The sequence below is a fragment of the Chiroxiphia lanceolata genome, chromosome 1 (assembly GCF_009829145.1).
Source record: "Chiroxiphia lanceolata isolate bChiLan1 chromosome 1, bChiLan1.pri, whole genome shotgun sequence".
Taxonomy (NCBI): domain Eukaryota; kingdom Metazoa; phylum Chordata; class Aves; order Passeriformes; family Pipridae; genus Chiroxiphia; species Chiroxiphia lanceolata.
The window spans coordinates 39,993,922-40,128,902 of NC_045637.1; the positions used below are offsets into that span (position 1 = coordinate 39,993,922).

The 134,981-nt window shown below is 40.1% G+C and overlaps 4 protein-coding genes and 1 non-coding gene across 9 annotated transcripts; 4 read left to right on the top strand and 1 right to left on the bottom strand.

The window, feature by feature from the left end:
• The first annotated feature begins 6,580 nt into the window (after positions 1 to 6,580).
• On the top strand, positions 6,581 to 11,441 carry MOS (MOS proto-oncogene, serine/threonine kinase). Its single transcript, XM_032679444.1, is given in 6 exon segments — positions 6,581 to 8,055; positions 8,057 to 8,182; positions 8,185 to 8,250; positions 8,252 to 8,647; positions 8,649 to 8,751; positions 8,754 to 11,441. Coding segments are annotated over 6 exon segments (1,047 nt in total). The 5' UTR covers positions 6,581 to 7,914; the 3' UTR covers positions 8,969 to 11,441.
• Positions 11,442 to 23,368: 11,927 nt separating this feature from the next.
• RPS20 (ribosomal protein S20) lies at positions 23,369 to 26,384 on the top strand. Its single transcript, XM_032711401.1, has 4 exons — positions 23,369 to 23,477; positions 24,824 to 24,923; positions 25,649 to 25,722; positions 26,161 to 26,384. Exons 1-4 carry the CDS (start codon positions 23,475 to 23,477, stop codon positions 26,341 to 26,343), a joined length of 360 nt encoding a protein of 119 aa, XP_032567292.1. The 5' UTR covers positions 23,369 to 23,474; the 3' UTR covers positions 26,344 to 26,384.
• On the top strand, positions 25,508 to 25,572 carry LOC116781211. Its single transcript, XR_004354812.1, has one exon. It is a non-coding gene; the product is annotated as a small nucleolar RNA U54 (small nucleolar RNA).
• A 2,243-nt stretch (positions 26,385 to 28,627) lies between the features above and the next one.
• Positions 28,628 to 53,896, top strand: LOC116780368 (kinesin-like protein KIF20A). The gene is given in 22 exon segments (XM_032675290.1): positions 28,628 to 28,666; positions 29,036 to 29,184; positions 30,346 to 30,420; positions 33,518 to 33,637; positions 34,501 to 34,639; positions 34,725 to 34,856; positions 34,859 to 34,908; positions 38,282 to 38,378; positions 38,856 to 39,050; positions 39,148 to 39,259; positions 40,711 to 40,782; positions 42,728 to 42,874; positions 43,490 to 43,655; positions 45,530 to 45,700; positions 46,385 to 46,524; positions 47,997 to 48,162; positions 49,801 to 49,918; positions 50,001 to 50,068; positions 51,694 to 51,813; positions 53,012 to 53,117; positions 53,120 to 53,223; positions 53,225 to 53,896. Coding segments are annotated over 21 exon segments (2,493 nt in total). The 5' UTR covers positions 28,628 to 28,666; positions 29,036 to 29,052; the 3' UTR covers positions 53,288 to 53,896.
• A 1,292-nt stretch (positions 53,897 to 55,188) lies between these two features.
• On the bottom strand, positions 55,189 to 105,269 carry LYN (LYN proto-oncogene, Src family tyrosine kinase). 5 transcript variants are annotated; one of them, XM_032710635.1, is made up of 13 exons: positions 105,205 to 105,269; positions 84,924 to 84,997; positions 83,602 to 83,650; positions 83,404 to 83,509; positions 82,841 to 82,939; positions 82,632 to 82,735; positions 81,095 to 81,244; positions 79,657 to 79,809; positions 72,788 to 72,970; positions 71,849 to 71,925; positions 63,746 to 63,899; positions 61,856 to 61,987; positions 55,189 to 56,817 (listed from the first exon to the last, which is right to left on the bottom strand). In XM_032710635.1, exons 2-13 carry the CDS (start codon positions 84,990 to 84,992, stop codon positions 56,615 to 56,617), a joined length of 1,479 nt encoding a protein of 492 aa, XP_032566526.1. In that variant the 5' UTR covers positions 84,993 to 84,997; positions 105,205 to 105,269; the 3' UTR covers positions 55,189 to 56,614. The 5 variants fall into 5 exon arrangements, with proteins under 5 accessions (XP_032566526.1, XP_032566500.1, XP_032566534.1 ...); XM_032710609.1 differs by having other exon boundaries at positions 84,861 to 84,997; XM_032710643.1 differs by lacking the exon at positions 105,205 to 105,269 and adding an exon at positions 104,992 to 105,072.
• Positions 105,270 to 134,981: the final 29,712 nt, after the last annotated feature.

Here is a 134,981-nt window from a genome sequence, read left to right on the forward strand (position 1 = left end):
AGACTTTAAGGGTGTGGCATGTGCTAAGCATGCCAGAGGGTTTCTCTCTGCAGTATTTCCAGGAGAAACTCCCTTGCTTTGATCCCATAGTTTCTCCCATCTGCCCATGACAGTGCCGAAGAAGTCAGACTGTAATGTGTGGGGGAAGAGGTGCCTCACAGCCAGACAAGCAGCCTGCACACAACTGCAGAAAGTTGCCTCTCTGCTCATTCCGTGCAGTTGTTCCCTAGCGTAGCCTGTCTGACAGGAAAGTAAAAGACTAGCATTTCACATTTCATTGCTTTTTGGAACATATTTTGTTAACATCTTCAGCATTGTGTGTTTCCCTGCTTTTGAGTTCCCCTCTTTTTGTCTTGACTTTTTAGATTTGTTGCTGTAACCCAGTATGAGAGAAATGATTGTAGAGAGAGTTGTTGGCTTTTACCTTCTCCATATGCAGACATCTTTCCTTTCTTGTAATCCCTACCTACCCCTTTCCTCTGAGCTGACTTATTACTTCTGTACCACAGGTTTCTAACTTGTTTGAGAGGGTTGGCCTTGTTATATTGAGGGTCAAGAGCTCTACAGATGCTCTACGTTAATAAATGGTCTGCAAAACCATTTATAGCCACCCACAAACACACACACCCTTGCCCACAACCCCTCGAGAGAAAACCTTCCCATCATAGCTGGTCTGACCCACCATTACTATTTAACCTGTCCTCCTTCCAAATGGACAGCCTCTGGAAACCCTCTAGAAACTCTGTCAGCCCCTGTAGTAAGTGGAATGTGATTGCACAGATGATATCTGTATTATATCCAGAGATCTCTTGCTGCAGTCTTTCCAGAGTTTCTTTGTTAAATTCAGAGCCACAGGCGTCTTCCCTTCTCTCTTTTGTGTAACCTCCGCTTTCCAAAACTCGCATAAGAAAGTACAGAACAATGGTCCTTCAGTATCCTCTATACCTGTCTCACTGTCCTTCAGGAGTGGAAGAGTAAGACTATGCTAGTTTTCCCCTTCACCCTCCCTCACTTTTCATGCATTCTTTTCCTTCCCACAGATAAGCATGCCCTAGGATAAAGACTGTTTTTTGACAGAGAAATCCAAAACTGTGATGCAGAGCTACTGCTGAATTAGCAAGAACTAAGCAGCTACATGCTGTTGGCTTCCCCACTTTGCAAATCAAAACATTGTATTAAATCGGATAGAAAGTAAGTTTTACAAAGTGGCAGCTGCTGTAGTTGGCACAGCAAGGGTTGGTGACCACAAACAGGCAGCAAGTAGCACAGCAAGATAAGCTCTATTGCAAAATTTAGTCTGAACTTCATAGTTTGAGAAATGTATTGAAAGATTAACTGCTGCGTGAGGTTTCAAGTTCCTGCTTATGTGCTATATCCCAGGTAATTCAGTATAAACTTTCTCTACTCCTAATAAAGGTGCAACATCTTGCCCGGTATTTTTATCTTTATATAATTCTGTTTATTTGTTGTAATGACCTGTGTGTCCTTAGGAAATTAACATTTTCAGAGGAGTAAGTATTTGTAAAAAATACAATGAGCGGTTCTTCAGTGTCATCATTGCACAACCTCGTCTTGTTCAGATATACTTGTATCATAAAACCATCAGCTATAAAGCTAGTTTGCCTCAGAGCTGAAGAGACATCAGCTACTGGCTGAGCAGTCTGAAAACAGGACTATGGTAATGCAGTCTATGGCTGAGCTGGAAATCATTTGAATTGATCCCTTGACAGTTTACCCGTGGGACTGATTCTTACTGTTGCACCAAAGCACAATGTAAAAAGAAGAATGACTTAGTGTGATTTTCATATAAATCAGTCAGATCTCTGCTTGATGTGTGTTAAGTAACGCAGAGAACCTGAATAGTCATAGCCTCTCAAAATCAGTAGGCTGCTTCAACTTTTGTGTATGTATGTGTGTGTGTGTATATATATATCTACATTTGTGTGTACATGTAGATATATATGTATGTATGCATGGGAAAGTATCAATGTAAGATGAAAAACTTGATATATTACTTTGTTTTGGCTTACTTCAAAATGTTTAAAGTGTTTGTGTTTTACAAGTCCAAAGTGAATCCTGCTGTTTGTTAAAGTATCCCCTAGTTAACACAGTGTGTGGTTTCCCATGCAAGCTGGAAGAGTTTCTTCCAAATACTTGATTAATCTATGAGAGACAGCAATTTATCTAAGGGGTGCACAGACTCCCGCGAGGAAGGTGTTTGTCAGCTGTCCTTGTGTAGTACTAGATACGATTTCAGCAGAAAAGTTCTGTAGGCTGTGCCTCTGAAATTAAACTCAACTGGCTTACTGGCTTTTGTATTAAACTGTGTCACACATGGTCATGGGTAAATCCTTAAGTTCCCTCACAAGTACTTACATTGAAAATAAAAATAAATACAGGCTCTGTATGATTAAGGGGCGTGCCATAAGTGAGCAATGTCTGAGATGTAACATAGGAATATCAAATATCAAACATTCATGACAAATAAATACAGACTAAATTCTCAAACTTTCTGAAGTCTGTCCTCACCTGAAAATGGTCTCCTCTTATTTCATCACTGTCTGGCTCCTTATGCCAATAAAGTATTACAGGGTTGTCCCATAGTTTATGTGCTCTCTTCTCTTCAGCTTAGGCGTATTTTTCTTCAGCAGTATTTTTACAAGAAGCTTCTGCTTACTCACTGATGAAAATTTATGAATTGCAACAATGTACTTGAACTGTACAACCCATTTTAATAAGTCAGGTTTAAAACCCTTTAACTTACAGCAGCCTCTGAGAATTTGCTATGGCCCACCAGGGTAGCCAGGCCATCATTTCAGAGCCACCAAATTTGGCTGATCCTCTTCCCCTTTCCCCTCTACAGCTCTGCAAAGAGGTGGTATTGGCAGGAAGCCACCACATTTGCTGTGGCAGTGTATTTAATATAGTCACAGGGCTGGGCATGATCTGTGTTAATGGGATTGTGCAAGCTACTGGGAGAGACTGAACACTTTATGCATCAGTCCTAGGCATCAGCATTAGATCTATGTACCTGGGAAGGCAGCAGCCTCCCAGCACTAGACTAGCACTAACATTACCTCCTTGGGCCCTTTGCTGTATGTGATTAATTTTTCTCATTAAGCACTGAAGCCGTTTTGTAGTCCTTAAGCTACAAGTCCCATATTCCACTACTATATTTGGCATCTCCCTGTGACCCAGCAAAGTCAGCTTTGCTCCAGGGGCAAGACTGCAAAACCCATCTTGGACCATTTGGCTGAAAAAACTGAAATTGCCTGCCCCATGACAACAGTCAACTTGCCAGCATAGGTGTCTGTCTTTGCATGGCCAGAAAATATTGCTGTGAGTGAGAGCCTGTATGTCACATTTCATTGTCTTTATCCCTAAGTTTAGATTCTCTTAGGTTCTTGCAAGGTACTCTTTTGAAACTGTGATATTAATCTACAGCAGCAGATCCCAGATTGTTATCCCTGATCCACCTTGGTCACTGAGGCCCCAGTAAATTATCTGTGAAACCTCACCTGCCTTGCCAGTGTCTCCAGTTAAAACCTCAGTATGTTCAGGTAAGGAGAGCCTTTGCTTCATGTTCTTGAATGCATGGAGTAACCTTTCTGTGAAGGAAAAAAGCATCAAGCAGCTGTTTGGCAATGTGTGTTTGAAACTTGATCTTATTATTTATAAACTAGGGTTTAACCTTTTAAAATATTTATTATTATTATGTCTCAGCAGTAAAATAACATCACAGCTCTTGCAGATGTATTTTTTTCTTTGCATTTGGTTTACCTCTCACTGCTTAAGGAAAAACCTGCTTATATTTGCTGTTCCAAGGTGTCATTTGTCTAACCAAAACAGCCAAACTCTGAAACATGAACTCAATTCTTTTCTGGTTTGTGCTTTTAGTGTTAAAAAAAAAAAAAAAAAAGAAAAAAGTGGTTAATCAGTGGCCTATCTTCAGAGAAAGCCTTGTAGGGACTGGTTTCAGATAATGGTATCACTTACACCTGTGCAACTGATAATATCAGAACTCCTTTCAGGCAACTCTGAATATCACTTGAGTTCTATGAGTTGTGACTGGAAGCAACGCTTGGACCATGAAACACTGTGTGTGTAAGGAGAATGTAGGTTCATCATCAAATCCCAAACTGAGGTCACAGGGAGTGACCGTAAATGGAGGAAAAAGAAAACTCTTATTTGAAACAGGGAAGAAAACCTCTCAGAAGTCATGAAGGCACAGGCAAAGGAACTGTCTTGCTTTGAGTAGGACTGTAATTTAAGTCCTGAGGAGCTACATTTGGCTCCTTTAGCAAGATTACAAAGTACCTTATTAGAAACACAGTGTATTGTAAAGCAGTTCTTAGGAGCCTCTGGACGGCCAAGCCTTGATGGGTTTGTTATATGGTACACCAACCAAATGTACAAAGAAATAAAGTAATGATTATGGAGAAGGATATATACTCCTAAACTCTCTGAAAACAGTTCCAATTCCCAGTTCTGTCCTTAGCCTGTTTTAGACAAAACTTTGGCTGTTAACCACAAGAGTAATGCACCTTGATCAAAATGAAACTCTGATTTTTGGTATGTGTCCTGCGTTACATCCATACCAGCCCTTTAAAAAGGGCCCTTGGTATTGGGCCTGACTTCTCCTGTCCAATGACCGGACAAACAGCAGTAGTAACTAACGACAGCAAACAAAGAGTTTCTAAATTCCTGATAAACAAGTGAAATATAAATGGAGGAACTGAGACTGATTCTGTATACCTTCTCAGCCAGAAGCACAGATTAGGCTGGGCAGCTATTGCAGCACTGGATGCACAGGTATGTTTTACTTGCAGAAATACACAAGCTTGGAACAAAATCATCGCTGCTGCAGGTTATTGTAGCTGTGACATATTGCAGCCCATGGGACACAGACTGTGTGTCACTTGTAAAAGTTCCTGTTGCATTTTCTGCTGATGACTTCTGGTTCCTACAGCTTCCTTTTTCCTTGTGGAAATAGCAGTGCAGTGGAAACAGTGTGGTTGGAGGTTGCTGTGGGTTCCCTGGGGAAGAGCGGCTGGTAGGGAAGGGGCAGCTTGTCCCCAGCAGCTGGCTCCCTAGGCCTTGCTGTGTTTCCCTACTCCAGCCTGTGGTAATGCTGGAGCTAAACGAGGCTGTGAAGCATGGCAAGGATGTCATACAGCAGTTGTGTCTCCTGTGATGTCACTGGGCCAAGTCATTAATGGATTAGAGGAAAATAATCTTTATTCTTAATAAAAGCCTCCTTGCATTTTAATCTGAGTTAATTGTGTTCACATGAAAGACACTGATGTTCCCCTTGCTTTGGTCCACAGCAATAAGTGCTGAGACAAGACAGTAAGTTACTTAAGACAGTTCCTGTTCAAAAATTCAGTTTATTCCCCGAGAACAATACAATGTGTCTGGCCATGACAGGGGCAAAACAGAAAGGTTCTAGCAGAAAAGGGTACAGGAAGATTATCAACAAAGGGACAACTGAAGTGGATATAAAGTTTAGAAATAGTAATAGGAAGGTCTGGTATACCCTTCTGAATGAGATTTCATCAAAGAAATTTGGAAACACCCTAATTCTAACCCCTCTGTTTATGAACATAGATTTGACTGCTGTGTTCTATACATCTGAATCACCAGATATGCTGCTATAGTTGTCAGTTTAACAGGTCTCTTCATCCACGCATCCTTCTACCTTGCCTCTCCACAACCAACTTACCCTTTGAACTTCACTGCCACTTAACCTGGTGAAAACAGGCTTAAGTTTCTTGGAGAATTCAGAGCAGGAAATGTCTGTCTGGTGCTTTTATATGCTATTTGGCAGAGAAGCCCATTGAAGAATTGGAGCCCTAATAGTACTGCAGAAAAACGGCATAAAAATCTTTCCTCTCTTCCATATAGTGTCATCAGCTTTCTGCAGCTTTATGTTCCATCACAGCTCACCTGCATAGAAAACATTCTCTGCAAAGATTGGAAGTGAAGACTTTTATTTACAAGTATAACATCACAGTGCTGCTCAGAAAAGGAAAGTAAATACACTAAAGATCCTCTGGTCCTCCCCCACGCCTCAAACAACCCTGTGTAACTGATGTTGAGCAGTGCTTCAAACCAGAGAGCTGCTCCAAGGAGCAGGCAGCAACAGAGGTATATTACCTGGCCTGGCTTTACAAAGAAAGGCTCAAGGGTTTGATAGCACTGAGGGGTCCAGGGGCCTCTTGAACTGTTAGAGTCTCTTCTGGGAGGGGCCAGGAAAGAAGAGCCTTGTGCTATCAACCAGTCTCATCTGCAGGAACTGTCATACCCAGGGCCACTGAGAGGCCTTTTGCCATGCTTAAGTCTTTGCACTCTCCTTTGGTAACAACTCCTGTAGCACTTGTTTATCAGTTCTTTCACTGCCTGTCTGTCTCACGCACTGCCAGGTGATAACCCAGATTCCCCATTCACACTCATCTCTGATCCAAGCTTGCTTCCCTGTGAATTGCTGTGACAAATTTCTACTGATAGTCTCAGTACTGGGGCAGATCTCCATCACTGATTTACTACAGAATGAATTCACCCTCTAGAGTTCAAGTAGGATCAGAAGAGTGCCTTTTGGACATCAGGTTTGCCTCTTGAGGTGAACAACTGAATCCATCTCAAGGTGGAGAACACTCCAGTTCTACTTGCACATGTTCTGAGTACCCCTGAAACCTCTCTCGGTGACCTGTGCTGCATCTATCCAGAGAAGCAAAAGAAAGAGAACAGAAAAACACCAGAAGACTCTGCAGGAACTGCCTGCAGAGCCAGTACTGCCCAGAGGTAAACTCTGGAGAAACAGGCACTGCCAGTCTTTGAGGTCCCATGGCAGGATCCACATCAACAAAGCTGACATCCAGAGGAAGGTTCTGAAGGGTGAGGAGGTGGGAAATGAGGCCCAATCTTTCCAAGATGCTTGTCAACATGTACAGAAAGTTACTTACTGGAATATTCAAAAGCCGTTACCTGTATAGGTTCCATAAGCGTGCTCTGATCCCTGGCAGTACAGCAGGTACTGAACCACTATGGCAGTTAGAATGACCACTGTGAATATGTGAAAGCAGGGTCAAAATTCCAAAAGCCCCTGTGAAGAAACACCAAGGCAAAATGACATTTTTTTTTTATTTCTGCCAGAACAGCTCTGTAAATTCAGCAGTAAGTTTTCAAAGGAGGATCCAGAAATAAAATGCACACCTCTAGTAACTGCATGAGGTGCGATGGGAAGATTACCAAATACTTGTATATAATTCTAGTTACTATATCCAAAGGATGATACAGAGCAATCATTTTTATTTATGCTGCTATTAAGGTTGCTGTCCTGCATGGGCAGAACTGAGCAGCCAAACCAGTCCCTTTGTCCCAGTCATGTTGAAGGGGTAGGTTTCTACAAACGCACATTTATATTTAGTTATGCCTGCTGTAGCCTCATCAAACGTTAGGCACACTCACCATTTCAGTTACTTCCACTGACAAAGACTTTGAGCTGTTTAATGCACCTGATGCTGAAGCATTCCTGCCTGGAGTCATGGTGAAATGCATTCACTATCACTGCTTTATTAACCCTCCTGGGGCATTTTGTCTAGAGGCATTCAATGGGCGAGACATCTTTCTTTTTGAGATTAGAAATGATGTGAAATACTTATGAGTTATTAACTTTTAAGCTTAAATCCGTTTGCTTGGACTTTCTAGAGATTGCTTCAGGGTTGGAGAAGAATGTTTCCAGGTGAGACTGATTTGGTTCAGCTAGTTGAGACAGATGCAGCTCATTTGGGGGTGGGAGGGGAATGGTGAAGGGAGGATAAAAGGCTGTTGGAAGGCACTGTGGAGTCCTTTCTGTTGGGAAATTTTTCTAGTCTTCTGTCTTATTAACTGCCTCTGGTTTTCTCCATCTTATTAATGCCATCACCTATTCCTCTTAATTGTTTTCTTTCTTTTGAGTATTCCCCATCTGCAGATTTGCGCCCCTGCAGCAGCCCTTTAGTTATCCCTGGCAAAGACAGCAAAAGCTTTTTGGGGGGAACTCCTTCAGTCAGGACTTCGCCGCTTGCCTCCACGCCTGGCCTGGTGCTCCATTGACTGGGAGCAACTCTGCCTCCTGCAGGCCCATAGGCTCTGGGGGCTTTGGTCTGTGTACAAAGCTACCTACCATGGTACAACCCGTGGCTGGTAAAGCAGGGTGAAGAAAAGCGCAAAAACCGGCTGGCATCGCGACAGAGCTTCTGGGCTGAGCTGAAACGTAGCCTGGCTACAGCATGATAATGTGGTACGTGTGGTGGCTGCCAGCACGTGTGCCCCAGCCAGCGAGAACAGCCTGGGCACCATCATTATGGAGTATGTGGGCAGCATCACCCTGCACCATGTGATTTATGGCACTGGTGATGCGTGGGGACTGCGTGAGGATGATGAAGGAGGATGTGGAAGGAAGGCCCTGAGCATGGAAGAGACTGTGTGCTATTCTTGTGACATCATGACTGGCTTAGCATTTCTCCACTCACAGGACATTGTGCACTTGGACCTGAAGCCTGCAAACATCTTTATCACTGAGCAGGGAGTGTGCAAGATTGGAGACTTTGGGTGCTCCCAGAAACTGGAGGAGGGCTTGTCCCACAGCCCCCATGTTTGCCAGCAAGGGGGGCACGTACACACACCGTGCCCCTGAGCTCCTCAAGGGGGAGAGGGTCACTGCCAAAGCAGACATCTACTCATTTGCCATCACGCTCTGGCAAATTGTCATGCGGAGCAGCCCTACCTGGGAGAGCGGCAGTACGTGCTCTACGCTGTGGTAGCCTACAACTTACGCCCTTCACTGGCTGCTGCTATTTTCCACGAGTCACCACTGGGCCAGAAACTCCAAAGTATTATTAGCTGCTGCTGGAAGGCCAGTGTAGAGGAGCGCCTGAGTGCAGCCCAGCTGCTTCCCAGCCTCAGGGCCCTCAAACAGAGTCTCTAGGAGAACTCAGGACACTTTAAATTTATTTTGTCAACTTTTCTTTTCCTTAACCCTTTCTCTGAACATAATTAATTTAGCCCCTGTGTGTTCTAAAGGTTTTGTTGCTGGTTTTTTATACTAAAAAAAAAAAAACCAAACTGTTTTGATATAAGAAGACTATGAATAAAGAGATTTAATAAAACTGTGGACTTTTACCTTGGGAGGGAAGAGACACAAGGATCAAGACGCTGGCAGATACAACTTCTTCAGGCTGATCTGTTGTGTGCTGTCTTGCTCAGGGAGAAACTGGGGAATGTGATGTGCAAAAAAAATAGTTGGTTTTAAGTAAGCGAAGTACAAAAAAAGGGGCTAAGGAGTTGCTTTTGGAAGGTCTTTATAGGTAATACCTTTCAGTATTTTCAAAATGGTCAGATATGAGTAGTTCTTCACTAGCTTGGGTTGTGCATTTGAGCTTTTCCTCTCCTTTACCAAAGAATGAGTATGTATCGCAAATCAGTGAATGCAGAAAATAGAGTGTCAGTGGGTTTTTTTCCCTGTTCTTGGATGGTACTTAATTCCAGTAAGTATGCTGCTTTGATATGGAAAATGTGAACTGCTGATATACATCTTGAAACAAGGAACTTTTTGCCAGTCTAAGGCTATCAAGAGTAAGAAGATACATTAACAACCTGTACTTTTATAAAACCTCCCTGCTACGAGGGAGGTGTTAGTTGCAACTTGCTAGCTGGAACACTGCAAACTTTAATATCTGAAAGCATTATAGAGCATCTTGTGCAGAGCAGAAAGTTACCAAGTTTTTGAGGTACAGGGTGAGTTAGAAAAATAAAAAAATCAGGGAAAAAATTATTGGTAAAGGGAGGATTATTTGTGCTTCATAATGCATGGGTCAGTATTAGACAAGATACTGGAAGTACTGTAAAGGAAGCTTGCTTAAAGCAGTAATAATGATACTCTGCTGGTACTCAGAGTGTTGCTGTTGAACTATCCTCTGCACTGCTTATGTCTTATCTACTTCTTTCCTAATCTGGCTGTAATGTGTCTGGGAAAGGAAGTGCTGTAGGCAATGCAGATGACAAAGAGCTCTGATCCATGATTTATCAGAACTGATAATTGTACATCTGAGCCCTTATCAGAGGCCCAACTGCTGTAGCTGATATTGCCATGCTGCTCAAAGACTCTGCTTCTTTTTAAGACAGGAGAAAGAGTGATGTTTCAGTCAAATTGTTTTTCTTCTTTACCCTTCCTCCCCCTTGCTTCCATTCTGGAAAAAAAAAATCCCCAAGGATTGAGCCAGTTTCCTGATTTCTGACACACATCTGTTCTTAGCCCCGTGAAATCCTGGAAATGAGCAACTATGTGAATTGAGATGATTCTGTAGGTCTTTATGGTAATTTGGGTTGGTAATTGAATTAATGGTTTATAAAGCATATCTAGTTTAACTATTTCTTGGTCTTCCATCCCCCTTAAGCGGAACTGTAAAATGCTGGCTGGAATAAAAAACCTAAGGTGAATCCTGGAAAATATTTCCATGTTTTTCTCTGTCAAAATATTATGCTATAGAAACCAGAACTTTTTTGTGTGTGTAGCTAACTTATTTTAATAAAGAAGCTATCTTAAAGAAGTTATTAAGATAAGTTCAGTACCTTTTGAAATGAGTAGCTGAGGGCATCTAAGATAAAATGTTAGATAAAGCCAATTGACATGCCTCATCTTAACATCAAGCCTTAAACAGAAGTGGTTCTCCAGTTTTCAAAAGTATATAATAAAAAATGGAATTGAAAGGTTGTTAGTAGTTCCTAGATGCTTATGTGTTGTATTTATTTTGCCAATCTAGGTAGCTGGTTGGTTATACTGCTAGAAAACTGTTATTTTTTCCTTAATGATCCTTCAGCATCAACAGTGCTACGTGTCTCTGTGAAAAAATCAGCACCCTTCAAATTCTCTGTTGTACTTGACAGGAATGATACTGGAGGGCCAAGAACCCACTCTTGAAGTATAATCAGCTCTGCAGATGTCTCTGTCAATTTTTCAGGGTTCCTCTTTTGATAGCAAGTAAGAGAGAACTCTGCACAGCATCAAGATGTAGGGCACATAATACTCTGCTGTAATAATGATGGTCTCTAGTTTTTAGTAAACTTCTAAGTTTGATTTGTTTTGAGGGTTTTTGATTGCTATTGAGCTCTGAGTTAATACTAATCAAGAAACATCTCAGCCCTAATAGCTCAGAATCCCTGGTTCTATGTGATGAGCTTGCTTCTCTTATATGCATTACCTTGAATTTCTTTCTGCCAGTTTGTAGTTGGCCCTTGTAATTAACGTCCAAAATAACTCCACCATCAACAAATTTGTTTATCTTATGGGTCACTCTCTTGCACTTCATTTATGGATGTGCTGGGCAGTACAGGATCCCCTGAAACACCAGTGGACACTTTCTCTAGCTGAGAGAACTGACACTTTACTTTTTACCCCCGTGCCTATCTTTTGACTTATCCAGTGCAGGATTTTCTCTCCTAAATGTGGCTGCTTAATACCTTTCAGAAGTTTGCAATGAAGGATTTTTCAAATACCTTTGGAAACCCTAAGGGAACATATCAATCAGTGCTTTATCTGCATGCTGTCAGTGCTCCTAAAGAATTCTAATACAATCCTACACAATTGTGAAGTGCAACTCCTTCCAGCCAAAGCAATACTCCCTAAACAAATCAGGTCTATGTGTCTGTTATTTCCTTTAATATAGGATCTGCTAATGTATCTGATACAGATGTCAATCATGTAATCAGAAAACTTATTTTTTAGACACTTCCTTGGGATATGATCCTTAAGAGGAGGGGCAAAGGACAGCTGGTTGGTTTTCAAAGATTGCTTTTTACAAGCTCAAGATTCAGTCCCCATAAACAGGAAATCAGGCAAAGGTGGCAGGATGCCCCCAGGGATAAAAAAGGAGCTCCTGATTAAACTCAAATGTAAATAATAAATATGCAAGAGTTGAGAGACCAGTGGGGAGTCTGAAGCAAGGAAGACTTACTGTTGGTAAAGAAGGATGAGGTTAGGGAACATTTAAATAAGACTTACAGAAGTTCAGAGGACCTGATGGGATGCACTCACAAATGCTGACAGAGCTTGCCAATGTCATTGTGGGGCAACTCTTGACTACCTTTGAAAGGTCATGTGGTCAGGAGAGATTCCTGAGGTCTGGAAGAAAACAAATTTGACTCATGTCTGCAAGATGGCCAAAAAGGAGGATGTAGAAAACTACAAGCCAGTCAGCCTCACCTAAATCCCTGGGAAACTGGTGGAACGCACCATTCTGGAAATCATTGCCAAATAAATGAAGGACAAAAAGGTGTTTGGGGGATCACAGGGGATTTGTCAAGAGGAAATCATGTTTGATCAACCTAGGAGCCTTCTGCAATGAGATTACTGGGCTGCTGGAGAGCAGTGGTTGTTGCTTATCTTGACTTTAGTGATGTTTTTGATGCTGTTTCCCATTACATTCTCATAAAGAAACTGGATGAAAGCACTGACTAGATAGCGGAAACCTGAAAATTAGCTGAGCTGCTGGGCTCAGAGGGTTGGATCAATGCATGAGTCCAGTTGGAGACCAGTCAACTAGTGGTGTATCCCAGAGATCAATACTGGACACAGTGCAGGTAACACCTCCATTAAAGCCTTGGATGATGGGATGGTGCACCCTCTGCAAGTTTGCAGTTGATACAGAATTGGATGGAGCAGTCAATAACCTTGGATGGTTGTGCTGATGTTCAGAGAGATCTTTACCAGCTGGAGAAATCAGCTGATGGGAACCGATGCAGGGGGCTGGGGGCCAACCGCTTGGAAAAGAAGCTTGCAGAGACCTGAGCTGCTGGCAGACACCAGGTTGAACATTAAAGCAAGCAATGCGCCCTTGTGGCAAAGGCGGCCAAACAGCATCTGTGGTGCACTCCAAAGGGTGTTGCCAGCTCTTCTGGAGCGCTGCTACAAGAGGTTATTCCCCGCTGTTCATTCAGCCCTGGTGAGACGCATGTGGAGCTCTCTGATCAGCTCAGGACTCTGCCAGAAAAAGAAAGTCATGGCTGTACTGGACCAGGAGTGCAGCAAAGGGCCATTAAGTTGATTACAGGAATTTTATCTGCTGTCTTAATCTTCATTGCTCTTACTTAAGGTTTAGTGTCTTTGGTTCCCAAATAGAAATATCAACAGACATTTCAAAATAGGTTTGAAAAAAGAAGCATAAGCTACAATTCTGATGCTACTCTCTTTATTTGGAGGTGGGGTGGAGTATTGCAGGTAAACATATTTGATAATTAGTGGGGAACCTTAATTCTGTTCTCTTTTACAGAGCTTCTGGCTTCCCATCAACCAGAAGCTTCTGTAACCCTGGTCCTGGCTTGTTCTATTGTTTGTTCCTCTTTCCTTGAAGGCTTTTTTTTTTTTCAGTATTAAGCTTATCTCAACCCAGAAGGAAAGCGGTAACAACATCACTATCTTCAAATAATAAAAATACGATATGACTTGGAGGTGGGCAGGTCCTCAATACAGAATTAGGACAGGAAGCACAAAACATAAGTGTGAAGATGTATGGGGTTGCTTCCGTATTCTGTGGTAGATAGACCGCAGCAAAGAAAACAAAGACTGTTTTACACAATATAACACAAATTTGTAAATTCAATGGGAGTCACGTGGATGCTTATTATTTGACTTGTATATCAACTTTGCAGCATTAGCAGTTGTGTTCATGAATCCATCCACTAGAACAAAGATGAAAACAGGACAGAAATGAATGGTTATTTTTAAAATTAACTGTATGTGGAAAATTTTACGTATTGTTTATTTTAGCCATTTATCTGCTGCAAATACCTTCATAAAGCACTCAAAGAGCCTCTTTCTATGCTTCAGTTAACCCAGCTGCCAAATATTTGTCTGCCTGTCAAATGAAAAGCCTTAAAACCAGTTAAAGGAGGAAAATGGAACAAAAAAGTCTACTGGCACCTATCCAGTCTGCCATCAGCTAAGGATGCCATAGGACAGTTTGGCAGTAGAGGAACCACCATCCGCTCCTGGACTTCTCCAAGCGTGAGGCTGAGTTTTGCTCTCAACCCAGCCTGAGGTTCAATAGCTCAAGTGTTCAGCAGAGCAGGGAGGTGATTGCATTTGCCTTTGCAGGGCACCTGGGATAATAGGGTAATTCATAACTTAATAAATATTCTACTGCACATGTGCCAGGCTACAAAGAGCAAAGTAGGCTGCAAATTGGAAACGTAATGTCTAGCTCTTTCAGTTACTCCCCCCACAAGGGTGGAGGGAAAATCAGTTTATTTTCAAGCCATGTATTTTTCTCAACCACTTACTATGAAAATGGGGAAAGGATTTTGATTCAGATATGGCACAATGAAGCTGGTCCCAGAGACAAGTAAAGAAGTTGCACCTGAACAGAGACTGTAAAAAAGATAAATGTAAATAAGGGAACTGATAGGTGGGGGGAAGCTGTTTTTTTTTTTTTTAATAGCAGTTAATACCATATATGATATAATACAGGAAGTTTTAGGGAGATATCATATACTTTTTCCACATCCTTGTTTTTCTCTTATCTAACAGTTCTAATAAAATGTTTTACAGATACACAAAAGCCACATGCAAAACTTTGAAGGAATGTATTGTTGCACTGACATGCCAGTAGATGAATGTCACACCAGATTTCTCTCTGTTAAGAAAGTGATAGAACTCCAGACTTCCCTTAAAGTTATCAATCCTTGTATAGCTTTGAGACTGAAATGATTGCTAGTAGATGTTTTCTGATTTCCAAGGGGAAGAAAGGATATTCTTAAAGTTTAATTAATCTTTTTTGCCAAAAGCTGACTTTCAGAGGAAATAAATGTAGTTTTTTTAAAAAATGTTTTCATGCTTACATAGTTTGTTTAAAAAGTTGTATACTGAATTGCAAACAGCATTTGAAAAAAGTGTCCTGATCATAAAAATTAGCACTGCCTGACCAGTCATAGAAAAAGGGCCATTTGCACAGGGCAACAAGGGAGGTGGCTGGAGGATGGAAAGGAGTCAAGCCAGAAACAGGGAGAGGGGAGACACCCCAAATCCCAAACCTATTTGCTACAAGCCTGTGAATCAGTGAAGCTCTCACTGAAAAATAACTTTATTCTGGCACATGACTTTCTGTGTTGTATGCCAGAGATACCTGCCCACCGGGCTGTCAGAACCCTGTATGACTTAAACTAAGGTCTTGAACTAGTGCTTAAAATTAGCCAAGGCCACTGATTCAGTTCAGAGTGGTCACCCATTACCGCCAGGTCATAGTAGTCCCATTTAGTTAAAAGAAACATAACCTTCCACTCTTAGCCCCAGCCCTCCCAAAACCCAAGTGCTCTTGAAAACTGTCTAAATTAAATGTTCTGCAAACCATTACCTGTCCTAAACTGCCTGAGAGTGCTACACTTTAATAGCACCAATGACTTAGCAAAGTAGATTTCTTCGCTGGAAAAAAAAAAATTTCCTTTATATAGAGAAGATTTTAAGAGTAAAGGCTACACTTCCTTTATCAAAGGTGTATTGTTCGTTGGTTTTGTTTTGTTTGTTTGTGTTTAGGAAAGATGAGAATCAATCCCTAGGTATTAGCATAAGCATTTGTGCCTGCCAGAACAAAGTTATTGGCTCTACCTTACATCAGGAACAAGAGTATATCAGATCAGTTGTTTCCTCTGAATACATAAGGGACTCTCAAAAAAGGAATATACCTGCTCTGATGTGGTAAGGGGTTATTGATAGGATGAAGTACCTGCTGGGTGCTCTCAGAAACATCTTCCCAGCAGTCATTCACATAACGAAAGAATATTTTTTTAACATGTGTGTTTTGTATTTAAAAGAAAAACATGAGACCATAATACTGAAAAAAATTACAAGTATTGATATTTCTGGAATTTTTTCAAAGGCATGGCTACCATACTCAACCCACGTTCTGTGTATACCACAATACGTATTTTTTTATTTGCCTAAAACTGAATGCTTGAACATAACCCTCTTACATGCCTAATACTATTTTTACCTTGGTTTTAAGCCTGTGGACAATACTGCTTCCCTTGGTCTGCATCTGGAAAACCTGTTGCTAGGGTTTTCACTGTGCACAGAGGTAGGAGTGTTGGAAGTGCAATTGTGTGCATTTACATATAATTGCTGTTACATCATTTAAGTGATTGTGGCAAGGGAAAAGTCTTCTGTTTTATATAATTTCCAAAACCTATTCCACATTTACAATGATGTTTATAGTCTGGTGTGAAAGGACATGTACAAGCCCAGTTTTCATTACCAGTAGGAACTTCTGACATATATTTAGGTGAAAAGACAAGTTTAATAGACTTGCTGTACTCTCCTAGTAAGGTTGTTCTCTTAATAAAACTTCTGGTCTTCCATGAGATGACATTACAGACTCTACTGTTGTTGCTCCTGCCCCCCTACCACAACCTCAGAACTCCTATGCAGTAAGCCACAGCTGGCCACTTTGCCATGTTAGCCTTTTTAGAGAAGTTAGCAAACCCTTTGAAACCAAACTTCTTCATATTTGATGCCTCTTGGATCATTTTCATGTTACAGTGTGGATCTGACCAGCTGTTCTGAGCAATCACAGTGTAACGATTTCCCAGTGGCTAACTCCTGTTTCTAAAGCACATCTTTAACATCACAGTATCTCCTTTAGTTCCAGGTCCTAAGTTCTATGTTGTTATTCCTGTTTCTGTCAGGCTTTGAGTAATTTAACTTGCCTGGGTCATAGAGGGTCAGATCACAACAGAAGCATTACTGAATTGGCTTTAATCTTTCTTACTGATGCCAGGGTTGGGAAGGGCACCTTTTCACAAGTCCCACAGAAGTCCAACACCTGGATGTAATCTAGATAAAACTGTGAGTTGCAACTAATATCTTGCTCTAATTGTACTGTAACATGAAGATGGCGATCAACTCTTGCTTTAAGTCTCATCATCATCTGTGGCAAGCATTTGCTAAATTTTGTGCTTGCAAACTTTCATCATCTGAAACCAGTTGGATCAGGAAATGGACACTAATCTTAAAGAGATGAGGAAAAACTTCTCAGGAACAAAAAACCTACACATGATGCAGTGATGCATTCCATATCAAGAGAAATTTTTCCTCTAGTCATAAGGCAGTGTGAGGTCAGGACCATTCCTCAAATTATCCTGCTCCATGATAGAGAAGCAGCACAAGCACCATGAAACAATTCCTACTACTCTGTCTCGCCAAAGAATTAGATTATATTAAACTGGTCTTTGGATGCAAAAGCATGATCAGTGACTTCATGACTGGGCTCTAAAACAGTAGACAGAGGGCACAGGCAAGCATATATGTGGGCTACATATACTGGTAAACAGAATTGCTGTAAAGTTAAACATTTTCTTCCTCAAGGACAAACATCCAAACATGCTAATATCCAGCTGCTGGCAGCTTCCCACAAAGTCTTTGCAGTAGGCAGACATAAGGAAAAAGACAACTCCAAAGTTTTACTAGCACAGTGCTGTGAGAGTTTGTATGCACCAGCATACACCACTAGTTCATAAACACTATGAATACAAAGCATCCATAAAGAAGCCAGTGAGGTAAGAACAGCAAACAAACCTGTGTCCTGGAAGCCATTTCCAATTCTGTTGTTAACACAGCTTGCTATGTTCAACAAGTCTCATGATATTATCTGAGTAGCAGCAAGTCTTCAACATATCTACAACTATTGCAGTCTTCCTGAACTGTTTTTCAAAGTAAAAGAGATTACAACAAACAGTGCCAAGCAGTGCTGCCTCAAGTGGACAAATCTGGAGAGAATTGTGTAGTTTAGAGTTCATTTTTTTATACTTGATTAACCTTTCACACATGAAGTCTTCTGAATTGATTTCCAAAATGAAAACTGGATGCAAAAACACAGTTATATTTGCATGTCCACTAGTTTTGCTTTCACTGGGCTAATGTTGGGGTTTTTCTGTACTGGAATTGCATGCCCCCTTTTGGTAACCTGGCCAGGATAACAACAGATGATATGGTAGGAATGCAAGTGTAAATAGTGTGTGTGAACAGAGTACCCAAAATTGGCATGTTTTGAGAGGATGTTTGCCCAAAACCTGATAACACTAAGAGGAATTAGCAGTAACAAAGCTTGCTTAAGACAATGAGCACCCAGATTAAACAGTAACCAGAGAATTAGACAACAGAGCCTTTTGAGAGAAGAAAAAAAAAAAAAAGAAAAGTTAGCTTGAAAAGCACCACAAGAATCTGTGGTTAGTGGCAGAAACCTTGGGGTGGGAGAGCAGTACCAGAGCAGCAGGTGTGAACACTTCTAAGATCCTCCCCATTGGACATGGTATCTGCCATGCCACTCCCAGTACAGGCTGGGGGCTGACAGGATGAGGCAGAGCAGTGGGGACCCACCTTTCAGGAGTGCATATGGAAACTCATAGAGTACACTTTTGCTGGCATGTGGAATAGCTGCACAGGCTCCCAGAGTGGGAGTGTGCATTTGGAACCCACGCTTCTTGCGTGAAGTGCATATAGAAATGTGGTGCATATGTAAGTGGAGTCAGTTGTAGAAGGATATGTAAGAAATTTGTAGTTGTTTACTAATAGTTTGTAAGCCTCTAGTAATGTGATTTCTGTTGCATTGCTGATACTGATCCACCATGCATAGTTCACCGATTACCAGCAAATTACATGTTGCTAATCAATAAACGACCTTAGTTGCTGTCAAGAGTATGTGAGTTGCACAGTTATCTCTGCACAAAGATTTTTCATTATTACAAATTTGACAGAAGCATCACATCTGCAGAGCAAGGAGTGGAGAGGAAACAAACATTCTTCCAGACAAGGAAGAGAAGACATAATCATCATTTGAAAAAAAAAATAAAAATCTTAAGACTGAACCAGAGCAAGACAAATTCAAATAATTTCCTCCTGAAAGCAGCACAGATGGACAATCCTGTTTCAATCCCAAGGGTCTGAAGACATACTGTAGTGATGTATCACAGATTTGGTGACACTAGAATGCTGTGCATATCAGCAGCTATGTATGTTTGCCACTCTGATTTGTGTCAGAAGAACAAGGCAAAACAGGCTGACAAAGGAGAAGTTTTGCTCTAACCATATCAATGCTATTAGAGCTACATGTATTATCTGTCAGGCACAAAGTGCATATTTAGAAGGAAGGAGCTTGTGGTTATAACTATGAAGTTCAAGTTGCCCACTTGAAAAAAAAAGACTCCTAATGATCAATATTTTCAGCAACATTTGTCAACACTAAAGAACTCCATCAAAGCACAATTGCTCTTTTTCCAAGTCATGGACCTAGTTCATGTTTTCCATGCTTACATGGGAAACTTTTAAGGTAAAGAGAGCCTAGTATTTCAAGGGCGGGCTGCATTTTTATATGCTGAGCGTTATGCCAGAATTGGCATGAAAATTTAGAAAATGTAAAATGGACAGGCTAAGTGCAATATGAGAACTCCAGCTGCAGACTGGTGCTCATGCCTGTGCACTCCATCCACCTGCTACCTGCAAAGACTACTGCCAATTAGCAACCCATCTACACAACTCAATCTTTTAAAAGGGAGTATTTTTAGTTCAGTGGGTTTATGAAGTTCCAATAGCTGTGGAATGTATAGATCAAGCTAAACTGCTCAGCAAAGAACTTGGAGGAGAGTTCTGTGACATGATACAACTGAGTAACTTAGCACAAGATAATCAGCAGATACCTACAATTAAGACCAAGTGGATGCTGTAGCCTTTCTTAAAAGGTTTGAAAATAGCTTTTATTGGATTTCTCCTGACTGGGTTTAGACACTGCACCATCTACTGATGATTTCCTGAGAAGCCTCAGGTATGATACTGCTTCACAGGTACTTTATGACCAGAAGCTCAAACAAAACCCTTAAAAGTGTGTTCAGATCCCCAAGACCTTGGAAAAGCAAGTGATTTACAAGTAAATAGGAATATTTGGCAATATGTTAATCACTACTGGAAGCTAAGACTAGAGGTATTAAGCTGGCATAACAAAGATAGCTTCCAGGGAGCTGCCCACATCAAATAACCACTATGAAAATGACAAAGCAGATTTAAGGAAGCTAACGTGAGCCCCACCAAAACCATTCACAGGCGACTGAATGGTAGCCTGTATTTGAAATAAGTACAATAAATCTACTCAGAAGAATAAATGGTGTTCACAACCCAATGGCAAAGCCTGAGGAATACAGCTGTCCTTTGACTCAGCCAAAGATGCATCAGTTCAATATTCACCAGAAGACAACACAAGCCTTCATGGCACTAAGTTATTACAATACTTTAGAAGATGCTAAGTGACAATAGGCACATGTTCCCTCAGGTAACTCTTCTGTCACATAGACAGGTTCATCCCAGGATCTGGTCTTCTGAAGGACAAACTAGTCAAAAGAAGGGAGAAAAAAAGCCCCAGTAATCTGTAGAACCCAAAATAAAAGTCAGAAAGTATAGTGAATGCACATGGAATGATAATCTGCATGATAAAATTAAATTAGGTATTAAATTGTTTCTCCTACAGACTACTGAATCATGTTAAAAGGCATGTCTTGCTTCTTAATCTTTTATCCTCTTAATTACTGGACACGAGGGAAACGCTCCTGGAAGCTTCATCTTAAAGCACAGGCCAACAGGATAAGTCACAGAATCACAATCTCATTACTAAAGTTATCATTGGCTGCGGAGAAAAACCTACATTAAAACCAGAATGTAACCAAAGGAAAACCAGGCATAATACAAAATATGAATCAGAAGCTAAGAATGCAAAATACTCAGAAGATAAGCAAAAAGTTGTATTTAGAATGGCTATTTACTCATGTGAATAGCATGAAGGAGCACATATTTCAGAGAAAACAGATGTTCAGATAAATTTCTGTTCTACATTTGTGGAGAAAACCAACATATATCAGAAAAGTCTAACAATAGCCATGGAAAGCCTTAAACATAGGAACAGAAGTAAGGCGGTTTTAAATCAGCAGCTCTATACAGCTTGCATCCAAGAATTTTAAGAGCTGGCAAAGGAGACTTGTGTGCTGTTAATGTGGATTTTCCATAAGCTCTGAGAAATCTGGGGAAGCTCAGGAAAAAAGAAAAATCTCAAAGCAAGCTGAGGTTGTGCCAATACTAGAAAAATAAGGTAAGAAAGGAACAAATTCAGGACTTACGGTCAACCTCGCCTTAATTCCAGAAAAAAACCTCCAAACAATAAACCAACTTCTTGATCCGGGAACAAGAAATAAATGAGCAAATTTACTTAAATTACACAGCTTAAATGTATGGAAAATGTATCTTTTGGAATGACTTTTTTGTCCTCATGCAATTACAGCATACATTTGGTAAATAACAGAAAAGTGTTGATGTAACACCATTTGCACGTTGACTTGTTTCAGTAGAACACAGGGAAACTGGCACAGTTGGGGACATATAGCTTGTAGTAAGCAAATTAAAACTAAAGTTACAGGTCTGTGTCACCAATGAGGACACAGTCAGACATATTTCTAATTGAATCCCACAGGAATTAGTTCTTGGCAGCAACCTACTCAGTATTTTATCTGGAAATAAAGTTTACTAAGAACATTCATAAAAGCTCTAAGTAAATAGTGTAGCAAGACTGCTGGTTGGGAACCATCTGGATTGCTGGAAAATTGTTTCAGCATGATCAGTGTGAGGTCATGTATTTAAGAGTGATGGATATAAAACACTTATAGATGGAAAACTTCCTCGGTAAGTAGTTGGAATAGCTGGTAACAGAGTAAACATGGGTTCCTTATGCATGAGTTCAAAATAGTATATACATTATTGTTAAATGGCTCAGAAAACAAACCACCAGAACCAAATGCTGTTTTCATTGCAGGGAGGAAGAGACCAAAGAAACGTGACTATCATCAAACATTTTTCAAGTACTGATCTCCACTGGCAAAAGATATCGCTCCATTTCAGAAAGCAGCAACAGGATGACAACTTCTGTATCTATGTTTATTGGAACTGCTTTATCAGAATATAGCCTCTAGTCCTTTCAAAGAAGCTATTAGTTAACTAGAGATTTCAAAGATCAAGTACAAACAATCCAAGTGCAAACGAGCCTAAAAATTGAGCATCGCAATGGAATAGCTGGCATATAAAAGTTAACTCCATCACCTGAGGTTAATGACAATATGAAGACCTAAAATGCATTTGCTAGGGAAAAATATATATTAAGAATAGTGTGATCACTGAAAGTAAGGTCATATTAAAACACCAAGCAAGTTTTTTTTAATAACTCTAGTAATCACTGAGCTTCCAGAGGTGGCAGTAGTTTTGCTTACATTATCCATGTCTATGATTCCTGGACTAATCCCAAACTAGAATTAAAGTATTAATTTAAAAGATAATTACAGAGACCTTACTATAGGCCATAATTTTATAATATCTGTTTCTCCGGTTCACCAGTGATGTAACTAGAAAGAGACATATTATCAGGAAAACACCTGGCTTGGGAATGACAGTTACCACTGTCCAGGCCAAATCAGTGACTCTGCTCAGTAAAAAAACAGCCCTCCAACGCCCAATCTCAAAAAATATGGAACTTTCATAAATAAATTCATTTAAGGTCCTTAAACGTAAGCATGAATGAAACCATCACTTTACTTAAAGCTTCTGCTCTCACAGCTCCACTTTACCGAGTCACTGAATCATAGAATCAGCTGGGTTGGAAAACGCCTCCAAGATCACTGACTCCAACCTATGACCGAAAACCATCATGTCAACTAGACTATGGCACTGAGTGCCACGTCCAGTCTCTTCTTAAATACCTCCAGGACGGTGATTCTACCATCTCCCAGGGCAGTCCATTCCAATGTCTAGTCATCCTTTCTATGAAGAAATTCCTGATGTCTAACCTAAACCTCCCCTGGCGCTGCTTAAGACTGTGTCCTCTCGTGCTGTCGCTTTCAGTAACGAACGAAAATAACAAGACCCAAAGGCTCAGACAGGAGCGTGCTCGCTATCCCCGGAAGCGATACGGCCTCGCTTGTGCGTCAACTCCCGGTGCTCCCCCCAGCAGAGCGCCAAGATCCACTGTAAAAGGCAGGAGCGCAAGATGCTCGCGGGGCCCGAGTGGGGAGGGCGCTGTGCCCCCGCTGGGCGCGGCCGAGCCCAGTGTGGGGGGCACTGCAGCCCGCCGGGCCTCTCCCTCTCGGCGCCGCCATCAGCCGATACCACGGGGCGACCATCGGCGCAGGAAGCCGAGCCATTCCAGTCTCCCCGCCCCGGCGCTTCCGTGCCCGGCGGGCGGGTGAAAGGTCCCGCGGCGCCCGGATGGAGGCGGCGCCGCTCCGCTATATAAGCGCCCGCTGTCCGCCGCGCCCCGCCTCTCCACCGCGCCGCCCGCCGCCGCCTCCTGTCTCACCGCTGTTCGCGGGCCCCGCGCCGCCCCGCGCCCGGGAATAAGTCCGGTCAGGAAGGCTCCGCTGCCGCCATGGTGAGGCGGAGGAGCGTCGGGGACAGGGGGGAGGAGAAGGAGAGGAAGAGGGCCGCCGCTCCGGCAGCGCCGCGTTGGCCGACGCGCCCGCCCGGGCCGTGCCGGCCCTCGGCCCGGGGAAAGAGCTGCGCGTCGCGGCGCTGCGACCTTGAAGGGCCCCGGCTGCTGGGGCGGCTCCCGGAGCCCACCCCACGCCGGCATGCAGGGAGGGCGGCCTGAGAGCCCGAGAGTGCCTTTCGCTTCGGGACCTGCCACGTGAACTCCCGTCGGGAGCGGCACCCCGCGGAGGCGGCGGGAGCGGAGCTGACACGGCCTCGTGTCTGTGCCCTCAGAGGCAGCTCATGTGGAGGGGGTGTGCGTCAGTAATGCGGCAGGTCGTGCCTCTTCGTCGGTGTGTGACATCCATATTTCAGATTCGGTCAGGTTGGAAGGGACCACAGGGGGACATCAGGTCCAACCTTCCTGCTTAAGCAAGGTCGTCCTAGAGCACGTTGTACAGGTTTGCATCCTGACGGTTGTTGAGTATCTCCAGCGAGGGAGTCTCCACAACCTCTCTGGGCACTCTGTTCCAGTGCACGGTCACCCGCACAGTAAAGAAGTTTCTTCCTCATGTTCAGGTGGAACTTCCTGTGCATCAGTTTCTGCCCGTTGTCTCTTGTCTTATTGGTTGGCACCACCGGGAAGAGCCTGACTCCATCCTCTGGGCAACCCCCCTTTAGCTATTCATATTTATAGTTTTACATATATATATTTATCTGTATATCATCCCATGTTTTTTCAAGATCTTTCTTCCTCCGTATTTTTATTTCTGTTTTCATCAGCTCACTTAGCCTGCATTAATGCCCAGTTATTTGCAAGCGCTTAATTGCATAAGCTTCTCAAATCAGTTTCCTGAGTGGCTGAATTAGTCTTTCTGGCCAGGTGCCCCTTTTTGTTCTTGCAGTGTGAGTTGCAGTTTTGTTGATCAAGTCTTTTCTACTTAATTCGTGGTGAGGTTAAATGGTAAGATACATGGAGCCTCAGATGTATTTTTGAGGACAAGGAGTGTTTGTGCTAGCTGTATGTAGGCAACCCAGGGAGGGATTTCTTGCAGCTTCCCACTGTGAGCTGCAGTTAGTCACTAAAAAATAGCTTTTCCTCAGAGTTACAACTTTGCTCTTTCGTTCTCTTCCCACCACCATTCGTCTTCCGTGCCACTGTACCCTTCAGATATCTCTTCTACTGAGTAGAACAATGTAGTCCCAGAGTGAAATTGTTCTTTACACTCTTGAAATCTGTTTTTAAGAGGCTGTAGATAGTGTTGGCATTTACTGTAGTGTCTGTTATTTGTAACTTCAATGTTTTAGGCGTTTAAAGATACTGGCAAAGCACCTGTGGAACAAGAGGTAGCAATTCATCGTATTAGAATTACTTTGACAAGTCGCAATGTAAAATCACTGGAGAAGGGTGAGTAGTACTTTTTTTGTTTACTTGGGTAGCTTGTCAAGTAATGAATATGTCACGTAACGCATTGCAAAATAAATGTATTGAAAACAGTTGTAATTAAAGATGTTGGCGTTTGCCTGCTTGGCTCACTGAGTCAACCCAAAGCGCTTCATACACTGACAAGTAAATTCTGATTTAATTCTTAATGAAAGCTAGTGTTTGGGGGGGGGTTATCCTGCTGAAAACTTATGTCATAATGACTAATGTAAGAGAGTGCAGCTTCTTCGCTTTAATTCTCATGGGGGATTTTCAAATAGTTGTTATTCTTTGAATTTATAAGAACCGAAAGGCACCAGTTTCTCGATATTTTGTCACTCATGTTATGAAGAGTTTAGCATAACATTCTTTTAAGAAATTATTTATTCTTGTTTAGGAACTGGCTTTGCCAGTGTTCAATTGTATAATGTAAATGTCGTAGAATCACTGTTAGCAGGATCTTCAGGCTGATAACAGCTTAAATACAGTTAAACTTGTAGTAATGGCTTTTGCCTACTGCTGTAACCTGATTTTGCTCACCCAGGCATAACACTTCCACTTGTATGTATTGGCTATGAGGATAATGCTTAAAATGAATGGCAGTGATCACTTAATACGCTATTCTGAGCCAGCATCTTGTTTGAAATACTCACTTAAGGAAACAAGCAAGTAAAATAGTCACAAACCTGAGCTATTTTGTCTTTTTCCAGTCTGTGCTGACTTGATCAGAGGTGCTAAGGAAAAGAACCTTAAGGTGAAGGGACCTGTTCGCATGCCCACCAAGGTACTTAACATTTTTCTTGTCTTAAAAGTTGGGTTTTTTCCTGCAACTATGCAGAAACATCTTTTTCCAAAAAAAAAAAAAAAAAAAGGGTGATATGAAGAGATGAAAAGCAGTACTACTAAACTGAGTGTTGACCCATTGTGAACAGATGGCGATTTCACAAGTTGCTTTGATGCTTAAGGGTAACTGTTTAGTGCAAAAGATGTTTAATGTGGAAGGGGCTTTTCTGTTCAATTTATTTTCATCATGAATTTTTTTTAAATGAAATTATATATGTGGGGAAGGAGTGCTAACATCAGTTAACTCTAACTTGAGGTAACTTTCTAAAGTCATAGATACCATACAGTATTTTTAGATGATATAGGTGATCGTATTTTACGTGATTCTAGATTACTCCTCTCTCTGCATCAGCTAAATACCTCATGTTTGACTTTTCAGACCCTGCGGATCACTACCAGGAAGACACCTTGTGGTGAAGGTTCCAAGACCTGGGATCGTTTCCAAATGCGTATCCATAAGCGGCTCATTGATTTACACAGCCCTTCTGAGATCGTGAAGCAGATCACTTCCATCAGCATTGAACCAGGTGTAGAAGTTGAAGTTACTATCGCCGATGCCTAAATGATCATCGTTGTTGAATAAAATTGATTTACAAATTTTCATCAGTGTTTGTTTTCATATGTGTGTAAAAAAATAGCTCTGTGATTTTCATGAAGGACAACAGAGATCATAATCAAAATGCTATGTGATATTTAAAGAAGAATATGGTATCTGTAAATGTCAGGAAAATGAAACGTGGGCATCATGGTTTCATGGAGGTTGGTGACTGTATGGTCATGCAGCACTTATTAAAAATACATTTTTCATGAAGGGTTTAACTTTGGCTGAAATCTTAGTCTATACCCAAACAAGCAGTAGCATTAAAATTGATGTTTAGGTAAATTACTAAGTTTTCAATTCTTGGTTCTTGCTGTGCAAGACAGAACTAACACTAAGCTTACTTGGCTTTGTTTTTTCCAAGCATGTCACAGTTGAAGGATCCTGAGGACACTACTCATAAAACTTCATAATTTGTGGTGAATACATTGAATTTAGCAAGTTCATTCTTTAGACTTGCGTGTAGAGTCACAAAACTAAGCTGTGAAACTCTCTAGTTGCCTTTTCAGGTTTAGATTTCCATAGGTATGATTATTAATGTTAAAAGTAAGGTTTATATGTAAAGCAGCAAAACAGCCATAGGGCTTAGGGCTCTCAAGTAGAGGAGGTATGATTAATTCTTAAACCAACAAGGCAAAGAAATCCCAAAGTTGAATAAAAGAGAACAGTTTCATTTAATCCATTTAAGATAAGGTTGCTGTTTCTGCTTCCAAGCATAGGAAAGAATTTGAATTCAAATGAATTTAGTGAAAATGTGTAGTTTCAGCTCCTATTTACATTTTCTAAGACCTAAAACAGTGGCCAAAGCTTGAGCTTCCTTACTCAAGGGATTCAGGTCCTTCGATTTCATTAAATATAAAGCCTCAGAAAGATTCTAACTAGTTAGCAGGCTTGAGAGCTTTGGTAGTAGGAAGAGGTGAGAAACTGAGTTAACGTGTACAGATTGCATCAAGCCTGCTTCCTTGGGAAACATCCTGAAGAACTGCATGAGCAGGGGGGGAAAAAAAAAAACAAAACACCTGTGTTTTCCTAGAAGTCCATTTCTGGTAATATGAGTTTCCTGACAAATACTTGTAGCTGTAGTTTTAAAATTACTTGTGTTTATATGGAGTCCTCTGTGGGGATAAATGAGCAAACAAGTAACAGATGAGTTACTGCTGAAGCCCCCTGACCTTTGTGTGCAATTAGCTGCTAACTTTCACCTAAGTAGTCTTCCCTCTGCTTAACGTTAGCCCTCTGAAGGCACTACGATGGATCTAGGGAGAGCTGGCAGGCTTTAACATCAGTTCTGTCTTTGGTCTTCCTGTTGGTCAAAACCTTTTGCTATGAAATAGCTTTCTGTTGGTTACAGCCCGCTGTACCTCTGACTTGGGTGGTGCCTCTTAAACATACCTAAACGACCTAAAGCCCCATCTATATTCTTTGAGCAGCTATGGCACTTCAAAGACCACAGTTTTCTGCGGTCTTTTGAGTGCGTATCTTTCTTTTTACCTGTCTCCAACTTAAACACAAATGCAACTTCACCTTTGCATCTGGGGCTTGTGCCGTGCAGAGGTACTGCTGCCTGCCTACTGTGTGAAGGGACAGGCTTTCCACGGGTTACCGGGAAAGCAGACCGCTTGCCTGTGGAAGGTGATGGACCTGAGGCTGCCGCGGGGTTCCTTCAGCAGGGAGCAGGTCCCGTCCCGGAGCGCGGCTCATCTCTCGCTCCCTGCGGCTCGCAGTTCCTGACCTGTCCCACTTACGGCTTCTGCGTGACCCGAACGCTTCGGGATTTATTTGTTTTCTGCTTGATTTACGACAACACCGCGGGAGTGTCGAAATGTTTTACGTAACACGCACAATAAGTTTATGTAACTCGTTTGGATGGAAACGTTTCGGTACCCGCGTCTCCCCCCTCAACCCCGGGCACGGTTTTGTCGGGCGGTACAATCCTCGTTCCTCGTTGGAACGGCCGCTGTCCGTTCAAACCTCTTCTTTACCGCCCTGCCTTATTTAGGACGCTGTACTAACGCTGCATCCCGAGCACACGCAGCTCCGTCCCGCTCCGCTCCGTCCCCGCCCTCCCTCCCGGGCCGGCGGCAGCTCCCACAACTCCCACAGCTCCGGCGGCGCCGCTGCCCTTGCGCTGTGAAGCAGCGCCCCCTGCCGGGCAGAGGGGGCGGCGCCCGTGCCCGCGCCCGGCCTGTCCCGCCCGCCCCGCCCTCGGCCAATCAGCGCCCGCCTCCCCCAGCCCAAAACGCTCCCCCTGCGCGCGCTGGGCTCGCGGGTTCCCGCGCGCGCCAAGGTAGCGGCGCTGCCCGGGCGCTCCCTGAGGAGGGGCCCGGGAGCCTCGGGGAGTGGGGATGGATCGGCCCCGGGGGACTGGGAGTGTTGAGCCTTGGGGGGTGGGGCTGGCAACACTTCCAGGTGGATGAGAGCAGTGCCCAGTGAGGCTGTTAGCTTGCTTTCCCTTGTGTGCTTCTTTCCTAGCATAACCTGCCAGTTGTTTTTTTAAGATTCCTTCATACTCCCAATCTTCTCCAGGTGGCCTTATCTTCCTCAGAAGTGCTTGTTTATATACAAGCTGCTCTCATCTTTGTTTTGTTCCGCCTGTATTTTTGTTTGTTCTCTGAGAAAATGATGGGCTTTTTTTCTCTTTGTTTTTCCCTACAAGTTCCTTTGCACGGAACGATGGATGATGAGGGGAAAAACTATGTTTCTGCAGAAGTATCTGATGTGTTGGAATCAATTTCTTTTCTGAATGTTGAGGGTAAACCTTCACCCTTGGAGTCAACAGTATTGCCTAATATGGAGGAACAGCAGGTGTGGATTGGTTTGTCTGGGGTTTTGTTTTGGGTTTTTATGTGGTTTTTTTGTTATTCTTTGTTGTTGTTTTTTAAAAAAGCTTTAATTCTGACAAATACTTCTTTCATAAGAACTGCTCTGCTCCTCTACCCCTAAGATGTGTTTGACTCTTCTGCTTATTTCTCATTGCTTACACACAGGTCATAGCCAGTATCAAATACACGTGGTCAGTGCTATGTCATGTGCTAAGCTTTTGGAAAAAAAAAAAAAAGTAAGGGACTTCAGTAATTACACTTTGAATGTAATGAGACTGTGCTGTTCTTTTTAGTAAGATGAAAAAGCATACGAACCTATGTTTAAAACTTGTTAGGTGCTTGGAAATAAAATCTATAATGCTGTGCTCTGCACTTGAGAAGAACATAGTATAGCAATCTCTCCTTTTTGGAGTGGTAAGTTTCCTGGGTGACTCTTCCTCAGGTGATCTAATTTTGTATGATTAGTGGAGTGCTGATCATGGGACAGTTGGAGTAAATCCATCTGCTGAATGAAAAGTTGCCGAAGTAAAGACTTTGAAGCTCTGTGAGAAAGGAAAGAATCCCTCTGAAAAGCTCCCTGCTATTATTGCTTTACCTGTGTGGGGAGACCATTGTGTAACAGTTGGGGGATGGAAAAGCCCTTCTTAGCAGCTGAGAACTGTTTCATGGGTGTTACTGTGAGGAAGATGAGTGGCTGGTGCCTGGATGATGGTAAGGAAGTGGTCTCTTGAGGCTAAGAATGTGTCAATCTATTAATTGAACGTGCTCCATACAAAATGGAAGTGCAGTACTGTTTAGCAGGTGTTAGAAAACACAGCTTGAATTCAATACAGAGGGAGACCAGAAGGTGGAAGCAGTGCAGTTTATGCCTGGGATAGTGTGCTCTTTTAAAATCAAAGTACTAGCTTTGTCATGAAAGAATGCTAAGAGGGGTGGCACACAAAATGTGTTACTTAAGGACAGTAAAAGATAAAGAAGCAAATGGAAGGTTAGAGTCTGAACTTCACAAGGAAGGAAAAAGTGAGGCATTAAGATGAAATAGGAAATACTGCATCAGATATGTATGCTGATATGAGTGATTTGGGGCTGTTCTGCTTAAAAAGTGGCAATTGTAACTGTGTTTTGTGCCTTTTTTTATTGAATAGTATATCAACCTCTGAAAGTCTTCTTGAGAGTGAGGCCCTTTTCTATAGCAGAGCTTGAAAGCCATGAATCTCAGGTTAGTTTTGTAGAATTAAGAAATAAGTTTTCCTTGTCTCCCAAAGAACATGCAGTATTGTAAGGTGGAACTTTTTTACATATGCCAGGTGCTGCTTTCAAATAGAATTACTGGACACCTAGATAAATGGGATTTATTTTTTTTTTTAATTTTTTAAACCACGATTTTTAATGATTTGTAGGGTACAGACATGCACACCTGTAGCTCTGCAAAATTCACTGGTATGTTGTTTAAAAATTGTTGTGACTCTTAACTCTGTACAGTGCTCAAGAAACAAAGGGATTTCTTAGAAGAGATTATGCAATTCTAGGAGTAATTTGGATATCTGACCCTCGAGCTTCTTTGAAATGCTTGAGTAGTTTCCTACTCATCCTGGTTACCTGCTGCTCATCCTGTCAAATGTTCTATAACCTGTACCATTTATACTGTCAGATTCAGATGTTTCAGTGTTTTACACACAAGTGCACACACAAGCATGCAGAAATACTCCCCTCCATCGTGATCACTGATGCAAAGAATTCCTTTAGCTGTCTTTGGAGGACAAGGTCCCTGCAGTGTATCTCTCAGCCCTTGTCTTTGCAGGGTCTCTGACAGACCTCTAGTTCCTGACTTGTTCAAAGGATTTAATATTAGTTCTGATCTATGTTTTTCAAATGGTTTTAAAAAATGCATTCTTGCATTTGATCTACAAGAGCTGGAACCCTTTGTATTGTTTTCATCTGGATTATCCTCACACACCAGCCCCCTCCCTGCCCTCAACTTCCATTCACCTTTCCTTAGGCAGCTCTTAATGAGTAGTGTGTACTGCCACCGTGCTTCCAATATGGTAAATCCACAGTCTGAACTGGCTCAAAGTGTAAATTCATTTGCAAAATCAGACTGTTTTATGAGTTGGTTGTCTCAATGCTCTTTGGGGTTTGACATTTCTGATCTCCTGACCATTAGAGAAACTATTTATTCTTAGAAACAGGGAGGAAAAGTGATCATTGAAGTTTGTACTAGATTTTTCTAAAACTCTTGTCCTTCATCTAGTTCATGCTAAAATAGTTGAACTTCCAATATATTAGCTGTATAACCTGTTTTGCAGGGGATTAAGACTTTTTCTCAGTGTCCAAAAATGGAGTGATTGAAAGATCTTCAACATCTTCAGTGTTTTCTATTTTCTTTACTATCACCTCAATCCAAGAGGAGAATGCTTGGTGACAAATGAAAAAAAATCCACCCCACAAAACAATCAAGTAATCCCCCCTTCCTACCTCTTTAATCAATCAGATTAATTTTATTTTACCTCTTTTTTTTCCTCCCTGCCATGCGTAATTTTCAGGAAAGCATCTTTGTTCCAAATATTTGGCAGAAAAGACAAAAGTAGAACCCAAAACCAATTTTTTATAGCTGCAGGCTGATGCTTTAAAAAGAGACAATCAACAGATTAACTCATCTGTTGTTGCTTACAGCGACAATGATTTCTGCAAGTAAAGCTTAAGACCTCTGGAAGAAATGCTGTACTCTTGATACAGTCAGTGATTCTCCAGAGTCACTTGCAGGAGAGCGGGAAGTTTTGTTTTTTGGATATAAACAATGTGCATAGTGCCAGAAGTGGCCTAGCTCCTGCCACTTTAGCTGTGGGATTAGCTGGAGGTGACAAGCAGAGTGACATCTACCATGCAGATCTGACTACTTCAAGGCCTCTATTCACAAATTTCTATGAGGCCAGCAGCAGCTGATGGCACATGCTGCAGATATTGGATTATTCGGTAGCTCCCTAGGGTTTGGTACATCTGACCTGCATTCCTGTTCCCGGTGGTGTGGAAGGAATGTTAAAGACTATGTTTAGAGCCTGGCACAGTGAGCAAGTGGTTGGTCAAAGTTCAGAAAGCAGCTTCTTAGATCTTCTCAGAATCAGAATACTCTCAATTGGAAGGGAGTGACAAGGCTCGTCAAAATCCAGCTCCTGGCCCTGCACAGAACAACCCCAAGAGTCACACCACGTGCCTGAGAGCATTGTCCAAATGCTTCTTGAACTCAGACAGGCTTGGTGCTGTGACCACTTCCCTGGGAGCCTGTTCCAGGCACAACCACCCTCTGAGCGAAGAACCTTTTGTAATATCAACCTAAACCTCCCCTGATACAGCTTCCTGCCATTCCCTCAGATCCTGTCAGTGGTCACCCGAGAGAAAAGATCAGTGGCCTGCCCCTACTTCCCTGATGAGCAAGTTGTAGACAGCTATGAGATCAATAGCATCTAATAAACATACTTGTTGATTGAGGCTCCTAGGAAGAGCAGTACTTCCTATGTACATGCTACATATGGATTATTAGTCTTAACAGCTCTGGCCAGTGTCTGAATAGAAATGTCAGATTTAGCTACAATCAATCCTTGCAGCTGATGCATCGAGACATTGTTAAGATATACTGGTAGTTCAGTTTGCATTTTTGGTAGCCAGTCTGGTGTAAAATAAATTTTCCTTTGACACTGCATCCTACATTATCTAGTTAGTGAGTTCTGGGTAATTGTATTTCATCTTTATTTAACTGAGAAATGGCAATCAAATTACTTGAAACTAATTCAATTTCCTTCATTACTGGTAAGACCATCTGTCAATCAAAGGATAATGATTCAGACTTATTTTACTTATTAATACTGCTCATAGTCTGTTTCACGTTGAAAATGATTGCTGTGGAAAACCAGGTGATTTCGGTATAGCTTTGTCTGTGTAAGTCACTGTCAAAAAATACTGGCCTTTAGAAAGTGTTTCCAAGAAAAAAAATGTTGCTGGAAGAAACACTAGAAAAAGTTTTTACCTCTCAGAAAACCCCAGAGGATTGCTTTAACTGTTTCTACACTCTGGCTCTCATGTGAAGTGTATATCTCTGTAGTTATGTGCCTCAAGATGATATATGTAAATTGGGCAACTCTTTATAGGTCTAGTAAATAGGTGAAGCCAACAGGCTTTTTGACTGCTTGTTTGGGGTTTTTCTGGGTGGTGGGGGGGCGTGTTGAGTTTGTTGTTTGTTTTTTGTTTTGTTCAGATAGCTTTGTTCCTGAATAATTTTGTGTGGTATTTTGGTTTACCTTGTCTTGTTTGTTTTTTTTTAGGGTTGTGTAACTATTGAAGATGCCCAGACAGTAATTCTTAATGCACCCAAAGAGTCTTCTGCAATGAAAAACAGTGAAAGAGGGATTGGTCATGCTGTGCACAGGTTCACATTTTCTCAGGTAGGCAAACTTGTTTCAAATTTTTAGTTTTGTATTTTTCACTGTAATGAAAGCTGAATTTTGTACCATATCATGCAATTTAATTTTCTTCTTTTAATTACATGTGGTGGTACTTGCCTTTAAAGAAAAGACTGCTCGTTAATTACTAATAAGCTGTCAAGAAAGCTGTGTTACAGTGGAGGTGCCTATTAGATGAGACAAGGAAGCTTCTTTGGCAGTTCTGTGGTTTTCTTGATTAGATGCTACAGAAGCTTCTTGTAGGCACAACTTACTCTGCTGTTCCTGCAGATGCTCTCATCTGGGAAGTGGTACAGGAAATCTTAAGTTTGTAAGCATGTATTTATGAACTTTTGAAAGAATAGCCTAACTGTTTAAGCCTTCTATACTGAAGGTAAATTTCTTAACTCTGTTGCCTACTGCAAGAAATCCTATTCTTACCGTATCAAAAGATAAACAGCTCCAGGGATTGAATCATTTAGACTGTTGTAATGCTGATTTTTCTCATCAGTTGTAGGTAACTGGTGCTGAGTGAGAAGGGAGCTTCACATCACCAGCAGAGCTCTTGAAAATATCCACAGCATGTGCTCAGTAGCATTCTGAGCAGTTTATTTTAGGAGTAGAAAAATATTCAAAAATGAGTGCAAGCCTGAGTGCCTCTCAGAATTAAGCAGGCATCCTGTGAGAACCCAAGAGAAAAAGTTGAATCAGAAGAGGTTCAGGCAAGACAGAAAACTAAGCTGGTATCTCCTACCCAGCTTGCTCTGAAAAACTAGTCACTGTTAATGAGCGCTTAATATTTTGATTTATTAAACTGCTTTGTGCCATTTGTCACTCCTTTTTTCCTTTCTCCCCTTCTCCCCAAGGTTTTTGGACCAGAAACTACTCAGAGTGAATTTTTTGAAAGCTCAATGAAAGAAATAGTAAGAGCGTATGTTAATGGAGTGAATGGACTGGTGTTTACTTACGGGGTTACAAATGCAGGCAAGACATTCACTATCCAAGGTATAAAATATTGCATGTAGAAAAGTACACCTATAAAAACCAAGCTTATATGAATGTCTACACCTAATCTTTTAATATTTTTAAGGGACTTCAAAAGATCTTGGTATTTTACCTCGCTCACTTGATGTGATTTTTAACCACATAAAGGAAAGACATTATCTGAAGATGAACTTCAAACCGTATTTGAGCAATGATGTTAAGAAACTAGAAGATGCACAGTTAAACAAGAAGAAGCCTTAAAAACTGCTCTTCTTGCATCACTGAAAGAGGTCAGTGACTTCCTTGTGCTGAATGAAGCTCCCTAAAGCTGTTCTGTAAGACAGGAAGTTTTAAAAATCTCTATTCCACTATTGATTCTTTAGATTTATATAAATCTACAATATGGATACTTGTTGAACCTTTGTATAAGAGAATGGCTGGTTTTGGAGCTCAAGGTAAACTGGAAGAACTTCTGCAGCACACAGTTCAAACCAAAACCCATTGCAAAGCCAAATCTGAATTTCTATAGAAAAAGTTTCCTCTGTAGAAGAGCAGTTCTGACACTGTGGTGACACTTACCCTTGAAAAGTCTGAGAGTTATAGGACCTATGTAAAACCTGCTTTTTGTTAAGTGATTTTTTTCTTGTAGGTCAGGTTCCCAGGCTGGACCTTGGTGCAGTCATTCAAGTGACATTACTAGCTCAGGAGAATGATGGCAAGAAGAATCCCTTTTGGTGGAAGATGGTTTTAAGGCAGATTAAAAAGTTTATAAACCTGTGTTTTATGTACCTTCATAAGAAAACTTTCTGATTCAGCAAGTGAAATGAGATGCCACAAAATGAATGTCCTGAAAGGATTCCAGTCTGCTTTAGGGGATAGTATGTTGTCTTTTAAGTCTGGTCTTTGAAGATTGTAGGTAGAATAGAGAAGTCTTTATTGTAGCAGCCTCCTGTTCTTATTATATAGTAATTTCTGTTTCCAGTGTAAGAAACCGGTCTCACCAGAAAATGGACATCTTCCTGTGACTATTCTACACTTCTAAGCCCAGTTGCAACTTGTCACAAGATGTCTGGCTTGTTTCCTTTTGTTCAGAACATTTTTAACCTGAACTGTGATTTTGTGAATTTAATCCCAGAAAGCTCAGTTGATTAACATTCAAGGCAACTCTGAACGAATTCTGGGAATTACAGAAGTAATAACTGACTGGATTTTCTTTTTTCTGTGGTCTTTAATATTAACATTGTTAAAGTACTCCAGTTAACCCTGAAAGAATATCCTTCTATGAATCAAATTCATATGTAAAGTTCCACTCTAAATTCTGTTGCTTAATTTAAACTCTGCAAACCCAAACTTTGTTTAGTCTGAGTCTGGTTAACTCTTGAGGAAATATCTTGGACGAAAAACCTAAAAGATGCTAAAGATTGCATATTTGTTTTGAAAGTGTCTATGTGTGCATGTACAGGGATGAGGATCTTAAAGAAAAATTGAGATGATCAGGAGGATAGTAGGTAAATATTTTTCAAAACTTTATGGAAACTACAGCTTTGGAAAAAGGAAGAAGCAGGAGCTCAACATCTGGAACAGGAAGTCAGATATCTTATTTTGAAGATTACTCTGTACAAATATTCCCTTCTGTTAAATCAGTCTGACTTATTAATGGCTTAGTTACTGAATGTTGCAGTAGGTGATCTAGATGCTGATGCCCTGCTGTGAAAAACAAGCAACCCTCCACTATCAGGAAGGAAAGGTAAAAATGCATCAGGAAGCTATTACGTGGCAAGACCTTGTTTGTGTGGTACAATGCTTCATAGTTGATAACTCAGCAGTCCCCAGTTCTGAAGCTGTGCTTCTTGATAGTTTGTGAATGAGTAGCATCACTGTTTGGATGCTCACTCAAGCTTGTAATCTGAGAAGAGATATGGTTTAGTGGGTTTGGTTTTAGTTTACATGGATTTCTGTAGGCTCATTTCCCAGGCTCAGTTTACACGTCATGCAGAAAGAGCTTGCTGTTCCTTTCATCCTCTGTTTTAACTGCCTGGAGTTACTGCAGTGCTTACTGTTCTACTGTTTGTGTTCCATATACAGTACTGTTGCAAAAGCTCTTGGTTAGCATGGTTCACACCCTCTCCTTCCTTCCCTTTCTTGATTCCATTCATGGGATTAAAGACTGTTTTTTACTGGGTTAAAAGTCATTTGCGTTCCTATTCCCACCTGTCCTTGTATTTTCTATTAATGTCATCTTCTGTTGTTAGCCATGTCAGTTCCTGTTTCCAGGTGTTTTCAGGCAGTCATTTTCATGCTCTTTTCTATATTTGGTGTTATGATTTGAAGAACAGTATAACAGTGTAGCTAATTCACTCACTTTTGTTGCAATATCTTTAAAAAAATCTTACCATGCACACAAGCACTGTGGTTACTGGGTTTCCTACTGTTACATTTTTGACATGCATAGATGGGATACCATCTGTATCAGTCCCATACCCTGCTTTAGAGTTCTGCTTTGTACTTCACAAACAATGAATAGAATCCATGCTGTGCTTGTAATTCTAACTACTCAAGAAACACAATCATATACAGTACAGTCTTTGCAAAATGATCACTTATATGATTTTGTTGTAATTTATTTTATGCTATTTATCTTTAAAATGGAAGGTCTGACAGTATGGCTTCATGCTTCTCTGTTTGTGAGAAATCTGGTTTGGATATGCCAAGTGGGTAACACTGGTGTCAGTAGTCAATCCATAACCAACTTAGTGCTGCATTTGAATAGCTAAGACATGAAGGTTTGCTTCTCTGAATCTGTTCCCTTCTACTGTAGGATGACCCTCTATCAATAGTGCGCTTCGGGAAATTAGAGTGAAAGTCCTGAATTATGTGGGGCTATAAAATACAGGGAGGTAGTATGTAAAGATGTTGGAATCTCTAAATAATGGGAGTTGCTACTTTGTTACACTAGTTTTTCCAGAGGTAATTTAAAGCCTGTGCTTTGGTGAATCTGCACAGATTCTAAGTTACTTTGCTAGTATGAAGAAGTTCAGCAAATGTGTGTGCTTAAAGAAACTATGCTTTTACTTATTTTTAATGGCTTTTTAATTCAGTCTGAATTAAACCAACCTAGACTGTTGGGTTTTCAGATCTTTAAGTCCTTTATGAAGCTATTATTCCACTCTTTAAGTTTGACTCGTACTTTCACAGACCTGGCACAAGCGAGTGATTTGCAACAAGCAGACAAATCAGTAATCTCTGTTTTGGTTTGTCCATTGTCTACCACCCTGTTAATTACTCCTAGGGGAAACCTACTTCTCCAGTTCTTTTGGTTGACTGAAGCACTGTTCAGATTTGTCCAGCAGGTCATAAAGGCAGTCTGACAGAATCTTGTTTCTCTCAGGACTGTGAAGTTAAATCTCTGATGTTACCAGCAATTAGCCACCAAAACAGGTTGCTGGAAGTAGCAGTGAGCAATAATTCTTGTGAAGGAAAGAGTGTTTATTGATGATAGTTCATTGTTGTTAAAAATATTCACCTGAAGCCATAGTAAGGGTGGTATAGCACTTAAAACTACTTCAATATTTAAATCTTAAATACTAGAATTACTATAATTTTTAATTTCTACTGTCCTCATAGTCTGTCCATGTGGATATAATGGTCTCTTATTTTCTCAAGGAGACAGAGAACATCTTAAATACTATGACAAACATCTGTGATGTGAAGTTGGAGCCTTCCAGCTGTACTTCAAACAGTCATCCTTCTAATTCACTAGGTAAAGCAGAAAATTTTTGAGGGGGTGTGTAAAAATAATAGAAACTAAGAAATATAAGTGGGTAACTATTGGTGGATTAAAAAAAATCTCTATATTATACTACAAAGTAAATATATATACTTTTTGACCAAATTTTAATGTCTCAGCTCTGAAGAAGAAGCAACTGTAAAAATATTTCAGTAGTTTTGGTCCTTTTGGGGAAGAGGCAGACTTAGTTCTGCAAAGATAATGTATGAACTGCTGGAAGCTTGTGGTAAACTGGGGGCAATAGCTTATAACTTGGGCATATTCTGGGTACAGATGACTGCTGAGAAGTTTGAATATTCTTGGGTAAAATACAAGTTACACAGTACTGTTTATCTAATTGCATAACACAGGTGTATCCAAGCCTTCTTCTCTCAGAATGTTCTATATAGTGAATGAAGATTTATTAATGAGTTGGAATTGGTCTTTGAACTTTTTTCTGTTTTGGGTTAGCAGAGAAGAACTTTGTTCCACTTGACATTCATAGGACTAATATGCACCAAAGAACACAAGCATCCGTGTGGATTTCCTTTTGTGAAATTTATAATGAATATGTGTATGACCTATTAAATGTATTATCGACGAAGACTCAAAGGCGCAGAGTTTTAAGAATTTGTGAGGATCAAGAAGGAAATTCTTATATTAAAGGTAATAATGCTGTTTTATGTCCTAGGCAGTTTCACAGAATTTCTTTAACGATCAGAAGTGTATGTAAAAGGTCTCTTTTTTTTTTTTTCCCCCACAGATTTAAAGTGGATTAATGTTCAAAGCACTGAAGAAGCCTGCAAAATACTAAAAATAGGAAACAAGAACCGAAGCTTTGCTTGTACTAGAATGAATGAGCAATCAAGCAGAAGGTTTGTTCCTCTAATTATAAGCATATTCTAAAAGAGGAGGGGAAAGAGGGGACTTTAGAATATGTTTGAAATGAACCACTCTCCAATAGTAGTTTAATACTTTCCTTGACTATTATAGTTTTGTTATGAAATTCTTTCTGAAAGAAAACTAGGAGAGACTCTATGACTTTATTAATAGCTGGACTTGGGTTGCTATTCGTATCTTTGTACAACCAAAAATATCAAATCACACTAATTTTTGAGTGCCAACAGGGGTACTCATCTTGGCAAATGCTAATGGGTGCTGAGTGAGAATGACTGTGTGAGGATGTTGAAGGAAAAGCTGATTAACTCTTCATTACTAGCAGTATAATTCTTGTAAACCTTGAACCTGTCACTAGGGGATGTAGGAAGGAGCAAGTCATGCATTATCTTGCAGTGCTGCTAGATTATCTAGCTGCTTTTAGGTTGCTGTGTTCAAGATGAGCTTACTTGCTACCTTAAGAATTGAACTCCTAGCTTTTACCCAGCTCTGGAGAGGGACCAGGGAGAACCTGGCTTTTGATAGAGTGGGAGAAAATAGAGAAGGTGGAATAATTTCTATTGAAAATATTGCCTTTCTTGATTTTAATGACCTCTTACTAATTTGTCCTTTAAATGTGGAAGGGCCATCTTGTATTTTTAGCTTATATAATCATAGTGCTTTTTTTTGGCTAAAAAGCAAGAGTTATATTATTCTGTATTAGCCAAAGACAGTTGCTGTTAAATTTCATGCTTTTCTGAAAGAGTTTTGTGTTTAGAATGCCTGCTGCTTTAGGCATATACTGGAGAAGTTTGTCTTCTGTGTTTCCTGACTTATCAGATAAACTGGGAACAGGGCACTTCTGCTTCTGTGACTTTTCTGTTTGGCTTCAGACAGCATGTCCACTGCTTTTCTAGCTTGATGACAAAACAAGAGTAACTGCATTTTGAGTGTTACAAATTCAACTTTTCTAGAAAACAGAATTATTTCAAAACTGAAGAAATAACTGTGCATATTGAAGTAGGCAAAATTATAGAACTGTTTAACTTTAACTTAGTCCCTTCCCTCCACCATTTATTTCTAAGTTGATTCCTCAGATATACTGAGTTTAGATACTGCCTAAAATTTCTATACAAAGTGGCTACCTGAGTACTCTTCTTTTGAAGAGCAGACTTAAGTGAAATGGCTTGTTTTTTCTCCAAGACAGTTTGTAGGCTTCATGTGATATTTTTCCTTTTCCTGTATGTAAAGAAAGTTACAAATTACAGCTTTTATTGCTGCTTTTTGCTACTGAATGAATGCATTGCAGAGGTAACTAATGTAAAGTAATGAATTAATTCTTGCTCTTTCTTGAGCACTGAGCTTTCTGCAGCACACAAATTCTACTTTGCTTCAGTGACTGCTTAATTTTCATAACTGTGATTATTAAAAGGACTTTGTTCCATTCCAGTCACAGTATATTTTCCATCAGGCTGCTAAAGCTAACTGACGAGCAACAGCCACGTGTTCTTGGAGTTTCAGAGTAAGTAATGCTTCACATAATTACAAGAATGTAAATATTTTGGAAAATAATATAAGGTGTAAGCATGATAAACTGGTGAACTTTCTGTTAATAAATAAGTTCTCTGAGAGCTGAGACAGAAATCAGGACTGGCCACGTAAAACTGACTGAAGCCCAAAAGGGACAGGTGTCTCTTATTCTGTTAAGGTTTGGCTGGAGGTAACCTGTTAAAACTGTCAGTAGTACATAAATTGAGGGAAATATGGATATTGTCTTACATAATGGGGAGGTGGTGACAGAGTAGTACTATATAACACAGCACTACATGTTCTGGTAAGCAGAATTCAGGTGGCTGGCTGATAGAAGCTGATCTCTTAAGCTGGGGTGCAGCAGTTAGTGCTGAAGACCCAAGGTGCAAACTATGCCAGTATATAACCTTTCTACTTTGGGACCAGATTAGAGTTTATCAGTTGAACGTTTGTGGCAACATATTTGATGTGTTCCTAGAATTCAAATTAAAGTCTATCACCCAAAAAGAATGCAGGTGACATGCTCTGAGACTGCTCCATGGGCCACTCTACAGTAGGAGGGGAATCATCAAGTGATTTGCTTAAACCGTTCTCCTAATCTAAAATGCTAATGTAGGTGCACACTGAGAGTGTTAAATCCTTATGCTTAAGTCTGTTCTTTTGTGATTTAGAGGAAGCAGACTAATCTTTTGTCTTGAAGCCATTAAGAGAGCTTTTTTTGGGTGGTGTCTTTTTTTTCCTTCTGATTAATTGTCCATTTAACTTTATATGGAAACATGAAGACAGCCTGTACCAGAATGTTCAGTCCTATATCCTACTGATTTCTCTCTTTTTCTGCTAAGCAGAGATGGTAATAAATATACCTCACTGTGAGTTAACACCTTCTAATGTCAGATGCTACAGTGATAAATACTCTTAAGAAAAGATAACTTGAGAAAATGACTGCATCTGTGCTTTTTGCTGTATTACCCTGGCAAAGCTCGTAGCAGCTGTTAGGTGAATGACAGAGTTTGTATATTGCTTAAGGAAGAAAAAATCTTTTCATCTTGTACTGAAACAGATAAAGAACATAAGACCATACCCTTTCACACAGTTGAAATATGTGCCTTAATAATATATATAGGACTCACTTCAGCTGTGTGAAAGGGTATGGTCTTTACAAAGGCATTATTTTATTTAAATAGATTTATGGATAAGTGAGTAATGGTTTGGTCACATAAATTATCCAACTTCCAGAGCTTCCTGTATTTCAAGGACTGTCCTAATATGAAGTAAAATTGATTAAATTCCTTGGCTATCAGAGCCAGTTCAGTGGTCTGAATTTAGTAGCACACATTGCTATAGCCAAGCAAACCAGCTCTAAGGTGAGCTGGGAAGGACTTCTGACCTATTTGCAAAAGGGAACAGGTGGTTCTGTATCCAAAACAGGCAGACTGCAGTGCACTGAAGCTCACTACTATCCTGCAGTCCTCTCAGCACTTGAATTGGTTAAGGTGACTGCCAAGGAGCTTCTGTACTACAGCCTCACTGTGCAAAACTGTTTCAGAAATTCATCTCATCCTGTCTGGGAGTACTTTAGAATTACAACAAAATATGGGCTTCTAAACTGAATTCTATGTTAGAATGCCTACAAAGTTTTAGATGAATGCTACAAGCAGACTACTTTGTGCTTAGTAGACTATCCTTAGGATCAGCAATTTTGTTTAAGGATCTTTATATGCAATGGGAAGATAGATAGGTTAGTGCTGAATACCGTGTGTAGTGCCTTCTGGACAGCAGCTCGACATTGAAGTACAACTAGTTCTGTGATCTAGGGAGGCTGAAAAAAATCACTCATTTGTGCTTCAGACATGCTAAAAAATAAGAAGTTGTGATGTTCTATTTTCATACTGTTTAGAAATAAGTTCATATGTGTGTTCTGGATAACTTTTGTGCAGGTTGTCTTTCTGTGACTTGGCTGGATCAGAGAGGTGTAATAAAACACATGTCTTTGGAGATAGACTAAAAGAAGCAGGAAATATTAACAATTCTCTTCATATCCTTGGAAAATGCATTGCAGCATTGAAGCAAAATCAAAATCCAAAGTAAGTGTCAAGTTGTTTACAACATGCCAAGTTTTAGGATGAAACCCTAAGTATCCCTTTACGTTTCTGCAAGTAGTTTGCAGAGTCAGTAAAATGGAAATCTAGAAAATTTTGTAAGCCTTCTTTATTACAGATGTCACTGGAATACCTGAAAAGAACATTCTTTCCCTAAAACTGTTGTTTGTGGAGAACTAAAAAAGGCAATTTGCAGAAAACTACTATGACTTTTTTTTGTGCATTTGTGCGTATAAACAATGTACTTCGTACAGAACTCTCATTTTGTCCTCTTCCCTTCCACCTCTAACTTACACAGGTAGATTCATCAGGCAGCTGACAGATGTCCTGTATTTAGCTTTTGGCTTGTTCCACCATCTGCTTTGTAACACTAGGGAACTGCAATGCAGACACTAGATTACTTTTAAATAGTTCAGCTGGTTGGAGAGCTTATGAGGTCCAGCAAAGACCTTGCTCTTTGATGTGAAATAGCTTAGGCTTAAATATGAGCCTGCTACAGGATCTCTTTCCTGAAAGAGAGAAACAGAATTGAGGTAAGCTACAATATCCCACAGTTTTAAAAATTTTGTTTCACAATTTCATTTTTTTTTTCTCCATGAGGATGAAGCCAAGCTATATTCCATTCAGAGAAAGCAAACTGACTCGTCTGTTTCAGCCATTTTTTTGTGGGAAAGGCAAAGCTTGTATGATTGTAAACATCAATCAGCATGCTTCCACATATGATGAAACATTACATGTAATGAAATTTTCAGCTATAGCCAGACAGGTAAGAATGCATCTACTTTCTCTGCTATTCTGCATTTTTTTAATCACTATTGGTTTGTGAAATGATCAGGTTGTATGGATTTGAGTGTGATTCTGGTTTCTGATGCATCATATTAATTCTTCTGCATGTGACTTCCCTCTAAAAGGCTTCTAGTGGTCTTGCCCATCCTCAAAACTATTTTGGTGGTAAGAAATTAAAGTAACTGTAGCTGGCTGGCTGTTCAGTTTTCTACCACCCATGTTCTGTGTTTAAAAAAAAAGTAGTCAGGGCACTTTCAGATATGACTGATTATACCATATATCTGAACAGATTCAAGCTTTCAGTTCAAATTTTTGATGAATTATTTAACCTGTGTGCAGTTAAACATCTGTTGCACAAGATGACAGTTATTCACAACTTCTTGGACAGTTGGTAGTAAAAGGAGTAACCCCTTTCTTATCTGCTGCCTGAGATCTTTTGCACTTGCATTTCTCCTGTTTAGCTAAGTGCAAGTAATTAATAACAAAGCAGCTTAACAAGCCCTTCTTCCAGGTCCCTGGGTACCCTTGGGTGGATCCCATCTGGCCCCACAGACTTGCATGTGTCTAAGTGTTGTAGCAGGTCGCTGACCGTTTTCTCCTGGTTTTTGGGGGCTTCCTTCTGCTCCCTGTCTCTGTCTTCCAGCTCAGAGGGCTGAGTACCCAGAGGACAACTATTAAAGTCTGAGGCAAAGAAGGCATTAAGTACCTCAGCCTTTTCATTGTCCTTTGTCACTATGTATTTCTGTCTGCATCCAATAAAGGATGGTGATTATTCTTAGCCCTCCTTTTATTGCTGATGTATTTGTAAAAAATATTTTTTGTTGTCTTTCATGACAGGAGCCAGATTTAATTCTAGTTGGGTTTATATTCTGTTTTTTTCCTGCATAACCTCATGATATCCTTGTCCTCTTGACTTGCCTGCCTTCTTTTTTTTTTCTTTTCTTTATCCCCATGTTTCAGCCAAATTTTCTATCCAGCCAGGACAGTCTTTTTCCTTTCTGGCTTATCTTTTGACACATGGGGATGGGCTGCTTTCTAATGTGCTTTTGAGCTTTTTCTGCTACCTCTGTTTGTCAATCTCCCATTAAATTCAGGACTTGGTGTTGATGTTTGGCCTTAATTTCATTCAGCTTCCCTGGAAGCTGCTGCTTGCAGGGAGTGGGACTCTATCCATAGTGGGCTATGCTGTATTTCATGACAGAAATAATAATTTTCTAGTCTGGGCCCATGGATTAGTTCTGACATGTTACAAGTCTGTAATAGCATGTCTAATATGATCTCAGAGGATGATTTGTTTTCTTTTGTGTTTTTTTTTTTTTTTTTTTTTTTTTTTTTTTTCTAATTTTCTTCAGCTGCAACTTTCATCATGAGTGTGCACTGTAGAGGCAAACTTCTCTAGTATGTTGTCCTACAACATAGATGGTTAAAATCTTTATGTAACTACCATGAGTTGCTGAATTCTGGTCATGGTATTTCAGGAAGGAGCAAATGTTTTACGGATTTGCTGCTTTTCATTACCTTTGCAGGAAACTATACTAAAACCCTTTTTTTAGAGGGAGAGAAACTGCCTTTCTAGACAAGCATACTAAGTTTACTGGTAGATGATCTTTCCATTTTTCTTTTTTTTTTTTTGACTATTAAAGTCATATTCATATTGATTTTTTTTTTTGTTAAAAGACATAAATTAATGTCTTTTAACATTAATTAATTAAATTATGTCTTTTCTGTTAAAAGACATAATTAATGTTCTTGTAATTGTTAAATATTGTGTAAATACAACAATGCACTCGTGCCACTTCTTCCTGGTATTCTGCAATACTGACAGCATTGATAAATCAACTCTGGATTTTCTAGGTTGTCCAGACAATCCTACCCAAAAGTTTTGGTTATTTTTCACCCAAGCTCGTTGGAGGTGATGGCAAACCTATAATGCACTTTGATGCTAACACATCTGTAGATGACTTTCCTGACAGTACTGAAACCTCTGCAGAAGAGGAAGTGGACATCACCATTCTGAGTCATGAGGTAGATATATATCTACTTAAAACTGAACCCAAGAAAGCAATTGCTATTAGTTATAATATCTAATATAATCTATATTACATAATTATCTAATATAATCTTTTAGCATAGGATTTGTGCTGGGAGCTGCATCAAATGGGAAGTTTAAGCTTATGCTTAGTGTCAGACAGACCTAGACTTCAAAGTGGCCTAGTTCAGTGTAGTCGTGGAAGGATGCCTGTGGCTTTCTAGTTAGATCAAATGCTAAATTTGGAATTCAACCGATTCTTCAACAAGAAGAGTAAGGAAGCAGCATGTATGTTTAAAATAACATTATTTAGTTGCTTGTGCTTTCTTGGAGACAGCAGGAATGAGTTAAGATGCAACATTTTAAAAGCAAAGTAACACAATGTAATAGTAATAAACTGTAAAACTCGAGTAGGCTTTATGCTAAACCCTAGAAATTAGTACTTAAATGCCAAAACAGCAGTGAAGCTTTTGATAGCAGAAACCATGAAGAAGGACAAAGGTTGTCTTTGCAGTAGAAATTCATGTTTGAAAATACTTAACCTTTGGTGCAGTCACCCTGAAAACACAGACTTGTAAACATACCCTCTGTGGACGGCTGCCTGTATGAATATTTTGTTTGACACGCATATCAATATGTGTTTCTAGCTTGTTTTCTGAACTGAAATATGTTAAATTTAGGACCTCTTGAAAACTACAGAGAACTTGAAGGAGAAGCTAGTTGCAGAAAGGCAAAGTAAGCTCCTTCTGGAGGTGAAGATACGTAAAGAGATGGCAGAAGCAATGTTTCGACAGCTGTTGGAAACAGAAGAAGCCTGGAGGCAAGTCGTGTTTCAGTCTTCTCTGAGACTGAAAGGATTCCACATATGTAAATGTTTGCATATTTATGTATATACATATATATGTATATGCATACTCATGTTACTTAGAGAAGTTAGGGCTGGACAGTTTCAGAATCTCTGATGGAAAGGGGAGAAAGAATATTAAACTTGTACAGATCAGACTCTTCCCATGTACAATGAAAAAGTAATGCTGTGTTCTGTTGAACTTTTCTCTGTTTCATTTGTAATTACTGGAGCTTGTCCTGACATGTTATTACTATTTAGCAGATGTGCAAGATTTTTACAGGTACCCCACTGAGGCTTATGATTGTGCTAAAACATACACATGCATGCATGTGCTTAAGGTAGCTTGAATTGTATCTCTCTTGTGAGCTCTTCTGCGTGACTTACGAGCCACTGTTAGTTTACTATCTTATAAATTACATGCCTGCCTACACTGATGTTACTAACTTGGGGATTTTTCATAAGTGTGTCCAGATTGCTCAAACTGAATTCACTTCCTCTTAACTCTTCTTTAAATCAGTTTCCTGCTGTTTGAGTTGTTAACAGAGAATAACACCAAGTTGCCAGCTGAGCACGCTATGGTTTAACACCTGCACTGACTTTAGAATTGTTTGGTTGCCTTTGGCCAAACACATGAAACAGCATTGATGTTTTTCCTCTGATGTGATGTTCTGTGTCACTGATGGGGCATGTTTTTAAATTGGGGCAGGAGTAACGTGTAATGTATTGAAATAATAGATGGAGAGGGACTTTTCAAAAGAGCATGTAGTGACAGGACAAGGGGGAGTGGATTCAAACTGAAAGAGTGCAGGTTTAGTTTAGATATTAGGAAAAAATTCTTTACTGTGAAGCTGGTGAGGCACTGGACCAGGTTGCCCAGAGAAGCTGTGGATGCCCCATTCCTGGAAGTGTTTAAGGACAGGTTGGATGGAGCTCTGAGCAACTTGGTCTAGTGAGAGGTGTCACTGCCCATCACAGGGAGGTTAGAATTAGATGGTCTTTAAGGTCAGTTCCAATCCAGGCCATCCTATGATTCTATGAAAATGAATTTGGCATTTATCTTTAATGGAAAAAAAACCCAAAACATCTAAAACCCAAAGTGAAAGATACCCCCTGGAAATATGCTTCAAATATCACATCTAAATGGGCATAATCATTTCTATTGCTCTATGTTGGTAGATATTTTTTTTTATAAAACTTTTTGTTTGACAGACATTAAATATGTGTTCTTCTACAGCACTTTTTTTGGTATATGCCAAGTAGAAGTTATGCTTTGGAGCAAGTCTGTAGGATCATTGAGATTAAAAAGGAGAACAATACTTCTTGATCTCTTAACTTCACTATTTATGATTACACAAATAACTTTGACATTGCCAGTTGAATACAGGTAGCCAAATATAATAGCTGGAATGCAAAAATATTAAATAAAACTAACATGTTCTCCTCAGCAACCGCTTAGAAGATATGAAAGACAGTTATGAAGAAAAACTGGAGAGCAAATTTGAAATGTATAAAGAGGCCATTAAGAAACATGCATATATGTGTGCAATGGAACAAATTGAAGACCATTATGTTCCTGTAGAAGAATTTCTAGCTGAACAAGAGAAAGTTGAGGTATGACTTGACTGCCACTAAAAAACATGTACTAGCCTTTTAACTGTAAATTTTGCTTTTCTGTAACAGAATCATTCTGAATTTCTAAATATAACACTGAGCAGTCAAAATAACTAGCAGTTGTTCAGCCTTGCTCTTCTGGTGTTCAGCACTAACCATAAGGATACAGATGTCGTCTGTCTGACACTACCTAGTGCATATCTAGTGCACTACCTAGTGCATATCTGAACTTCCTGAACTTTGAGGCTACAGTTCAATTAAATCCAAGTCATCTTTATCTCTGCAGTGCAATGACTGGATCACCTAGAGGAATGGTGTATACAGCAGTCTGGCTGTTTCTGGAGATCTTTGGCTGTAGAGTAAAATGCTAGTCTGAAAGGGCAGTGGGGAATTTGGTACAGGGTAGCTATTTTAATTATAAGGGATCTCTGCTTTGAAGGTGACAGGGGGAGGATTGTGGGACAAACTAATCAGAAATCAAACTTTGTGCAGGAGAGAACTGAATCTCCTGGATGTATTTAAATGTAGAAACGCTCAGAGTTGGCATCAGTAAGTTGTTGTTCCTTTTGCAACTCAGCCACGTTAGCCATGAGCAACTCAGTTTTCTAACCTCTGCATAGATGGTAAAGTGTATCCAGGCAGCAGATGAGACCTGTGGGTCTCGCTCTTTTCAGAAGATAAGTAGTGGAAGAATAGAACTGTGGTGTACACCAGAGGGGCTTTCTCACTGCAGTCTCCTGTTCTGGAGCTGGTAAGACATTGCATTCCATGAGTAGGCAGATTCCTTTCAGACGTGAGAGAACTGGGTTTCTGTTGTAGATTGTGATATAAAAACATTTCTGCTTTTACTGCTTTCCATTCGGGTGCTGACAGGCGACACTGTATTATGTAATGGCATCTCTTTTTCTAGCTCCTTCACATTTGTCTTTTTTCCCCTCATTTAGACTGTTCTTATGTTCCCTTAAATGCTACCTATGCACCATGTTGGGGTGGTGGAGAAGAGTTCAATAGTTCAATGGTGCTCTCTGTATTTATATCTGCATCTTACACTGGCCAAAAGGCTGCATGAGGGAAGATTCAAAGACCAAGATTAGTAGCAAGTCAGATAAGAAACTAATGAAATCCCTAAGATGTAAAAGTGTTAGTTCACACAGGAGAGCATAACATGAAATCTGAGCAGGCAGCTTCAGAGAACCAGAATCAGATGAATAACTTTTCTTTATGGTGGCACTTGTTTATTTTCTCCCTCCTAGCAATCTGACAGGTACTGAAAAAGAGATTGAGATTAAAATGTAGTTCTCTGAAGTATGTTCTTCCTTATTTAGCAAACTAATTGGCAACAGTGTTTAACACAGATGCACTAAAGTTTCCTTTCTGCCATATGGTTACTTCTAGTACAGTTTGGAAATCTTCAGACTGGAAGAGTTGACTCCTGTGTAAAGTAACTTCTTCCTAGAAGGTCTTTTGCTCTGAGTGTTATTCTTTACTGTGATTTCCTAACCATAACCATTGCACCTTCTACCTGTGAAATTATTTAAAATTATATATACATGTGGGACGTAATTGAAGGATGTGCAGTAGTGCATCAGATCAAGTAGAAATATAGACAAATTCTACCATGTGCCCTTATTTTTTCAGGATAGAGAGAGGAAAATACTGCAATTGGAAAGGCAACTTGATGAACAGTCAGGGAAGCTATTGGCTCTGGATAGTCTGAACTCAGATGTTTTGACTACTGAAAATAACATGGAACAAGGTAGGAATCTAATCTGAGTATTCAAAGTTCAATTTACTTTTGGTAATGAATATAAACAAGCAAACTTCTCTTTTGCCTATAGATCTTATGGACAGGACAATGAAGAGAGCCAATGAAGGATTACAGAAACAATGCGAAGAGAAGGACGAGGTAGCTCTTGCTTAGTATGTAACAAATTTGGGGATAACAGTTGTAAGATCTGTCATGGTTCAATGCTTAAAAATCTGCACTGTAGACAAAACCATGAAGATTCCTGCAAATGGGCATCAAGTTTACAAGAAAGCCCTTGCCCAATTGTGGATGACTTTTGCCAGAGCTTGTCTGTGTTCTGACTTGACTTTAGTTTGTAAAGGAATCCACTACTGTAACAAGTATTGTGAACATGGAGTAAGTTGGAAGTGAGGAAGTATGTAGCCTTGTGTTGGAATTTATCGTAAACACTGCTGCCATGGCCTCAGTGTTTTCCTTCCTGAAATGCTGCCTGCTCCTGCACAGGGGACCGGTTACAGAATCTGGTAATAGTTTTGATCTAGAGCCAAAACAGTGCCTTAAACTAGTCCTTTCTGGAAGTACTAAACTCCACTATCCCCTTAAACTTAAGTGAAGAGTAATGCCTCTGTTCTTCAAACAAGATCCCTGTGTTCTGAATAGCATATAGAGGTGGGAATTATGAGCTTCAGGCTCTGTTATGGAAAACATTACTTTTTTTTTTAGGTATGCATTTTTAATGTATACCTTGAGTGATCTTCCTGTAAGGCTACAGTTAGTTTCCCATGTTTAAAGAGGGTGGGAAGAAGGAAAGAGACAAGCCTTGCTCCTTTCACTAGTAACAAATAAGAGTAGGGATTGGAGAAATAGTTTCCAACTGGGTCTAATAAAACATGTAAATGGAAAGTGAACTTAAATCCCTTTCTATTGAAAAAGAGTACTCCAAAAATAAGTTTGGCCTTACCAATTTTAATGTCTCATGTTATGGCCCTGGCATTCGTTTTCTACTCCTATTCTTGATGAAGGTGTAGCTCTCTACATGATTTTCCTATGTTATTTTTCAAATTGTGGTGAAAGTTTGGCTTTTACACTTGACATGGGTATACAGTTATTGGTTGTTTCATGTGGCTACAAAGTGTTAGAGTGGTGAGATTGCCTGGCAATAACTGATGTGACAACAGTTTAAAACAGCTGGTTCCATCAGTGCCCTTCTGCTGCTTTGCCTCACATATCAGTGCATGTGTGCTGAGTAATTCACCACTTTTTTTCTTCCCATTCAGCCATTAAACGAGGGGAAAGGGTGTGAGGTTTTTTAGCAGTCTATATATTTTCCTTCCAACCTTGTAGAAGTAAATTAATTATAACATTAATATTTCTGCTTAAGAGTTTCTTTTGCCACTTGGGACTTAATCCATTAATATTCCCATCAGAAAGGTGAGGTCTTCTCTGGTAACTGTGCTCCAATTCTTTATATGAATGGTGTTAATGAGACAAAAATGTTCTTTTAAATACCCTTACTGACATGGAGCAGGCTGTTCCAGAAGTAGCTTAGTCTGTGCTGCTGTTCTGTGATTGACAAGTCTATGGAAATCTAGTAGCTTCAGCACAATAGCCTTTGAATGCTCCAACTGTATTTTATCACCCAAAACGATGATTGGGACATTAGAGTTGAGAGAAGCAGACTTCATCTTCATTGTTTGATCTTGCAGTTTGCACTGTTCTAGTCATAAAAAAAATTAATGTAAAACATGCTGTCATGAACTTCAGCATGTAGGGCTTTATTTCAGCTTATAAAGTCTCTGAAGTTTAAAATACAGAAACTAAATGAAACCCTGCTAGAAGCTAATGAAGGCTACAGAAAAATGGCAGAAGAAAACAGTCAACTGAAACACACAATCATGCTGAAGGTTTGTCAACAATTTTAAAAGCAGCTTTAATATGGCTTGTATCTATAGGTGTACTGGATGCTTTTGCATCTTTATACATTTAGATTAGCAGTTTGGTTTGATGTTAGCACTTCTTTCTGCTCCTAACTTCCTGAATCATGAATTCGAAGCCCTTGTGTTTTCACATCCTTGACTTTGAATCTTTTTTGACTCAATTTTCAGCTTAAGGCATAGACTTGATCAAGAGGGTAACTCCTCTGCTGACAAATCTTGCTAATCTAAAGATGCCACAAATTATTGTCAAGCAAAGAAATACGACCTAGAATTCTAGTCATGAAGTGTGTTGCTGATGCAAGAAAGGTGTCAGTGCACAAATGTTAGTGCAACGAGGCCTAAGTATTTATGGCTTAAAGCTACACTGACAGTCCTGCCAGGGGTGGCCAAGCTGGATAAGAGATATGGCAGGTAAACGGTTCAATATGGAAATAGAAATCTTTCCTTCAAAAGCAGGGACTTCCTAAAGTTTACAGCATCTGACCTCAGATAGCAACTAGACTCCTAGAAAAAAAAAACAAATGAAAATTGTGAACTCTTGACACTTTGTGTCTATGATTCACTTGTAATCTGCAAGTGAAGCAAGGTGGCTATAATACTCATTAGTGATGATTTTGTTTGAGGATTAAATTACTTTCTGCATACTTTTAGTCTGAGACTGAAATTATTTGACTTGACTTTCTTATTGGAAGTCATCTTCCTGTTCATTCTTAATAAGAAGGTGACTTTTTGTTAACCACAAAGATTAGAGAGCATATTTAATACTCTGTATTTTGCCCACTCAAAAGCATTTATTCAGGTCCTGGTTAGCAGATTTATGACAGGATAAGATTTTGATTTGACCAATTTTGCTTTCAGATATTGCAAGACAGGAAAACCACCTTTATTTGGTTCCTAGAACACATGAATTCTTTGCAAAGTGTGGCTAAGCATTTTAGCATCAGCTTTTTAGGTCAACTTTGTCTCTAATTAGATTTGGCAGCCCTATAGTTTTGCTGGGTTTTTAATTACTTTAATGTAATTTAGAGGAAATGGGTACTGAATAGCCCTTTGGCATAGTAATAAAGGATGTTCATGGGTACAGTAGAATAATCTGAACCAGAAAATTAACTACATATGAAGACCTTGGAGTGTTCACTTACCTAATGCAGCCTTATCCTCATAGGATCAAGAAATAAGTAGTCTTCAGATCTGGGGTAAATGTGTTCTTGAGCTTGAAGAAACAGTGTCTTCCCTGCAAAAAGAACTTGAAGAACGGAAAAAACATTTCTTTGTAGAGAAGCCAAAACACAGAAACCCAGGAGAGGTTTGCTGGCCAGCCTGAAATCCCCAGTAGCAACCACTGCTTGTACACCTCTTGGTAAAGGCTGGGGGAAGTATGGAAGAGGCTTCACCCTATTCAAGAAAGAAAGTAGTGTTGCCTCATAAAGCAAAAGAATAATAAATCAAAGGGTACAATTCTGGGCTTCTTTATCAGTATTAAAACTGCTGATAGCTCTTTCTCACTCTTAGCTACCATCTTCACTGTCATGTTAACTGACAGCAAAATGTTAATACAGAACTTTTTCAATTGAGTTGGTTTGAATTAGAGCTATGTAAGTTTAGGTCTAAACTTGTGCTTTTACTGTTGATATAGGGTGTGATTTGACAAATATATATTTTAATTCTTAAGTAACTGCTGGTCTTCTATACTGATAAATGTGTGTTCATGCAAAGTGGGATGATTCTAATCTGCTGCTAATTATGTTTTAAAATTATTTTATTTCCTTGTTGAGTTGTAGAAATCAGATGGCTCGTAAACTTAACCTCAGTAGCTAAAATAGCTTGATTCTTCAGTTAATATTCGGGCTTTGACCTGGAGATTGCCTTTCTGGGACCAAACTAAGCAAACGGCTAAAAGAGGCAATAAAATGAGACCTTATGTGGCTCCTTGCTATTTTTCAGCTAACTTGGGCTTTGTAAAGAACTTGTTTTAATATCATTTGAATTTCCACTAAGAATATACATTAAACTTGGAAAAATCTACTTAATAAAATTTCTATTGCTAAATGAAGTTGCTGTTCATTTTATAAAGCAGTAAAATCAAGATAAAGAAAAGATAATAAAATGAGAGGCCAAATGATCATAGTGATTGATATAGGATGATCTTGAGTTGAAAGAATCACAGCCCTGATTATATTACTTAGCTGTTATCTAGTAACTTAAGGTTGGAAGACGGGAACATGAGAAAATTTGAAATAGACTTCTTAGAGCCTTTCAGTCAGTGAGGGAGAGCTTTTTTCTATACTACTGCGAAGGTACCATGCCTGCAAGTGCTGGAGGCTTGCTGTAGAATCTATAAGTAAATTGGATGATCATCCCTGTATGGTGTTTTTCATAGTGGAAAGGGGACCAAGTTCCCTGGGAGACACTAGTGGTGCAGCCTTCTTGTGTGACACTGAGGACAGTCCTTCTCTGGTATGACTGTTCTTGCCAGGTCTTTAGAGTTTTGGGTCGGTCTACGCAAATGCTGGTATCAGGAATCACTCTGACCCCTCTTTAACCAGGCTGTAGATGTTGCACTTCAGCCACTACTTTTCTCATGTTTGAACTGTTTCTGTTGAACAGGTTATCTGGCTTCAGTGTTCTAAAGGCCTATAATCCCTGCAAGGTAGAATTTATAAAATATTATTCTACTCCCCCACAAACCATTCCAGCTATTAAAAAATATTTTGGTGTAGTTATACCAGACACTGACTGTCGATCCCCTGAGTAAGAAAGCTGTTATGTACAAATTGCTTTAGGAACAGCAATATTCAAACAGAAGTTAAAAAATCATCAGAACAGGCTACTACTGGAAACTTTTCATAACAGCATTTCAAACTATCTAGTGCTATACCTTGACTATGTTCTTGTCTTAGAGTGTATGTTACCAACACTAACCTCTTGTTCCCAGAACCACTGCTCTTATGCCTTTTTTTTTTTTTTTTTTGTCTTAAAATAAAATGAAGCCTGTAGTGAAGTATTAGCCTGTACTTAACTGTAATGTTTTCCAAACAGTTGCTAAAGGACTGTGTTGCTATTAAATTAAAGGATTTTGAGAAGCTGTTTTAAAGGATACCTGAGGACTGGCTTCCTCTCTTCATGCCCTCCAGGTCAAAAAGAAACCACAAGAAGGATGCATGCAGAAATGGTTAGCTTGGTCCTTTACAGCTTCTCAAGGCTGAATGGCTGTAAGGAAACCAGAATCCATTAATCTTGTGAGTGGTGATGAACAGATGTTTCCCTGTTCCACATGAAGCTACCACTGTGGATACAACATCAGCCATTTGTTTTATCTCAGATTACTACCACACAACTTGCTTCAGATTAAGTGTGTTTATTAAATTAAAAATCACCATACAATAGAAACTATTTACATATTTAACTGATAGTCTGCTTAAACTGCACAGTTTGACTGAAGGAAGCCAATGGAAAAGAAAAGCTATGAATATTTCTGCTGCTGAACTTCAACTGCAGGCACACTGAAGCTTTATCAGAAAGGTTTTAAGCTTCTGCAAAGTACCATTTGCCTAAATAACTGGGCTGAAGGGTGGCAAAGATGTGTACTGGGTTTCAGTTGTAAGAACCAGTGTCACTTTGAAAAACAAAAGGTGGTTACATTGCAGTTGCACTAGTTCATCTGTTTTGGTAAGTAATTTGATAGAACAATTCAATATACAGAGCTTAGCAAATTGCATTCACTTTAAGAATTAGATTTGTATACAGAGCAACAAACTACAGTGTCACTGCAATGTAACTTGATATCCTATTGCATATTTCCACAAATTGGTTTCGATAGTGCTAGAGCTAGTTTTAGCTTTAAAACAGATTTGAGGTTAGTTGATTAAGCAGCAAAAATATAAGGAATATTCATGAATAATCACAGAGGATTAAAAATGAAGATTAAAATATTTTCACTGGTAACAGTTTCAGCAACTGCAATGAAAGTGTTAACTTCCTTCACAATCCTGTGCTTTCCTGTGGACTTCAGATGATGACTTTGGCCTTGTGGGAAGCTGAAAGTTGAACACAGAGCCAGGTGTGCTGCTGCTTCTGCCGTCACGGGTGTTCATCTTGTACTTCTGCATCTGTGATGCTTTGAAAATGATTTTAAACTTAGTATGAGTAATACAGCAGTAAACCAGAACTATTTTCTGTGTAAAGAATTACATACATAACTCTTCCTCAAAGGAAATCTGTTTAGAAAGTCTTACAAGAAGTGACAGTATGCCAGATACTAAGATGAATCAAGTATATAAAATAATTTTCACATATGCTGTATTTCAAAAAAGATTGTTTAAGAAAATCAGCATGTCTTAAATCTGTAAGTTCTTCTTCGTGACTTGTTCTTTTGAAAACAGCTGTTCCTGGATCCTCTCACCGCTTTACAAAGGTCTCCTTGTAACATATTTGCATGACTTAGAACCTAAGGAGGCATTGTCAAGCTGTACCAGGGCCTGATGGCTTTCCCTCCTTCTCCTTCCCCACCCCAAAAAGCCTGTTTGCTTTAGGATGTTTCTACAGATGCAAAACACAGAACATTTAAGGAGAAATTCAAGTTTTAGAGGAACTGGTTTAACCAAATAAAAACATTATTATTTCTCTGCAGAATTACTCTTTCCTTCAGTGTTTCAGCTTCCACACTCAGTTAAGACATCTGAACTCATGAAGTAATTGGTTTTGAGGAGTCTCTCCCAATGATAGTCTGTGCCAATGATCCATGTCAATAGAAAAAGTGTTCTTTGTTTTATGGCTGTTGTTGATACTGCCCTTCTGTTGCTGTGTAGAAGTCATCAAGCACACTCTGTAGATAATCGAATGTTGGCCTCTCTTCTGCTTTGTCTTTCCAGCATGTTTTCATGATATCGTAAAGCTCAGCTGGACAGGTTTCCATGCGGGGCATTCGGTACCCACGCTGAAGAGCAACCATCACATCTGAATTGCTCATACCTTTAACAAAATAAAATAAAATAAAATAAAAATTTATGAAATTATCTCCATTCCTAGAGAAATTACTTTTTTTATTTACTTCACTTTAAAGACCTTCACCCAGTAATGCAAGACTAGTGCTACTTTTAAAGAGTAGCTACTAGCATGGGTTCAATAAACAAGGCTGAGGTGTGCACCACAATGAGGGACTTGCTCTGAAAATCTGGGGAGAAGATTTCCATTTCTGCAGTTGAGTGTTGCAACCTCTGTAGAGCCAAGTCTAACAAGGTCATAATTCTTGTCTCCAGAACCATCTCTGTTCTGTTCTTCTGACCAGTTCTGCCACCATTTATTCTGCTTTCAGTGGCAGTGAGATTCACAGCAAAAGCCCACCCTGGCATCAGCCTTTGTCTCTAGCAGCAGTGCTACTAACCTGCTTGGTGTAGACCCCATCCATATTGAGATGGAGAGCAGCCTACCTGTTGGACTCTGCTGCCAATGTAGTAACACACTTTCAGATTTTCTTCTACATCAGCTTTTCTGTAAGTGCTGCTGACTGCAAGATACTAGACAGTCACTCATAAAATCCTTACTTGTAACAGGCAAATTCCTCTCCCTTGTTCCTTGTCCTGTAACTGTCATGGAAAACCATCTTGCCATCTGTGATGAGCTTTGCTTTGTTTCCCTGTTATGGTTTTCTTTCAGAGAGTGTGAATTGTAACTATAAGAAGTGCGTCCTGAGTCTCACATGCCAACTAACGTCACATGAGAGAGTCTTGCCCTAGACTCCATCATCTTCTTCCATACTTTTTTTATTTCCCATCACGCCTCCCTCCAGCTTTATCAAACCCTTGAGAGACTGCTTCACAGAACGATTTCAACACCTTCTCTCGGAAGGTCAGCTATGCTAGGGCCAGCTTTTCCTTTTTTAAGCTTACCCAGAAACCTACCTTTTGGCTTGTCCCTTCCTATGCAAATCTAATGCAACCCAGTGGAGTAATGGTGCCAGGATTACCTTCTCTGGGACACAGACTCTAAGTTTTCTGTACTCAGTGAATGCTGTTTGTTCTGATGACTGGCCATGCAAGAAATACCCGCAGCCACTGGCTGCTTCTCAAGCTGAATGTTCCACGTGGTGCAGTTCTGCCCAAGACTACAGTTTCTTGTGGTTTTCTCAGGCAATTCTGCCTCTGGTCAGGTCCATGTGTGACAGTCACTGCTGCTGCATACACCAGCTCCCCAGAGGTGTGGGGAGAGCAGCTACACTTGGCTCAGAGGATGCAGGATGGGTCCTGCTCTGGGCAAGGTCAGCAGTGAGATTCAGATGTGGTGCTCCTACAAGTTCTTGGTGGCTGTGCAGCTCTGTTGCTGCAGACTGTGCAGATCTTTGTATACATTATCTGTCTACTATGGCTGTGATTTAAGCCACTTGGCAGGTAAGGACATATTTGAATTACAACCAAATGACAACTTTAGCCAGTATAACTACTTGGATTATTCAAGATAACTATAGTTCATATAGCTGACTTCAGCTCAAGCCTTTTGGCTTTAGCCTATTCCAGAAATACCATCAGCCGTGTAATCTGAGTCTTGATTAAAGTGCTTACTTTGGGCACATCTTTTGTGTTTTCAGTTCCTCTTTGGAAAGAGAAGGGAAGTTTTCCTGAGCTAATACTGCCCATGTGCAGAAAAGAAGTATTTTGAAGTAGTGGAATGGCATGTTGTCACAGAATAAGGAATTACTGCTATATAGAGACAAATTAAATACAGGAAGAAAGTCAATAAAGCATTTTATAGAGAACAGTGATCTGACTACTTGAGCTTAAAGAAAGGGATTGTATATAATATGTGCAGTAAAATAGTTATTAATACTATGCAAAGTCTTAGTTAACTGTGTGCTGCTACATGAGGACTGCTGCTGTTGGGCAGAGTGGGACTGATTTTTTCGGTTTAAGTACTTTATAGGATTGTGCTTAGATCTAGTGTCTGCAGGACCAATTATTACATCCCAAATGCTAAAGACAAAGCGTGTGTTTCATCTGCCCTGCAAGAAAACTATGTTAAATAACTATTGGAGCTCAGAAGCAAAAAATTAAAATACTTTCATCAGTATCCCATAGTAAATACATCATGTACGTACTTACATGTGTTTGGGGTTTTATTTAAAAGAAAAATGCTTACCCACAGTCCATGCAATATTCTCAAAATAGCTACTTGTTTAACTTTTCCTTTCCTTTTCTTTTTTTTTTTTTTGTGCCTAGAGAATTAGCTGTCTCATCATAACTACATCCTAATTAGTAAAAGAAATCTATCCCACATGCATATTTATTACACTTACACCCTCTTGAATGCTAGTAAGGGACATTAGCTCTAAAGTTTTAGTACACGTCTGTTAATTTATGCTGCGGTACCTGTTAGGCTTCTCAAAGACATATTTGCTTATGTTGGAGCCTGGCAAATTTTGTGAACACAGTGGTACAAAGGAAGAGTCCCACTGTACAGAAAGGGTAATACCTTGTGAAGAGCAGCAGACACAACTGGAATGCAAGTGTGGATGCTGCCAGTATTTGCCATACTATATAATCACCCAGAAATTAGTTTTAAGAGAATCTTAAAACTTGTTTCATATTTCAGAGGTAGTTCCTGAACCTATAGTCCCACTAATTGCTTTGAGTTTCTTAGGAAGAGAAACAGCTTTTGGAATTTAAGAACAAAGATCACAAAAGCTCCAAGTTTCTTGATTAGACAGGCTTCCTACCAAGTTGCTTACCTAGACTCTCCTCACAGGTATTAACTGCTTGCCAGTTTCAGCTCAAACCATTTCTTATGCAGCTTTATGCTGAATACTCTCTGGTTACTAGAGCTGGTTAATAATTAAAAATAATAATAATAATTTGAAGCATTCCAATTAGAAGTGAAAAATCAGTTTACTCTTTCCAGTGGCTGCTGGTTACAACCTATCATCAGGTTACTATTGCCATGCTGGGGTAATTTGCCCAAATCTGTCATATTTCTTCATGTAAAGTAAATGGGTCACCCATTTATTTTCCTGTGATTCTGATTCTCAGTATCAACTTTCAGTCTAAGAGGCTATTTCAATTTATACTTCTATTTAAAATGGATATATATACCTCTTCCTTTTTAATGCAAGCAATACCTGCAAACTATTAAAATCTTCCAATATGCAGTCAAGAGCCTTCTACTTCTAATTGCTGGTTGACAAATGAATCCACAGTGCATGGACTATTTATGGTGCTTATAAAAATGATCCCAGATTTAAAAAAAATATTGCCCAGACTTGCCCTAGAAGAGATATTTTCCCACAGTACTACAGCTGTACAGTGTCTGCTGTACAGATTGACTTTATTCCTAAAATAAAAATATGATATGGTTTATGGAGGTAAAGAGAAAGCAGACTTAGCTGCAGAATTAAGTATTGGGTTGGGTTTTGTATTTTTGCAGTGCTGGTTTCCAGGTGAGTGTGTAGGTTTGCTCAGGGAAGGACAATTTTCAAGGCATCCAGAAATAACCTTGTGAGCCTGGCTAAGCACAGGCAACTGTCTGGATACATAGGCATGTGCTAACAGGGGAAAAAAAAGATATCTTGACTGTGGGAAGAAACGTTTGTTAACTTGGCTGCATACAACTCCTGTCTGATCCCTTCTGGGGACAGGAGCACTTTTTAGAGTAGCTTTGGGAGGACCTGCTATGCAATCACATATTTTATAGCCCTTACTTACAAACCAACCCAGAGCATATGTTTAAACACTTAGCTGTGCTAAGTGCAGCCCTATCACCTCTTGAAGTTTAAGGGGGCTAGTCCTGAGCTTAAGTGTTTTCCTGGACTAGAACCTTACAGTGCAATGAGAATGTCTGGTTTGGCTCTACCTCTTGTATGGAAGGTCAATATGTTCTTCCATAACATAAAGTTGGCTGCCATCACCCCTTTCCTGCTGCCTGAGTCTCATGGGAGGTTCCATCTCCCTACGGCCAGAGGTGTTCAGTCATTTCAGGGACTTGGGTCTGCCTCTTAACCATCTCTGGCAGTTCAGGATGCAGAATTCTAGCTGCTCATGAAGTGTTAGTGAAATTCTTTTCACTGTTTAAATAGCAAGAGCTGCAGCACTGGAAGCACCGGGAAAGTTTTGCTTGGATGAAGTATCCCTTTCCCGTCAAGATCCCAAGGGTTCTTCTCAGAAGTTACTCCATCTTATGATATGTGCAGTACAGGTGAGCAAGGCTGTACTTTCCCCATTTGCCCACAAGAGAAGAGAATTTAGGTCAATTTTCCATAACCTCAGTAAGCTTAAATGAATGCAGTCTGTTGCCCAGAATTAATCATCTATGCCTGAGATGTCACCATTTCATGTGCATTAAAAAACCCCTTCATACAAGCAGTGTCTGTGTGCTGGAAACATTAATACATATTGTGTTTCACAATGAAAAATGAAACATGAAGCACATAACCACCTCACAGCTACCTAAATGCAGCTACAATTGATGTGTACACCTCTGCAGCCTCACACCTGAGCTATATGGAACAATGAATAGTAAATATTCCTAGCGGTAAATCAACACTGCCTTAGGGTCTGCTTTCATATTTGTTTAGATTAGCCAGCACTGACAAATTATTACAGCCTATTTGTTTGTGAAAACATGCTTTCTTAGTACTTTCACATATTACCCTATAAAAAACCCCAGCAGCTTACACAGCACCGTTAGAACTTGCAGCACTGCATCCTCACAATGGGACTGTGCTTCTGTTCATAAAGCAGAGATCTATGACGATGCAGCATTTGCTGCAAATGTAACACCTTTGGAATGTATAAAACCAGCTATGTGTTCATGGTGTCTTTAGTCTCCTAGCTAAAATTCACCCCAGTGAGGCATGTGGTTTACATGTACAGTGACTGTAAGTTCTCAAAGCAGTAAGATTACCTGTAAGATATTTTTCAAATCACTGGGGTCACTTACTGTCAGATGCCAGCTCTTTCTCTGCGTATTTTCTTTGCTTTTTAACACCAAAGTATAAATACAGAGTAAAAACACAGGCCCATACCTGGATAAGGAATCTTTCCATATGTAACAATTTCATACAGGAGAATCCCAAATGACCACACATCAGATTTGATAGTGAAAGATCCATAGTTAATTGCCTCTGGTGCTGTCCATTTAATAGGGAATTTTGCACCTAAAAAAGAAGTACAGTCACAAACAGTCAAAGGCGAATTTAAACACTCAATATCAAGTCAGTAAAAGGTCATAAATGACTCGCCTTTGATACACCTAAGTTAGCAAAATTACCAAAATTCCTTCTATACAAGAGTTATCAGCAGAGATGTGCTGCAGGATGCACGTTGCCACACTGCATGTCCTGTGTCATAGGGGCAAATAAGATGCTGGAAGTTACATAGCACCTTCTGATCCCTAGGTATGGTGAATTGTTGCTAAAATTATAGTCACTCTTTTCCCTTCTGCCCAGTGGTCAGGCAACAATCTTACAATTCCCATCACCTGGAACTTCACAAGACTTTAACTAACTTTCCCTATTTTAAATAACGTCAGTCTGGCTTGAACATAGACTTGAATGCATTTCATATTCAGCCGTAGATGCAAAAGCAGTAGCAAGACATACCTTAAAAAAATCATATCTTAGGTCCTTCGTATATAACTAACTGATTCCAGAAATTGCCAAATAAAAGCAAACTCCTTCCAGTTAAATGGAAAATGTTCAGGCAGCATTTGTTGGGAATACTACATTAGTTCTTTTGACAATGAGAAGCAATACAAGCAGATTGTCTCTAAGCCCTTTTTAGCCTGCTCTATCATTCTTACACAAAATACCAGGTAAGCTAGAAAACTTTTCTGAATGGCAGAAAACACATCAAAGAAACTCAACATAAAAAATGTATAATGTGAAAAGTTAATTTAATCAATACACAATGTTCAGAGATAGCTAAACCACACACATATGGGTCTGTACCTCTGAAAACTGCTTAGCCTAATCAGACCCTTTGCTCTGATATATTGAATTACTGTAATTCAGTGTCTGCTGAATAGCTCATCTTCCTTTAATCTCAACTGTAGCGCATTGTTCTCTTTCTTCCTCATACCTTAGTTCTTCCCCCCTTGTCCTACATTGCCAGTTTCCATCCAGACTGTGTGAAAACCTGACATAGTGTCTTTGAAATGAGAAGCCAACAAACTCACTCTGACAAGTTACCCTTATGCAATCTGTGCATGGAAACATAAATAAAGACTATTCACTACAACGAATTGGCTGTGCACTTCCTGAAAGGATCCTTGACAACATTAGCAAAACACACCTGGCAAACCCCAAACATGTATCTTCAACAGCATGTTTTTCCTCTTGCCATTCCTGACCCTGTTGCACTCTTAGCTTCCATCCATGTGCTGAACAGGGACATGACCCAGTCTTCCAGTGTCCTTACAAGTAGCAGCAATGCTGCTGAACATGCAAATTAATGTTGCAGCTCCCAAAGCAGCTTTAAAAGGGAACCAGTTCTGCTAAAGCTTTTCTTGTTACCAGCAACTACACCTGCTAGGGCTCCTTCCTTTCCCTATCTGAAATTAGGAATTAAGGTTGTGAAGAGAATAAAAGATCATATTTTCTTGGCATTTGATTCTGTGAGATGGAAGCTGTGGCTGTGTAATTAATTTCTTCAATTTAAAAAAAAAATTGTGTGCAGTTAAGTACTCTCATTTTTCTCTGTTTTTCAAATCTATTTAAAATAAACTCATCAAAAAGCCTGGAGAGCGCAGAAAGGTTATTTGTTTCCTTATTCTTTTTAGAAGTTGTTGGCATTAGAATGCTGCTTCTAGGAAGTCTTCACAGGACTTTCTGTCCTTGGTGACCATGTTACTGTTAAATACAGCCTCACTGCCTCCCAGAGGCTGAAGTTTTAAAGACAAAAATGAAAAGACATACCTTCCCTTGCTGTGTATTCGTTGTCTTCAATGACTCTCGCTAGTCCAAAATCAGCAATTTTGCACATCAGTAAGTCTGAAACCAGAACATTTGCTGCTCTCAAATCTCGATGGATATAATTTTTTCTTTCTATGTATGCCATCCCTTCTGCAATCTGTAAGTAAAAGAACAGCTATTTTGATATTTTGACACCACACAACTCCATTAGCAGCTCTGACCTGTCTGTTTTTCCAAGGTATCAGCAAAGCTGCATCCATTTATTCATTATTGGTGTCTTTGGAGCATTTTTTACATGGAAGCAAGGAAAAGGGGGTTGCCATGGAAAACCTATGTGCAGATCCAGTCCTGTAAAACTACGCTTACAGTAGTAACAGCTCTGAAAGAATTGTTTGGGTGAATAACAGCTAGCAGGATTAGACATGTATGAGAGACATTTCCTGAAACACAATCTTAATTAAACTGTTCCTAAGATTTATATTAAAATATTCTCTTTCCTGAACTACTAACTGGTTTATTTTCCAAGTACTAGGAAAATGGAAGGAATGAATAAGTTAAGATACAAATGTTCCATTTAAGGCCTGATGAAGCAACAGAGCAGAGAGTGTTAAAAAAACACCAACACCAACAGCTTTCTATTTACTCAGTAAAGGCCTGGGCAATCAGGAAACAATTACTAAGATAGGGCAAACAACTTTATTTTATTCTACAACAACATGTACCTGTTCATACACGAGGAGCATTTAGCAACAGCCAGTTTTCAGATACTATCATAAGGAAATATAACTGTATTTCAGCAGCCCAAATTGATTTCCAAACCAAGTTAAGGAGGATTAATGTCCTCAAAATAGGCACTAGGAATGATTGTTTTAGTATTTGTCCAGATTGCCTTTTTTTTCCTAAAGAAAAACATTTTACTTTTCAGAAAAAAAATCCAAACTGAAATAATAGTTTCTAAACTCAGAGAAATAAACTGATGCGTAGACTATTCTGTCCAAAGGTTTAGGAGAAGCTAAGAAAAAAACAGAAGTAAAACCTGTTCTTGTGAGCTGTCAGTTTTTATCTTTCTTGTGAGACTGTTAATGGGCCATTCCCAGGCAAGAGCCACAGTCCAACCTGTGCCACAAGTACCTCTCTGGGATGTCTGTGGGTGGGTGACAGACCACTCACTCTTGACCACATGGTTTGAGGAACACACAAACTCTCAGATTTTCCAGTGAAGCAGCAGTAAAGCAGTAAGGGTCCTTTGCCAGTGCCAGCCCCCAGCGCCCTCCTCACAGGCTCTTTCCTCTCCACCTCAGGAGAAGACATATAGACAGATCCCTTCTCAGCACCAGAGGTGCTCATTTCTGCTCTGCAGTAAAGCAGGCAGGAGCACTTGACCAAATTTTAAGAAAGCATTAACATCACTTCTGCTTATCTGTTTCTAAAAAGTCCCCAAGGGGTTCTGCAAAGGCACACACTTACAACACAAAACCACACGGTCTTTGTTCCTCTTTTTCGGTTTAAGCAATGGAAAAATAGAGCCACTTGCCCTCCCACCTCCTTCCACTGCAAACCTCTTCTTACAAACCAATATATTCTTCACAGCAGTGTGATATTGCCCCCATACAATGCAGGGAGGGTTCTCACACCAAACCAGAAAGAAACTCCGACAATTAAGAGAATGAAGAATACCTGCATTTCACATTTTCTAGAAATAAGTAAGATGTTTTATAATGAAAGAAGCAGCTACTGGTGAATAATTGCCACAGAAAGTCTTACTAGACACTTACACAATAATTGCTTCACAATAGAAGAGCAGTATTTAACTCAGAGCTTGCTCTGCCTCTCTCTCCTCCCCATGCCATTACTTGTGTTTGGGGAGAAGGAGAGATGAAAAGGAAGGTTTTGGTGTAAGATCAGTGCTGAGGCTGGACAAGCCAGCTTGGCAGATACACTCAAAATGCAGACAGGTCCACTAATATCACCAAAAATACATCAAATATCACAGAGGAATCAACTTTTCTCCTTCTTCCCTGCACAAATTTAATATTTGGGCAAACTGCTGGCTAGGGAGTGAAGAACCACTTCACAAAAGAGACATTTGTGACGATGATATTTAATTCCTAAGTCCAACCAAGAAAAGCCATTGGAAAGACCATTTTATTTCCTCTTATTTTTGCCAGATTCACCGAAGTCATCATCTGATTAGTCACAAATAAGAATGTGAAAACAAATTATTCATTACATTTTCAGCAAATACAAACTATATTTCTGTAAAATTCCAGGACAATGGTTTTGACTGCATTGAATCAGAAAAATTCAAAGAAGCCATGCATATTCAAGTACTCAGGCATGCAAAAAATTCCAAAGTAGGAAAAGAATAATGAGCAAGGAATTTTGAATGGGAGAAGGAGGGGAAACACAGCAACTGGACAACTGAATTCACATGTCTAGTCATGTTAATTCTTTGCTTGTGGGAAAAGAAGAAAGAAAAAAATTAAGATTTTTTTGATCAAGGGAATGGGTGCCAGAGCCCAAGTGATAACTTCTAATGATAATTGTTGGGTTTTCATTGCCAAATGATATGTTAATGGTAGAGAAATTCATGTGAACAAAAGAAAATTAAAGCCTTTTTCCCTGTCTTTTAATGATCATTGGTACCTGTCAAGACTGTTCAGCTACATGTAACTTCTATTCAGGAGGCAGGATGGGAAAGCTAATTTGAGCTTCACAAATATGTTTTGTGGCCTTTAAGAGAGGATTCTGCCTACACTGCACAAAGTGTTACTGCCAAGAAAGGAGCAGTTCCCCGTCACCTTTAATGAACTACTGACACAGTTTTAGAAATACCCAAATTAAATCCTTTTAAAAACAATCAACCAACAAATCCCTACATACTAGGAACTATGCACGCAGGGTAAGAATGGGAGAAAGGTCTTCTGGGAGAAAGAAATCATTCCACAGGGCAGCCTCTGTAACTGTAAAGCTTCAGCTAAAAGTCATGGCAGGTGTGGGACAGTGGCCTTAGGGCTGCTCTCAGCTGCCCACAGGGGCTGCTCAGGCCCATAGCTGGTGGTGAGTCAGAGCATCCCAAAAACCCGACTGGAAATGAGTGCAAAACTCTTAGGTGGACACAAGCATTTTGTTGGTGCATTTTTAAGCAGAGGATATCCCGAGTTTCACATTGCCTTAAATTTGGTAATTCTCTCAGTTCCTAGGGATAAGCCTCACTAAAAGCAGTCTGCAGTTTTGAAAGGTTTGAAGCAGATATGTTGTTCATCTGGACAGAGCTGTCTTTGGTCTAGGATTAACCTTTCAATAATGGTACCTTTCAGGTACCTTTCAATAATGTCCAAATGCATAATAAAATAAAACACACTTCTTGATCACAGAGTTTTCAAAAAGAGAGTTCATCCTCATGTGACTCTTTGTCTATGAAGAACTATTGCAAAAGACACATATCTTCGAGTGATTTATCGGTGGAATAACAATTTTCAGTTTGCAGCAATGCTTATCCTAAAGGTGAAGTCAGGAAAGGTTGCAAAATCATATTCCTCTTGATCCAGTCAAGCAGCTATGTAATCAAAGCAGACCCACGGGGAAAAAAGGTATTATTAAAGTAATGTATATAATTATGCACTAGAACATTAGAGGGTATCATTAAAAATCAAAGAAGCCTGAAAAGGAATATGCAGTAGAAATGTCACAATGCCAAATAAGACTTAAAATTAATTGTAATCTAGGACTTTTCCCTATGACCTTAAAAGAGAGGGGCGGGAGGGATTAAAACACTGCATTAAAAATCTCTATTAATTTTATTCTAAGTTTACTATTATTTCAATGACACTGTAGCCTTAGAAGGCAGAAAGTAGTTGCCAGTGAAGCTGTAGGTCATAGAAGAACTAATGAAAGTATCGGCACTGCATGGGAAAGAAGAAGACTGTTTTTAGGACACAGCTTTGACCAGTTCAAAAGTTATACCATGAGTATGTTCAGTAAAAACAGGTATCATTTTCCTAACCACAGCCACTATGCATGTGTGTGCTACAAGGAAGGTAATGGATTTGCATAAGAAGCAGGAAGAGTTTACACATACAAAAGGTTCTCTGAATTCCCATCACACGTTTTCAGCAGATCTCATCAAACAGAAGCAAGTACGAATTCAAGAACTGTGAAACAAAGAACCGGAGGCTCTTTGGGTAAATTTCCTCTAAGGCAAGACAGAAACCAACTAGTAAAACCCAGAGTTTGCCAGTTGTTTAAGTGCTGAAGGAGCCACGCTGTTGCCTGTAAATGACCAAGAGGAATTTGTCCATGTGGCCCGCCTTGGCCGCTGCATTAGCAAGATCTGGCAGTAGACCATGGACAAAGCAATGAAATTCGCTTACACTCCGACTTGCAACCAGGAATCAACAGCTAATGGCACCTTTGGATTCCCCGAGTCTGCTGGCTGAGCTGGCAGGCAGAGCCCAGCAAGGGGAACCACTGGGAACCACTCATCACCTGTGCCAGGTAATGCCTGCCAGATGCGAGGCAGCCATGAGAGCAGTCAAAGACGTTGCCATGCTGCTGACCCATGCACAAACAGTGGCCATGCAGGCAGGGAGGCAGGCTCAGGTTTTGGTTTTTCCATATTCCTTGCTGTTTCTGGCATGTTCGACATACTGAGAATTCTGCTGACTTCTACAGGAGATGCCACAGCTCTGCTCTGTACTAAAGCGGATAGTACCTGCCTGAAGATTTGTTTGCAAATCTCAGCTTCCTTTAAAACATGCTCATTTCAGAGACATCTAACATTCATCTCCAGTGAATAAAATTGTCTTTGCCAGGGCACAGCTAACACTAGATTCCCCCTGCCCCTGCTCATATGCACTAATTAAAACACAAGAGATACCTCCAGCTCTGTCAGAGGGCAGGTTGCTTTAGAATCTGAGCTGGACCACCTTCCTAGCAAGCATTTTTTTGCCATCTTTTCTACAAACTTAATTTCATAAATCATGACCATTAGTACAGAAAGAAAACCATCAAAATCCAGAATCCACAGCTGTAAGTTAAAGTAGGCACTAGATGTAAGTGTAACCAAGTAACAGCTATCTCTGTCAGAAATGGCCATCAGAGTGTGTTCATCAGCAGGAGTATATTTGATTATATACTTGATTATATTGCTTGCAAAAGGCTTACTTTTAAAAAGGTGTTATTTCACCTAGGACAGCAGTCCTCATTTTCAAAATCAGAATGTTTCACCTCTTGTAAACACATTTTTTTTTCAAGACTGTTCAAGGCAAAGGCATAATGAGCTCAGCAAGTGGAGCACTAAATGACAGCCTGGCAATGCAAACAACAACTCACAGCTGTTGTTGCTCTCCAATAACACTTGGAAAATCAACTTCAGCTGAGGGTTCCTGTACATCTACCTGCACTATATTCTTCAGCCCTCTAACAGTACATAGACCACATCCTTCCCTCTCTTTCTCCCATTCTCAGTCCCTCCTGTGTCATGTAACATCACAGATGTATGAGGGGAAAAATAAGCTAATGCTCAGCTACAATTTCTTGCATTTCCAGTGTTGGTGAGAAGCTGGGACAGTCTGGCAAACTGCCTTGCCAGAACGGTGTGATTAGACAGTAATGAAGAGCTCAACCCTGTGTCCACCAAGGAAAAAAAACAACCTGATGTTAAGAACTTCACCACAAGCTTCCTTTCATATTATTTTTAACCTTCTGAAACATATCTCTCCAAATTTCATTCCCCTTAGCTCTACAGAGAGGTTAACATCATTGCTGTAAGAGTAAATTAGTGCTCCAATTGTATAAACTAGAGGCACACCAAAAACACTACATACATTTTGTGTTCTCCTTTATATATAGCCTACATTCTGAAAAGTGTGATCCACAGGTCTGCAGTAAAATTGCCACTACCTTAGCAAAGGTCTGAAAATATTTTTGTCCATCTTTTACCCTAAAGACCCATCAATTAACATTCAGACTGTCAGAGATAGAGAAGACCAGTGGAACATCGTTGTTGGTCAGAGGGAAATCTCTAGTCTGGAACCACACACATGCAGCCTGCAAGTCTATTCTACACAGTCCTGTTATTACCCAATGGCATTAAGGGCTCTTTACAAATGTGCTCAAAAACTCTACAGATTCTTTCCACAAGAAAAATCCTGCTATCTCTGTTCCAAAGTTTTGTTTGGGCTGCAGCCAGAAATGCTCAGGGAGGCATTCCTGAAAACCCCTTCAGGATCACTCCAAGCCAATGCACAGCTCGCTCTCAGGAATTTCTTTTGAAAGAGGTGACAAGAGGGATTTCTCACATCATCTGTGCAGCACAAGGTCCTGGCCTCTGAGGCCAAGTGCAGGAATTGGCTCTGAGAGGTTGCTGTCAGATCACGGTGACAAGTGATGTTCATTTCAAGTGACCTGACCTTCAAAGTTTTGTAAATGACAATCTCTGACCCCTGTTATCTTGAAGTGATTTACCCGAGTTGTACACAGTTAGAGTTCTGCTCTAGTTCATTGCACTTTTTAAGCCTTAAATTTCTGTAAACACAATATTTAAAATGAACACAACATCCCTAACTCCACTGCTGTGAAACTACATGTGCTTTTCTCTTTACATCTCAGGTCTTCTTTCATATCACTGCTCACAGATGTTCTTCTCTCCCTTGAATTTTACACATAAAATTTGTACACACTATTTTCAAAGCTCCCTTTTTTTTCTTCTTTTCTGCCCACTGTTATTCATCTCTTCAGGCCATGACCTGGGATCCAGCAGGTTTTCTACATCTACAAAGCTTTTATCCCACTAAATTCTCAAGGACAAAGTACTCAAAGAATTCATAAAACTTAGAAAGCCTATAGCTACACAAAACCAATAATTATAACAAAAATTGCTTTTGCATTGGACCTATATTAAATAAAAATCTGTATTTGATATATTGAACATCTACATAACAACACGTGATATGTAATATACTATAGGATAGAATAATTCTATTTGGAAAGGACCTCCAATGATCATCTGGTCCAACTGCTTGACCACTTCAGGCCATTTTAACCAAAAGTTAAAACATGTTATTAAGGGCATGTCCAAATGCCTCTTAAACAAGTTTGGGGCATTGATCACCTCTCTAGGAAGCCTATTTTACTGTTTGACAACCCTCGTGGTAAAGAAATATTTCCAATCTTATATTTATCTGTATATCAATGGTTATATAAAACATTTATATAACATTCTTATTGTGAATTTTTGGTATAAATCCTGAATGTTTTGCCGTACGTTTTAAAGTTTTCCCATCTTTCTTCGTGAGTCACAACAAGTTACTGTAATAGAGTACAGATATCTGTAAACTCCAATGCATAATAAAAACCCTAAAAGATTGATTAAAAATAACCTAACAGAAATGCCTTCATTACCTATTAGTAACATGAACTACAACTCACAAAACCACAATTATTACTCTATTTTTGTTACATGCCTCCCTGGACATGTAGTGCTGGTAACTGTCAAAGACAAAACACTGGGCTCTGGGCACCTCTGATCCAGGCTGTGAAACACAAATCACTCTGGGGTCTCTCTCTCCAGGTTTCATTTATGACATGGGATAACTTGTATATTTTGAAACAATCATCCTGGTATACTAGTATACTGAAACATCATTTCATAATAATTTACATAAGAATTTGAAACCAAGCAGAGTCAATTGAGGTTAAGAGACGTTTGACCAATTAACCTAACTTAAGAAGTAAAAAAATGACACATTTATTAACATTTAAGGAATCTCCTAAGCACAAAGTCACAAACTTGTACTTACACTTTCAACACATAGCTGCTCAAATTGAAAGCAGCCTTTCCACAAAGGAAAGCAGATGTGGACTGCTGCTATCTAATCAGGGTTTCACTGACATCGAGGTACGTTACCAGCAGAGACCTCACACATTCCCTTTGAAACCTCCTTTATGTATTTCCTCCTTTCAAATAACCTTATTTACTCAAAATTTATTTGAAAATTAATTTTTTTATGCAAAACCCCCTGAAGATAAAGCTGCCCAGCATGAGTTTCAGACTCTGAAAAAAATAAAACCCCACTAATTTTGAGCATATTTCCTAAATTTTACCTGAGCAGAGAAGTCAATTAGCTTTGGAAGCAACAATTTACTTCCTTCATCACTCTTCAGGAAATCCAGCAAACTTCCTGTTACAACAGAGAAAGATTAAGTCAGTGCAGCTTATTACCAAAAGAAAGGTCACACCAGTCCCCAATGTTATGGATCACAAAACTGATGCAGTGAAGCGTTTTGATGTATTTTCAAGTTGACCATAATAAAACAGTCTCTTCACATGACTTAGCAACTGTAACATCCAAGTCTGCATGTCAGACATCTGAGTTTAGCCACTTTCCTGGGTGTAGAAAATTCCCATCAGACCACATCTCAGTTTAGTGGTGTTGAGTTTGGTAAGCATGCTAGTCTACGGACCATCAGGAACTGTCTAGTAGAAGTACTCAGATCAGTCCTTTCCCAGTCATGAAGAATAAATACCTCAACACAAAAGTGCTTGAAAACAGAACAAAACAATTTGAGAAGGAAACCTTGTATATTTTTTGCAGTAATGCTCTATAAAGGTTGTCCTTTTCTAGTAGTGTAGCCATCCTTGCAAGACCACACCTCATTCACCTTATTACACACACCTTTATCAATTCAAGGACCACCTAAGGCAATTTCTAAGGCATATTTTAATTGCCTTGCTATGATACCAGAAACAAAAGTTAGGTAGGGAGTCCAAAGGAACCAGGGCTATTTTGGGGTTATCCTCTGATTCAGAAACAATTAAAAATGCTGCATTTAAGAAAACTGTAAATTCAGATTCACAAATGCAGCAATAGATCACAAAATTAAAGCCTCAGCCCATCTTAAGGATAGGTTCTTCTTCAATTAATAACTGAGCACTCAAAAAATAACTCTATCATTCCTTCCTTTTTAAAGAAAGGGGACTAATTTAGGAGAAGCAGAAGAGTTCACCTAAAACACTGCTTGCAGATCCAATGTTTTTCTCACCTTTTGCCATGAATTCTGTTATAATATAAATAGGCTCTTCTTTGGTCACTACAGCATAAAGCCTAACGAGCTTATCATGCTGAAGTGTTTTCATGAGATTGGCTTCTTCCAGGAAGGCTTGCACAGACATTGTTCCAGGCTTCAAGGTCTTCACAGCTACTTTCGTACTATTGTGATAGTAACCTACAAAGAGGGAATACAATCAGTGCACTTGAAGTCACTCTGCACCACACAGCACCCCGACTAGCAGGAATTTGTAAAGCAGGTGATGTTAGATTCCAGGAATAGCTAAGAGTCTGAAAGCAAGTGCCAGATGTAGCACAAATGCTAGAATTCCTTTTTATTTTGCAACTGATACAACATTGCAGGGAAAAATGATCCATTTCCTATATTTAGAAAACAGTTATCTCAAAAAAAAAAAAAATAAAGCAAGCAAATGATCTTACTTCATACCAAGTTTTCATTCACAAGTAGCGCATAAAAACTTGTCAAGACATGTTTTAATGAGTGTCCACTTAAATTTTCTCAGAATCCAATAGCGTCCAAGGACTGACTGCAAGATTCTGGAGTATCTTTAAATCCCATGATTTTTGCTATTTTATGCATGCCAGTCTCATGCTTCTAATCCTTTCTGTAACCCTCAGTGCTCAAAATGGAGCATTACGGGAAAGCGCAATCAAACGAGTGTTCTTGTGACCAACAAGGATACGCTGCCAGGACTGCAATCCTGCAGTGTTCAGCACAAGATTTAAAATGTGATAACTTCTTATCACATAGCTCATGCCAAAAGTGAAGGAGACTGTGGCTGTGGTTCATTTCTTTGTTTATCAAACTTTCTAATGTAATAGTCTAGTTACAAAAAAAGTAGAGAGAATAATTTTCTGATTTTTCCAAACATTAAATAAATGTGAAAATAGTATTAAAAATAGAGTAGCAAGCACTGATACTAAAGTTTATCTCATGAAGTCATTTAATTTGAAAAATAAAAGAAATAGAGAGAAAGAAAGAGACAGGGATATAAATGTAACTTTTGTACCCCATCATACCCATTGCAACATAGCAGAAATATTTCTCAGAAGAGGTAAAACTTTCATGACTCAATGATATAGACTCATTGCCTTATGCAGCAACAATGCAGACTATCACCACCTCCAAATTGGAATCTACTGCTTCCTTATACTATCATCCTAACAAAAGAAATCAGTGGCAAAGCAAGGACCTAGTTCCCAGATCTTAAGTGATTGCTCTAACCACTGCATCTTCTTTTTTTGAAGAAGAATCATCATCTGAGAAAAGCCACTATGTCAATCACAAAATATTCATCTGCACAATTATTAAATCCATTTTTCCAAACATGGTCAGGTCAAAGCATAACATAGACATTTCTCTAAATTACCTAACAGTAAAAAATTACAGGTCAAATCTGCTGTTAAAGCTCAGGCATATATTTATATCTATTAGAGAAAAAGATATAAAATATATTTCTTTCTGCTTAAGAATCAGAAAGTTTATTTCTATCATTTCTGCTATTCCATACCATACCCTAAAACAGAGCATGATTTCCATTCCCAATTTGTTGAAGTCTCTACTGAACATACTAATCAATATCATTATTTCTGTGAAGCAATTATGAGCAACACACCATTAGCTATGTAACAATATTTTACATTCACTACAGAGATCTATCAAACTAGGGTCTTACAGAAACTTGGCTTTACTGCAATGCCTCAGTGACACTGAGGTTTTCTGCTGTAAAAAAGTCTACCCTGACCCTCTGGTCATAATATACCAAGCAAATAGCTGGTGGGAGCACTAGAGATAACTGATCTTGATTACTTCTATGTTCGTTTATTAAATCAGGTATTGGCAGGGATGGGACACCGAAACCCTGAGGAAAGGTGGTCATGAACTCTATGAGCACACACAAAAAAGTGGACCTTAAGAGCTTGGCAAAACTGGAATTTGTCACCTTTCTCACCCACATTATCAGCAAAACCAGTGTTAGCTTTGTTTGGGCTGGACCTGGAGCAGGCAGCATCTTTTTAGTATGTGTCTGTACCACCCCAGCCCAACAAAGTCCTAGTCCTCATGCCAGGTCAGCTATCATTGCTATGAGAACATCTGTGGTAGTGCCCAAAAAGATAATCTGCTTTGCAGGCAGACTCTTACTGTTCAGGTAAGGAACTGCAACCTTTGTTCAGGTGGAGAGAAAACTGTTGATGACCTCAAAGAGCTTTAGTGACAGCAAATTTAAGGTTTAATCTGCATCACAGAAAGATTCCAGTAATGTGCCGGGAGCTGTGGGAAGGAGTGACTGTGGCATCATCCCCCAGCTTCCTACAGTGCCTGGGGCTCTGAACTATTCACTAACACCTGCCTTGGCTGAACTGAGCCCGACTCTGGGTGTAGACCCAGTGCTTGCTGTGTCACAGTATTGCTTGCCATATCATATGAATGAACTATGGTCTGCTGAATGAACTTAGGACTGCCACCTAAATGTGAATTCAAGAAGATAGATAAGCAATGACATTCTTGCTTAGATCTAGAACATCTGACATAAAACTCAGATTTTTTGCAACTAACATTCAGCTCATCTACGTATTGTCAAATTTCTTTTCTAATGCTAATGAGATGTACCAGTAAGTTTTCTTGGTTCATTTTAGATGTCTTTTATTGTAACAAAAGGATTTCTGTGATACTATTTACTGTTTTTTTCTAACAGCTGCAAAAGAAAATACACCTTCAAAACAAATATTACTAATATTCTAATTCAGAGGTTATTGAATAAGAGAATCTTTTACACCTGAAATGCAAGCAAGATGTGGCTCATTAATAAAATACACTATAATGGCTACATTTGCCTTGTTAACTTTCCTCTTAGCCCTGCTTGAGAATTCTCTTCATGGATTATTGATGCCACAGAGCATCATGATTCATTTCATATCAGTGCACACGAGGAACAAAAATGCATAAAACATAGACCCTGCTCTTCAAGTGCTGCTCTGTTTCGTCACATCACCAAAGTAGCTGCCCAGATGCACTGAACTCCATGGTCTAAAAACCTTTCATACCATGGCAGGAAGTGAGTTTCTCTGCAGTTTCAGCTTCTGTTAAAAATCAAATGTGAACCAAGCAGTAGTATGAAAGTTTGAGGAATGTATGATGATGTCTCACACTATGAGGAATGTTCTTCTCTACATCTTAGAATAGAGTCCTCAAAAAAATTTAGTGTTTCAGGTATCTATCTTGGAGCTGATTACTATTATTTTAACAGAGTAGTATCTTGGACAGCCAGGTTGCCCTCAGATTCTTGCACAGGATTAATCAGGCCAAACTGTGATATGAACTTACAACAGACAATAATGAAGTTGAGCCTACCATTTCTGACCAGATCTCTAGGTCTAAAGACGAACAACTTTTTGAACAAGCCTACGACTTGTTTTCTCCTTCCTCTGCTTTTGCAGTAATTCCCTGCAGCGTATACTGGAAACAACTTGTTTGGGCTACAAAGAAAGATTATATCTCAGGCGGTTACTGTTGCAGGGGACACCGGGGAAGAGACTGAGAACAGCAGTTTCTCTGCATCCTATTGCAGGTCAGCACTTCACTTCTTCCCCAACTACAGCCATCAAGCAGCTGAAGAACAGAACAACACAACAACAGTAGCTCCATCTCTTGCTCATCTCCATACAGCCCATTAAATAGGAAGGCAGAGAGCGGAGGCTGAAGCTTTCTAACCACTTGCATGGTGCAGTGCATAAAATGGGAGCACAATTCTGCCATGTTGTTTTCATCTATTGTGTCACCACAGGTGGTGCTCAAATTGCACACTTAAACACTAATTTGATAGCCTAAGAACAGAAAGTCTTTGTAAAATGCATAAAATTGCACATAACTGTAATGAAGAAATTGCACTTGCAGTGATAAACAATATGAGAAATTGGTAGCAAGTTTTCTCAGTGTAAAAGGAACTCTTCAGAACTGGAGGAGATTCAGCTGCCCACTCCATAGGTGACAAAGATTCTCTTCACGGGTCATACAGGAACACAGCCAAGTGCTTTGGGGATATAGGGGCTTGTTTTTTGTTCCTAGAGTTTTCTTAGTCGTCCCACAGTATAAGCTCCAAAATGTTCACGAGGAAGATATCAACGTGTAAGTACTTAAAAACATACTAAAAAGAAAATACTATAAAAGATACGCTTTCCTATCTTTACATTGCAGTAACAGTATTATCTCTATATTCCCATGTCTCACAGAATCACAGAAGGGTTCAGGTTGGAAGGGGCCTCTGGAAGGCACCAGGGTCTAACATGCCCAACCAAGCTGGTTGTCCAGGACTGTGTCAAGTTGGCTTTTGATTCTCTTCAAGGATGGAGACACTATAGCCTCTCTGGGCAACCTATGCCAGTGCTTGGTCACTCAATGAAAAAGGGTTTCCTGATGTTCAAAGGGAGCCTCCTGTGTTTCAGTTTGTGCCCTTTGCTTCTGGTCTTGTCACTGGGCACCACTCAGAAGAGCCTGGTTCCATCCTCTCTGCATACCTCCTTCAGCTATTTGATAAGATCCCCAAGCCTTTTCAAGGCTGAATAGTCTCAGGTCTCTCAGCCTTTCCTCAAGAGAGAGGTGCTCCAGTCCTTTCATAATCTTTGTGGCCCTTTGCCACAAAGGTCTAGCAGCTCTACATCTTTCTTTACTAGGAAGCACAGTTCCTCTGAGTGGGACACTGTTCCCTCTGAAACCACAATTCTAAGTACCCTTTATCAAGAAGAAATCTATTTAGTAATTAAACCATGGGATAGTATTGCTCTTTAATTCACACTACAGCTGAAAAATAATTTTGCTGTATGTGAGGTGGTAGCATAACAACCAGCCCTCTAGTCAGGACAGCGTAGCAACTAGGTTGTTTCTCAGTACCTTTACATACCTCCCAATGTCCCTGGTTGATCATTACAATACACAGTGTTTGCTGACACCCTGCACCACAGAGCTGACCTAATATTCGCTTTCCAGTTTGAACTTCCTTGGTTCTAGTATTAACCATGTTCCTGATTTGAGTAGTCTTGTGCCATGCAAATCATCATCTTTTGCTTCAGAAAGGAAGCAGAGAAGAGGAAACACAGTGATCGCTTTTACAGTACATTAATTTTTCTCACAGTGCAGCATTTCAGACACAGGGGTTAGGCCCAATTTAGATGTTAAAATAATGACACAAACAAGAGGAAACATCTTGAACCAGAAACACCCTTTTAAAGTTTTATTCCTTTGTGCAGAATTAGTCACTTCTCAAAATGATCTATGTCTTCAAGTAGTTGATTACCTCCTACCAAAAAGTCTTCCACAGTATTTCAGTGTCAGTTGAACATTTCTGGTCCTGATTTATTAAACAGAAATAACTGCACAATGACTGACACTTGTCCTGACTAATATCTAAACTGTCATTCATGTATATCATAGCTAAAGGGTTTCTTAAGCCTCTTCTCATGAAGGTAGATAAAAGGCTGAATTTGGCTATATTATTCTATAGTGATGTGTTGCTTGCATTTTTATATGATTTACACCAAAAGATTACACCTATGACTGAACTAGAGCTTTCTGAATGACACTGTAGTTGTGTGTATAATTTGCTACTCAAACAGCATCAATCTGTGCTTTGCTTTTCTAAATGAGAGCATCTCTTCAAAGCAGTGACATTCCTGCCAGACTGACCCACTCTTATGGGTCATCAGAGACCCTTTCATAGCTTTGTGTCTTCTAGCAAGCTTTGGGATACACTCTTAAATTGCTCAGAAATACCTTACCTATAGAATCTTACACCTTAAAATTAATAATAATCATTATCACCTTCATCTGATCTATTGCTATTATAACTGTAACAATTTTATTCCAATTTATGATTTGGCCTTAAAAAACTTCCTAATGAGGACTTCGGAAGGAAGGTATAGTTTACTCCAAACAAGATGGTAACTGGTAAAAAGGGTGTAAGTAATGAATAGCACACAGAACATGCAATACAGAAGCCAAAAGAATACTCAGACGTCAGAAAAGGCAGCATTTCAAAAGCAAGATGATTAAACCATTTTCACTATGCCCATGTGACACTGGACATAGGCCCTTGCCAAAGGAGGTCATCAAGGCTGAGAAAATACTGCTTGTAAGCCAACAAAGATAATTATTTAGGTATTAATAATTAATGCTATCATTTTTTGCTGTGTATATATTAACATTTACAACTTGTAAGTCTTACGACAGTTTTATTATCGGGAACTTGCATGATAATTCAAGGTAGAGGCTGTTCAATCTCTAGTCTTCTTATTAGGTAAGTCACCTACTTTCTAAGCAGACACTGGCAGACAATACACTTGGGTCAAGTCTGCTCTCTTTTTTCACCCGGTCTGGCAGACCCATGCACTACATTACAGCATCTTCTTTACGAAGATACAATGAAATCTCAATAGGCAATTCACTAAAAGACATTGTTTCTTTTTATTTCATGTTCTTTAACACTTTCTGATTTGAAACAAAGTTCTGAGAGACCCATAAATTTTGAGACTTGGGAGCCACATCTTACTATAACCTTCTGTTTCCCCCACAAAACCCTACCAAAAAAACCTTATTGTCTTTAACCTTCTAAATCACAGTGCTCACTCACTAGTTTTTCCCTTTAAAAGACTCCAAAAGGATTTATTCTACTTATTTGTCAGGTATCTACCCTCTTTTACAAACCCTCTCTCCTCACAAGACATATTCTGGACCTAATTTGGCTGTTTTACAAGTATATCGGACCAGGTTCATGTCCACTACATTTTTGAATGACTCCAAAATGACACCTCTTTCAGAGTTTAATACTTATTTCAAAAGAATAAACTTACCCATCCAGACTTCTCCAAACTGACCAGCTCCAAGTTTCTTCACTAATTTAATCGACTCCCGTGGAATTTCCCATGCATCTTTATCCCATGGTTTTTGAGGCTTGGGACTAATACAAGCTTTTTCCAGCTTTCTACATAAACCATCTGATTGCTCTGGTTTTCAAAGAAAAAAAAAAAGAAAATACAAAATACATTACACTTCTGTGACTCATGACTTGAGACAAACATCACTTGATTATAGGTGTGCACTACCTCAAATAATACCAAAATAATCAGATACTGTGATTAGAATGTAGCCTTCCTGGTGCTTTCACATAACTTTAAGTGCCTCTGATCTGAAATTTGGTTTCCAGAGACAAATTTAATAAAGAAATATCACATGCATCTGGTTACTGGCAGATTATTAAGGGGGTTTAGTACAATTGGTACCAAATAAATACAATATCAGATCTGATTACTAACAGTATGTTGATTAAGATCCACACTGGAGTCAGGCTTGGGACCTGTATTCTGAATTTGTCATTAAATTTTCTTGCAACATGGTTTCAGACAGATGTGCATGCAAGCCTAAGTAGGTCAACATTATTTTTTCTCCAGACACTGACCAGCTACAACTTTTATATAAATGTTGAATAATTCTCAGGTTTTCCAGCTGTGCCAAAGAACTAGCACACACATCTAACAACTCTGAAAAAATTCATGGCCAAGTCCTCAGAATGGTTTTGAAAAATAACTATGTAATTTTATGCCCTATTTTTTTTTCTTTTCTGTCTTCCCAATTACAAGACAAAAAATCCCCTGTATTTTGGAGCTACCCACTAGGAGATCATGCAGCATTAAAAGCCAGTTTTGCAGTAAAACATAGGTAGAAACTTGTCCCTCCTCTCTTCCCCCTCTTTTTTAAAATAAATGTATACATTCTGTGAGGGTGTAATTTTCTTTCTTTGAAGTCTATGGAATTTTACTTCCTTCAAAGTGCTATTAAAAATGATTAAAAAATACATATATAGGAAAAATAAAAATGATTTCACACTCAACGTAAGGTACAGGATGACATTCACAGGTCTATATGTATTTCTGCTCATTGTCAATAAGAATTTACTCTTAAATACAGAATTAATTTACTTAAATTGAAGGCAATTCTTATTACAGCTTCACATCATCATAACTTTGATGAGATGTTTTATAAAGCTAGTCTTTATTTCACAATGGTATGCCACAGGACAAACAGCATTAGGTCTGATTATGATAATAACATTACTTGGGTTCCAATCAGTTTTACTTTATCTTCGATAACATGCATGCCTAAGTTATTTAGGAAAATTAAAAAAAAAAAAAAGATGAAAAGCTTTGAAACTAAAGAAGAAAGCATTTCTTTTCCATCCCAGGAAATAATGGCTGCATTCTATTGAGTAATTCATTAATTGTTTTAACTTACTTTGATAATGTTTGATCATATCATTGATGTTGGGAAAAGTTATTCTTGGAGAGATGTAAAATCCTCCATTGTCTAGACTCCTGATTTTGTAGTGCTTAATAACATCACCATGCTGTGGATCATAGTCTCTTATGGAGAGAGAATAGCTGCCTGTGGATAAAGAAGAAATTATCATTAACAGATAGAAAACTCTACAGTGCCCACACATATACAGTTGAGCTTAACAAAATCACCATTTTGTCTGTTTTCCTTTTTACTCCCTTATTTCCTCAAAAAGCATTTTGCAATCAACAGGAGGAGGTTAGCCCATAGCCGGTCCTGAACCGGTCACCAAAATGCTTACAGTGACACTTTCTTTTTCAATCTTACTCAACAAACTCAGGAGTTCCATACTCCAGGCAGCTCCACATTCAATGCCCAGTTTTGCGGAAAGTCCCCCAGCTTGGCTGGGAAATCAAGACCGAGGCTGTCACACTACTCGGGCAGAAGCTGAAAATCAGAGATCAGCATTTCAAAACAGGAACACCCTGGTTGTTGTGGGCCAGCTAACAAAAGGATAGCTTGGAGATGGCTTGAGGCATACAGGAGGGAGAGCATATCTGTTAGTCCTAGGGACTCTAACATCAGCTGGGATTTAAGCTGGGGCAGGAGAGCATCTACCCTTAGCTACAGCGCTCTTCCTTTCTTCTACTCACACAATTCTCGTTCATTTTCAAAGGATAAGAAACCACTTCACCCCCTTATCTCTCCTCACATACAGATCCAGTGACAGTGGGGGTACTTTGCCTCACTCTAAGCAGAATTTAGGAGTCTTTCTTTGAAAACTTCATTTAGGAGTCTTCATCTGAGAGCACAGAAACAATGATACAGACCCATTATAGAGCTTCACCTAATCAAGAACCTGCAGTATGGGGGCCAAAAAAGCTACCCTGTGAAGTGGACAGACATGATACATCCAGTCAGACTGCTGTCAGAGTCCAGAGGCTGTGGCAGAACTTCCTGTGTTCTTTCCAAAGTCCCAGCTGAAGAGCCTGGAAAATTCACTAAGCTTTTCAGCGCAAAGCGCTCTGCCTACAGCACAAAACTTTACCTAAAAGCTTTTTGGGCAGAATCACGCTACACTGTAGAAGTGAAAACCCTCATTATGCAGTAACTATAATTTAAACTTGCAGCAATGGATGCAGACCCCATAATGGAAGACTATAGAATGCAGCAACCACTATTACAGTAAAGAGTCTTTCAATAAAGGAGTTATAAAGACTAAGTTGAGAAAAGATGGCACTTCATCCATTCCTGCTTCTTGTCACTGTAATCACACTTCTTTTTTCCCCTATCTCAGCTTTGGGTGTTATTCTCTTCTCTATTTTCCTGGTGGTTTTCTCATCCTTCTCACTCCTACAGAACTGCAGAAAATTCACACAATAGGACACACTGTGACTTCTCCACATCCAGCGCCACTTGATGCCATTTTTTGTGAAGACTGACTGTGTGTTTTTAACTCTATATCAATTCCAAAGTAACCCACCCCAAAGCCTACCTTTTAATGTTTCACTTTCTCTGATAAGGAAAGCTCCAGGACCATTTCCAGGAGCCAGGAGTAATCTTTCAGCATCTTTTCGGGTGATGTCTTTGAAGAACCATCTGAAAAGTATTTCAAAGAGTTACAACCGTTTCTCTCCCCATCCACAAAGGATACACCACCAGGGTGAAGAAGTTAGCCAGAATTTAGAGCCTGGGAGAACTTACTCTTCTGTTTCCAGGGTGTTTACTTTAGCCACATAGTTACTGGGAATGAAGCCTTCTTTCCTTGTCATGAGAGATTTTGCTCTCCACCATTCTCCCAGCCTGAAAAACAGAAACAGTAGTAGTATTCACAATGAAAAATAAGATAAATTGTTATTTAGGTTATAGTGTATTGAGACCTCTGCCTGTGCTGGGCATAATCTTTCATGTAAACTCAAGCTGCCTGAGAAGCCATTGGCTCCACTGGATCAATGTTGGCCGCTGTTACTGAGGGCAGCTGTCAAGTCAGAGAATTACAGACCCATAGAACAGTCTGGGATGGAGGGGACCTTTAAGATCATCTGGTTGCAACTCCCCTGAAATGGGCAGAGACACTTTCCATTACAGCAGGTTGCTCAAAGTCCCATTCAACTTGGCACAACTCCACATGCATTTGTATTATCATATATAAGGGAGCTCACTTACCATTCATAGATCTATGTTATGAGTAGGATAGCAAGACATTATAAAGGGAATTAGGTGAGCCCAAAGAAAATCTACAATACAACCAGTACTGTCACACTTACTCCTCAATAACTTTCAATTTTTCTCCTTTTTTGAAGGACAAGTCCTCTTCATGAATGCCATCATAGGGATACAAAGCTACTACAATGACTCCATGCTCCTCTGTGTCTAGGAAAGTAGAAAGACAAAGGAACGTTCACATCATTTTGCAGGCTGACATGGGCATAGCATGCAGTTGTATGATTTCTATAAAAACGTACCTTCACTGACAAACCTCTGTCCTGGTAATAGCTGTGCTTCTGGATTTGCCTACAACAAAATATGTCTTTAATTAAGCAGTTTTAGATCTTTATGATGATCTTAAATTACATAGTATTCAGTTGCTTTGGTATCATCTTACATGTCTTAAATTAAGAGGAAATGCTCCAGTATTTCCCCACCATTCTTCAAAAGCAAATTACAATATAAAAGTATAGTAAGTCGCCACTAGATTTTAAATTGAGCAGCTCAGACCTCATGAAGATGGGCCACAAGCTGTGGGGATGAAGTTCACAGCTTTGAGACTTCTGCTGAAGAGGCTTTAGGTAGGGCACTTTAACAAGACAGTTATTACCACGTAGCTGTCATGCCAGAGAACTACAAGCACGGTTATGTCACTGGAAGTATGCAAGAAAAAAAAAGGGTAATCAAAAAAAAAATAATGGTAGTTTGTATTGTGTGTACATTGACTGAGAGCATGCTGAGTTCACTGTGTCAGCTGGTGAGAGAGGCGAGAAGGGTGCCATTCACACCTGAAGAGACCATGGTCCCTTAAAAAGGGCAGTCAGGAGACACGGTTTCCACAGCACAGTAGAGAAGGTGGGGAAAAAAAGGTACCAGTCAATCTGAAAATTAGCAAACCCACTTGGTACCCAGTGGTATTCCCCATCCCAGCACCCTTCTTTTCCAATACCAGCACACATGAAGGTACGCTTATCCTGTTCCTCCCGCAGCGCAGCTCTGCTCCCTTCACCACTGCACCCTCTCCTCCTATCCTTACCTACACACCTCACACAAGGTCAGGTAGTGGCCTTCAGGGACTAAAAGGAAAGTTAACCAGAGCTAGTAAAGAATTGCCTGTGATTACTTCAGCCTCTAAGTATAATAATCAGCACCTGGATCCCACAGCTATTAAAATCCCAACACCGATGCTTTTAAAAATGGTTCTAAACTAATACAGGTTTTTTACATTCATCTAGCAGTCTTCTACAGTCATAGTTATATCTATATCAAACATTGCCAAGGATTACTGTTTTCATGCAGAAAATACAACAAACATAAAGTAGCAAATCATCAAGTTTTAATTTTTATTTCCCTAAGTACTTATTCATTGAGGGTGAACTGCACAACTCCAAAAGCCCAACTGTGGATTAATGATCATTTGAATTTTTCCATGCACATGTTTAGGATTGAAATTTAAGTTATGCCAGTCATGCTTTGATCTTGCTACAGGAATTCTCCCCTGAGACTATCTACTTACTGGCCTTTGCTGTTTATTGGACGTTGGATCCCTCACATAAATAGTTCGTTCAGTTTTACGTACTGGTTGATTCTTCAAATCTAGCCCATCTCCATGCAGATTCTCTTTCCTTTTTGATTTTATACATCCCATATTTCCTGTTGGAATAAAAAAGGTATTAAACAAAATCATTATGCCATAAACCAAGCCCTTTCCCATGAAATCATCTGGGCTACATAGCAAAAACATGCTTCCTTCTCATACACAATAGTTCATGGGAAGAACAACTGAAGGTTAGGCATGCATGCTGAAAGCTCTTTTCAGTTGCACAGGAAAGAAATTACTTCTTGTCTCAATCCACATATGAAGTAAATAGTTATTTACCGTTTCCACATTTTCAGATTTATTGTATTTTCTCTCCAATCTACCCTCCCCTGACAAAACCCATTGTATCTTTCTGATACTTCTCTGAGCTTTGGAATAGATATAATAAAAATGCAATTACTGTAGTGGCAACTTTTATCTGTATGTTTTAAAAAAAAAGACTGCTTTGGAAAACACAGGAAGAAATTCCAATCCAAATTAAGAAAACTGCAGCTGGATCTAGCAATGCTTGTATCTCCCCATTTCATTTTGCAGATGCCAGTCTAGCAGGGAGCTCTGTTTGTTTCAAATCCCCACTCTCACATGAAGCTGATGACTTGTGCAGTCCCAGCTCCATGGCAGACAAACTGATATTGTGACATTCAGTAATGAATCTCCTTGTTCACACAGGCCAGTTACAGCAGTCTGAAATAGTCGATGTGTATATCAGTGATGGCAAATCACAAGTATTTCTTTTCCAATACAATTTAGAAGGATAATCCTTCTCTCAGGATGTGCATCCATGCTAAATCAGATGAGATACAGCTGTTAGCATCTGCATGACTGGAACCCGATTCCTGATCCCATGATGTAATTACATAGTACTTCAGCAAGCATATATACAACATTATTTCTACATTCCTCCCTCAGAGGAGAGTAATTATACTTACTCTTCAAAGAATCCACTACGAATGCTTTTCAAACCTCTTCTTCCTTCCTCTCTCCCTCCTTTCAGGTCACTGCTCTAATGCTAGGTTCACAGTCACATTTTCCCTTGCAGGCACACAGTCATACTCCCCCTTGCCCTAATTAATCTTTAAAGCCAGTTCTTTGAAGAACAACATAAAACTTAAAATAAGAGCTCAGTGCAAATATGGGCTCAAGTAAACAAACAGTGACTAAAACACAGCTGGAGAAGCTAAAGCAGATTGTAACACCCTATACTATATCTCACTTTTACCTTCATCTCTCAGATAGAAAATATAGAAAAACAGGTAAAGTAGTAGTATAGGTACCCACTTGCAGATACAACTGTTTCAATGGGATGGTGCCTTACACATCCTGCAAGTAGGAACATTAACCAGATTGGTGTGAGTTCTTATTAAGACTTGTGCTTTTGTAACAATATTGATGATAATCACAATCCTAACTGACTATACCAATAAACCAAGGCAACAAGCAGTCCCACATGGCAAGTCTCAACTTCCCATATCACCTTTATTCAATCTCCCATCCTTCAACTGAGGAAGCACCACATAACGACAGATGCACTGACATATCCACAGAATGTCTTCTTCTAAACATGAGAGGAAGGTACTTCCTTTCCTACCATTTCTGCAAATTACCTGTCACCTATTGCCCACAAACCCTGGATTTGGTGGATAAGATTTCAGCAGTGATGCAGTGAACTGTGATATTGGTTTAAAAGCACCATTAGAACCCACTGCGCCCCTTCTCGTCTTCACTTGAAATAAAAATAAAAGGAATCCTACAGAAAATCAATAGGCACTGACCAGGCAGAGAATACAGTTTCCTCTTCTTGACTGTTAGTATTTCAGTGTTACCATACTTATCTAAAGACACTGGGGGGCATCTTCAGCCAGAATCTTCCCTTAGAAGCAAGTATCTTTAATGCTTAATTTTAGTTTGTGAAGACACCCATTGGGAGAGTTTTCCAAATTCTCAGCTCCACGTGGGTTGTTTTGAAATACTGAGAAGGATATTTTATTTATTTTATTTATTTATAACTGTAAGTATATTGATGACTCTTGTTCTGCTGTTAATGGTTCATAGGAAATTTCTGTACACCCAGAGGCAGACTGGTGTTTGCAAACTTACCCCAGACATCAGGAAGCCCAGTGTTTAATTACCTGCTGTATCTGCAAGATCAGGTATTTATCCACCTAAAGGCTAACCTTTTTGCTCTTGAATAGTTCTGCTTCTACAGAACAAACAGCTAAAGTGGAGGACATAAGGTAATTTGATCTAAGTTGTCAGCCAAAAAGCCCTTTCCCTATTCCTGTAAGAAAGCTGAACATATCTTTAAAGACTGCATTGTGCTCAGTGCTGGTGTAGACCCAGAAAGAAGTATTTTTACTCAGATTTTTTTCTGCAGCTTAAAGTACACAAACTTAAGACTGCTGTGAGGTTGTGCTGATAAGCTCAAGGTTATAATTTGTTCACGAAAGTAACAACAACAGATCTGTCATGCCTATGTGCAGGTGCTTCATAATCACACAGAAGTCTACTTGATGTCACAAATACATTATGTGAGATAACATATGTGATGGCTTCCAACAAAGAGAAGATCCTGAGCCTCATCATGAAGCACTGTTTTTAATGGCTTCTTTTCCTCATAGAGATGAAACTCCACAGTCCTCAGAGGATTTAGCTAGTTCTGCATTAGCAAATAGCCTCAACAGTTAATGCTGAAGCCCACAGCCGGTTCAATGGGGCCTACTGTACCCTTTACTATAGTATAGTCCCAAGGACTCAACATTAAGTATGAGCAAGTTGATATCAAGGGTTTACCTAAAGGTAACCTCCTAAAGCAGTCCCGTTCTAAACAAGTATAGACAGGCAATGGAGACAAAGCACAAATAGAGTTGAAAAATAGTTTCTAAGCAGTCAAAACTGGATCAATGAGGACACGTTCTTTTGATAGTGTGAAACGAAACACTTTTGAACTCTTCAAAGGCCACAGGATTTTATATTTCTGTACATGCTAGACCTTTGTAAAGCTATGTGCACTGGGTTCCAGACTGCACATCCAAAATTCTGTTAGATTAGTCCTACACCCAAAGCAAATGTAACTGTACTGGTTTCAAAAGCTTCTGTTCAGTGATTGCCCAGTTGACCTGCAGTGACAGATGTATTTGTTTCCAGCACAGTATGATATATTTTTATACTGAAATCTGATCTGGGCCTTTTCCAGGTTTTTGAGAGTGGTATCAATGTAAAGATTCATAGGGCTGCTATGAACAGCAGACACTGATGGGAGAGTTTCAGTCAACACCCACTGTAAATATTCAAAATTCAGAATATTACATAATTGCCAAAGTTATCTTTCCAAACATTCTACCCTAGCAAATTACCCATACAAAAAAAGAAACTCTGAAATATAAAATCTGTATGCAGTGTACATCTATCTTAGCTTATACAATAGTCATAAGGAAAATCTGAAGGGGAAGAGTACATTCATGCATAAATGAAATATTTCACTTGGTGTAAAATGTTCATTTGCATAGCGCTCTGTTGCCATATCACAAGGAGCATCAAGGAAGTGTTTTGTGCAGATATATAAAGAGACAGAGAATACAGTAAGCAAAGAGCAATACAGACAGCACAGCATCATCACAAATGAAAGTACGTTATTGTTCGTCAGAGACAAAAATAATTTAGACAACAGAGAAAATGCTGACAGTCCCTACTCAGATGTTTCCCATTCCAACACTTTTGCAATACAGGAGACACTACTTTTCATCCCTGCTTTTCATTTATTGCCCTGTCCACACAACTAGACATGAAAGATAAACACTGAATTAAAAGAAACTCTACTTAACACAGCTGCTAATCTTTATAAAGATTAAAAAAGTAACAGCTTCTCTTCTAACAAAGAGCATACTTTATTTCATGGCTAAAAGGTAAAGACAAGTACTTGGGTCAACAGCTGCAGTGTAGCAACAAGTATCAAAGTTGAGGCACACTTCAAAAAACCCCAGGGGTATCCATAAGCATCATCATACAGGGCCTCTGCAGCAGGTTGTTCCACAGACATCGATTTTGATGTCTACAAGACATTTACCTTGAATTTTCCCTCTGAATGCCCTATGTCACCTTGCTACAGCAACACACGAGTCATATTTCCAAAATGAGTTGCGGGGAGTAGAAGTCAGAAGTGAAACATTTTCCCAGGGTTAAAAGCTGCTGTCTGTCTCCAGAATGTTATTGTTTTACCAGCTTTTTTCTACATTACCACCATGTAATGTGTCTAAAGCCACAATACTTTCTACTGCAAGTAGTCAAGGTTCATGTGACCATCCCCTGTCCATCCACCATCAGCAGCATTTGAAGTTTCACTTCCTCCCGGCAGTTGCCCTTTACATCATCTACAAAGGTGATCTCATTTTTCGTTTTGTTTATGGTCACAACCATTCTCTTCCTTGTGATTCTGTTACATATATAGTATATATGTTGTACATTAGAAATAATTTCCTAAAAATCCACCTGACATGTCTGGCCTTTTCTTGATTGAAATCATGTCTTCATTAAATGATTCTCAAATCCTCACAGATTATACTTTGGCTTTTCCAATAATAAAGTAACTTTTAAAATAATTAGAACTACAACACTGAGTATACAAGGAACTCTATTTATCAAATAAATATCTGTTCAAAAGGTGAATAATCATGTATCTAAACATGAATTCTCTGCATGGCTTAGGCTTTTATCGGCTATATACATGTGTATTTTAACAGGTATATACATTTGTATTCAACTGAATATGAAGACTGAACTCTTCATTTAAACCACAAATTTCTTATGCACAAGAACGAGAAAAAAAATAATCAAGACCCCCAGCTTACTCTGAGTCTTGAATGTTGCTCTATATTTAAACTTCTGAACCAAAGAACAGGAAGCAATTGTTTACACCTATATATATAAGAAACTGTTAACATACATGGAGCTTTAAAGCAGTTTAGAGAGCAAAGGAGTAAATAGTTTTAACACTTTTTTCAAAAATTGAAAATAACATATTTGCTCTCCTTTGTTTTAGATGTTTCATTCTGATCTTCAGTGCCAGTTAGTTTGCTGCTACTTCACAAGTTATAAAATCAGAGGTAACATAGTGATGCCTTCATCAGATCTAAACAACTGAGCATATGAAACTTCTCTGCATTTCCCTCAAGGTCAAAGCAGAAGTGTCTCAAAGTCAGAGTGATCAACTTAGATTAAAACTGCTTGGGAGGAAGAATCATAAGCCCACTCTGCTCAGGGACACAAAAACCTGCTTTCTCAAAAGCCCATCCAACTTTCTACATCACTTAATCAACTGCTCAAGTTTACTATTCCATGAAAAAAATGGGAAAAATCTTAAATTTAAGGAATTCATTTATCTTCCCTGTTACTGCTGACCTCCACTTTATATTGATCTTCTTCCACACCATCTGTAGCACCCAAGTGTTGCATGATCTTCTATACCTCTGTTACTGGACTATGAGAAGGACTATCTCCGAGTGGCCTGTGAAACCTGGGTTCACTTTTGACCTATCATCACATGGCAAAGCAACTGCCAAGCTGCCAACAGAGGAGTTTAACTTGAGGTGGTAGAGCTCAGAAAAGGCTGATCAGTACTGCTCTACACATATTTGCACCTGTGAAGATTTGCTACTAGACCAGAGTGAGAATAAGAGCGACAAAAATAAATTATCTGTGGTTGGGAGTAAAGTGAAAGAACCAAAATGGAGAGTAACTGAACTGAAGTAGATTCCTATTCCTATTGCATGTCTCAAAAATTATTAGTTTTGCCTCTGTTCGGTTTTATTCTTTTACCTGCAATTCACCACATAAGTATAAAAAACATGTGTGTATATATATATTTATTTAATAATACAATACAGTATTATCTATAGGTACATATTTAAATTTTACTGTAAGACCTGATTGTCTTACTTTACTTTCATCTAACTAGACTCATGCAAATACAGAAATCCCGGGTCAGCTTTCATTTTGGGCTTGTTTCACTTCCCACATCTTGTTTTGGCACTTGAGACCAGCTAGGGGAACTTAAGCAGTTTGTTCTTCCCTTGTCTTTCTGCTAAATGGTTATCTGCGTCTCAGTCAATCCTTGCCTTGTGTATTTTAATATCTTTTTAAATTTAGCTTATTTTCTATAGGTCTGGATCATATCATCTCTATGTTTCCCAAACAGAATTTAGCCCCTATATGATACACATATACATGGCATACACACACACACAGACACGGGCACAAATCACCATGTGCTCCCTGCAATGCATATAAAAAGGAGCATGGATAACCTGAATCTACTCAGTGTTTAACTAGGACAGACTTGTCCTGTGTGGACTGCCATTGCTCCTGTGATGTGAGGAGCACTAGCCCAGGTGACAGCATTTTTAAAAAAGGAATAATAATGGGGAATTCTTTTAACTGCTTCAATTTTTTTTTGTGGAAAAGGTGAGACAAAGCTAAAATAATATTTTGACATACATATCTACATAAACAGGCAAATAAGAGAAATAAGTAGTGTAACCAACACTACTGTATGGGAAAGTCTGCAACAAGCATGTTACTGTAGAATTTCCTCAAAGTTAGTCTTATTTAAGTCAAACACTGCAAAGATGCACATCTATCAGAGCAAGATCACATAGCTATCTAGTTTATGACCCATGATCAGAGCAAAGGGCCAAAAATTACTTTCTGGGAAAGGCAGACCTGTTCTGAGCAATGGAATCACATCATACAAGCTCAGAAGCGAGTTTACCACGCTCCGTTTTTAGAGAGGTTAATGGGTGATGGTGCAGAAGAACAAAATATTATTGCTGAAAGGTTTCAGAACCTCATTCCACTTGGTTTAGAAGCTGTCTCATAATTCCCAGTCTTAAGCACATTTTGAGGACAATAACAGCATTTAGCCCTTCATCCTCTTGGGAGATTGAGAAGTCACATCTTTTTCAGGCTCTTCTCTAGGCTTTAAAGACCAAACCCTCTCAGTCTTTTTCACTTCCACTGATTATCCTAGCAGCCCTTCTCTACATCTGTTGCACTTTGAACTCATTCCTCTAAGAACAAGAGGCTGGAGCTGGCCAGGTGTTCCAAGATGACTTTCAGCAATGCCTTGAAGCAAATAGTATTATTACTTCTTCCATCTACAGAAATACATTACCAAGATGTATATATATTCCAGAAATTACTTTATTATTTTCACACTTTCATCACACTAGCCTTTTATAAACATTTGGTGATCCAATAAGACATCCAGGTTTGTCTCATTTTTCATAATGGCAAACTGTTGTCACAGCAGACTTTCATATCTCCAGTGGCATTACCTTACACTCTGATATTAAATTTCTCCCCATTATTTTGCCAGACTATTTGTTCTGCACAACATTCTCAGCCACCTGTGTGTTTCTAATGCCTCTTAATATCACAAGGGGACCCTTATTTTTTCATTGCAAATGAAAGTATTTTAAAAAAGTCTCAGTGTAATGCTAATGTAACAGGCAACAGACAGTGGTCCTGCCAAGAGTTTGGGGAAGTGCAGCAGACAGGAACCACAACCCTGTTGAGCTCCTTTCACAATTTCTTCGTTAGCAATTGTGACCAAGACAAATTCTACTTTGGCCATGCTATCTCAGATTAATTTTTATGCTTTCCTATATCAGTCACAGAAAGTATCATCCTATCACCTTCATGCTCCCAAACACTTGCATTCCTACTACAGTTATAAATCCATCACATTTCTACTTCCTCTGCAACACTCAGTTTTAAGCTCTGCACCAGTATTTCTTACCCTCCTCTTCAGAGCCCTGATTCACATTAATGTACAAATATCTCAGTCCAACTAAACCAATCTGGGTTAGCAGACATCCTTCTTGAATCAATTACCAAGCTGACTACTGTTCTCATTGAAATTCTCATTACCACATCCTCCACCCTTTGGTGACCTGTTTTCCTTTCCAACATATGCCTTCATATTGAAATCAGGGGTTAGGACTCTGCAACATTCATAATTCAAGTCCATTTCCTAGTTTAAATACTTCTAAAATAAGAATTCAAGTTACAAGAGGGTAAAATGGTGTGCTGCCATACAACCATAGTGGAAGTGGACTGTGCATTAGAATCATAGAATGGTTTGGGTTGGAAAGGACCTTAAAGATCATCTAGTTCCAAGCCCCCTGCTGTGAGCAAGGATACCTTCCACAAGACCAGGTTACTTGGAGCCCTGTCCAACCTGAACTAGAACACTTCCAGGGACGGGGCATCCACAGCTTCACTGGGCAACCTGGTCCAGTGCCTCACCACTCTCACAATAAAGAATTTCTTCCTAATATCTAATCTAAACCTACTCTCAGTTTGAATCCATTTCCCCTTGTCCTGTCACTACATGCTCTTGTAAAAAGTCCCTCTCCAGCTCTCTCGCAGGCTCCCTTTAGATACTGGAAGGCTGCTCCAAGGTCTCCCCGGAGCCTTCTCTTCTCTAGGCTGAACAACCCCACCTCAGCCTGTCTTCACAGGAGAGGTCATTCAGCAGAAATCCCCCAACAGTTGACGTAAGAACAGTTGACAAAAGAACATAAGGAAACTTTTGGTCAGATAAGATATCTGGATTTGCTGTACTCATGCTGTATTGATGTGTTTCTGGGATAGGCAGAGCCATTCTGAGCAGCACAACTGGATCATAATGAAAATCTTTTCTCCTATACTGTACATTTTTTTTTATTTTGTTTTTACTTACTAGACCAGGTTCTTTAGTGATGCAAGAACCAACATTAATTGGTATATTACTATACTAAACGGCAAATAACTGACTTAAGTTATCATATCTCAAACTTCGAAGTGTGAAGTGATCCAACACAGCTATATAGAAATGAGGTGGGGGAGGTTTACAGATTACGTACTTCTCTGCACAGCCTTTGTAACAGGAGTGCTTTGGTAAAACTTACTGTATCAGTCAAAGTAACCATTTTTCTGTATTCAAGTGACACTAATCCACTTTCCAGTCTTTGCCTGTTTTGCCTTCAAGTGTCCAGGGAGAGGATAAGTTTATTCAGCGCTCAGATAAATGATACACAATATTTGTTGGAACTCACAAATGATAGCATAACACATATAATAAATATCAACATAGTTGATGACATGAAAGGTAGCTCTAACAGGGATGGGGAGTTTGACTAAGAAAGCAGCATCCTCTGCTTTTCTGTAAATGCATTACAGTTTTGTCTAGATTAGTTAAAAGTTTGGTTTAATGCAGGAATAATGGCAATGGTTAAAAAAAAAAAAGGAAATAAAAATCAGAAAGAAACATTGAGAATAACTAATGGCATTGTGGTGGTATAATAATGTGAAAATGCTTTCAGAAGGATGAAAACAAAATTCTGAAACAAAACATTACACTGAAATGAAACCAAATTTGTACAAACTACTGATTCTTGTTTATTCGATTTAAGAAAAAAAATACCAAAACACAAGAAAGTTAGTTCACACGAGATTGTAATTTTGTTAACACTGTATAATAGACTTCATATATTATAAAAATGTTTCAGATTCATGTAGTCAGTATTTTTGGTATTAATTTTAAAACAAGTCTTACATTAAACTAACATCTGTTTTCTGACCTTATAATACTCTCTTCATTTTATTACAATCATTTGCCTCAACTGCATCCTCCAGAATTTTGAATCAATATCAACAATGAATTAATTCACTTTGCCAGCCCTCAGGCAACCACATCTTCAATTTCCTCAGCTTTTTTCCACTGCACTATATCTTTTGAAGATAGGGGAAAAGGTCAAATAACATCTTAGTTTGACCTAACAGAATAAATACCTCAATCAAATTCTTGGAAAGGATCATATGACATGAAACAGAAAAACTGTACCAATATGTTAACCAACTTAAAGCGAAGGTTCCCAAGATACTTTAAAGACTTAAAAGTGTCATGCAAACTATAAGTAAAAATGTCATTTTCTTGACTCGTAAAAACACTCCTCAACAAACAGCACCTCCATATAACCAAATATGCATTTCCAAAAGAGAATTTGGCCAAACCACTACACTGAAGAGGATCAACATTTTTCCTAACTATTAGGAAGTGTGTCACTCCAGCTAGCAAACCCCAAGGACTATGTCTACATTCCAAGCCGAGTGTACCTATGACTCACATAAATTTTTTTTCAGATTTAAAATGATCATTTTGGCCAATAATGGCAGTGTGCTAAAGTTTCAGTAGCCTAGTATTTGCCCTGAGCTTTACGTATGTCCATGTCTACCACAAGGATGAGGATCCTTCTCTCCTCCCTTTTTAACAACTAGAGCAGTAACTGTGGCATAGGAAAACGAGAAACTACCCTTAAATCAACAGGGGGTTGGAGTGAGGTCCAGGAGTAGCCCAAAGGTCTTCATTCTCATAACAAATGATGTGACAGAAGGATAGGACAAGCTTCACACTGTTTCTTTGGAGAATGTAGATCTCGGAACTATCCTCCCAGCGGCATTTGGCCTTGTTGAATCTCATACAATTGGCCTCAACCCATCGATCCAGCCTGTCCAAATCCCTCAACTGCCATGACGGATGGCAGCAAATACACAGCCAGCAAGCCCTGATGAAGGTTTTGAGGGTGGTCTCATAGAAAGTATAACACTTCTCCTTTGGGTTCATCTTCTTTCAGTGTGTTTAATAAAAGAGAGAAATAGGGACCAGAACATTAATGTATTTTAGGTTTTGTTTTTTCAAATTCCGGTAACTAGGTAACCAGGGAATAAATCAACTATTATAAACCCACCTGGTTTTATGCATTCTACAATTTGCTTTCAATATGGATTACGTCAGTTATGACTAAATCAGTGCAGAATGACTTCTGTGTCAATGGATCCTAACTATGGCTCCTAACAGCCTAGTCCTTTTGTAACTCATATTACTTTGCACCGTGCTGCATTTATCATCCCACTCCATCAGTCAGAGAGCTTCTTCAGCTGCTGTCACCTCCATTTTTGAATGCTGATATCTACTCATGACCAAACTTGCAACTAAAACATAGCATTGGTTATAATAGCATCATCTAATGTCTTGAGCACGTCTAAAGCACTAACATTCACAAAAGAAAAAAAGAATTTTTTTTTCACTATTTCGAACTCCAATATACACTTTTCTCCAGCAGACTGTATTGTATTTCATTAGCTGTACAGCACTAGATATACACAGAAGAACCCTCCTGAAACACAGGACATTATATTGGGGTATATAACACAGACTCAAGAATGAATTCCATGCTCAGATGAAAATTTGGGGTTAAATCCTTCATGCTGACATGAGCTAACACTCAGAGCTCACTTCCTCCTGGAAGTTTGCAAACCTAGGACAAGTTTTCTTAAGTCACAAGAGGAAGTTGCCACAGTTCTTGAAAAAAAAAATCAGACAGTGTCAAATCTGGTGCCAGTAAATTACACTAGTAGAAATGAAATTCTGTGCCGTTTAATCTTTACAGGGACACTAGAACTACATTCAGCACTAACTGTGTAAGTATCCTTGGGAGGAACGACACTGTCTTGTTCTCACTGATCTTAAGTAGCAGAACCTCCCTTAACTTCAAGGGTGCAAGAACATCCTCCAGGTTCTGGCTCTTCACAAAAGTCTATTCCTAACTTGTTTATTTTACTTAATTTTAAATTCTGTGTTAATTATATTCCTTCAAGGGCATCAATCTAAACCAGGAATGTACCAGTTGATTTCTGGTCCAGCTTAGTAAACTGTTTCAAGCAACTGTTGCAATTTGGTAAACATGCAGAGGCACCAAAGGATATCATCTGAACCAACAGTTTGCTGCAAACATGATAAATAGAACTAAACGAGCTATATGATAAGCAATTTTTGAATGTTTTTCAGTTGAAGTCCTTGACATTGGGGGTTTTTTTTAAACAGATACAGGTACACTTCACTTAAGTCTACCAAACATATCCAAAGGGACAGCAAAATTTCATCAGTTCAGGTCTGAAAGTCACAATCATACTCTAACTAAAGTCTTGTAAACTACATGTTCAAGCTGGGGTGACAGTAAGAGTGTAACAAGAAATATGTCATTGAAGGAAATATGTCACTGAATGAACAAGAATAAGAATTCACATCCAAGTTTCTAAGCATGTTTTTCACATTTTTTGCACATTTGAGCATGAATAAGAAGTTTCTCTAAAGTTAACAAAAATTTAAAATATTTTACACTCTTTCCGTTGTCCCAGAGGAGTGAGAGTGAGAATCTGGGAACTCTCTTTGAGGAAGGGTTGTGGATAGCTGATCTGATAGTTCAGTTGACTGTTCCAGCTTCAAACTTTATAAGGAAGACCTGGAGACCCTTGATTTTAAACACATGTATGTTTTTGCAGATGATCTCCCTCAAGGGCAAGAATGAACGTAGTTCACCAAATTACCAGGACAATAGCTGCGCAAGTATATTATTAGATTGAAGTTCTTTTACATTTGGGAGAAGCTATTCTATACTACATAGAAGATCTCAATAGAGAACTAACTTGAAGAAGCATGTTGCATATTCTCAACACGTTAATTTATTGCATTTTCAAAAACGGACTAATACCTTGACCTCTGCTGCTATTTTGACTTTGCCTGGACATTTCTTGTTTTCACTCTCTAAAAACAACAAACCTTTCTGTATTCATGACATATCATTACTGGATTGCACAGGATTTAGTATTTTCTGTTGCTTCTAGTCCTGCTGAATGGCCAAGAGCCTTGCAGTTGATAGCAGATGAAGACCTAGCAGTTACAACCATAGCCAGTTCCACTGAACCAGGCTCTGATCCTGTAAGTGGCAGCACATAGCTTGCATGACCCCTACAGACTTCGAGAGACTCACATCAGGACTGTCTGCACAAAGGGCAGGACACAGACCTTAAAGAGTAGGCCAGCACGCATGATAATTTTGGCAGATTTAGACTCACAGTAAACCAGAGGTCCATGAATATAATTTTCACATTCATACTGCAGACTGGAAGAATTTCACAGCACTATTATTACAACCATACTGGCTGCTCATTGAAGTTTATAACCTCTGTAACTTCACGTATCAGGTATATAGCTCATAGGCAGGACATGTGGTTATACTGTACTTTAAAAAACTATCTTAGACTGTGCACAAGCCCAAACGTTTATTTGTGACTTCAGCACTCACAGTCCACACAGCTAACTTTCAAAGCAAGAACTAAGAACAAATCAGTGTTCACAATGGTTATCCAATTTTGTTTCAGGAGGACAGTAATGAGTCCACAACTTACACTTGAATTCCACAGTATTAAGCATTGTGCAAAGAAAATGCTTAAAAAAAACCAATAAGACTCCTTCATTGTTTGGACACGCACAGGAAGTTCTCAGGACAACACAAAACATATAATAAAAGGTGCAGGAGAGGAGGCCAAAATCCCTAAGAAGTCAGAATTGGGCTTAATGCTGAGAAATAAATGAAGCAGGAAGACTGCAGAAGCAGAGAGATAAAATGAGAAAAAACAATCAAATGCAAAGGATGATAACTAATAGGTAGAGAATATACCCTAGGAAAGCAAATATTCTCAGTCAGTATGACAAGATATAGAACCTGTAATAAACAATACAATCACATCACTGAAACTGTATTCTGTGCTCAAAGGAGAAATCTCTTTCCTCTGTCATACCATACCAACCATCTTGATATTTTTGTTTATTGCAGGAGTAAGGAAAAGGACCTTTCACCCACCTAAACCTAGTCAAATGCATTACAGAAGAGAATACTGTTCTGATCTCTGATTTTAATCAACCACTTAAATGCTGAGCTTTCCATTTTTTTTACACTTGTATCCAATGCCCTCAACCCTGCTTAAATGCTCCATCAGGAGCAGAAGTATCTCACCTGAAGCGTATTCCTCCCACTTGTTCACTCCACCAGCCAAACCTCTTTTCTGCTAGTGCAACTTGCACTGCCTTCTCAAAGCTAAGTTTCTTAAGTTTCACTTTCTGTGGGTTCAGTGTACAGCACACCAACACCAAGGAGCACAGCAAGATCCTGGAGCAAGAGCTGTTGTCTTAGCACCACACCTCCACAACGCCAAGCCTTGGTTTCTTCTTCAGGCCAGCACACATGCTGGTAAATCCACGCTCTGCTTCACTGAACCAGACGTGTTTACACGGAGAGTCAACGCTGGCTCAGAAACCTTTTCCATCCTCACTGACCATTTTCATAGCAGAAACTAACCCACTTCAAGTCAGGTTGAGGTCACCATTTTAAATCAGACGTGGCAAACAGCAGTAGTCTCTAAGGACAGATTGCACCTACACATAAACTGTACTCTAGATAGAGGAGTCTTGTTGACCATCTACAGAAGTACAAAGCTGCCCTTTACGGAGGCACAGCCTTCTTAAAACACTTTCAAGACCATGTCAGTACTGCCAGGTTGGTACTCTACCAGACTTCTTCATGAAGCTGAGGTTACATATTTCTGGGCACATATTCCCTAATAAGGTAGCATGAATAGATTACAAATGATAATTGGATTATGAAAGGATTTGAGGTTTACTCTACTGGAAAGGGAAATGAAAATTTCCTACAGACATCTAAACCAAGAGACGAAACAAACAGTTTATACCACTGACAGTCTTGAAGACAAAGCTGGAGAGAAAGAAACAGCAAAATTATGTTGGCAAAATAAAAGAATGATGGGAGAAGCAATAAAGGAAACAGCAGCAGGGAGTACTGATACAGTGGGGTAAAGACTGAAACATGGGTTTTTCTGGGAAACTGGGGAGAAAAAGCCCCAAACAAACAGCACATTATTACTGATGAAGGCATTTGAAGCAGTATGGGTCTAGGACCTTTTCAGAAACACTGGCAAGCATTGTGGCAGAGGGCTGGGAACTGCTTCCAAGGAAATTTAGCAGGGGATTTTCAGAAGAGACAAGTTCTACTGGTCAGGCTTAGTGGAAATACTGCTATCTACTGCGTGCCTAGCAGAAACTATCTATCAGGCCATCTACATCCCAAGAGAAATGGGCTTAGTGTTCACCTCAGTATGGCTTGGTGCTCCTCCACTGGTGTCAGGACAGTGGCTGCAATCTCTCTTGAAGCCAATCCAAATACAGCTGGACAGAAAAAGGAAGACAAAGTGCTACACTAGCAATACAGCAGAAGAATTGCTTAAAAGGCAAGTTTCCCTACATCCCTCATGGTCTGTTATGCTTCTCTCTAGCCTTTGCACAGTTTAGCAGATCTTTTGCAATGGTAGGTCTGAAGTTACAAAAATGTACTTTCAATCCCATTTGCACATTCTGCTACGCCACAACAGCACACTCAAATGACTCTCGCAATGTATTTTGAACAAGTTGCACATAAAACATCCAATATAGGATTTCCTCTTTCTCCTGCCCATCCCCTTCCTGTGTGTTTACCAAAAACTTTCACTTCCTCAGTGACACTGACACCAGCTCTGGCAACCACTTAACGCTGGTTCTCCAGCTGTTGTCCACCCAAACCTGAATCACAGATACCCCAGGGCATTTAGCACTTAATGAAGGGTTTTAAAAATCCCATCAAAACACCTGGTAAGGCTGGGGCTGCCCTGGAGAAAACCATTTTGTCTCCACTACACCTAATGAATGTAAGCCTCACAATGCTGGCAATGGATACTCAAGCAAGCAATTTCAATACATTCAATACTATCCAGACCTTTCCCTACTCAGTTGATACCACCAGGAAATATTTTCTTTGTCTGAATAGAGTAAAACCTAGTCATAGGTCAGACCTACTGATTTATAAATGTGTTATCATTACACAGGAATTCACTCAGACATATTCTTCAGCTTTTGATATTAATTTTGTTCTAAGCCCCTAGTACAGTCATATATGGAAAGAACAAACCTGCTTAGCAGACGAATATACTTCTGCACTAACACCTGAGATAAAACCTGAGTAATTAATAAAAAAAAATTATTGAACAGGTTTGTATACACCTATATGCAAACTAATGAAGGAAACATGAAAGGCAAAGCAATATATTGTAGATGCCACATCAAAAAGCTGACTTAACAGATTGTTTTTGTTGATGAACTTCCTGAAACAGCTTTCTGTTAAACCAACAAAGGAATAGTTAAAAACACATCTCAGGGGGAATCCATTCCCTCCAAACTTTTATCATTTCCATACTTAGAGCAGCCCGCTAAACCAGAGAAAACAGCAAAAATTGCCATTCCAGAAGAGTAGCTGCATCCCATACTTCAGCCCCTCGGGTGAGCTATCACATTTTCCAGTCTAACACTGCACTATTTCCTATCACAGCTGGCCTTTGCAAATTAAAGTAGCAATTTCTACAACATATCAGCCACAGGAAGAAGTAGCCTCGTGCCTCATGCAGCAGAGACCATGGAGGAAGAAGGACACTTTGTTCAGACTGTTTATCATTTGAGTCCTTTGAACTGAAGAAGTAAGATAGGACACTGCGCAAACACAGGAACCAATTGTAGATACTTAAGATGCCAGCAGTTTGAAAAAGATAGGTGACGCTGACCTAAGGGAGAGCAATTGCTGGCCTGAATGGTACTAATCTACCCTTTTTTCCCTTCAGAGAAATAAGATCTAACCATTACCCCCTCCACCCTTCCCTGGTCTTGTCCTTCTCTCCCAGCAAAGTGTTACTACCAAAATACCCTCTCTCTTCTGATGTTTGGCTGACAAAAATAACTGATCTATTTACCTCTATGAGTATTTCTTTAGGGCATACAACAAATACAAGTATCTCATAAATATTTGGAGGAAATGCATCCAGGACAAGAATAATCCTGTCGTAGCATTTTGTTCCATGAACCCACATTTTTCAGGAAAGATGCTGAACACAAATGTGAGTGATTCAGTCTCGGAAATTACAGCAGTTAATGACAATGTCAACAGGAAATGTATTTGAATCAGGCAAAAATAAATATGAAAGCACAGACCTTTCCATCCTTCCCTGAAGGACAATGAAGTTTAAACTAGGAACAGTCACACTAAGGACAGTTACATTGCATTTGTCTTTTATCAGTAGATGCTAATTTCTTTGAGAATGTACCATTACTGTTTATAGGGCAGCAGTCTCCTTCTCCCTATATATGCGTCACTAAAGACTGTTTTCATACGAATGTAATTTTACATTTTTTATCTACATAGTTTCCTGTGGTATGGCTTAGCAAGTCTCTAAGCCTTTCTCTCTATACCATCTGTAGCACTCCTGCACTCTCATGAAAGACGGGAGAGAAATAAATGGGAAAAAAAGGAAGTAGGAATATGATCTGCAGGAGAAAAATCCCAATTCTCAGCTGGGCAACTGCTGCTTCTACAGAATAAAGCTGTTCTTCTGATGGAAATCCTAAAGTGGTAAAATTATGATAAATACTACTTAACAGAGCCACATGGTTTGGTGTAATTATTTACACACTCGGCTTCATAGTTTCAAAAGGAGGTATCACCCCCCACATACAAAGCTCACACAATCCTCAGGATCCCCGGCCCACGGATTCTCCTCCTATCCCTTGCATTAGCACATGACAGCTCACATCCTTCAGGGATCACTACTGCTGCAGAGGTACACCTCTGTGTACAGCTATGCTACTACAGCAGAGTGCTAGAAATCCTAGTCTACACCTAATGCCCACCCCATGCCTTTATTTATTCATTCATTCATGCCCTATCTACTTGTCTTCTGCATTCATTTAGTTTTGCAAAGGGCTCCCTAAACCCCAACAGTGAAGAAATAAAGTCGCCCAGTCCCTCAGAATATGCACATATGGAAAGGAGGAGAGACCTCATCCCCTCCCCAGATCACCTAGCCCTTTGACAATAATAAAAATTGGTTCATGGTCAACATGTGTTCATCCCAAAACCTCAAAGATTGCCATTAAGATTCCAAGTAACATATAGGCACACAAACATCTCCTTTATGTGACAGAAATAGAATCACATCTGAGATTAAAGAAAGCAATTCTTAAACTTTCCCAAATAACTACGTGGAGGTCAAATGTTGCTCCCTGATGTGCACCACAAGAAGGGTCAGATGTAGCGTGTCTGGTCTTTTGAGATACCCCACTGAAGATCAAGTACTAAGCTGATCTTAACCGAAGTCCAAGTCCAGGAGGACTTTGGACTTTTTTTCATTGCCTGTTTTAGGAATTGCTTCACGCAACACTTGCTGTTCTATGATGCCATTAAGCCTACAGGAGTCAATAAGGCCATAAGAAGATAGGTTACTTCAAGTACAGAGATAAATTGGAAGGGGGAAGTATTATGAAATAGTTACTTGTACATTCATAAATACTTATATAGTCATAAATACATGCAAGGAATAATTTCACATTTATAGAAACTCTCTTAAAAGGGTAACATTAAATCCCAGAATACTAAACATTTTAAAGGGAACGGGGTTTAACTTTGTACTGGAAAGTTTCACAATTCATTGCCTTGTCAGAAAGAGTCATTGCACAACTCCACTGGTCAAGGGACTTATAAGAAAAGGCCTAAACTTTACCTTGTCCTCTGTATATTTATTTAGGAAAAAACCCTTATTTACTCAAAAATAGAGAAAAGACTAGCTTCAAATCTGCCAGCTGCTGTACAAAGATGATCATTCTATATCATCATGGTTAAAAAAATAATATATCTCAACAACACATAATTAAAATAGATTTTTATGTTATTAAATCAAGGATTCTTTTCTAATTACTCTGTAGCTCACAAAGCTGAAATGGAGAAAGAAATGCTATAAATCTCAGAAGAGATCCACAGAATGAGAAATCTATTGATCTCAGAGTTCATTAATTTCAATCATTGCCCAAGATTTCATAATATCCTATTAACAGTATCTAACTGATTTTTAGCCTGTTGCTACTTTTTCAGAGAAAACTACTAATTTTTTCTCATCCATACTTTGAGTGTTGTTGATAGTACCTATTAAAAAGATAAAAAGTCTCGACACATAAAAGATAAGTAAAACGTACTCTGCCCTCAGTGCTGAGTGGGAAACAATTCACACAAACACAATTTGACTATCCTTTTGGTAAAACTGAGCTACATTTCCCCAACATAGTTTTGTAATTTCTCAACACAAATCTTCCGCTTTTTGTTTTAGCAGCTCTACAATGATATTATGATGAGTTCAGACTTATCGACGTGGCATTTGTACTTTACAAATACTTGCAACTAACATTAATATTTCTAAATTACAAAAGTATTACAGTAGCTTTATGGGATCAAGCTAAAAAAATGTAATTTCCAATTTGTATTACAATGTGCTAAAATACATTAAGATTGATCAGACTGTTTCTCTTTTTTCAAAAGTGGGAACTAAAGGCAGGGGATGGTATATTGATTAGGAGTTTCAGATGAAACCAGCCTTGTGCTCCCTATGTATACCCACAGGAATATGATCTGGTTAAACAAGTTTTAAATGTTAATCCCTTTGGTCTTTAGTGCCAACAGAAGGGAGGAAGGCAACAGGAGTTCTTGCTAAGGCATTCACTGCAAACACTAGAAAGATGCAATTTCAACAGCAACTCTCTACTGCTTTGCTGAAGGTATGACATCAGCTCCTAAACTCAAATTGCTAGAAGAAAACTCCTCTAGATCATTCCTTAGGCACACAGTACCATTACAATAGTAGTCTGGAGGAAACACCATGCACCAAACATCACAATACCATTTTCTCATCTGTCCTTTAATTCGAAGCACATTTGAACGTACAGTTAAGAGGAAGCAGCTTTAGCTTGGAAGACACATCAGGAATTACTCTCCTAGAAAAAAGCAGTGTAACAAGGGATACTCAAGAGCCACCTCACCTCAGCCAAGGCTATCGCTTTGGCTTGAAACGCCGACTGCAGACTATGATCAGCTAATTTCACACGCTTCCCGGCACGAAACAGCCCGAAAGCTCCCGAGCCCTCCAGACCACAGCAGAAGACAGGCAAAGGGGTATGAGATAAACCATGCTTCTGAGAATGATTATTTTATCCCAAATGCAGTATTTCCCTTAAGACCCCATCCAGTCCTACCGGGAAGGTCGGGCGGCAGCGGCACCTCCTCGCGGGGGCAGGAGCGAGGGTAACCCTCCTCCCGGAAAGCGCCTGGTACTCCCGTACCGTGCCGGGGCGGGGGCACGGAGGCAGCGGGGCGGGCACCCCCCGCTCCTGCCCGCAGCACCCCGCGGGTGAGGCGGGGAGAGCCGGCACCGCTGCCCCTCGCCGCTCCCGGGGGAAGGCACTTACTTTCCCTGGTGCGCAAGTTGAGCGGCAGCGAGCGATCTCCGCGGTGAGCGCCGGGGCGCGGAGCGGGGGGTCCCGGCGCGCTGCTCTGAGCGTGCGGGCGGGGCGCGGCGCTGCTGCCCCGCCGGCCGGGAGAGGGGAACGGCCGGGCAGGAGCCTCGCCCGGCCCGCGGTTGGCTCACGGCCCGCCGGGTGACTTCCTGCTGCCGCGGCACATTTGCATGCGGGGCTGCGAGGGGAGAGCGCGGAGAGGGGCAGAGCGGGGGGCGGCCCCGGCCCGGGCTCGGCGGCTCCGGGCGGGGAGGCAGGCGCAGCTCCTCCGGCTGGAGAAGGTAGCGCCGCGGGGAGGGGGGGGCTGTGATGGGGACGAGGTGGGGCAAGGGATGCGGGATGTGCCCCCGCCGCGCTGCTGCTGGGGAGCGAGCGCCTGTGTGCCCCAGAGTGAACTTTTTGAGGGAAGCGACCCTCCACTAAAAGTTACAGCTAAATAAAACGGCGTTAATCTGAGAGACAAAACAGAAAAGGCTGTCTTGTTCAACCAGCAGTCTGAAAAACATCTTGAACTCCAAAATTCCACTGCAAGGAGCTTTTAAGGTCCCTTGGAGGCTGGGTTGGGAGAAGCAAAGAACAAGTAAGCTTATCTTTCAAATTTTCTTTTCTTTTAAGAATGATTTACTAGCCTGATGAAAAGTGAAATAAAAATTTCACAGGTCAGCAAAACAGGAAATATGAATGCGTGGACGTAACAGCCAGAGGATGCAGCTGAAAAGCTTTACAAGAACTGGAGTCAAGGTGTCATATATATGCTGCCAGACCACATGGGCAAGTTCAGGTTACGAGATTTCAAAGGCAAAATATCAAAAGAAAAGCATTTAAGCTTTCCACATAAAGTGTTGACAATAGCGGATGCTGCTTGAGGAACAGTCAAAGCGGTATGAAATGCCAGATATTCAAAGGTACCTCTGTGCACTTTCCTGAAGTCCACTGATACAGTCTGATTGTAAGTTGGAGTTGACTGGGGAGCTGAGGGGGATTTGTAAGGGGGCATATAAATAGCTGAAAATAGCTCAGTGCAGCTCACACTCTGCTGTGTTTTGGAGAAGAACTTGAATCGTGCCAATAGGACTTAAAGATCTTTAGTGCTGATATAAAGACCTGCCACTCGTGGTGATGTGCAATTGGCACAATCCTTTCTCTCTAGTGTTTGCTGCAGTCCTGTCTTGGTCTGTGACTCCAGCACACAGGCTTGATGATCCTGTGGAAGAGGCAGTCTGTATATACAGTGAGACCACAATCTGTCACATTTCTTAATCAGTCCCAGATATCCCTCAGCATCTCTGAAATGCAGTGGGCAATAGTTTCTGGTATTCTTTTAATTGCATCATCAGTTATTAAAATAAATTCATGTAGATACTCGGTATAACTATTATAAGGTGAGACAGTACGGAATTCCTCAATAATTAATAAAAAGTTGGTATTAATAAAAGGTTGGTAAACGTTTTCTCCCTTCCCCCAATTTATGTAAAGGTGTATAATAATAATAACAACAACAACAGCAAACAATAAAACAAAAAAACCCCAACAACCACATAGCAACCTTTTTACATATGACAAGTTTATATGAAAAGGAAAGATCTAACTAAATATACATCATCTTGGGTTTGGAGATTTTTTTTTTTTTGGTAGGAGATTTGGATTCCAAAGGTTTATGTAAAATGAGCTATTTCTGTTTGGAAGTTCACTGTTAGTGCCTCATGTTTCCATTTTCTCTATCAGGTAAGTACCTTGATATTGTATCTTTCTTCTTGGAGAAATAGGGTACAGATCCCACATCTATCTTGTTCTCTCTCCTTTCCTCCTCGTTTCTTAATTTATTTATCAAGTATTCCACTAAGTTTAACACTCACCTTCTCCTATCAAAGCATTAGTGAAAATAAAATTTAGTTTTATAAGTGCATAATAGAGTCTAGAAGTCTAGTAGAATACACACTTGCATGTAATGTGAATAATTTGGAAAAATAAAAGAGATGCTGAATTACCCTTAATAGGCTGTTGTGCATTAGTAGATTGAGGAGGCATAGCACAAACTCATCAGTTCTGCCCTGAAAGAAGTAACATAAAAAAGGGTTAGAGAGGAATAAATACACTGTGCTTCATAAGAAATAAAAACAAAGACAAATTGTTAGTATAATGTGAAATAAGTTGTGGTTTTGTGTATCCTTGTTGCTATTGCTTAGAGGAATATGTACAAAATCTACTTTAGAAAGCATAAGCAGAAAAGTGATTCTCTCTCTCATTATATATTCATCAAAAGGGAAAAAGAGCTGATTCCAACCTCCCTTACATCTGTAGATCAGCTGTTCTTCATGTGTTTTAAATGTCTTTGTGTATAGGTCAAGAAAGTTGGGGGGTGGTATAAAACAGGGTAAGAACTGAACTTCAAGCTTGTTACTGAAGTGGAAGTCCTTGTAGGAAGGACTGTGAGTCACATTAGCCAACCAGTGTTCATGCTCAGCAATTGATTTTCTGCTTTGGGAAGATTTGAATCCCAGGCAATGTCTCTGCTGCTGAATTGAGCAAGGCTGCAAGGCAATGCTCCAGTATGGAGACCAACTGGCGATGTAGGAGTCCATGTCTGTGCTCTTGGCACCCAAAACATGAGGACCGTACCAAACTGGCCCATGTATCCTGGTTTCTGCTGGGATAGAGTTCATTTTCTTCTTATTAGCTGGTGCAGTGTGATGTTTTGGATTTAGTATGAGAATAATGCTGATAACATGCTGCAGTTTAGTTGTTGCTCAGTAGTGCTTACCCTAAGTCAAGGACTTTTCAGGTTCCCATGGTCTGCCAGCAGGCAGGTGCACAACAAGCTGGGAGGGAGCACAGCCAGGGCAGCTGATCTGAACTAGCCAAAGGGATATTCCATACCTCGAAATGTTGTGCTCAGTATATAAACTGAGGGGAGTTTCCCAGGAAGAGGCCAATAATGGCTCAGGAATGGACTAGGCATCAAGCAGTAAGTGGTGAGCAACTGTATTGGGAACCACTTGTATTTTCTTGGGTTTTATTCCTCTCTCTCTCTCTCCTTTACATTACAGTTGTTGTTGTTATTATTAATAATAATATTATTGTTATCAGTATCGCAGTTATTTGTATTATATTTTATTTTGTTTCAATTATTAAACTGTTCTTTCCTCAACCCTTGAGTTTTTACTTTTTTCTAATTCTCCTCCCCGTCCCATTGGGGAGGGACAGTGAGAGAGCAGTTGCGTGGTATCAGGGTAACCCCATTGCCAGCTGGGGTTAAACCATAACACCGTGTTTACTTCCAACTCACCTCAGGATTTTTTTTGAGTGGTGAGTGGCCTGGGCCAGGGATCAGTCCAGAAATTTGTCAGTAGACTCAGAGCCCTGTACATCGCCCTGTAGGGTCCAGACCAATCCAGCTACATACCCGTGTATGGTAGCTGCTGATCACTGTTTGGATTGTGTCCGGGAGCGTGAAGTTGCACAAACTGTGGGGAACAGCGGCTCTCAGCAGTAAATCAAACTTTGTCATGGACAATGAAAGCAGACAGCAAACTTCACTCTGTATTTTATGTAGTCCTTAATCTCATTGTTGCTGAGTACTTTCTATGGGATACTTGAATGCATAGCCTGAGCTTAGCTCAGTTGGTCAGAGCATGGTGCTAATAACACCAAGGTCGTGGATTTGATCCCTGAATGGGCCATTCACTTAAGAGTTGGACTCAATGATCCTTGTGGGTCCCTCACAACTCAGAATATAATAAAAGAATTTAAAATAATATAAAAGAAGCAATAATAGAAAAATAATAGACACTCATTAAAGCATAAGTGGCACAGACAGGACAGCAATTTGAGAGAGACTCCAAGGAACACCTGAGTTCATTCAATGAAAAAAACACAGGAAAAAGTTCACTGTATAAAATTAGGTTTACAAGGATTTACATTCTTCATAGAAGAAGAGGCAAGGATGAAGCAAAGACATAATTAAAACTAAAACACTGAGATGTGTATGAGCCAGAGTTTTGGAAACTCATTCTCAATTTGTTAACAGGGTAAAATGTCTTCTCTCTAGAAATTCCAGCATTTACCTGGTCACCACTTGCATTGTTTTTTTGTATATTATTTCTTCCTCAAGGCATTATCATTAAGTACTTAAAGTCCAAATTGTCAACCTACTTTATAATAATGTAGCAATTTTAAAACAAGTAGTGAAGAGTGGATTACAAAAAATGCAATCCGAGTCAGATATTCTTCACCCAATATTGTCAAAGAAAAAAACCCCAAATCCCCAGAAAATAAAAGCAGTATGTTTTGACATTCATTTTTTTTCATCATTTCCTTTCTTATTGTAGTGTATTCTTATTTCCTACTATTTTAGAGAAAGTCATGTTGACCAATGTAATAAGAATATTTACAAATTTGATTCTAAGAAATGTGCTCTTCATGTGATAAAGATGGGTTGCTTTCATTTGTTCAAGGAAAAATAATGTAGGAAATAAATTTTACTTTCAAGTGTAAGGCAATAAGTTGCACTTTGATGTGTGGATATTCATCAGTTCCTGTTCTTGTTTCCAGTTTGGAGCCTGGGAAAACAAGTTTTGCAACACTTAAGAGAAATGAAAACAAACAAAGAAAAACATTCTTAATTTCTAATGGTAGTTCCACTGTGTTTATTTGAAATGTATCACACAATAATTTACAATCTTGACTAAATTTATGACTAAAATTTTGGAAAATATTTAAAAATACTTTGAGGAATAATACACAGGTCCCTCTACTGACTTGTTTTTCAGGTCACTACACATGACCTGAACACTACACATACTCAATAGGCTAAAGCTGGGAAAGCTGGCATCTTTTCTGTAGACAGTGGTCCACCTAATGCATAGCCACTTACATTTTATTACACTTATATTTTCTGACCATAAATCCTAAATTCAGCCTTTTTTGTTTCATCTTGTTACTTCCAAAATCCTAAATTCAGCCTTTTTTGTTTCATCTTGTTACTTCCAAAATCCTAAATTCAGCCTTTTTTGTTTCATCTTGTTACTTCCAAAATCCTAAATTCAGCCTTTTTTGTTTCATCTTGTTACTTCCAAAATCCTAAATTCAGCCTTTTTTGTTTCATCTTGTTACTTCCAATTCCAATGAACAACTCAAAATATTACAGCACATAGAAAAAGTGCTTGTCTTGAGGTACTCTAATTCTGAAAGTTAATAAATCCTGCTCCTTCTGTCTTTGCTGATTTTAAATATTTTATTCACCTGCTATTACCTGTTTTTATACATAGGAATCTTTTCCATTTTGTTCCCATTTCTTTCATGACTCTGAGCAGAAAAATTGCTATTTAGTGAATCAAAATGCATCCAACACTGGAAACCAATTTGAGAACAATCTGGAATGAACTAGGTTGTGTTGGTGGGACAGTATCCTGAGTAACCTGATGGAGGCTGCAAATGGTCTACATGGACTTTATAGAATATCCCAATTGCCTTTCTGTAGAAGTGGCAGCTCAAATAAAGGATTGTTGTGGTTCTCATGAATATCATCTTACAGAGCCAAGAAAAGCAACTAGACTGATGGTTCTTCACAGCTCATTTGGATAAGCAATGAGAAGAGTGAGCTGGAAACAAGCTGTTACAGGAGCCCTCTACTTTCAAAGATTTGTGGCCATTTGCAGATACTCTTATTGGTCTGAAGAGGCTACTAAAGAATGTGTTTAATTGATGATTAATTTAGTACAAAGTTCTGTGATCACTAATATTGAATTACCTGAAAAAACATATTTAAGCCAATTCAGAAGCAGGTATGTGATCATTTCAAATTAGCAAGATCACACAGTGGTGATATTTTGGTCTGCTTGTTTGTTTTCTGCCTTATGCTCAGGGCATTACACCTAGTATCGCTAGCCTGGGTGGGCATCCAGCCTGCATCTTGCCTGTCCTGTACCACATGAATTGTTAGTTCAGAAACAACATGGTATTTCTGGAGGCAGCTTCCACAGTGGTCTGTTGTGGGAGAGTAGCTTTCCTTTTCCAGGATTTGGCATTTGCTACAGAAAATTTCCTCGTGGAAAGGCACTGGACCGTCGTTAACATTGCTGCTGTGCTCAAGTTGCTCTTTAACAGCTGCGGTAGCAGTAGGCAGGTAGTCCCATTCCTGGACACAGACACACAGCAGTATGAAGCATCCATGTAGCACATGCAGCTTTCATTTTCCTCTGGGAGAAGAACATAAGGCAACATACGTTGATGTTGAGTTAATGATGTCAAAGCTGGCAGCACTGAGGGAAAAAAATTGATACCAGTTAAAGTTACCAAACCCCTTCCCTTGTTGCACAGAGTTTGTGAGAAGTAGCTCTTATCTGGGATTGAAAATAGTTATCACTGGAGCAACTCTGGGCATCAAGAAGAAGATTGCCTTGGTTATGTAAAACCTGGAAACATCTAACTTTTGCTGGTACATTACTCATCAACCTGGGCTTAGGAATATGACAACTACCTGTGTAGGTTAGGAGGTGACACCTGCAACCCATAAAGTTCTCATCCTGCATCCTCTGTGGACAGGGAGTATGTATTAGAAGGCTGCGCTACCTGTACTGGCAATATCTCTTTATTCCCCATCTCCTGACCTGGCACAAGTTTCCATCATCAGGAATGTTGAGAGGAGCCATCTTGGATCATTTTTACAGATACTTTACTGTTGTTAGCTCAGGCTGGCTGGTCTGGAAAGGCATATGGAACTCAAGTCTTTCATATCTCCTGCCCGTCTGATGCTGTGCAGCCTTGCCAAGCCTGCTGCTGAGTCCATTTGGAGCAATGGAGTTGCTGAATCGCCCTCGTACTGGATGAGCCTGCTTACCTCTTCTTGCACTTAGCAGCAACTTAGCTGTTGCTAGAATCTCTTGTTTACCACCTCAGGGTCAGGCTTCAAAATGTCTGTCCAACATGTCTAAAAGGATGCTGGAGGGCTACTGAACTTCCCTTCTGAACCAGGCTCTCGTTTGCATGCTGCGTCCTTTACAAAAACCCGGAAAGCCAAAAGAGCAGATGGTGGCAGGGTAGGAGTGTAACAAGTGGAACTACAGCCAGTCCCTCCACCAGCTGTAACTTGATCATTTCCTGTGAAATTTGGGTGGGTCGCATTGTGAGGGACAGCCTGACTAATCATTTTCTGTTGAGTGGTTGACAGCTGTTTGCTGTAACTTGAAATCGTGCCTATGTTGGACGAGCAGTAAATCAACTTTTTTCTGACTTTCCTGTTTCTAGTTGTTGTTTTACCCTGAAGCCCTTTGTATCCCGTTCTTGGAGCCAGGCCCTGCTGACTTTGGAATCCCAGCTGTGCTGTCCCATCCATTGCAGCTCTGCAATGGTCTTTGCCCCAGGCTTTGAAATGTTTGAAATTTCAACCCTGAACACCTTTGATGCCACCCAGCCCTGCTGTGAGACCCCCCCAAATAATGATCACAGCTGGAAACAAATTAAAAGTAGGAGTAATTGAAAAACAAAGGCAAAAAGAAAATCAAATCTTGAACAAAATTGGAAACAGAAACTATTTTCACACACACTTGGAGTGTGGAAGATGGGCATTACCAGAGTTCCTGTCCTGGATCAGCTTGTTGCAAATATCTCATACAGTGTCTCCTGTGGGCAGTGCCTGCTCTAGTAGGAGTTGTTCCTTAGCAACCACTGAGCCTCGACTAAGTTATCTGGCGTGGAAGCGTTTAGGATAGGATATGAAGGGGTCAGGAAGGCTAAGTCTGAGGTAGCAGGAGATTCTGAGGAAGTAGGAGTTACTAATGTTAATTATGGTGTAACCAACCTATTCTGAGTCTATATTAGCACATGTGATCTCACCAGAGGATGTATTTGTCACCTGACTCCACTCTTTGGATGTTCTAGGTTATTTTGTTTAGTCCAGAATGAAGGCTGTTCTTTCTTGTCATCACATCTTTATTGCATCCACACATTTGCTGCCACAGAACTGTTGAGCTTACTGGCTACCATGCATACCCTGTGCTTGCTGTTCTTTTTTTGCCACAGTTAGCAGAATTGGTTTAGTAAGTAAATAAAAGTAATCCTTCTTCTTTCCTTATCTAAATAAACCATTAAACTTTCCAAAGGTTATTTGAAAGTGTACACCAGCAGCTCCTGCCCTGCCTGGATCGGCTCAGCTGTTGGCAGCTTCTGTGAGCATATTCTTTGGATAGATGGGTCCTTAGCTGTGAAGGGTTGTAGGCTGGAGGGAGGGATGACAAACTTATGTTGGGTTTTGGGGAGAACGAGGCCTCCTAGGATGAGTGGAAACATATACATTTCTGAAGGATGCATGGCATGATCTACTGCCTTGGAGACAGAAAATAAGTGTGGACTTGCAACAAGGTGGGTGGCAGCAAAGGCAGATTGCTTCACTGGTGACACCTCTTCTATTTTACAGACAAGACTAACTCTTGAAAATGTGGTAAGTGGCACTTTCCAAGGGAGGGGGCTTCTGGGGATTAGAGAGCAATACTGGGACACACTGCAATCACAGACCTGGAAGGCTTGCAGAAATATGACATGCAATCCAACCTGACACACACTATGGTGGTGTGGGGGTCAGGACGCGCTGGGTAGTAATGGGGAGGTACCATAGAGCACAAGCCTGGGACAAACCAAGGCAGAAGCCTCTGGCATAAACTTAAGGGCATGCAAGAGTTAGGGAGCAGCGTTCCTTTTGTGCTAGTTTGTTGGTATAGTACTTGGGACCAGAGTGAATGCCTAAAAAATGCTAAGATAATCCAGGAAAAGAGAAAAAAATAAAGCCTTCTTGGGGCACTTGTGAATAGATTGGGCTTTTGGCTACTGAGGCTATTTAATTTCTCCTTGACTGTCTTTTCCATGTGGGCAGGTTTTCTGCTCAGATTTGTCCTCTACCTTAAAGTGAGTGGTATACTTAAGTATAACAAAGGAATACCTATATTCTATGACATGGAATCCCTTTTCTTCTCTGAAAGTATGTGTACGTCCCTGCTCAGGATATGGTCCATAATGACACCATAAAGCTGTCAGCACCCATCCTTTCCTTTCCACTGTTGCCCCTAACCACCTTGCAGATTTTTTCAGAGGTGTATCTTCTGTCCTGAACTTTCCCAAGTCCCTTTGATGTCCCCACTGAAGCATCTGTGGGAAATGGTGAACTGTATCTTGCTATATACTGCCTACAAAGGTCTGCAGTGTGGTGCAGCCTTAGGGGTGGTTTCTGAGGAACACCAGCTATATTTATGGCTCGCACAGATTTATGGCTTGCACAGATTTATGGCTTGACTTTAGTTAGCTTGGCTCTGAGTCAATGACAATGATGTATTAGCAGACTGTCTGTGAGAATGCTGAGGCAAAGAGAAGGGTTAAGGAAAAGAACTGATGAAGAGATGTGAGACAAGGCATGAATCTAGGGTAAGATCTATGAAAATGAAGTCTGACTGGTGAGTGTCCAGTAGAGACAGCCGTGCATGTAAGATGAGACATTTGCAGGTTACATCCAAGGATAGTTCTCTTTGAACAGAGTGGAGGCAAGAGGGCATTGGAGCAGACCCTTGGAGGGGTGCTAGCTGTGAGAGAGCCACTGAATTTATACTACAGCAAAGCCAGCTTAAAATTAATTGATACAAATTTAATCCATCAAAATATTCTACTGTATGTATCAGGGCAGTGTTTCGTATTAGATAGCCACTGTAGTGATGGTCCAGTATTATTTAAAGTGAGGTTTACTGTTGTGTTGAACAACAGCCTTGGAGGCAAGGGTGGCACTATAAATACAACCCAAATGTCAAAATCAATTTCAGACTGAGCTCTGGAGGGATTAGGCTATTGTTGTAGATGGCATGCCTGTTAAGAGATGTCAGATTAGCTAAGTTAATTTTCATATGAAGTAACATTCGTATGAAGTAAATTGAAAAGCATATGGACAAATTTTTTTCTGTGGTCCATACTGTAACATTAAATTTTATTTAGCAACTTCCATTAACAAATAAAACAGTTCACGCTACCAACGCGAGGTTATCAGAACTGCAATTAGGTTCCATACATGTGCACACACTGCTGTCACTGAGGCAGCCCTCTTGCTCACAAAGGATTAAATTTAGGCACTCTGGTACTCAGCAGTAAATAAACCTTGCTCGAAAAAGGAAACGCAGACATGCACTGTGTACTCCCCAAACCAACAGAGAGGCATACATTGCATTAGGCATGCAAATTGCTTAATGATAAGTATGGCTAATTTGCTATTTGTGTGTCTATAACAGCATTTCTTCAGGTGCAGCTCTGAGGGGGCTTGTGAAATGTGCAAGCCCAGGGATAAACTGAATGAACCCAATCTTTAACATTCTTAACTATGTGATACAGAGTAGATTCTAATCTGATTCTAATGTACTATGTAAATTACTGTAGCAACAGTTTTTCCAGCCTTTACAACTTACGTTAAATAAAGCTGTTGAAAGTAAATAGGAAAAAAACCCCCTTATTTTGGACCCGAAAAATCAAAGGATAATATGTCTTTTCCAAGTCTTTTTCTCCTGGGAAGACCACCAAATAGGGAACTACAAGGAGAGTGTTGGCTATCAGAACCGTCCAGAAGATGTATAGCTGCTAAGGGTCTCCCAGTGTCTTGGATATCGTCACTAAAAGAGCTCACTTGGATTCATAGAATCATAGAATGGTTCGGGTTGGAAAGGACCTTAAAGATCATCTACTTCCAAGCCCCTGCCATGGGCAGGGACACCTATTACTAGACCAGGTTTCTCAGAGCTCCATCCAGCTTAGCCTTGAACACTGCAAGGGATGGGGCATCCACAACTTCTCTGGGCAACCTGTGCCAGGGCCTTACCACCCTCACAGTAAAGAATTTCTTCCTAATATCTAACCTAAACCTACTCTCCTTCCGTTTGAATCCATTCCCCCTTGTCCTGTTACTACATACTCTCATAAAAAGTCCCTCTCCATCTTTCTGCAAGGCTACCTTCAGGTACTAGAAGGTCATAATTAGGTCACCCTCAAGTCTTTTCTTTTCCAGGCTGAACCTACTCAATGCTTTCAGCCTTTCCTCGTAGGAGAGGTGCTCCATCCCTTTAATCATCTTGGTGACACTCTTTTGGACTTGCTCCAGCAGGTCAATGTCCTTCCTGTGTTGGGGGGACCCAAGAGCACTCTATGTGGGGTCTCACCAGAGTGGAGTAGAGGGGCAGAGTCCCTTGATCTGCAGGCCACACTGCTTCTGATACAGCCCAGGATACCATTGGCTTTGTGGGCTGCAAGCACATATTGCCGGCTCACATCCAGCCTCTCATCCACCAGCACCCCAAATCCTTCTTGGCAGGGCTGTTCTCAATCTGTTCATCCACCAGCCTATGTTGATACGAGAGGTTTCCCCATCCCAGGTAGAGCACCTCGCACTTGGTCTTGTTAAACCTCATGAGATTCCCATGGGTCCACTTCTTGGGCTTTTCCAGGTCCCTCTGGATGGCATCCTGTCCTTCAGGTGGCTCAACTGCACCACTCTGCTTGGGGTAACCTGCAAATTTGCTGAGGGTGCACTCGATTCCTTGATCTATGTCATTAATGAAGGTAGGAAATAACACCGGTCCCAATAGAGACACCTGAGGGGCACCACTTGCCACTGATGTACACTGAGAGTCTGAGCCATTGACCACTACCCTTGAATGCAACAGTCCCATCAATTTCTTATCCGTCTAACAGTCCACTCATTAAACCCACTTCACTCCAATTAAGAGAGAAGGATGTTGTGGGAGACTGTGTCAAAGGTTTTACAGCGGTCCAGACAAATGATATCTGTAACCATTCCCTTGTCCACTGATGTAGTCACTCAATCGTACAAGGCCACTAGGTTGGACAGACAGAACTTTCTCTTTGTGAAATTGCATCATTTTCAGGCTCTTAAATGGGCTAGAATGGGACACAGATGACCATATCTGACACTGCACGTTCTCCTACTTCTCTGACTTCTGATTTCCTCTTCAATTTGGCATTTAGACTTAATAAGAGTATATAGAGGAACTGTGAAGATTTCATCTCTTTCTGTAAATTTTCAAATGCTCTTTATCAATAACATTATTACTGTAGAACAGGTCACCATTTTGGATAACTATTGACATCTACTTAGATGCTTAATGAGATTGATTAGTCATAGAAATATTTTTAAAAATGGGAAAAAAACACTCGCAGCAGAGTTAGATACTTCTTAATTTGCAGATGTTGCTGAAAATGTAAAACATCTCTTGACTGAGTAATACACTAAATGATTTCTCTAGAAACAGAAATGTGCACATATTTTAACCATGGTAGCTGCTGTCCCATTGCTTGGTAACATTACTCAAAATGTTGCTCTGCTTTGCCATCACCTCTGCATGAGTGTGGCGCATTGTCAGGGACTGACGTTACCTGACCTCCAAAGTACCTGCGTGCCCTGATGTGTCAAATCCATGTCTGCCAGCTACAGTGACAGGGTCACTGAGCAACAGCCAGTTGATCCGTCAAGCTCATGATCAGAGGAGTGGTTCACAGAAGTCCTGAAGCAGTAGAGGAACTTGCTACTAGTGATAGCCACAGCCCTGATGACCATTTTTAGCAAAAACTGTCAAGTGACTCTTATGAGAGTGGATTCCAGAAGATGAGTATGCTGCAAAACAGATGGGAATGTGACTGCACAGCAAGTGAGTGGACATGCCTTTTATGTTAAAGAATATTAAGGAATTGGAGCCTGGGCATCACTATCTGCTACCCCTACATCTGTGTCTCAGAGTTGTCTGTCTTAGACATCTGTGTCTGTGAGAGAATAAGCCTAGTGCAAAACCTGGAATCACTCACTTTTCTGGATAATTGTCTTATGTGAGTAACCTTCCATTTCATACTCTCCATAATTTATGCACACCACTGCAAAATTAATTAGATTTTTAGTAAGCCATTTTTGAGAGAAACCCACATCAACACTAACCTTTGAAATGAATAAGTGGAACAACAGCTCTCTCCAATAAAAGCTTTTTGGAACAAATTCTTAAGATGCTCTAGCCAAAGAGCTACTACAGAGTACAGCTGGAACTATATGGCCATTTTTCTCATACCATTTTTTTGCCTTCCTACCTTCCATTTTCTTTTGCATGCAGCATCCTAATTGCTCTGGGTTTTGGTTTTTGAAGGTTTCCCTCTTTGTTCTCTTTATTCTTCTGCCTTTTTTCCTATCCTGTTATCTTTCAACTCTTGTCATCAGGGATCATTTTGCAAACTGGAGCTGGTTCAGCAGAGGGCCACAAAGATGACTGGAGAACTGGATCACATGATGCATGAGGAAAATCTGAGACCTGTGTTCATCATGAAGAAGAGATGGCTCAGTGAAGTTTTAATCATACTCTTCAGCTACTTGAAGACATGTTATAGAGAAGGTGCCAGATTCTTGGGGGTGCAGAATGAGATGATAAGATGCAATAGCTGAAGTTACAGAAGTAAAAATTCCAGATGGATCTAAGGAAAAGTATTTTCTTCATGAGAGTGGTTAAATGTACAAATGCCCAGAGAGCCTGTAGGATCTCCATTCTTGGAGATACTCAAAACTCTGAGAGAGGGTCCTCATCAACCCAATACAACTTTGAAGCTAGCCCTGATATTAGTGAGAAGTTGAACTCTGACATAAATTGTTCTCTGGTTTTATCTTGGTCTGCTAATCTCTGTTTTCTTAAGGCTTTGTTTTCAAATAAGCTTCATTTTAACGCACCCCACTCAAGCCTTCTGCTCTACCTGGTCACCATCAGCAACGGTGGCCCCAAAGTGAGACCATGCTATTCATTCATGTGCACACCGTCCACGCTGCAATTTTTTATCATGTTCTCCCGTGCCTGGTTGTCTTTAAACTGGAAGAAGTTCCTTTAGCTCTTCACTGCTCTGCAGGTAGTGACTGGAAGAAATCTATTGAACAAAAATAAAACTGCTGAAAGAGTCACAGACAGCTTGTTGCATATGAGGTTGAGCCCACCCGTCCAGACTGCATCCTGATGCTGTATCCAGTGAGTGCATAGGACAGTACTTCCTTACACTGTGTGCAGCTATTTCCCTGCTTGATATTTAAAACCCAGATTTAGAAATACAGCTTTTAACATCCAATTTACTGTAATGACAAGAGTAGAAAAATCCTGATGAAAAAACATAAAAACATAACAGAGATATTAAGACACATTTGTTCCAAGTTTATCACTGTGGCAAACTGTATAAAAAAAGCCTAATATTTAATTACATATAAACAAAAATCAAAGTAGCAAATGCCTGAGAACTGCATGGTAGCAGCAGTCAGTAGTATATTATTTCTTGGAAGGCAAGTTATGAATACCAGTTTTGGCAAGAGTCTAGTTCTGATTACCAACAACGGTATCAACTTTTTATCATGGCATGCAGAGCAAAGTTAAGGCTGCTCACTCATTGTAAACACACAAAGAAACCTAGCTCACTGAAGTTTCCTAAAAGAATTAGCGCAGAACACAAACTGCTTAGAATGATAAAAATATCTAATTTTAGCACTTAAAAATGTCATTGACATGACAGATCCCCCAGGCACAGCAGTCTTCAAGGACTAAGCAGCCCATTTACTTTTGATCTTGTGGCTTCCCCCTCAACTGCACAGTGGAGAACACGAATGAAGATGAACAGGAACTGGCATGAGCCACTTCTTTAAAAAGAGAAACAGCAAAAATCTCTGTGAAGGAGTCCCATGGGACTCCCACTGCTCAAAGAAACTGTCAAGTTGAATGACACAGATGGAGGAAAGAGGGACTTGGTAGTGTAGAGGACTTCTCCACTGAGCAGCCACACTTTGCTGGCATGTGCCAGGAAAGAGTCGACAAGGAGATCCCAAAACTGTGTCGACCCTCAGATAGGGAGTGTGTGAATGCAACAAGGTCTGGTGGGAACCAGACCCCCCAGATATGGGGGTGAGCTTCAGCCAGGATCCCAGGACAGCTTTCCTGAATGTCACATTTGTGAGTGGGAATATGTCTGCCACACTGTACTGGGGCAGGACATGAAGGCAAAGAGAGGCAGAAGCAGAAGTTTGTGAGCCAAAGACATCTATAGGACAGTCTTATGGTTCTTGTTCATCTGGCCGTGTGGGTGAAGGGAAGGCTATGCAGAGGAGGGGTGTTTAATCCAGCCTCAGCTCCAAGACAGTCAGGAAGCACCTGCCCAAGACCACCATGCTGCACACCTACCTCTGACAGCAGCTGTGTACAGTCCTCCGAGGCTGAGTGCATCAGCTAGGATCAAATGCCTGTGCAGAGGAGTCATGCAGCATTTGCCAGAGCCTCATGCAACTGCAGGCACAGGTCATGGCTTCTGGGAAGTAACACCATATTCCCCCCCCGGACACCACTGTCTTCAGCTGCAGGCTCCATCACCCAGCCTGTCCAGCCCCAGGAGACTGGGGCGAAACCAAGCCATGAAAGGGCAGTTTCCTTTGTTCCCTTATCATTCTCCTGCATTGCCTGCAAACAACAACATGGACCCTGAGGATGGTTTTTGCTGTACTAAAGGAAGGGGACAGTGGTGACCTCCATATAAGCCATACAGCAGTCCTCTGACAGAGAAGTATTTTGGCCAGATGAAGCAGGCTAGATACGGACAGTGGGCAGAGAATTACCTCATGTGAAAACAAGCACGTTGCTTCTTAACACGCTGCTGCATATGCTTTGTGAGTGTTATGCTTCTTGACATTATCCAGTATGTAGGTTATGCTGAAACAGGCTTTGCAAAAATAAATACACACAATGACGAATGTAAAGATCTAACAGCAGCATAACAAAAACTCTCTTTCCCTTCCCACCTTCACTATTTATTTTCTGTGACAATTTAAACAAAACCTTTCAATTAACTGCTCAGAAAAGTCTATTTTTGTGAACTGACTGAACGTGGAAATAAGAACAACGCTAAACTGGTGTGTTAGTTGTACTCTGAAGTACAAAGAGCAGTAAAGGATTGCAGTGATTACACCAGACTAGGTCATAAGAACATAAAAGAAAAGGGATACCACAATCAACAACAACAAACACTGAAAGCAGGTTAGTGGGTAAATTGTAAAGTGTTCCCGGTTACTACAGAAATAAAAATACCACCTAGAACAAAGCAACACTTTCTTTCCTGTGGCATTTTTTCATAGCATATATTACTAAGCCAACTAAATCAAAAGTTTTAGAAAACAATAGTGTAAGAATGACTAGGAGAGGTAGATATGATTTAGGTAGTATTTGAAAAAAAGCAGGGAAAGCCCAAATTATTCAGGAAGGCAATATAAAAGGGGAGAAAAAAAAAGGCTCTGTATTACTATTGTCAAACAGCCTGAAGCTGCATGAAAGAAGAGCTCAAGGGTTAGGAGGGCAATGAAGAAATGGATAGTAACCTTTGCCTTTTGGTTAAGGCCAGAAAAGAGTGTTTAGAGTGGTTCCTGGGATAAATAGACTAAAGCTTTTTCACCCACACCAATATTAGTTACTCTAACTGGACTCTGAGATTTGGGGCTGGGGCTTTTTGAGAATAAGTAAACATACATGTTAGCCTAGAGACAGTCCCCGTCCCGTAGACTTCCCAGTCTTGACTTTAGGCATGAATCTGATGTGAAGAGCAGATAGGGAGTGGAAGATGCTTTGTTGACAAAACCTGTTGTGAATCTTCCACTTGAAGAGGACAGGAGAATCAGTGACTGAAAAATGGGAAAAAAAAGTTTGCCAATACAAAAGCTAAAATGCCTGTTGCCAACATACCTGTGATCAGATCAGGAAAAGACTCAAAGAATGAGGGAGTGGGAGAAGTGCAGATGAGATGTGTTCAAAAGAACTATTGGGAACTTCTCACCCTGAAGAAAATGCTGATGTAAGTAACTAATGAAACCAAGGAGCCTCATCTTTATTGTTCTGTCTGCTGAGGCTGTGTGCGTATGGGAGAGAGGGGAAGAACAGTGCCACAATTAAACACATATGATAGTAGCTGGACATTGACTTCCCTGTTTCACTGTCAGATCATGAAGTTATGAGACTTATTACTGACAGAATTGTCTCCTGGTACTTATTAATGGGGTTACTTGAAATCATTTCCACAACTGAAGACCACTCTACTATGTATTTGTAAACACAGAAAGGCATTTACTGACATGAAGTAAAGGGAATATATAAGAACTGACAACGAAAAACAAAAGAAAATCCTCTGTAATACATGACCATTCCAGTTTCATCACCTTTTAAGGGTCATAGTAGGGACAAGTCTTGAAAAGGGATTTTGAGGATGGAGATGAGTTTCAGGAGATTCCAGCTATTTCATGTGAAGTCATGCCTCCAAAGTTCTGTCAAAAATTATTGCTGAAAGTTTTGCTTTATTAATTTGCTATCTCTCCACTAATTTCCTCTCACTTGATCTGTCAACATAAAGTTGTCTGTTTAATTTTTGGTGATTATATATGTATACTCACATATATGTAAACTGTTTCTCAGGCTTGCTCTAAGATTTCCGACTAGATATATATCTTCCACAGATCAGATTTTTTTTTCCAAAGCCTTTGGGTAAGATCAGATTGGCTTTTGATAGATATAAGTTTCAAAGCTTTGTTTGTACTTGCAGATGGAGTAGAAAGAAGAAAGTCTATTTTATTTTGCCAGGTTTTCAACTTTTCCTTCTGTCTCTGTTACCTTTAAATATGTCAAGTCTATGACCAGAATTTTGGTCTTCTGATTTATTTCTTTCTTGTTTTGGAAGCAGCATTTGCTTGACTTCAGTTATATCACTCTTATTGTTATTCTGATCAACTGTATCCCTTTACCAGCATCCAAAAGAAAGACGAGAAATCTCTTAGAAATCTACTGGCATACAAGAGCTAAAAAAATGACTGGGGGAGATTAGTCTCAAGACTGTGGGTGAGAGAAAGGACTGGTGGCACAGAAATCCTCCTTCCAGGTCTTTTCCAGCAAAGCTCCAGTGAAGACTCATAGCTTTGCTCTCCCTCTGATGGCAGAAACTCCTCCACAAGGCAAAATGCTCAGGAAAATAACATCAGCTTCTCATAACTCCCTCAGGAGGTTTTGCCTTTGAACTCCCTGCCACCGACCGGGAGCAAACCACAATACATCTGTACATCTGAGTACCAAGGTAGGTAGTACCACCAGAGGTGACTGACTTCCCTCTACTGATTCTTTCCCCCTCTACTGGGAAAGAATACAAGCAAAGGGGAGTGTCTGGACAGGACTCCACTGCCACTGTCTTCCCTACTTCACTATTTATGTTGTAGGGATAAAAAAGGAGAAGTTAAAGAAACTACCCAACGGTTACAGGATGTCCTGTTGCATTTATCTGGCGATGCAGGCGAATGACTCACCCAAAATATTTGATGATCGGAAACTATTATGTTTTTCTTTCTTTCTCACATTTCTTCCTGAAAATATCAAGCATTCAAACTGTGAAACATGGCTAAAGGCAATATCTTAAAGCTATATGAATTCAAGGAAAGCATAAGGAAACTTAGTCTATCTTTGAAGCTTGTCATAGTCCAGAAAAAAGTCACGTGACAAAAACCTGCCTGCCCATCTCTGAAAGCTATGCAACAAGAAAGCAAACAGTATCATCCCAATCACTGAGAAAAGTCCTGCCCAGGGCATATTCTTTGACATAGATTAAAGACTGAACCTGATTTTTTTTTTTGTAATTTAAAAATGCCCATGGATGGTAAGTTGTGCTCACCCCAATTCACAGCAGCATTAACAACCTTAAACTCTTCTGATTTGTGTTTTATGGAACCCAGTGCAAGGTTGCTCACCTCTGAGTGTCCAGGCTGTGGATCACTGGCACATGGCCTGTGCACAGCTGTGGGGAAGTTTGGTCTGCTTCCTCCCTTTGTCACATCTCCTCTGGCCCAGCCTGACAGGGGGGAAAGTTGAATCCCAGTCTCTGCTTCAAAGGACATATAAAGTAAACAGAGATTGATTATAAAGTAAACAGAGATTAATTATAAAGCCTGGTTGGGTACTGCCCTGTACATACGATCGTTAAGAAACAATCTGTCCCAAACAGATCAGGGACAGAAATATAATTTTCCTCATTTAATATAGAAAAAATAATGGAACTGATACAGTGGCTTTCCCAAAGTCATGTGGGAAGTCTGTGAGAATGGAAACTATTTCCAATGAGTATTAGCCTGAGTATACAGTATTTCAGGAAGAAAAAGACCACATGAGGCCTTTGTTAAAGCTACAGCAAGAACAAGCCATGTGTAAGTTGTGAGAATATCCAGCATATACTGGTGTGGGCTGATTGTCAGCACACACTTTTGGACCAGTGAAGGAGAAAAAAAAATCATAAAGATAGCTGACTTGGAGTGAATGCAAAGATTGTTACAGGATATTTCATGATGACCTAATGTTTTGCGTGGCCATGTCTAAGAAGAAGCTTAGAAACATTAGGCATGTTAACAGAGAAAGAGTGAAAAAAAGGGTCAGAATGACCATCAGGTGATGTTATTTACCTTTGAAATTTAAGACTGGCTTCATATTTTCTCAACAACCACAAAGCAAGAAATTTACATGTGACTTTTTTCATTGTGTTAATGAAATCAAGGTTATCATGTGGTTCCTCGATTACCATCAGCCGGGGAATTAAGAAAACATCAGATCCCATGACATCCACAAGACTGTGAGAGTCGATAGGACTGGCTCTAAGCACACAGAATTATCTCTTCATGCTATGCTTATTTTTGGTACTGAACACTCAGTTATTTCTGGGTAAACTTTCTACCTCTCTCTTTGCTTATACTAAGGAATTTTTCAGTGCTCTGCAATAGAGGTACAGATAGGAAGTGGCAGTTCCTGTCCCAGGGACAGGCAGAAAAAAAAGGTGGGAGGCAGAAGAAGAAGAATTTAAGCATCTCACTGGCTTTGCAAGACACTAAACTCTGTTCTGACTTTCAACTCAGAGCTTGGGATCGCAGCACCATTTACATAGAAGTACTTGTTTTATAAAAGTCCGCTGTGTTATGCAAAGCAAGGCATAACTAAAGGCAATCTAAGAGTATCACACTTAAGACTCACAAAGTCCATGTCTTAAAAAGTCCTTTTATGGGCCTTTTCCAAAATAATAGCTCCCTCAGGCTCAAATGTCTCATACCCAAGTAAAGATTTTGCTTAATTCTTAACGAGGTTGATTTGTCTGCTAGATTGTTTCCCATGGATCAGTCTGCTCGCAAACACAAAACATACCGGCATCCAGCTGGGTGTTACTGGTGCCAATTTCAAGACAATAAATGGTTCAGTACAGAGCAAAATTCAAAACTTTTATTCCACAGAGCAATAAAAGCAGTAGACATTGCCTACTGACACACTGCCAGAATAAATATTACCTACTGTACAAGTTTCCATTCAGAGCTTTCATCAGGTCAAAGTACAATCACAGACATTATCAAGCTTTATTCTGCATTAAAAGAGTTTCCATTAATGATAGAAAAACTTTTTAATTACATTTTCAAACATATTACTCACTGCATCTTAACGAGCTACAATCCTCCTCAACAGCAGTGAATAATGGGTTGGCACTGTTCTCCTGAAGGCAGGGGGTTTATTTTGGGATGCAGCCTTCAAGGAAGAGTTAAACAGCTTCTATGGTATTTCTGGCACCCCAAGACATATCCCCAGCACATCAAAAACAAGGGAAGGCGTCTGAGTTCATCACATCTACAATGTGTCCCCTGGCAGAAGCCAAGCCAGGAGCAGTGTTTTGAGCTCATTTTTATGATTTGGTTGTTGTTTGCTTTATTAATACAGCTACCACAGTAAGGAAGATGTATTGATTTAATGCAGTAAGTGGACCATTGGTTGGTTAGATTGTGAAGCTGTTTCCTAGTGTTGATGGAAACATGTGCTACAAATAGACCTGCTAGAAATCAAATCAATATCCTATAAATAGCATTTGTATATTTTTTTTTCTTAAAATAAACACAATATCTTCTAATCCTGGCATTTTTAAGCGGAGTCACTTTGACTCTTTTTGCACCTTTAGTGAAGCCACATATCAGTTCACAGCTGTTGGATGGTGGCTGTAGTGAAGTGTCCTGTGTGCCAACACACCCAGGCAGCCATCAACAGACCTGGTTCTATCCTTAGCTCCAAGATGGCCATGTCATCTCTCTCCATGTTGGCAGTTCAATGGAATGGGCATCTGCTATGTGAGCCATTCAAGCTACTGCATAAATAGAAAACCCGGTATCAGTGATGAAAAAAGGAGCAGGTTTGTAGTGGACCTGGAAAGTGAAGGGACTTGTTTGATGGCAAACCTAAGGTGTGAAGTGAGCTTCATAGCTGATATCTACCAGCAGCTGCTTTATGTTCATATTGTAAGAAAATGAGCTGAGATGCTTCATCTGGTGACAGGAGACCAACAAACCTCTGGATGAGAAGGTAAGTAGGCAAGTGAGTGATATGCAAATATAGGCCGGTGAGGAGAAAAACAATTTACCTCGTTAAATAGATTTGGTTGTACCACAGTTTCAGGGCTCTAGGTATCTCCCCATCATTAAAAAGGCATATTTTGATTTTCACTGAGAAAATTATATTCTTCAGACAGGAGGTGGACCATAAAATGCATACACACTCCTAAGAAGGCTTTAAAAAAAAAATTCAGTCACTTCTATTAGACAACCCTTCCTGTTTCCCTCAGTTTAATGCAAGTCCTTGTGGACCATCTTCCAAGGTTTCCTATGGTCTGGATTTTTTTTTGTTTCTTTGGTTTCTTCTTCCTTTGAAACGCCCCTTTAGAGATTTCTGCAGTGAAATACCATAAGATTTTCAGGAAAGTATTTTTTTCTGGTATGATAACCTACCTTAAGCCTCATTGCATGCAGCAGTGCCACACTATTGAATCCTCTCCTCTCTTTGCTCTGATTGACTTACTCTTCTACTTTGCTTCTTTTTAGGCCAGATTCAGATATTTTCTTAAGGCAGCTTTTAAAAGCAAGATTTTTCTCTGCTCTACTCACTGCTCATCAGCTTTGTTTTCAGCTAGATGGGCACACACAGCATTTTCAGGCTACTCCAGGCTGTAGCCTGGCAATGGTCAGAAGTGTACCCTTGCGGGGCTGGGGAATACGTGTAAAATTGGGAGGAAACATAAGAGTGGCCTAGGAGAGGCTAATATGGAAGCTGTTCACTAGGGACACTTCAAATAAATGTGCTCTACAGCAACATGCTATGGAATGGGTATTGCTTAGGGATTGCATTTTTATTTTGGTCAAAAAGATTAATTCTTTTGCAAAATACATCATCGGGTGGGAGAGAAACTCTAAAGAAGTAACAGAAATGAGCCACGGAAAAGCCAGAGGAAGGAATGATCATCTTTGGGACATTAAGAGTTAAAACTGTGAGGTTGTAATTTATTTATGGAAAAGAGCTAAGAGCTTTGTGTGTGTGGTAACCAGTCCCAGCTCTTGGAGCCATTGAGGTGGCAGAATCAAACTCAGAACACTAATTAGTGTAACTGAAGAACGAGTATACTTCTTATCTGATATAAAGCAATTTTGGAAACACCCACAGTTTTAAAATAATAGTAATAACAGTAATTGAAAACATGAACTGACAAGTCACTAACAAGCCATTATATCACAGCAGCATGGAAGAGCCTTGTACCTTTACAAAGCGCCCTTCCGTAGATCCTTGACACATATACACACCCCAACGTAGTCTCAAGAGCTGCTGCATAGAAGATGTTAAAATACATCTGCTAGGTCTTTTTGTTTCTGGAGTAAAGCATAACTCAGAAGAACTTATCAGGAAGACTCATCAGTACCTGGCTTCAAAACACATACCAGTTTGTCTAAACAGATTTGTCCTTTGGTGTAAATCAAATCAACTATTCCAAGCTATCTGTTTTCATTTGGATTGAGATAGATATCTCAGGCTTCTCTTACTTGGGATAAGAATAAAAGCAAAGGACACATGAAGCAAAAAGACTAGCCCTATTTGCCATATAGAGGAGTGATTCAGAAAGTGTGTTGCACAGTCAGTTGCCTAAGTCAGAAGTCTCAGGTAAGCACCCTCTCCCCATCTTTGCCCACCTGTGTCTTGAGTTGAGGCAGGCGAGGCAAAGGAGGAGGACACAGGCGCAAGTTCCATGTTGCTCTCTGTTTTCTCAGCCTGCCTTGAAAGGGAAAACAGACAAAAAGTTTCGTAAAGAAGGAAGTAAGTTAGTCAAATACAGACAGAATTCTGTAGGGGGAAAAAAAGAAACAAACTTTCTTTTCTTCTAGCCATTCTTGTCTTCATTTCATGGAATTCAATTTTTGGAAATAGTAGCATGATGCAACTAAGAAAACAGCTACATAAAAATTCCCCCTCCCTATTCCACATTGGCATTCAGGAGCTCTAGGATACCTTGCCCTGTGGCTGCCCAGGGAGAGTGACAAGCAAAGGAAGCCAGAGGAGGAAAAAGGAACATTATTTGCATTCCTTGTGCTTTCTGATTTTGAAATATTATTCTGTCTACTCCATAGACAGGTTTATAGACAGAGAATACGTCTGTAGATTATAATCCAGACTCTAATTAGTCCCAGAGCTAATGAGCTGTCAGTCAGTTTGTCTTTCTAAAGTCCCTCTGTGCACCCTGCACCAAGAGCAGCTCAGCCACATCCAGCCTTGCCATTTCTTCCAGATTTGCGCAGCCTTAGAAAATGAGGTTGATCTGGATCTTGTCCTGGTTTTTCAGTTTCTCAGAGGAGTCTGGGGATTTGAGGTCTGACTTTGCCAGCGTTTTCCCATGAGCTCACCCAAGGGCTGGGATTTGCAGATTTCCATGTGTGGACAGACCCAGTGTGCTCACTGCCATGCACAATGCAGTTACACTTTGCTCCCTCCTTGTGTCTTTCCGGATGTCTGCCATCTGGCAGACTCTGCTCACATTTACAGTACTCTCCAAAGAGGGTGACGGATTTTCTTGCCACCAGCCACACAAACACACACATTGTATGGGTCTGGCTGTGTGCCTCACTTCTTCCAGCTATAGTGTAGCCCACCCACTCTGTACATCTCAACCTGGATGCATAACCAGCTTAGTATGCAATAATAATTAATTCTCATTTCAAAACAATCTTGCCCTACTTGCTACTACTTCATTAATTTCTAAGAGTTGCATCATTTCTTTTCTGAGTTACACCCAGCAGATCCACTTCTGCGCTGCAGCTCTGGGGCTGTGCTGTCCCAAGAACCTATGGGCATAAGGATGGCCAGCAGCTGTGTGCATTTGGGGTATCACATGATGGAGAGAAATGGGAAAGAGGTGGAGGCAGGGTGTGAGATAACCTATCTAGATAACTGTGGTGTTTACATAGCAACATCTGGTATTTTAAGAAAACCCATGGTAGACACATAATAAACAGAATAATATTTATTAGTAAATTAATCTCTGAGCCAATACCTGTAAGGGTGGATAGCATATCTACAACTCTCACATGAGATGACACATAGTTTTAGCCCTTAGAGAATGCCATGGAAAGGAAAGAATTATAATTTTGGAGAGGAAGCCAGGATCTGGGTGTTCCCTTTCCTGGGCTGTGCCAGTGCTACTCCAGTTCCTGGCTGCCTTTTGCTCCTTCCAACCAGTCTTCATGGCTTGGAGCAGGATGCTCTGCAACCACAGGGACCTTACTGGCAGCTGGAGGGCCCTGCTTGCACAGTCCCATCTGGGACTGCTGTTCCCTAGAGACTGAGATACTGGTCGTTAGCCAGCCAGCCAGTCTGACATCACCCACCTCAAAATGAAACAAATTTTAAGTGAAAGCACATTGAAATTATTTTGAAAAGTATAAGCATTCAGTTACTGTCTGTAGAGACAGACACACACAGAAATATGGAGAAGGACAGATGCTAGTAGTGATTCTCTTTTTTTTATCAGCTACAATTGGTCCTCCAGTTCTCCCAGTTATAGAGTGTTGGGATGCTGAGCTGGATGGGGTTTAGTCACCGACAAGGTGCTGAACTAAGGCACTGGGTAAGGCACTAGTTATCTCTAGGTATTTCCAGGCTGGTAGTTTAATTTGGACCATGGACACATTTTTAGAATTAATTTTGTGGCTGCTCCCCTTATTGTGGCTCACATTGCAGCATAGTCCCTGGAGTGTGCAATCTGGATTTCTGCCAGACGAAACTTAATCGGATCACTCCAACCACCAGTGCACATGTGACCCACAGGACTGAGTGAGAGCTAGTCTGTGATAAAATCACAGTGATGTGTGTTGCATGGACCTCTGCTCTGGCTGTTCCTCTGTAGCTCCCTTCCCAGGGTGTTGCATGACTTGATTACGCAGACCTAGCTGTGGTAACTTCTCCGGCATGTTTTTATACCGATTTTGGGATTGGAATCTGGGTTACCCTAGTAGGAATGACAGAAAGAAGTCTGGAAATCTCTCTTCAGCTACAAGAAAGGGATTTGGGGTTCATGCTGCCTGTGGTACCAAGTAAACATTCACCTGGAATAACCAGGCATCAGCTAGAAGTCATGACTTCAGAACTTCTACTGTATACTCTTACTCATATTGTGTACTCACAGCTCTTTGTATTAACCCAGTAATTAACCCCCAATGGTCTTAGCAAATACATTTTATAGTGCAAGCAGCAAACTGCAGCATTGCTATTTTTTCTTAAGGTCAGAAAGCTAACAGTTATCACACTCCAGCAGGTGTCACTGCCTTAGAACACTGACTCATTTTGACCTGTTTTTAATGAAGATCTAACCAGGAAAGGACAGTGCAGGTGCCACCCTGCCTAGATGGGGGTTGACCACTGATTGCACTGCCTCCTTCCCCTGGTTTTCTTCAGAAACCCATGGGGAGCTTGAAGAGTTTCAGATGCTGCAAAGAAGATAACTGGTACCTGTTCGTGTCACATTGGCCAGTTATTCTTTACTCCCAGCATGGCTCCCAGGCCTACCAGTTGAAGCATCTGTGATATTTTTCTTGAAAACGCAGTTAGCCTGGTGTGCTACAGGGATTGAGAGTCCTGCTGTGGCCAGCATGGAGCAACTTGTGTGTTTACTTCCTCTGCAATAAGCTGTGGAAATTGATAGTGCTGGTGGGGATCCTAGCACTGCTGCTCAGTGTGTGGTCTCAAAAACACGACTTGATACCTGTCACCAAGGTCGCCCGATTATTTTTCTTGAGTAAATGAAAAGTAAAGATCCCTGCATGGCCCAAAAGCAATACAAAACTCATATTGCAGATGAAGAGAGGAAAGGAAGGGGCAGTGTTTGCTTAACGCAACATGGACTCCAGCAGGAATTTGATCTTTCTTAATCCTACTTTATCTAAGTTATTGCAAATTGCCATGGATTTTTGCTATTCCTCTTTGCTGATGGTGGTTCTGCAGCATTGCAAGGCAGCAGTGTCTTTTAGCACCAGCAAAAACTGTGCAGTAATCCACACTGGCTCCCAGACATACCCTCAAGCACCTGCACTAGCCTGGGCAAGACAATCTGCTACTTCTTTCTCTCTTAAGACTCATGAATTTTCTGCAGGACCAGATACATATAAAATGTGATCTATAAATTCTGGCTCTTTTTAATTCTCACCCAAACAGGTGACTTCCAAGCTGGGACCCACTGCTTGGAATTTCTCCTCTTGGCAATTTCCTCATGTCCCTAATCCCAGTCGCTTATCGTGTCTGTCAACATGCTCTGAGCTGGCCAGATACTCAGGTTCACTTCCCTCACGGTTCGTAGCCGTCAAACAGCTGCTCACTGCTGGTTCCTCCTCTGGGTTCAGTAGAGATCATGAATCTTCCAGGGTTTTTTGCATCTTCTGTACCGGTATAGCTATTTTTTAGCTAAATGGACAGTGGTAATTTTGTCAATTCATCCAGATTGTCATTCTTCACATTAATAGAGAAAATAAATGTGCAAGAAGTCAGACTTTTCTACTTTAACTTATTTATACTGAATGCTTTGATCTTTAAACAAAGCTGATAAATCAGAGCAGCAGCAGGGACAAGCAGCATGGTCAATCCAAACTGCTGAAAAATCATGTCAGCCTCTATCTCTATGCCTCAGGGCAAAATATGAGGTGAACCTACCTACAAAGCAATTGCAAATTACTTACATTTCAGACATTCTTATCTGATTTCTGAACTATTATAGTGCATTCAGGTCTTGTTTCTGTGTCAGCTATTTTTGTTTGGGTTTGTTTTTTTTAGCTGCAAGGACTACAGATTTATTTTTAGATAAAGGTTGGAGGTTTTTTTTCAGAGAATGCTCTTTACAAGCTGCAGAAAAAAAATCAAAAGACTGACAGTGAAGTCACAAAACTTGGTAGCAAGAAGCAAAAGTGAACACAAGCAGTGTGTCTTGCAGAAACCACAACCCAGGCACCACGGCATTCAGCTCTGCAGACTGAACACGGCTCTGCTGGCCCCGTGCTCTGTCGGCCCCGTGCTCTGTCCTGCTCCTAGTACTCAGCTCAGCCTTGGGCAATCAGGACCCCCTGCTTGTTGGTGTCCCACTCTACATTACATGATCGAAAGAGTTGTTCTCAAACCTGACTCCTAACAGCACCTCCTCTTGGCAGAGGTAATGAATACCCTGGTGGGTAATTTCTGTATAAGGTGAAGAACCCCCACAATGCTCACTTTTCCTGGGAGAACTGGGCTTTTCGGTGTCAAAGCCCATCCATCACTAAAAGCACTTCCTAGAACACGGTTTCTTCTGTAGCAGGAGCCACAGCCCAGAGTTCCCCACACAGCTGCTTCCTGGGGAACTCCAGCTTCTGCTTTGGAGCTTTCCAGACGTACAGGTCAGAGCCTGAGCTACAAATAGCATTGCATCTGCTGGGAACACCCAAATGTTCAGGCCCCTGAGAGAACCCCTTGGGTAAGTTCAGCTGCAACCTGCATCCAGAGAAATCATTCTTGCACCAGCCCAGGCATTTGGCGCAGGTAGCCCCCCACAAGTGACCCTCTGGGGTGATGGGCTCTGCCAGTTTGGAGTTCTCCTAAACAAAGCTGGCTGTGTTTAACCTTTCTAGGCAGATTTTCAGATTAAGTTCGCACATACCAGGAAAGCAGAGTGTACAATTTGCTCCCTTGTTTGACATAATCAAAGGCTGTCCCAGTGCCTGGAACAATTTAATGAATACTTAGGACAGGTTTGCTGTCAGATCATAATACTGCCTTTCACAAAAGCTCTCGCCAGTGTTACCATCACTGTGTCTGACACTGACAACGTAAAAGAACACCCAGAGGTCTAGGTAGTAGTGCACTAACATGATAAATGTCTTTATTCAACCTGCATCAACCTGTGATAACTGTGCAGAGGAATATCCTCCCTAATGTCCATTCTTTGGACATCCTATTTTTAGAATAGAACATTAGGGAAAGGCACTTCATTGCTCCCAAAACACCAAAGGCACACTGTGAGCCTCTGTACTCATGTTTATGCAGTCCTAAAAGCTCTGGTGCTGCCATTACACTCCCCTAATAAACCACAGGGGTTTCACAAGAAGGTTGCAGAGCAGTCTTGAGAAAAAGTAAGATAATGAGTTGAGGCACAGAGAGAGACAGGAAGGATCACGCTGTCATCATACCCAGACTGCCACCAATAGCACTTTTTTTTCCTCAGCGGTCTGAAAACCCAGAACCCAGAAACCCAGAGGGACATTTTAGGTTTTCAGTGAAGCCTGTGCTGCTGGGAAGCACCTTGAAATTTGCTCTGGTTTTGGAACTTTGCAAGGTGGCAGGCCAAAACTTCAAAATGCGGAAAGGAGGAGCTCACAAAATACATTTGCATGAGCCTTGAAGAAGGGTCCACAAGGGGTTGATGGTAAAACCACGCTCCCTGACACCCAGAGATGCACCTGGTGTGACCACGTGCTAAAAAGACACTGATCCTTGGGTCTTTATATGGAGAAATCTGGGGCTGACTCTTACTTTGCAGGGAGTGTTTCACAGAGCTGTGTGTGCAGCTTGACTGGGAATTCCCCCGGTTGAGGAAACTTGAGCAGAGCCCAGTGCTGTCAGAGTTCCCTGATGGGCTGCTGCTTGCCCCACCTCCACCCTGGGCAACAGCCCTGCTCACAGTTTCAACAGGCACTGCCAAAGCCTCAGGCATTGGTAAGAGACACCACAGGACCATGCTGAGTAGAGGTGGAAACCAAACTCTGGGGTGGACAAGCCTGTTTGCAGACTCAGCCTTTACTTCAGTAACCTCTCGATATGGTTGCAGCTAGGATTTTCACTGCTCAGGTGAATATCCAGCCTCATTAGATTCAGTCACTTCAGCTGGCTTTAGCCATTCCTATTGCTTCCTCTCAGCTAGCGGTAACTTCTGCAGCCTCCAAGTAATGAATTGCTTTTTTATTTCTTTGTTTGTATGAATAAATGTGGGTGTTTGGGGGACTTAACTGAATCAACACAGCATCACTCTTAAAAGTATTTTGCTGGAGTGTGGATATCGATAATACTCTGCCCTGATCCAGCAGGCTGGACTGCTTGACAGCTTCGTCATCTGACAACTGAAACAGAACAGGGTCTGAATTGATTTCAAGCCTGGTTTTAGAGCACTTAGACTCTTGCTGCTGCAACACACACTTGCAAAGATCTCTCTTCTGTCTTCATAAAGAAATCTAAAACTTCCTCATGCTGAAAATCAACTTTTTGTAAGTACTCTAGACCACACAAAGATATTCCAGTGACAGAAATACTAAGATACCTGCGTTGGAA

Coding starts and splice junctions, on each gene's coding strand:
- RPS20 (XM_032711401.1), top strand. Junction 24,924..25,648: donor TGTAAAATCACTGGAGAAGG/GTGAGTAGTACT, acceptor GTCTTTTTCCAG/TCTGTGCTGACTTGATCAGA. Junction 25,723..26,160: donor CTGTTCGCATGCCCACCAAG/GTACTTAACATT, acceptor TTGACTTTTCAG/ACCCTGCGGATCACTACCAG.
- LYN (XM_032710609.1), bottom strand. CDS start 84,992: ATGGGATGTATAAAATCAAAAAGGAAAGAGAATCTGCATGGAGATGGG. Junction 81,245..82,631: donor AGAAAGTGAAACATTAAAAG/GTAGGCTTTGGG, acceptor CTTTATCCACAG/GCAGCTATTCTCTCTCCATA. Junction 72,971..79,656: donor GTTTGGAGAAGTCTGGATGG/GTAAGTTTATTC, acceptor CCCTCTTTGTAG/GTTACTATCACAATAGTACG.